Source organism: Argentina silus (genome assembly GCF_951799395.1).
Source record: "Argentina silus genome assembly, chromosome: 17".
Classification (NCBI taxonomy): Eukaryota; Metazoa; Chordata; class Actinopteri; order Argentiniformes; family Argentinidae; genus Argentina; species Argentina silus.
In genome coordinates this window covers 8,918,602-9,038,855 of record NC_139671.1, presented here as the reverse complement: position 1 = coordinate 9,038,855, position 120,254 = coordinate 8,918,602, and the positions used below count along the sequence as shown (strand labels likewise).

Sequence of the window (120,254 nt, the reverse complement as noted above, 5' to 3'; positions counted from 1 at the left end):
TTTTGGCACGGCCCAAGAAACGTCTAAATGCAAATGGAGGTCCAATGGAGTATAATTGCGGCCGTGTAATGATTACAACAGGAAACTAATGATTTACCTCTGCCAAGGTCAGGGGAGTTTTAATTAGGAGAAACGCAATCAGTGTCACTCCTCTACCATAGACTGTTGGCTGGGTCCCTGCCAGCTCCAACCTAAGGCAGGTCTCAGTGAATTTGTTCATTAAAAGCCAGCCGTCACCTAAAGCTGTCACACGGATGTTTTAAGTGGGGTAATAAAAGAGGGCTGCCAAAGGGGTTGAGAGTCAATGTGAATGAGGGGCAACAAGTGATGATGCTTGAAGTAGACCAATGATGATGGCATGAATGTCAATGATATATTGTCACAGTATGATTATTCACTACATAGTAACAATACGAATACATATTGTATACATAAGAATACATATTAGTAGGCTATGTACTGTATGGTTATGGTATACACATTTACAGTGTTCACATTTCAGTTGTAGGCCTAATTATCTTCTGTAATAATAAATGTAACTTGCTCATGATAACAGTAGATTTTACTCTTGTTTTTTGATGTGTAGAGCAAACATTTAATGAGCTGTTCCCTGACTTGCAATGCTTCATTGTCTTACGACAGGTGGCGTCATTCCTACGCAACACTGAGCCTCGATCAGTGCAGACGGAGTCACGCTGTCTGACTTGTGACAATGCTTAGAACACAAAGGATTTTGACAGACAAATGTATTGTAAACAGTCACAGTATATGTTTCTCATTGGTGGTAATATACTGAGTACAGATTATTGTAAAACACAGTGAAATATCCTTGACATTGTTTAGTGATCCTCAGTATCTCACAGTGACAGGCCAACACACTGGCCTGTACAGTAGATGTATTATGCATCACACAGTCATAACACACATTCCAATGTATCTTTACTTTTCTTTAATGTGATTCTTTCTTATATGCTTCTTCTATTCACAAGGTCTTTGGCCGCAGACAGGAGGCTAGAGGAGTCATGGTGTGTATTCTTCTTTGCTTACCTTCAAAAATGAAAATAATGATGGCATGAACTTCAATCAAAAAATAGACATTTTCTATATGTTCAAATCCATGCTCAAACCCTTGTATTATTAGGATATCATATGGTTTAATTGGTCATTTGTCTCACACCATCAAACCATCCTATAGTTTAGCCCTCAAGGCTAATTTAGAAATGTAGTCACTCCCTTGTATTCATCTCAGCATGGGGTATCTCAGCCTTTCCTTACCACCAAATCGATTTCAATGTTGTTATTTACTCAACCCTGAAATTGAAAGCCTGTTGGACAGTGTTTGTAGCCAGGTGTTCTTAAATGTTGCTGTTATTTCCATGTGTCAAAGTAGCATTTTACCCTTCACTGTAAAAAAATAAAATAAATAAGCCCCTGTTGTGTCAGTGCATTGCTGTGGAGCTCGGCTGTGCTGCTTTCTGTGGGTTTTCTGTCTGACCCACTTTCCCTGCTTGACTTGACTGGGCTGCTGCTACCGCTGCTGGGGGAGGTCCCAGCCGATTCCCCTTGAACAGGCCACTGAGTCCCTCCAGTGAGTCAATCCCTCATCCGCACACAGACTAACATATTCACTCATGTATATTCGCTCTCATTTACACACATACACAGATTCTCAAATTCTTTCATTTGTTGGTTTATCTTATTCTTGCCATTCCTCACTTTAATGACAACAGAATACAAAGTCAAAAACATTTTTTATAAACTAGATGGTGCTACAGTATGTGACAACAAGTGAAATATGCTAGAGAAACTGAAAAGAAAGCAGGAAAACGCACAAAGCTGTCATTTAGTATTAAACGTATGAACAACAGACAAAAGGTGATACAATAGAGATACAATACAAGCAATACACATCACATAACACAAACGCTAATGACGGGGGGGCAAAAGAAAAAACACACCTACTCCTTATTAACTCAGATTTCTGTATTTTCTCCATGTTATATGCTTTGTGAGTAATAATATGACCAGGGGAGGCTGATGGAGGTAAAAATCGGAGGACAGTCTCATTGTAATGTATGGAATGAGGAATGCTATCAAAGCCCTTTGCTGTTGACACTTGGCTGTTGTGTATGTCTAAAGGTGCATATACATTGAGGTGGCGCAAGGTGCACCCAGAGTTCAGATACATTGAACGTACCTTGCGTTGAGTCCAGTGCATGTCGCTTAACATATGTCGCTTATGCACGGGGCTCAACGCAAGGTACGGCGCAGTTTGCGTCAAGAGTTCAATATATTGATATTGAAGAGTTCAATTTCAATTGATATATTGAACTCTGGGCACAGCTTGCGGCACCTCAAACCTTCAAGGCCTGCGACGCTACTTAGGAAACAGCTGATTAGGAAACGCAGCCGTGTCCTTCATTGAAAAACAATGGCTCGCCCAGCGCAATGCCATTCTTGCACTTATGTGAATGCTGCTTAAGAAATTTAGTGATGATGGGGGCATCTGTTTGTGAAAAAAATGTATGCTCTGCCTATATCCCTCTCTGACATTAGTCTTGATTCCAGCATTAGGTTAGTTTTATTTGACAGTTAAAGACCCCCTCCAGCTAAAATGTTAAGGTGAAAATCCATGTTATATACAACTATTTTGGTTTGAAATAATTAATTTGGTAAAAACCAAACCAAAGTCAAAATCCTTTCTTATCTGAGATATGTCCTTTTAATGACATGCTTACTTCCTGACATCATTGAGGTGAGTTATCTGCCCGCCCCGTCAAACCTTTTTTTGGAAACGGGTAACATCTCCCTCATAGAAGTTTGTAATGTGTTGCTAGCCTGTGCCCACAAGGCTTTGTTATTTATATTATAGCCTGCTTCATTTATTCCATGTTAACAATCAACTAAGATACAGCACAGTAGGGCTAAAGAAATGCACTCTCAAATTCAAAGACGGACCTATGGACGGAGCTTTGGGTGCAAGGACTCGCCATCTATGAGATCAAAATGATAGTTTTAATGTTTTTAATAGTTTTAAACAATGGCGTAAAACAAGCTTGTATGTTGGGTTCGAATAAGACAGTTCAACTAACCTCATGAGGCATTTATAGTTTTTTTCAAGACTTAATGACTATATATCATTCATTTAAAAATCAAACAATTGATGTAAGCTACTAATCACAGATTGCGCCTTTAAAATAGCTGAAGACAGACATTGAATATACAGTAAACACATTTACGAATAGGCCCGTAGCATTTCCGTCAGGTTAATTATTAACATTATATACATTAAATATTGCAAAATTTGACAATATGTCTGTTGTTGCTTTATGACTATTTTTGGTTCGCATTGGGATATTTTGTTTGGTCAAAACTTGGCCCCCTCATCGAAAAGGTACCCTGCTCTGCGTAATCTTGCCCCGCCTCGACCAGGAAATCATCAGCCACCAAGCCCTCTCGGTACTCAGTCAATCTGTTTCGCTCATGGTGGACAATACGTGGAAGGGAAAAAGTTAAATATCTGATATATTTAAAACTTTCACTAGCTCGCTATCGTATCTTACGACGTTCTATGGATGTAGCGTCCTTCAAAACCACTGAGCACTTGTTTTCCTTAAACACTAACGTAACGTTAGCTGGTTGGCTTTTTTCATGTTCTGCTTTTCTTCATTCGCAGTTTTTTCATTAGCTTGTTAGCTAGCTTGCTAGCTAGACTGGATTCCTACTGGAGATGTGGACTTGATCATGGCCGGACAAGTGGCAACAGCCCCAACGTCAAATGGTAAGAAACAAAGGTCGAATTTAGCAAGCAGCGCGAGTCAAGATCTGAAGTCTGGGAAGTCTGGAGGAGTTGATGTTGGAGCCGTGCTTGGGGTGGGAGATGGGACTAGCGTTCTTCATTCTATGAATAATGTAGATCGCCATCACCATGAACTGACCAGCATAGCTCGAGCTTCTCCTGTGAACAACATTTCGAATCCACGTGAGAGGGAGGGTGGGGATCAATCGGCATCTTTTTCGACTTCGATTTCTAGCATGACTTCAAGCATGGAGACGGGAATGCTTGGGAGTCATAAAGTGAAAAATGTTGGTGGCGGAGATCCTCCATCTCACCACCACACACCTCCTCAGCAACAGTCGCAGCCATTCAATCAATTCATTCAGCATCATCAACGCCAAATTCATAACAACATTAACAACCTGCAGTCGACACAGGGAGAGAGTGGGAATCGTCAACATGGAGGAAAAGAGAATAATTTAGGTAATCAAGTCGAACGCCATCAGCAATTGCTGAACAAAAGTGAGAAAGAGGACCAGTCGTGCAAAACGGAGGAGCGGATGGACAGCAGGTATGGCAATGCCAGTTTGGGACCAACTAATAACAACATCAACCCGTCCCAAAGTGGGAACAGTTCCGTTACCGAGTTTAATAGTTATTATGGCAATGGAAGAGGAGGGCCTTGCTTTGATCAACATGGCGGACAACAAAGCCCCGGGACTGGGATAATGCATTCGGCACAGAACAGCATGGATCAAGCTCCGAACTCTCACGAAGGCTATCAAAATACCCCGTACAACCACTACCCGAACTACCGACAAGGCTACGGTAATAGTGGATACGGCATGATGAGTCCCTCGCGGCAGGGGAATAACATGATGAGTCCAGGCAGCAACACGGCTGCTGCTAATCATAGCAAAGCTGCCATGGCTGCTGCTGCTTCTGGTGGAAATGTAGGAGGATTTCAGAGATTTCCAGGACAAAATCAGCAGCATCCATCGGGGGCTACCCCAACTCTAAATCAGCTGCTGACATCTCCGAGTCCTATGATGCGAGGGTATGGCAGTGGCTATCAAGATTACAGTAATCCCTCTGCACAACAACAACAACAACAACAATCAAGCATGGGGCCGGCCAAAGACTTGAGCTCTCAATATGGTTCAGCTACTCATGGTTGGGGAGGACAACAAAGAAATCACCCTGCAATGAGCCCCGGAAACAACGGACAGGGAACTGGCAGATCCCAGGTAAAGAGTAATATTTAATATTAGTCACTGTCCGTGACTCTGCTAACTGTACTTGCCAGACAGCAAACTTTAGGCAATTTAATTGTCAGACTCAGCCAGCTAAGCTAACAGTTGTTAGCACGTTAGGTCGGTTGTGGACGGTGCTGTATGTATGATCTTCTCTGAATATATCTTGGTTCAAGATTGAACATTCTCTTTCTCTTGTAGCAACTACCTTGCTATCAGTTAAACATGTGCATAGACAACTGCTAATAGTATTTTTTTCTTAATGATCAGCTACGTTGGCTACAACAACTAGCTGGTTTGAAGCTTGCATTACAATTTATGTCCAAGGTGACTTCTGCCTGCCTAGTTTGGTGGACCGCACAATGTGGCAGAACCAGTTCCTGTTCTGTATTAGCTCGCTGGTCTCTATCGTGATCTATAGAATAGTCTCTCTCTGATCCCGCATAGCTAGCTAGTTAGCTAAACAGTCTAGTAATCTTCTTTAGTTTATGATGTATTTGAAATATTTTACAATAGAACTTGGGTTGGCTTACTAAACTCGCTAACCAGCTCACAAGTGTGTGTCTGTGTAGGGAGGAGTAGCTAGCTAGTAGCTAGCTAGCTTACCTGGCATGGAACTTTAGCATTCAGACTTCCGCTAACCAAGTTAGTGCAGCAGTAATACGTGCTGTTGTGATGTTTGTTTACATTTTTTGTTGAAATTGTTGCTATCACCAGCCCCATTAGTTAATGTAACGTGAGTTAGCCAGCTAGCTTGCATAGCATAGTTTACCCCTGTTCCAGCGTTAGCCAGCTTGTTAGCTTGAACGTGCTGCTGAAAATGTGTTCAGACTGTTGTCAAAGCAAGAGCTAGGTGTGTAGTTAGGCTAATTGTTGTCTATTCATGCGAAATAGGGTATGTGGTCAGCTCATAACATGTTTGTTGATTGCAATGAATTCACCATACTCGGGCTTTTAGGGTGTCCTGGAACTAATTTGACAGCCACTCAGACCAACAGTGAGAAAGAGAGGCCTTGCAAGAGGCTGACAGCTTGTGGGCCATGGGCACTTCTGAGTTTGGTTGTGGTTAAACTTGACAGCCAACTACTTGATATAGCAAATCCTCCACCTGACCACCGACCTATCAACTTGTCCCTCTGACAGACTAGGTGTCATTGTGTTCTTTTGCTCTTTCTTTACATTGTGTAAAGATATTTCACAATCCAATGTCTTCTTTTATTTAGCTTGTGTTGTGACGAGATACCATTTTATTTGGCAGGAAGACCATTAAGTCTCCCTGTGTTGTAGCCCTGACCTTTACACATGCAGATTAGCCATGTGCCTGTTTCCACTATCAGCCAAATACCTCAACAGGAAATTAGACCCCCCCCCCACACACACACATTTAGCCTGGGTAGTGGTAGTAGACCATCTTCTGCCATGCTGTCCCCTGAATATACCTCACATGTGTCTACATGAACTGAACAGATGTCTGAGTATGGTGGATCTGAACCTTCCCAATCCATGACCTGTGCAGCATTTTTCTCAAAAAGGGAGACTGGTGTGACACCTTGAAACACCACATACATCTGTTAAAAAAACGAACAAAAAAAAAACATTTTTTTTGGTGTAGAAACCAAAAGCCGGAAAGTTGCATACATAGCCACCCACTGCAGGCCTCATATAGAATTCTTGTCCTATAGCCTTATATAAGGTCTGAATAAAACTATGTTCACTTTCTCATTCCTGGTGTCTCCATGAGTCAATTCTGAGATTCTCATCACTAACAGGCCTATAGTAAAAATGTCTAATTTGGAAGTCAATGATCTTCACTGAGGTATTGTAATTGAATCTTAAATTAGGCTTATTAAAGAGGACGTGTCCTGTTTTTCTATCAGCTTGCTCTCATTCTGGCTTTGAGAACAGGGACCTTTGAGCATTAGAAGAACTAGGGAGAGACGCACTGAAATAGCTTTGTGATTCTGGCTTTTGTTTCAGAAATTGCCATTAAATAATCTAGTGATTAGGCTCCATAATGTAATACAGTAAAAGTTATGTTAGTAGCACAGGTGTTTATTTGCTTTATTCACAGAGCGCTTCCCAGAGTCTATTAGAGACATGCTATTGTTGGAGGCTGGCAATTATTCTGTTTGATCACCCAGTTTCCAAACTGCTTCTCAAGCCCAGGATATGACAGATCTGAAAATACCATACTGAACAACTGTCCACCAACATTATTAGCCTCCAGTAACTCAGTCTAAACCAGATTCATCTTTGATAGATATGGTAATTTATTATTGTTTCCACACACAGCTGCCGCTGTCAGACTGTAGAATACCGGTAATGTTACAACCGTCGTTCAGAATCAAATGCTTCGCTTCAATAATCTGGTAATATCAACAGAGAATACACACCGGTAAACAATGTATTTTGACTTGGGGTTTAATAGGCACTTATTTGCTTCAATATTATCAGTGGCTGGCTATTATTGGACACAGGTGAGTTTGTTGCAGACCCTGCGCTTGTTGGAAGTTTTATGGATACGTGGCAATGTTGACAATTTATTAATGGTAAATAATTTTGGTGCGCAGGCTGGTCTAGTTCATGATGACCTGGATGCCGATGAGGTGGCCTCGAACATGCATCACATGCAATTTCTTCCACTGGTTTATGGGTAGGATAGTTCTCAGCACTGATTGGCCTCATGCATAGACACTCTTCCACATCAATCTTAGTCTGGTAGATTTCAGGACATAGTTTGACAGTGTTTGACTGGCTTAGATTGAGTTCAATGTGAACTTGTTGGCTGGTGTCCTGTAGGGAGGAAATCAAGCTTGAACCATTTACACTCCAACATTCCTACAGAAAATTCCCGTCATTCTTTGCTCTAAAGCTATTTACTCCAATCTTATTTTGTGGGGAGGCTGAACGGACCCACAAGCCCTCGTGTTTATGAAAGGATTGAAACCATTTAGTAGTCATAAAATGTACCCACAAAAGAGATTTTTTTTACTGCTGTTACCTGGAAAATATTCTTGTGTTTTTGACCTCATTAGAAGCTTTGTGTGTGTGATGAGCCCTAAATGCATAGGGTTGATATTTAAACTGCTCTCCAAAAGTGATGCTGCCTGGTAAGCCCCAGGTATTCTTTTGACTGTTAGCCATTTGTTTTTACCAGGCAGTGTTCCTGGAAGTATTTGGGGGTTTCCTTTTGTTTTTAATGTTCTTCAGAGTACGCGTGATAAAAATTAGGAAATGGTTTGTATTATAGTGCAACATCTTCTACAAGATGTAGTGATAAGAATCCTTTCTGAGCTGCGGTTGAAAGATCTGTGCTTCCTTCACATCGAAAGGCCTAGTCGTCCCTACCTTCTCTTAAAAGTCATTTTGTGTGTGTGCGTGCATGCGCGTGCCCGCCCTTGCCAGTGTGTATGTGTTAAAATCGCAGGGTGCTCAGGCATGACTGCTGACACTTAGACTGCTCGTTTAAAGTGGCCTCCCAGGCTTTCTCGATTGCTCACATTTTCTGTAAGTGCTGCTTCAATTGGCCTGAACTTGGCAGTGACATGAGAATATTAGCTTGAATTGCTCTCTCTCTCTTTTTTTTTGGCACAGCTGGGCCACTTAAGAATAACCTGACTACCAAAGCAGTTGATGTCACATTAGCCTGGATATTTTTACTGACCGCTGACCATCCTGAGGCCAGTGGATAAGCCTTGTTTGAGGTGATGGGGAGACCAGAAAAAGACCGGGAAAATAACAACTGGACTTGGGTGTTGAATTTGACAGCCAAGATTCAACCACATTTATTTAGTTTCCCTACCAGTACATGCTACTAATATTATTAGGCTATACTGTAGCCTAGGTCTCTGCACGTTGCTGTAGGAGCTGTGTGTATATAGCAGAGGCCTTGTCATGTCCTTGTCAACTTACTTATTATCCCATCTCTGTCTCCTAGGTGCCACCAATGGATGCCATGACGATGAAACGCTCTCAGCTCTATAGCATGGGCAACAACCCTTATTCGCAGCAACAGGGCCAGGTATACCCTGGCCAGCCATACGTATCACCTTCCACTCACCGCTACACCGTGGGAATGCCTGGGAGAGGTCAGATGGCCATGAGTGGTATGCAGTATCCTCAACAACAGGTATGTCCTTCATCTAAAGAGCATTTATACCACTGCCAAGCGCATGACAGAACACTACCGCGATTACTTTTGTTAATTGAATAGGCCACTAAATTTAGCTTGCGAATCTGCTGTAAAATACCAGAGGAAAACTTCTGACGCTGGGTGCACTCAGAGTCTGGGTGCACTTGTTTGCCACTGCCCCTTTTAGAAATGTTTAAAAAATAAATAAATAAATAATAATAATTAAAGGTATTACCAGTGTAGTAGGTATTTTGGCAGGAAGGTATACCGTTTTGAGAATTCTGATACTGGCACAAGCCGACTTACTAGTAACATCATTGGAATGCCCTTTCACTAGTGACATCAGTGGTTGAAAGGGCTCTTCAGAGCTAAAGGTTTTGAAAAATTATCACCTTCCAAGTGAAAAATAAATGCCTGTCACCTCATCATGTCCATGGCAGGGGAATGTGTGCTTGGTTCTGTGTGTAACAGAGCTGTAAACATGCTGCATGGCTGTCAGAGCTGAGTGGGCCGGGCCGGGCCGGGCCGGGCTGGGCTGGGTCAGGTTATTCTGGGTTCAGACAGCACTACAGCTATATTTAGCCCCAGACTGCTGGTTTGGGTTTAATGCTCCTACAGAGACAGACTGGCACTCACATGGGACCAGGCTGCTTACTGTATGCTGTGTGATTGTAAATAAGGCTTCGGTCCCACCAGCAGCATTGTCCACACACACACACACACACACACACACACACACACAGTATCTTCTTTTATGTGTTGTCATTGTGCTCCTGATTGAAGTTAAATCCCAGGGCTTTGCTGCTTTGGCTGCTGTTTCACAAAGGTCTTCTTTCATTCCCTCTTTTATCCTTCCACTATGCTCATGAAAATTATATTAATGAAAATCCATTTAGATGTTAATGGATACTTGCTTTCTATGCCCTCCACTTCAGCCCAAAAAGCAATGTGGCGCACACACACACACACACACACACACACACACACACACACACACACACACCGTCTGTCAGACCTTTTCCTGGCAGTCTGATGGAGTTGATTGTGGTGATACAGCATGACATCACAACAGTCTCACTGTGTCCATGACTCGCGTCACCATGTTAGCAGCAGCACCGGTCCCTGCTCACTTTTTTTTCCCGTTGAGGTGGTAGAGAATTCTGGAGAGAGTTTATATTCTCACCCGGAAACATCATATGCCAATGGGTTCTCAATATACTCATACAGAACCAACCCTGAATATAACCGGAAAATTGCATTCTCAAAGGAAAACGTCGACGTACTATTGCATCATTACATCATTAGAAGTCGGCAGCCTTTTTCTGTTTGACCCGAGGGCTCTTTGTGTCAGTGTTGTCAGCTCTGCTTGCTTTTCCATCTCAGAGAGGGGGAGCATGTAATGACTTTTATCTGCGAGAGGCCCCAGATGGCCCCGAGACACCTGCTTTATTACCTCACGGATTCTACCTGAAATTGGATGTTTCAACTGGTCAGATACCAGAGGGGGCCCGCTGTGCTGTTGATATTGATTGTGTTTCCTGCTCCAAGTGGCCAAACGGCTCACCCTGAACGGGAGGAAGGAGAGAGCGCGGCCAAGTGGAGAGGAGAGCTAGCGGAGCAGACAGCCTATATAAGAGATGCCATTCAGAGATCAACCTTAATATTTCAAGATAATTAGGAATGGATTTTCCTCCGTCGATTATGCAGCCTTGCCTCCGCGCTGCGCGTCTGTCCCCCAGATCCTGCTATTTCTGCCTGGCATCATCAGTCCTTGCTCTTTGCGGAGGTTGGGAAGCGTCTTACTGAGGTGAAATCCTATTACAGCCCATGCAAACCTGCACATTGTGCTGTAAGCCTATATTAACTTCCACGACTCGGATTGTTGGTGAAGCTAACGATAACACATGAGTAACATGCAGACTGTGATGCATGTGTTCCAAGTGTACCCTACGGCTGGACCGTACCCTGTCTCCATCCAGGTGGTTTTGAAAGAAGGATGTGTCTTAAGTTTGATCTAGTCACAACATAATTTTGAGGATTAAGCTATCACACCCCTTAGGTGTGGGGTTTCACTAGGGAGAGTGCAAGGGGAGGCCACCGCTTAACCCAGCACAGAGCTAGCTCTCTGTTGCCAGGGTTAGTCTTTTGAAACGGGGTAAGGCCAGGTATTGTATCTTTTCAAGCTAACAGTTGGTTGTTGCTGGTCATTGAAAAGCTCAATGTTCAGACCTGCAGAAGGCTGAGGTAGTAGCCTACCTGATTACGGCAGCTGCAGTGATAGCGGGCATGAACCTAGGGGTTTAGCTGTATACATATTGATCACAAGTTGTTATCTGATGTGTGGCTTGGACCGGTTTTAATGCAAGACGGACTCTTGCAGAGAGAGGTGGACGTGACTTCTCCCTCCGTCTCTCAGCGACGGTGCTGATATGTCATTGAGGTGCTCTTGGTCTGGCCGAGGCCTGTAAACACAGGCGGTGAGAGGAGCGAGAGGGGAGGTTAGACTCGCAGACATCCGTGTCTTCAGTTCCACAGTGATGAGCTCATGTGTGGAAAAACAGACTCTCCGCCTTCAGGGCTTAAGGAGCTGTCGACTGGTTGGGTGATGCACACAGTTATTGGATTGTAAGACGGCTGTATTCCCAGAAATGTGTTTCATATGTAGCTTCAGCGTCTTCCTTCTCTCTCTCTCTCTCTGCAATTCCTTGAATCACGCCTGCGCTCTTATCGACCCAGAGAGGAGGGCTGTGGAGTTCATTCATAAACATGTGCATAGCAATTTTTTTTTTACAGAGGGAACCAATACATCCATAGGTTGACTTGGGAATAGTCTCACCAAGTCAGAATTTTACCAGCACCACTGATCCCTTCGATGAGTAGAGATGGGTTGAGTAATGGTTGGAATGCACACTGCTCACCTGCGAGTGATGACATTGAAAACATATTCAGCTAACTGCATGTTTTTCATTTTGTGCAAGTCGTTGTTGTTAACATCAAACTTACAGCAGGGCAGAACGGGAGCGGCATTGTGAGCCAAAGACTTTAGAGGGGGGTTTGAGACTTGCCAGCCCCAACTTTTTACTTCCTGCGCCCTCCGAATCTCAATAGCGAAAAAGAGATTCCGAGATTAACATGGGAATAACTCAGAGCGGTATTGCGTAGATTGTTCTAAAAGTGTTTGGCTAGTCTGTAATGTGTGACTTATATATATTTTTTTTAAAATAATAATAAAAAAAAGGTAGGAGTTCCTTGATTTGGCTCGTAGATGGGAAAGCCTTGACCAAAACTCATAGGGTAATACAAAATAAAGCTTGATCTACCTCTTATTGCAGGATCCCTATTCTGTTATATTCCCAGATCTTGACGCACTGATGATTTTGTAAATCGATTAAAAGCAGCATTCTTATCCTCACTGCTGGTGGTGTATTGTTTTAAAACTTGGACACGCTGCCTAATGTAAGTGACTCCAGATGAGGCAGACGGATTTGCCAATAGCAGCTGTTCCCCAAAACATGTTGCGTAAGATTGTTACAAACGACAGCTTGCACTGAGTGGAGGGAGAATCAGTGTGTATTAATGATGTCGACACAACCATTAGGGCCCTGTGAGGCTGGAGCTTACCCCCCCAGAGTCAAACTCATCTCTTCACACCACACGATTAGTCAATGGAGGAATGGTAAAGCACTTAAGAGTCTAAATGCGTTATGCACCATAGTCATTGTGGGTTTAATTCATCAAATAATACATTTTCATCAATTCGTAAACTGTAGAATTGAACTTTTGAGAAGATGGTAACAGTTGAGATTGAAGGCCATAGTAGGTGTGCTGAGTACGTAATATCTGACGATGTCACTATCATCTCTCAGCAGATGGCAGCTCAGTATGGGCAGCAGCAGCAGCAGCAACAGCAGCAGCAGCAACAACAACAGCCACAGCAGGGCATGGGCGCATACTGCCAGCAGGGCCAGCCCCCGTACTTCAGCCCACCCCAGCAGCAGTCTGCAGCACCCACACAGCACCCCTACATGCAGCCACGTCCACCACCGCAGCAGGTAAGACTACAACCCCCACGAAGCGCTGCTCTCGAAGAACACGGCCCCCAGCATGGTCAGCAGTTTGGGAGGAAGTCTCAGAACCAATTATCTGTCGTTTCATGTCCAGAGAAGCCGCAGGTGTGGCTTAGTGGAGCCAAAGCACTATTCACCCCCTAAACATACACGCACAGGAAGTTCAGTCATCACTTTGACATTTTTATTTGGAGAGATGAGGTTTATTTTTAAAGCTTTATTTGTAGTGTGACTCCCACTCTCACAGGGATTATACCTCTTCACTTATTAGCCAATGTACCTGGGCGGCCTTTATTTATTCTAGAGAGAGAAAAGAAAAGAAAAGATCAATTTAGAAAAATCGAATACTTGAAGGTAGAGTTCCCATGAGATTAAAGTTGCAGCTATCTGTGCCATCTGCCTCCCCGTCCCATAAAGGCCAGTGGCTTTAATGAAGTCCAGCCTCAGTGGCTGTTTATTGAGTCAGCGATTTGGCAGCTCATATTTACGGGGGTGAGGCAGGTCAGCCACAGTCATTTGTATTCAGCAGTGGTGGAGTTACCTGCAGGGGAGTCCTTGGATTAAGGGAAAACCCTGACCCATTGTGTAATACCTGGGGCTCATTTGGTGAAAGACACACTCGGAGAAATACACAGCGAGAGAAGTGCATAGTGGCGCTTGCTGGAGTAATGAGAAATTGACCTTGTGTAAAATTCTCAGGGGTTTTGGTGTAATATCTGAAGAGAGCGCACAGCAGCCGCGCTCCTCATATTGCTAAGCTTCTGTTTATTCCCACACCCCTAACTGTGTTATTTTCATTTTCTCTTAGATGACAACAAGATAGAATGGAAAATAACATTTCCAATTTTTACCTTGTGCGTCTTCTCCCACAGTTTTTGACAGGCAGGATAGGGGAATAAAGAGGTAAAATGAAAGACTGTTGCAGTCTCAGAGCAGTCAACCAAAGATGGCTGCCGCTGTGCTTGTTAGACCAGTGTTCCTGTGTCAGTGGGAGTTGTAATGATGAAACTCAGCTACTAACGATACTGAACTTGTGGGCGGTGGGGCCACCAAACAAGACGAGGTAGCTTCTCGCCCTATTGGGACAGTGTTTCAGCAGACACTAACCTCAATCAAAGTGTCCAACCCTGTGTGTAAGTGACGAAGCACAGCGCTAGCTCGCGCCGAGCTCCATTTCCCCTGTGTCTCAGTCTATCTCCTCTCTCTTGAAGGGCTTAATTAGCTTTGTGTGTGTGTGTTGTTTCAGAGATACAATGAGCCAGCTTACACTCAGGGAAAAAAGGGGTGTGTTTGCCTGTAGAAAAGGAAGAAAGACCCTCTCCTCTCAGACATGGCTTTTCATTGAGTGTGTTGTGTTACTTTAGCCTCCCTGTTATGACTTGTCTTTGTGGGGAACAGTCTCTGCTGAGGGAGTAGGAAAAATCCTCCCTGACTGCCAACCAAGGTCCAAGCCCAGCATTTCACTGAGAATATTAATGCAGCTTTCAGAAGAGCCAAGGAGCCTTTTATCAGCAGTGATGGAGCTAGACTGGAGGTCGCATTTCACTCTGCAGGAAGGATGATTTTGGCCTTAGCGTCGTCTCTCAGACTAGCTTTTCTCTCCCCTGTTCGCCTGGGTGAAGCCTGTTGTTAACTGTCTGAGACATGAACTGAGGCTGGCAGCCCAACTCATTGTCTGCGTCTCTATGGTAACAGCACTCCCTCACAGACCACAACTTGAAGCGTTTTCCCTCAACTTGAAGAGTATTGTGTTAACTTTGTGAAGTTGCCCCATACCTGTCTCATAACTTTTTGATCTTTTTGGATAGCAGTTGAGTTCTAAGGTAAATGGAGTTAACCAGTTTGGGTTATTTCACAGAAGAATAAGGAACCGCAATTACAAAGTAATCCCGATGGACTATGTAACAGCATGTTGTTACTCGTTTAATTACAGTATTGCCACACAGGTAATGAGGCAACTTAATGTACAGCGTAAGCATTTTCTCAAACAATCCATTAGAATGCCTTGGTGTCTCGTTTATATAAAAAGCCTTATACAGCCTTGTACGTCGATTACAGTGTGACGTAAAATGCCGAGCATTCACCAGCCAAACAAACACGTCAGAGGCTAATCCTTATAGGGAGGGACGCAAAGTATGGCATGTGAAACAGGCATGATTTAAACAATGAAAAGGTTGTTTGCTGACACGCATGCTCTCGAACCCCCAGAGGGTGGCTGCTTTGGGGAATTACGAAATGTGTGTATTATACTTTGTACCATGTGACTGCTCATACATGTCTAATGTATTCCCCTTACCTCAAACACATAAAGGCCCATCAGCCCCAGTTATTGCCATGTTCGGGCATGGCTCTGCATTGGCGGGCTGATATGTGGTGCTGTGTGCCACCGGATGAATTCTGTTTAATTCTGTTACATCATGCATCCCTCGCGTACTTCAAACAATTTCCCTCTGAACATATTTCATTACTGTGCAGCGAGGCATTTCAAAAGCAAAGAAGCAGTCTTTAATGTGGAAGCTGTGTAATAACAATGTCTGACTTGCAAAGCTTAGGCTAGGTCTCGTACAGTGTGATATACTTTACGACGTATGGACATCCCAAATGTTCTGGAACATTATTAAATAATGGAAAACTGACGCGGCTGAATTGCATTTCTTCCTTGAGGGATTTGTTTCAGATTTTTCTATTATTCATGCAACCGTCCCCGTCTCCCCCCCCACCACCCCCACCCTCCATTCAAAGAAGAGCTTATGATATATTTACAGATGAAACTCATATTCATTCCCATGCAGAACTCAAGGAGACACATCTGTTCCTCCGTGGGGGTGGAGTTGGCCTCTCACTGGCTGCATACTTTCACTATGATGTGTTTCAGCCAGCCCTCCCAGCCTGCCTGGTCCCTCCAGCCCCTGTTGAGGGAAGTTGCCTTTATCATGCCGGAGCAGCTGTTCCATACGCCGTGTGAGCACGCCAGAGCAGTGATGTCATAATCAGAGTGTAAACACTGGCCTGTGTCTGACCTGGCCGTGACCCAGCTATCACGGCACTCTACTTGAGTAAACTCACAACCCTCAGTAAATATGTCACCCGCTGAACTAGTCCTGCACTTTCCTCCTTCCCTCATTTCCGCTGACTTTCTATGGCACTGACTGTAGGGTTATTGGTAGATGCAGTTTGTGTACACACGGTCAAATTAAAAGGATATACACGTAGACAGAGAAACTTTTCAGGATTTCTTTTTACCCCTCCCAAACAGACCCTCTGGATTTGCTTGCTTAAGGAAGTGGTGGGCTCTCGTTTTGAGGAAATCCTACAAAGTAAATTACCTCACAAGATTGAATATCCGGTGACTCACCGGGCATCAGACCAGTTCATACTAATCTGTCGATTTACATAAACAAAAAGTACAAATCAGCTGTTCTCTGCTAATGTTCGAGATCCTCAGGATTAACGTCTTGTTTGTTTTGGTTGGGCTCTTACCATCTGCCTAGACTGGTACTTAGGCTGCTATCAAACAGTGTGATTCTTGCACGTTTCAAGAGTGTTCTTGTGGGGTTTAACCCATTGATTGTCTATAGCCATGCCCAGACCCACTCACAGGCATTAGGCTTGTGTTGGACACAGTTGGAGAGCGTCAGCAGCACCACGCTCTGCCTGTCCTCTGAGGGGGGCACAGATCACTTTGTGAACATGTGAGTCACGGCCTGTTTACAGAACAACAGTCAGCAGCGTGATAGGCTTTCACATGCGCCTTTTTAAATGTCAGCAGGAATGGATTAAGCTGAAAAGGGAAATAACATGAGTTTCTCTCTCACTCTTCCTTTTCCCCATTAACCCCTCAACCCCACCTCTCTCCTCCTCTACCCTCTCTCACTCCACCTTCTCTCTCTCTCTCCACCCTTTCTCTTACCCCTTTCTTTTTTTCTTTCTCTCTCTCTCTCTCCTCTCTCTCCACCCTCTCTCTGTGTAGGAGGTGTCACAGGAGGGCTATGGCAACAGGGGCCAGTCTGCTATGACCCCTGGGAAGCCCAACCACGAGGATATGGGCCTCAACCAGCAAGACAGACCATCCAGTTTACCAGTGAGTCTTCTCCACTGAAACACCCGCCCCCCCCCCCTCCCCAACAAACACATTACAACGGACATTACTGCACCACAAAGTGATTGGCCAGATTGATTCATACCGAATGAACTAGTCTGGGCTGACATGACCTTTTGGGTCCTTGCCACAGGTTTAACATCACCACAAGGCCCACTGTCAGACCCAGTCTGTGAAATGCCAGTGCCCTCAGCTGTCACTCATTATTACTGAGGATGTATGGTGAGATTCCCCTACAGGACCTGGACTGGAGGCCTTGTCATTCAGCACCAGTCTCCTTTGAGGGCTGCTTTTCCTTCGTTGTTGAGGAGACCATGCCCACATAGGCCTTATTTAGTATGCTGTCTCACAGAGGAGTGGTGAAGAGAGGAAGACAGGGGTGTGGAAGGGCCTGCTAGCTCAGCACAGCCTCCCTCTACTCCTCCTCTTTCCTGCTGCAGTCTCTTTGCTGTGCCTCAGTGCTCTGCTGAGCTGTCAGCACGCCATTGGACCACAGGCATGTCAGTCAGGGTGGGCCCATGCTTCTCTCAGCCAATCTGAGGGCTTCTTTGCCTTCATGTGTTCAGTTGTCTTCTCTGTCACAGAGCTGAACTTGTAGATGTTCCTGTTATGTTCATGGCTGACAACCATTGATTGGATAAGGCTTTGTTTTGACTGTACAGCGGTGCAGAAGTAGACAGGCTCTGTTTGGGTGGTTCTTGCACCACTGAGCATTAGTGGAATGGATTTTTCCCCTCTTCCTCTCACTCATTCCTAAGAGGGTGATATCATTAAGGAAGTCGAAAAGAGTAATTGCAGGATTTTTTAGGCCAGTGGAGGAGCCAAGGTGTACACAGGGAAATTCAGTGCAGGATTAGATGTTAAAGGCTTATTTGAATTGATAAGGATAGGTTAAAGAGCTTTGGTCATGTCTTGGGTCCTTCTCTGTCCTTGAGTAGAAAGGTATGGTTATGGTATTGGAGACTCACTGTTTTTTTCACCTTCCATAAAACTTTCTCTGGTGAAAGAGGAAGTCAAGCACCCAGTGCCTGAAATGTCCCCCTGTGTTGTCATTGGGTTAGCTGAGGTGAAAAGCAGAGCGTAGACGTGCTGCCCTCCGGCCCGGACTGGGTCTTACGTCAGTCAGTCAGTCAGTCTATTTTGAAAGCACTGGGGAGGGAAACCCGCCATGGAATACAAATTCTTCTGGATAATTATTTTGCTTCTCAATAGCATTATTAAATCTGTCCACTAACGTGTGTGTGTGTGCGTGCGTGCGCGTGTGTGTGCGTGTGCGTGTGCGTGTGTGTGTGTGGTAGTCCTCTATTTGGCTGTGTGAAAACTGCCTGTGATCCCACCCCTGTGGTACGTCCTGTATAGCTGCTCTGTGGCTCAGCCTGTCACTGTCACGGCCAGTGCTGTAGTTAATCACCAGGTACTAGTCCAGGAGTCCAGCACTCCCCCCTTTCTCTCCCGCTCTCTCTCTCTCTCTCTCTCTCTCTCTCTCTCTCGCTCTCTCTCTCTCTCGCTCTTTCAATGTGTGTCTTTACCAAAAATCTACCTCTCTTCTGCCTACAGTCTATCCAATCTCTCTCTCTCTCTTTCTCTCGCTCTCTCTCTCTCCTCAGGCTGCCTTTGAAGTTAGGGCGCCGGTGGTGTTGCCATGGCGACAGGCTGAGATACAGCCCCCTCAGAAAATATGCATAAAGCCCTGATTGATGTTCTAATCAGATTATTCTACTTATGGAATTTGTTATTATTGCCACTTTTCACACGCATGCGTTTCTTTTTTTTAATATTGAGGCGTGCTTAAATGTAGGCTGAGGAACATTCTGTACTGCCAGTGAATCATGCAGGTGACTCGCTTATTTTAGCAGATTCTTTTTCACCACTTTCTCTGACTGTTTTTTTTTTATTAAGCTTTTGTGTTGTCAATATTCCAAGTAGAAACCCATGATTTGCCGCTGACATTGTGGACACACAATGTTTATAAAATGACCCCAAAAATGTAATAGAAAATGTTACAGCGACTTGGAAAGGGGGACGGATCATGGAGCATGTGATCTACTTTAGATGATCAGTCTGGCTGTAACCAGACTTTAGAAGGATTCCCCCTCGTTTTCAAATGTCACACATTTTAATTGAAGAATTCCTGTGAAATGTGACATGACGTTTAAGTCTCTCAGCACAGCGTTTCATCCTCGTTTTCTTTTCAAGCGTGATCAGATCCACCTCGTCTGAGCAGCACTGGTGTAAACAGGCCATGGTGGAGGCTGCACTGGAACCAAGAGGAAGTAGGGCTTTGAACAGCACCCGTAAATCTTTTTGAAGGAGCACATGCTTGCTCCCCCCCCCCCCCCCCCAGAAGGCACAGCGTAGGCTGATCTGGCCCTCTCTCAGCCAGAATACCAACCCTGGAGACATGGCTCCCCTTAAAACATCGCTAATGGAGATAAAGCGACTACATGGGCTGGAAAATGGCTTTTAGAATATACCATAAAAGACAGCTCTGAGGATTTAGCGTTGTGCCTCAGAGCCTAGGGAGAAAAAAACAAATAGATTTCGTTACTTGTTTCCTTGGCTCTGCTTCATCTCTGGAATGCATCTCAAGTCAAGAGTTTGAAGATTAACTTGGGGTAAGGTATTCAAAAGTATGTTTGGGACATATTCCTGGTGTAAGAAAGTACTGTTTATACCAAACGATTTCCATGTTTCACTTTCAGAGGAGAGTCTGTTGGATAAGGCATGTACTGGCATTGTCAAACCCTCCTTCCCCAAACCCTCCATTTCTTTAGCTGGAGGCCAAATCGGAGATGGTGCGCCCATGCACCACTCAGCAGATTTTCTCAAGTACAATCCAAGTCCTAAGTAGTATGTGTGTGTGTGTGTGTGTGTGTGTGTGTGTGTGTGTGTGTGTGTCTCCTGAGATGCAGGGGCCCACAAGCCCACTTCAGAGAGCCTCCACACACAGCCTTCCTCCATTTCATTTAGGGCAGATTAAGGGCCTGGCTTTAGCCGAATGCTGTTGCAGGCAGCTCTGTAAGCTGGGAGTTTGGTGTCTTGCCTGTTGCGGTAGAAAGCCCCTGATTGCGTTGTAATCTTGTGTCCTGATGGCTGTGTTATTAGAACAGCTCTTACGCAGCGTTGGGCTTTCAGACCCAGCCATGTGATTGGCACCAAGCTGGAGCACACCACCGGGCCTGTCTGTGTTCTGTGTGTGTGTGTTCTGTGTGTGTTGTGTGTGTGTGTGGGTGTGTGTGTGTTCTGTGTGTGTGGGTGTGTGTGTGTGTGTGTGTGTGTGTGTGTGTGTGTGTGTGTGTGTGTGTGTGTGTTCTGTGTGTGTGTGTGTGTGTGTGTGTGTGTGTGTGTGTGGGTGTGTGTGTGTTTGTGTGTCTGTGTGTGTGTGTGTGTGTGTGTTCTGTGTGTGTTTGTGTGTCTGTGTGTGTTACTATGTGAGACTGTGTAGCAGCCTCAGTGGTTTTCCTACCTTTCAGCGCTCTCTCCACCCTGAGATAAGGGACAGGTCGTGAAATATTCACAGTCATAAATCGAGTCGTAACAATTGATGTGGATGCTCACCTTACGGTACAACTCAGCGTTAGATAGAATATGTATTCCCACACACACCTTTTTGAATTAGAAGAGGATTGGAGCCAAGAGAGCTAGCATAGATGGCTTATAACCGGAGTTATGGCCGATGGTATAAGGCTGAAATACGATGTGATAGAAGTGTCACATGGGTGAGCTGCGATTTCAAGCCAGTTTAAAGGTCCATAAATCTGAAATTCAGACCACAAAGTGTAACATATTTATAGGCAGAAAATAAGTGTAATTCCGGGTAGGTTGCTTATCAGATGACAGATGACATTTTGCTCTCTCAGTTAATAGCCTGCCTTTTTAAAAAAGAAAAACCGCGGTATTCCTATTGTGCCAAGGAACTCGTGATTAAACATTACGGTTCCTTGATTTACCTACAGGTTTATTGCGGACTAAGGGTTTACGAATGGTTTGAAAAAACACCACCTGGCTCTAAGGGATGGAGCCGAGGGGCCAGATGAATCTCTGTGAATTACTCCTCTCTGTGTTTCTGTAGTGCTGTTTTATGGGCCTGTAGGCAGTAGTTCTAATCCGGTGGAGAGAGTGGAGGCTGTCTCATTGAGTGACTACGTGCCTCTGGTCCTCTGAGCGATCGTCTCGGCACTAAGTGCATTTGCATTCTGTCAGCCCCTCCAGCCTGCATGTCGTCAGGCCTGCTTTATGCCCACTTTCTGGGTCTTAATAAAGCTGGGGCTCTTCAGTAAGCATGGGATACTGCCCTAGTGTTTACCAACAGAGTGTTTTTAGACAGTCAATGTGGTCTTGTACCATGTACCAAGTGATTTGATTAGATGTTGAGCTCACAAACAGTTTTTTTTTGATTTTGTGTGAGTGATACAACAAGGTCAACATTCTCTCATTAGATTTACTATGGACGTGGTCAGCAGACGGTTCTCACTCATGAATCATTCAGCTAATTCCTTCTGAACTTCAGCCTCTGACCACCGTGTCTTGTTCATTGTTCACGGGGCTGGAGGAGAGCGCTCTGTGTACTTAAACAGACCTCGTATAAACCTTCAAAGGCCTCTTCCATCCCCTTTCATATCTTTGTCTGAAGTTCGCTAAAGATTTTAGATTGTTGAGTCATCTTCACTGTAAGGCTCGGGGTTTTCATCCTTAAGAGGTGTTCTGTGTTCTCTCTTCACGTCTCCTCATCTGCCCAAGATGGAGATGAATGAGGATGAGGGGATATTCAGTGACGACAAGTTTGGTTACGGAACAGTGGTGGGATGCTGGGAATGGAAATGGTGACGCATTTTGCCTCAAATCTCATCAGCATGGCATGAATCTCTCTCTCTCTCTTTGCTCTTTCTCTCCCTTTCTCTCCCTTTCTCATAAATATTGTTTTTGTTTGTGTGTTGCCCGTGTATACCCCCTCTCCTTCATTTTTCCATCAGTTTGTCCCCGGTGCGTTCTTGGGTTGCTCAGTAAACACTCTTAGCCGTGCCCTTCGCCAACCCTCAGCAGACAGGACGCTAACCCTCTCTCTGGCTCCCGTTCCTCTCATATTGCTTCATTTCTCCAGAATCAGCAGTGCTGCGTAAACAAACAACAAATCCTCGCTCCTCCACAGACTTCCACTGCCCTGAGTGAGCCGTTTTATCACTGATGCTCACAGCCATCTCGGTTCCATTACGAATCGGATGGCTATCAAAAAAGCCATGGGAGCCGATCATAACACTGTGATGCTCCCTGTGGAGCTGAGAGACTGGGCTCCTCTGCCTACATTTGACACTTGTCTGTTCAGCAGGGGGAAATATGGCAGCTTTGCCTGAATTTGATGCGTGTTAACCCCCAGTGTAGGCCATTGCTATGTGGTTTGATCTGCCGGTGGAGACTTTCAGGGCGGAGTGACCTGCACCAGACACACACATACACACACCTGTTCCTCTGACAGAGTGACAGGATGACAGGAGCTCTACGGGGCAGAGCCATGTTGATGGAGAGGCACCTAGAGGTGTGTGTGTGTGTGTGTGTGTGTGGTGTGTGGTGTGTGTGTGTGTGTGTGTGTGTGTGTGTGTGTGTGTGTGTGTGCCACGCATGTCAGGCCAAGTCCACGGTGCCCTTATCTGTCAGAAAGCAGCATGTGAAAGGCGGAGGGAGCACATGGACATGAAAGCATGGCTCACACTGCACGGCTATGCCCTCACATCGCATCGCATGCTCCTCTCTCACTCCTCTGAGGCGGCGGTGGCAGGCATTCATACGTGTGACAGGAGAGAGAGGGGGAGAGGAAAGAGAAGGCTACCCTTGAGCCAAGCGGCCCACGCACTATTCAGTACAGTACAGCACCCCAGATCCATGCCATATTGAAATAGCTTTGGGAGTAATTGAAGTGGGGAGGGGAGGGGAGGGGAGGGGGGGGGTGCTTTTTTCCCTCTGCCATCAGACATGCTCCCCTTGTGTCCAGTTGAACAGCGGAGACAAGGAGGGTTTTGACCTGTAAAAATGTGATTTGTTACCGTGTGCACTCGTGTGTCTGCATATTTCAGAGGTAGTCTCGCTTTGCCCCTGAGGCTGTCTTGTCCATTAGGCCCCTCCCAAACTTCCCTGATCTGGGGGGGGGGGGGGGGGGGGGGGAGTATTATCTGCGTGCCTTAGTGAGGATGTTTGATTGGAATGGGTGTACACTCGCAAGTTCATAGTTGGCCGTGTTTGAAGGGCTATGCGCCTCAGAGCGCTTGGGTTTTCATCATCCCGTATTAAAGAGAATTTGAAATGCACTCTTATTTATTTAATCACGTAGTCCTTTTAAAGGGGAATAAAATAAACATGTGGTCAGCCTGCTGGAGGTAATTGGCAGTTTTTTTTTGTGCTCCTTTTTTTTTGTAACAAGGTTCAAGCTGAAGGAGAGCGGGTAGGGCTGGTGAGGCAGCAGGAGCCCTGGTGAGGCCGCAGGAACCCTGCCGTAGTGAAGGCTCTGTTTGGTTCTGATGTCTGTGTGGCTACAGACGCATGCTAATGCACCGCAGGCACAAAGCCATGCTGAGGCTCTGTCCCGCTGAGCGACACAGGCCTGGACTACGCTAACGCCCTGTACAAACAGACAACTTACCTGCCAGCTTCTTTTCACTCATTAGACAGAATTTACACAGACTTGTGCGTGCGTGCGTGCGTGCGTGCGTGCGTGTGTGCGTGCGTTAGACGGAAGAAATGGTTTTAACATGCCCTTATTTTCTCCGTCCCCGCATCCTCAGCTGTACATGCAGTAGGAGGAAGAGTGTGTCTGCTGTGTCTTTCAGGCCACAGTGCAAACTCACACACAGGCCGGGTCCCTCTCACAGGCCGGGTCCCTCTCACAGGCCGGGTCCCTCTCACAGGCGGCGCCTCTTGATGTGTGTTCTTATTCGCCCAGGCTCTCCCTACTGCTCTGCCTCTTTATCCAGAGCCCATTTTGTGAAAATGATAGGTTAAGGAAAGAGAAATATTTGCATTACAAAACAGTGGATCTGACTCATGTTTACTTGAGGGAGAAGACTCGAGTTAGAGATGGAGAGATGGAGGGAGGGAGGGAGGGAGGGGGGGAGCCAGGCAGATGGAGAGAGAGAGTGAGAATGGAGAATATGGAGGCATAAGATGATTAAAAGGTCTGGTGGGGTACGGGAGCCCAGAACTGGTTTTCAGAAGCAGCAAACGCACCCGCAATAAATAAACCAGCAACACAAGGGGGCTGCTGCTGAGTTTTAAAGATTACAGTGGAGGACAGAGACTGCAAAAAGCCTGCACTCTGTGATGCCTTTGCCTCCACTTTCTTCTGTTTCTCTCTCCGTTTGCCGATCTCTGGTGGTTTTCATTACATCCTCTAAAACAACCAGCCTCCCTGCTCCCTCTCCTCCCCCCTCCCCCCCCCCCCCCGTTCTTTTTGTTCTTTCTGCTGTTCCCTTTCCCATACAAACACACACACATTTTTTCCTCCCTCCTCCCTTCCCGTTTCTTCTCTTTTCCCTCTTCTGTTTCTCTTTTCTCTCTCTCTCTCTCTCTCACTCACTCTTTCTCTCACCCTCTCTCTCTCTCTGTGCTCCCATCCTCTCCCCTGTGCCCAGGCTTTGACAGTGGGGCCGTGGTATTTGAGTGAGTGAAGGGGCTGAGGGGAGGTGGGGGCCTTGCCTGCCTGCCTGCCTGCCTTCCTCAGAGAGCACAGCTGCAGTGAAGCAGACACGTCCGGCCTGCCATGCTGACGTTAAAGCCCGCTGCTGCCTCCCTCTTCTCTTCTCTACCCTACACACACACACACACACACACACAGCATTCTAATTTACTTGCAGGCTGAAAGGAGTGTTGTTTATCCTTAGCCCTAGAGGCTGATCTGCATCCTGTGAATGTGCCCCCCCCCCTCCCCCCCTTCCCTCCTCCCTCCTCTACCCTTCCTCTCTCTCTCTCTCTCTCTCTCTCTCTCTCATTTCTCCTCTCCTTCTTCTCCCTCGCTCCTTTGATTCAGCTCTCTGTGCGCTGCGGCTCACTCTCCATAATTAGAATGCGCACAAGGGGGATGGAAAATGAGCGAGGAGAGGGGAGAGGGGAGAGGGGAGAGTAACGCAGGGAGAGAGGGCTGGGGGTGTGTGCTGTCGATGCAGGCAGAGCAGGAGCCGGTTGGCTGAGCGGTTGGCAAGGGGCGGAGGGGGGATGGGCTGCCGCGCTGCCATTGGCTGGCCTGGGGCACAGGGGCAGATGGGGGGGGGGGGGGGTGGGGGGAGAGGGGAGGGGAGGGGATGGAAGCTCCAGCGCAGTGCCTCTCTTCTCTTCTCCTTTCCTTTATATTTCTCTGCTTTCCTCCCCTCTCTGAGCTTCTACTGGGAGCCGAGCTCAGCTCATCAACAGCTCATCAAACCCACCACAGCACTGAGGGGGGGAAAGCAAGCACAGGGCTGTCTGTTATTTGTGTGTGTGTGTGTGTGTGTGTGTGCGCGTGCGCGCCTCTATGCATGTACTGTGTCTGTGTTTATTTTGCACCAACCCCACACACACACACACACACACCACAAGTCCTTAGAATATCCCCCCCTCCCAGACTCCTATGAACAGGTGAGTCTGCGAGGGAGATGCTGACGTGGGATGAGAGCCCCCCCCCCCCAGAATCCCCATGCTACTCTACAGGAAATGGAAGCTTAATTTGTGTCTTCTCTGCCTACAGTTTGTCCGATCTCTCTCTCTCTCTCAAACCGTCAGCTGAGGTAGTAGTTTCTCTTTCAAAAATAGAATTCAAAGCATGTGAAGAGCAGAGGCTCTTTCCTTCAAAGCAGAACTGATGCACTTGAGGTGAAGTGTGCCCTCTACAGCCCCCCCCTCTCCCCCCCCTCCTCCCCCACCTCCTCACTTTCACACCTCTCTCCATATCCTCACTATACCGAGTCACCTGAGAAAGAACAAAAAGCACCACTCAGGAGTTTTCTGTGGTTTTGTTCAATAGGGAGGCCCCAGTCTGGGTCAACAACCTGTCATCGTTGAGTGCATGGCTTACATGCAGGGTAGTTTACAGTAAGTAAACATTCACATTTGTCCATCGATGTTATTGACTGACTCATTTTCGGGAATGACTTGATGCCCAAACCAACAGGTCCGAGTTGATCTGATAGAGAGGGATCAGAGGACAGGCAGGCCTTTTCATCCTCCGCTGTGTGTGTGCGCGGTGGCAGATAAGGCTCTCTGTGGGGGGACATATGCCGTCTAGACCTTTTGATAATGGGAAGAATGGGACGTGATGGGGACTCAAACACGGCCCATCACTACGCCTGCCCGTCACCAGACTGGCGCTAACCGCTACCAGGGAGGCAGACAAAGGCGCCAGCTGGCACGGTGCCAACTCCAGCGGCTGAGGGTAGCGGGATCAGGCAGCCAGTGGGGACGGCTGCTCCCTCCATCGCTCCGGCTCTCTGTCCCCTTGCTCATTGATTAGCTGGAGGAAGAGCGGGAAGGGAGAAGGCAATTATACTGACTTAATTACGCTTTTTTTTTTTTTTTCATCATCTACATCAAAGATAATGAAAGTCTTGGACAGGTCCCAAATTTTGCGGTTTGTTTCATTTATTTCTCCTTGTTCCTCTCTCCCTTTGTTCCAGATCACACCCCCTGAATGTACACCCCCTCCCCACCAACCCAAACATATCCCACAGCGCTCTAGCCAAATGATGAATACTCTATTGTTTTAATGATACGGCTCTGTTATATATATATTTTTTTTTTTCACATGCTCACACTCACCCTCAATCACTCTCTCTCACACACACACACACACATACACACCCTTAGAGAAATCAGTTAAATTATTGTCCTCATTCCCCACATTTTTTATATATACAGGCTTTCATTAAGGCTCAATTATTTTCCAGCACTGCATGTGTCTTGACTGCTACTCATGATTGCAGTACTGCTTTCTCTCCATAGTGATCATTACTGTGTATTTGGGCCTGATTAATTCCACTGTATTGGAATCAACTACACTTTCCCAATCCTACTTTCTCTCCCTCCATATTTCAGCTTCTCCTCTTGTTATCCTTGTACCCCATTCAAGGTGGTTGTTTGTTTTTTTGGGGGGGGGTTGTGTGTCAAGTCTCAGGGTTGGAATCTAGCCTGCAAGACATGCTGTCACGGTATGAATAGTTCAGACAGGCCACCTGCTGAGTTAACCAATACCTCCACGCAGGCCCAGGCATCCACAGCCACCGTGATGGGAGCCGTCTGAAACTGTGACATCAATCACAACAAAAAACCTCTGTTTACTGTCAATTTCTAACTGAGCGAGCGTGGAAGCCGTACCCAGAGGGACAGGCATGTGCGGTTGGTGGCTAGCCGGGGAGCGTGACTCATTCCATCACGGCAAAACCTTTGGTTAAATAGCGTGGCATGGTAAGAGGAGCAGAGAGCACGTGTGGTGGACAACCAGGGTTGCATCTCTACTCTTGTGTTTGTCTGTCTTTGTCACTACCCCAATACTCTCTTTTATTTGTGTGTTTTTTTTTTGTTGTCATTGCTTGAAGCAATAGAGTATGTTGTGAGATGCGGAACCTGTGAACTGGTTTTTCAGAGTGCAGAAGACTTAAGGTAGAACCTACCCAACTCTCTCTCTCTGTCATCTGTGCACATCACAGAAACAATAACACACACAAAGGAACTGGCTCTCTCATTACCATTCTGCACCAGTGCCTGAGTCTGCTGTTTTTCCCTCCCTCGGTCTCTCTTGGCTTTCTCTCTGCTCTGTAGTGGTGTCTGTGTTTAAATCAGTGGGGCTAATGCATCTTCCTATCCAAGTTCACTGACACACACACGTGCACAAACACACACACTCCCAAACAAACTAACAAAACACTCCCACCCACAGTGGGGCCAGATGGAGAAAAAGTAAGCTGTCATTCCATCTACGCGCGCACACACACACACACACACACACACACGTGTGTACGTGTCACCCGCAGTTACGTTATCAGGAATCCAGAAACTGGATTTCTGCCATCAACCTCGTATAAACAAACAAAAAAAAGACAAAGCCAGTCCTCTTTCAGCATGGCATGGCTACACCTCTTCCCTCTCCTCACGGAGGCAGTGTACCCTCCCCTCCTGAGTCTTGTCTAATCCCCCCACCGCTCTGCCATGAAGCACGTTCCCACCGTCTCGGGAGAGCACTCATCAAACCTAATACGCCAGCGCGCTTTCAGATTGTCAGATTTCACAGTAGGGGAGAGCGGGTTCCTCCCGCAGTTTGGTGTATGTCGCTGTGTGTGTGTGTGTGTGTGTGTGTGTGTGTGTACGCACAACAGTGTCTGCTCAGGGCGACCACTGCTGCTGCCCCCCCCTACTGCTATTAAGGAGACCCATAGAGTCCTCACTTTTGATGCGGCGGGGGGGGGGGAGGAATCCAGGCAAGGCCCAGGCCCCCTAGTCTTATCCCCCCGTCGTCGATATTTTCACGAAACTGAGAACCACATGAAAAAGCGAACCACATCTCTACCGGGATGAGAAAGAAAATGGCGCTGGTGAAGTGGAATGACGCGACGTTTTCCAAAGACCTCCAGACGATGTTGAAGAGGTTGATCCACAGAGTCTCGGGTGGGTACCGGTTCTTCTGTCTGTGCTGAGTCCGTGTATCCGGGGTATGAGCACAACAGGGTAACGGTGCAGCCAGGCACAGAGCTCTGTATGCTCTCGCCCACACGGCCCACAGGCTCCCAGCACACTGGTGAATCACACAGCCTCAGACGGAGACGTTCTGACTGCTGGGAAGGAAGAAGAAGAAGAAAAAGAGAGATTTTCAAAAACGAAATTGCAACTAACCCCCCCCCTCCCCACACACACACAAACACACTCTGCAATGTTGTGTCTGTGCATGCACAGGTTCTTGTGTCACACTTCATGGATCTCTTTTGCCTTTTCTTTTTTAATTCTTTTTTTTTTTTTTTATGCATTTGTTGTTGTTTTTATTACACGGCTGCAGCAGACCTAAGTCAAGGGCACAGCACAGCAGAGAGAGAGAGCAGCGGCGTGGGTGCTGCGCTGTGACGGTCTCCCTCTCCACGGCCCCGCTGATTCGCTGCGGTGGGAGACAGACGTGCAGGGCTGCAGAGCGACGCCTCTCCCCCCAATTACACCCTGATTATTCCTGTGTGTTTTAATTGGCTCGGTGGGGGGAGGGAGGGGGGGGGGGATGCGGGCGTCTGTCAGGAGGAATGATGAAGGATGAGTGCGTGACACTGTGCATTATTCAACCGGCAAGGCGTCTGCTGAAGGAAGCAGAGTGCTGCGTACTTCCAGAGCCACAGATGACGAGAGGAAGGAGGGAAGAGCCTCTGCTGGAGGAGCAGCCCTAAAGAGAGCCCGCACTCATTTATTTATCTTTCCCCTTTCCACTGCACTGTCGAGTGGAGGGGGGGGGGGGGGGAGAGAGAGGAGGTAAAAAGCCTGAATGACCAATGAGGCTGAATAATTATATTCATCAATTTAGTAAGCCGGGGCCCGAACACATGTGAATAATTATAATCGTAAATCATGCAAGCAGCACAAGTCTTAAGGAATATGCAAAAGGTTTAAGTGGCCCTCCAATGCCCTTTCAAAGGATGAAATAAAGGCTTTGTTGTTTTAAATATGTAACACGCGGAAAAGGCTGTGCTTAATACAAGCACCCAGCCCCCAGCCCTCTAATGATGAGACCCTCTCTGTGATGTTAAAGCAGAAAGTCCTTTGGAGCTCATGTAGGGTTTGTAAAGAAGTTCAAATTAGCGATGGCAATCTCAATGCACAGTAGGTTACGTTACATTCTGGTACAGTTGGGCACGCTTGTTTTAGAGTTGGTAATAATGGTGCCACTGATTTCTGAAACGTGTGTAGAGGGACACACTGTTCTGCAGTGCTTGGCTATAGTGTGTGTGTGTGTGTGTGTGTGTGTGAGAGAGAGAGAGAGAGACAGAGAGAGAGAAGGTCATTCAGTCTGAAAATGGCTATTATCACCTCAGTGAGTGTCATAATGACAGGCCACAGATGGGTGTTGTATGCCAACTCAAACTCATGAGGGCACGGTTTTCCACAGCAATCCACTGAGAGGGAGGCAAACAATTTGGTCCCATGCCACCTTTTGATGGAAGTTCATTGGCACTATTACCTTTTGGCTAGACCTGTTGGTTTGGCTAACAGGGTATTTTGGAGTTGCGCTCTTTTGGGTGTACTTGACGAATTTTGCCTAAATGCTCGAGGTGTTTCTCAGCCCATTTCATTCCCGATATGTAAGCAAATGGTGAATGCCTGCTATGACGCTGTGCCTGTCCTGCTGCTAAAGCAGCAGCAGTACAGACGGAGCAGTGTAGCCTGACTGGGAGCAGATTTTCCATCCTCGCTGCTGGTTTTGGGTCGGCTTTAATGGTCTGAACTCCTCCTGGTCTAGAACAGCGATTTCCACCCTTCTCACGTCTATCCACGTTAGACATGATGTCACGTCATACCAGTAACTGCGAAACGTTTTTTGACTACCTGTCAGTGAAGAATAGTCAATGTTGTTTTGTTGTTTTTGTAGTGTTGTTACCTTCAGCAGTTCTCTTGGCTGCCCCCTTGGTTCCCCTCCCTAACCCCTCCCTCTCTTCTTCTGCTGTGTTGCAGGATCTGTCGGGCTCCATCGATGACCTGCCCACGGGTACGGAGGTGGCCATCAGCTCTGCAGTCAGCGCTTCAGGCTCCACCAGTAGCCAGGGCGAGCAGAGTAACCCAGCCCAGTCGCCCTTCTCGCCGCACGTGTCCCCGCGCCTTCCCGGCCTGCGCAGCGGCCCCTCGCCCTCCCCAGTGGGCTCCCCCGTGGGCTCCAGCCAATCACGCTCCGGTCCCATCTCCCCCGCCAGCGTCCCAGGTACAGGGCCCCACATCCTCCCACCACATCACACATCTACACACTGGCCCCGCATCACATTAACACACACACACACACTCACACACACACACACTCACACTTACCCCAGACAGGACAAGAGCGTGAGCTCCCACTGCCTCAGTGGGCCGGCGCTGGCTATCATGACAGGCTCAGCTGTGGAAAAATAAGCCTTTGTCTCATAATAGGCAGTTCTGTCTGAACTTCTTTTGAGTTAGCAACTGTATAGTAGTTAGTCACAGTAGGGGAGAGAAGGCTGTTCCTTACAGCTAGGCAGCTGGGTCAGGGGAGGAGCTCTAGTCCAGCTCCTAAACAAAGGCCTCAGTCATTAAAATAGTTTCTAAACTAGCAGTTTGGAGTCACTTTAACACAATTACTCTCCCACAGTGCAGAGCATTGTTGGCCTTCCCCGTTTGACATCAGGGCTAGTTGGGGAGTTTTTGCACTTTTTTTTCCTTTTATTTCCCCATCTCTCCCGCTCCTGGTGCTGATAACGAGGTCAGCGGGAGACCATTTACCCGCCTGCGCACAGCACAGGCTCACCCCTACTGGGAGGACCGTCAGACGTTAGCCCCACATACCGGAGCGAGCGCCTCTGACGTGTGATCTCCTCTGCATCGCCCTGAAAACCCCTGCTCGCATCCCCCCCCCCCTTCCTTCCCTCATTAAAGGGCACCAGACACATGGGTCCCAGGGGGGAGGAGGTTTAGCTGGACACACACCGCTCTTCAGGCCAAAGAACTGACATGCTGAAGCTGGAATTTTGTGTGGTGTGTGTGTGTGGTGTTTTTCTCCTCTCTCAAAGCATCTCTCTGTCTCTGTGTGCCCCACTAACACCACACCCCACACCTCTACACCCCCCCCCCCCCTTCCAGGCACCCAGATGGCCCCACAGACCCCTGGGAATGTGTCGGATGTGGGCTCCCATTCCACCCTGAGTCAGTCGCCCATGTCTCAGGAGAGAGGTGAGATTCTCATGACCATTACATGCCCTATGATGACTACAAGTACGGTTACTATTCATTCTGTTGAGGCTTTATAACACACATTAATCTGACCCTGGGATGACTAATAGGTCATAGCTCTCCCTAATAATGTATAGCGATGAGCTTCCCCCCCCCCCCCCATGTATGTCTGAGTCAGACAAATCCCCATTACTGCTGGGCCTCAGGTGTTTTCCATGGCCTCATTGGTATTAGAACACATTACCCATAGATCAGGCTCTCCCCCCTCTGCCACTGGGCAGCTGTCAACACTGGGCCAGAGCTCTGCCCTCGTGGAGGAGCTGTGGCCGTGCTGCTCACTGTCTGCCAAGACTGTGTGGCTCCCTCAGCAGGCAGTGACCTCATACCATGTTACTCAAGCTATTCACTGTGGCCTGCAGTCAGGCCAACCACTCAGTCCCGTCCAGCACTGGCCGGACGAAGGTGTTACAAGGAATATTAAGAGAGTATATGTTTTTATTTTTTTATTTATTTTTTACAATGATGGTATTCATATAAATGATCAATATATTAATATAAATTTTCATTTGATGCGAAAGCTTGGTGGACTACTTCAATTAAAATGAAAGAGTTCCACACAAGCCTATTGAAGTTTTAGGTCATGACTTTTCCCTTTGGGCCTCGGATGTGTTGTATGAGTAAGTGAGAGGTATTCAAGTGGTTTTATCAAGAGAGATGAAAAGTTCACATTTCAAACAGATTGGAGACCTTTTCTGGCAGGATAGAGCAGCTCTTGTGGTATTTGGCACGTGTTCAGATCAGTTTAAATGCCGATTTGGATGTCAACTGGAGCATTTGGTCGTACTTTTCAACAGGGACGAAATTAGTCCCCATTCAAATATCTTGCGATGCAAGTCAGCGTCTCAGAAAAACAGCCGAGGTGCAGCGTTCACTGTTTAGACGGGATCCGTCGGGCATCGCAGCGATAAAATACAAAACAAGAACCAACCGGAATGGAGGAGCCACTTTTCTCCCTGCTTTTAGCTGCTTATTTAACTTCAGATCCATTTACTCATGTCTGACAGGCAAGTTGAACTGGCAACAGCTGCACGGTTGAGCCTATAGAATTAATTAAAACATAATTGGAAGAGCTTATCGGCAACATTTAGAATTCTGGCGATGTCCTTCCAGATGGTATCGTTTAGACAATTTCGATGAAAGGATTCACCTGGAAACTGGTGTTGTTCTCTCTGTTTCTCTCTGTTTCCAACCTCCTCGTTGTCTCGTCTGGTTGGAGTTGTTTTGGCTCGACAGGAAAGATGTTGTTGAGTGACAGACAGCATGAAACCAGGAACCATTTGGACCAATGAGGTGATAATAAATACGGGAGCGATTTGCCGGCGTGTGCAGCGTCAGAAATAGAAACTTAGCGGACAATGTCGCAACGGATGCGGCTGGTTATGGACCCGTTATCTGATTGTAAAGGGAGCGGTTTTATTTGCAGTGACGCTCGTTAGCATTTTGCGGACAGTGTGAATTAGGACTCAGTGTTGCCATTAAATAGAACTGACTTTGTTTTCTGAGCTGAATGGCGGTGGTCAGGTTGTGTCTCTCATTAGTGCACCCACCCTTACCTTCCTTTAGCTGTGCTTTTATTACTGTTGGGTTTGAAGGGGTTCTGTGTGTGTTTCTACCTCCAGGGTTCCCACCTGCCATGCAGAGGAATGCCCCGGGCCCCCAGTTTGGCCCCCAGCAGTCGGGGCCCCCCATGTCTCCACACCCATCTCCGGGGGGCTCTATGCAGCACAGTTCCTACCAGCAGGGGGGCTCCTCCTACGGACCACAGACTGGGCAGTACGGACCTTCAGGTAAACCCCTACAGCCACGCCTGGAGATGTTTTTCTGTGCGCATTGATTTTACGGCTCAGCGCCGGAGCCTTGTTGCTTTTCTAAAATTGTCAGTTGTGAAGGGGGCCTTTTTTTAGAGACTTTCTTAAGTTTTTGGAGTTACTGGAGCCGTGCTGCGTGCCAGCCCTTTGGTTGACGGGATGAAAGCCCTGGCCCGCAGAATTCATCAATCTCAAGTGTTGTTTCAGCTGAAGATGAAAACGAACCCATGAGTGTGTGTGTGTGTGTGTGTGTGTGTTTGCGTGTCCTCATCTGGAGCGGGGCTCACACACATTGGATCATTATGGTAATCCATCTTGTGTGTTCTAGCGTGCCGTTATGATGAATGCTGGGCCTGCGTGTGTGTGTGTGTGTTTTCGTGGCGTCCTCAGCCCCTCCCTATCCCAGCTCTCTGATTAATAGTTCCCGGTGCCCTGCCATTCCACTGCTGGGACTGAGGCCTGGCGCTGGGCAACATAGCACAGCCAGAGATGGAACGACTGGATCCCCAACAGGATAGTACAGTATGTGGAGTGTGGAAAAGTGATGGGGGTTGGGGGTTGATTGGAGATTTACTTCAGCTGTGGAAAAAGCCCTACTCTCCAACCCTGAAGAGACGTGTGTGTTGGAATGGAGCCATATGACCTCCTCGCTACGAGTCTGATTCAGAGGAAGAATACGGTATCCTCTATGGACATGCTGCGGTGAATAGGCCGGATGATCCTGTTTTAATTGGGTCTGATCTGTCTCTTGTCTGGCACCACCCACTGACGTTGAGCCATTGACACTTCAGGGCAATATGTTGCCCTGCTCACAGTGCTACAGGTCTCTCTGTGTGATGAGGACGTCAGATGCTGGGGGGGTCCGTGGTATTGGTGACCGTGTTTCAAATCCATGTCACAGACCAGTCCCCCAGAGGGAATTTTGGGATTATCATGGCTCAGGGTCGGGCTCTTCAGATGGCCCGACAGTGCCAAAGAATTTCCATATAATTGGCAGTGCTCCAGAGCTCAGCCTAGCCTAGCTCTGGAAGGGGCCTACCGCACACTCTTCCTCCTCTCCTCCGCCTGTAAAGAGAGCTTGTTAAAGGGGACCAAGAATAACTCCAGGAAGGGAGAAAATAGCAGCTCTCCCCCAATGCCACGACCGGTTCATGTATTTTAGGAACTCTTGTTTGACATCAAAAGTATTTTTTTTCTATTTTTTTTTCTGTTCTTCTTTCTTTTTGTGAAATATGTTATGAAGAAGGAAAGGGAAAAAAAAAAAAAAAAGGCGGTTAGGCTGAAGAAACCCCCTGAGGGAGTAGTGGAACATGAGGCAATGCTCTGTGTTCAGATCTCACAGCAGCTGATGCAAGGCAGGCTGGGAATCACAGTCCTAATTGTGCATAAAGTGGTGGCTGGCAGAGCTCCTGCTGTCGTTTTAGCATAGAAACGTCCTTTGCAGGGGGAAAAAACGAGGGGATGAGAGAGGGGAAAAGCGCTTCTTAGGTCCCACTCATGACTGTAGATCTCATCTGTGTCTCTGGTTAAGCTACATTGATATAGGAACAGTTCATTAAGGCTGTTATGCTGATGGTCTGGTACAGATCTCTCCTCTCTCAGTGACGCTAGTCATGTGGAATATCCATTCAACCCTTGGCTAAGACATTACTATTGGCTTCATTCGCTCTCTGAACAGGCCTAATGGAATAGGCCTTATTCTTCTCTCAGCCACAGGCAAATACTGCCTTGCCTAAAAGGGTTCCCTTGGAGAATTAAAATGGAATAGTGAATGAAGTGTCCGGACATCAAACCGATTCCAATTTTCTTAGTTTGAAATATGTGGCTGGAAAAATGTGGAAGCTTACATCTGGTCAGGTTTCCTATATATGTCAAAAAAGATTAATCTTTGTTTAAATATTGAGTCATTTAGTCATTAAAAGCCAATGATCTCATTCTGAACTCTGAACATTTCAAAGCAATGCTCATGCCATTGTTGCCTCTCCAATTGTGACATTTCACCCATGTTTGTCTCCAGGTAACTACCCCAGGCCTGCTAACTATGGTGGGGCACCCAGTGCCAACTACAGCGGGCCTGGCCCTGGCATGGGCAACAGCCAGGGCATGAACGCCAGCAGCCCCATGCATGGACAGGGTCCTGGGCAGCCTTGTGGCTCCATGCCTGCTGGGCGAGGTCTGGGTCCAGGGGCAGGAGGTCGTCCATACCCCGGTGGCACCAACACCATGGCTCCCACCTCGCCCAGCATGCCACAGCCCGCCGGCCAGGGCATGAGACCGCCCCAGCCCAACGTCAACCGCAAGCCCCACGAGACGGCTCCCAACGCCATGCAAGGTGCCAACGTCTCTGCCCAGGGCAGGTGAGTTAGCGTTGGGGCTGTGGGTTGCATTGAGGACCATACAGACATTAAAAACTCCTCACATTTACATTCACTTAGTCCTCCACACTCCACATGTCATCATCCTGCCACTAGCCTCACTGTCATCCACACATGAAGCTCCTGGTGTGTATTTATACATTCTGTAGGGTCCTCTCCTCTCTGTTGAGTGAGGACAAGACCAAAGAGGCTGTTCTCTCCACTCCCTACTCTAGGCCTCCATACGCGCGCTCCCCTGCCTTCCCCAGCCAGTCTTGGCCAGTGGCGCGTCCTCCCCTCTCTCCAAGCCCCCATCCCCACCCCCAATCCCACCTCCACCCCCATCCCCAACCCCACCCCCATCCCCATCCCCAACCTCACCCCCATCCACAACCCCATCCCCAACCCCACCCCCATCCCCACCCCCATCCCCACCCCCAATCCCAACCCCACACCCAGTCCCGTGCCCATCCACATCCCCAATCCCACCCCCACCACCCCCAGGTCAGCAGTGCTCAGAGCCATCCCATGATGCAGCAGGCTGAGCAGTACGGGTAGGTCTGAGTGCTGCAGTCTATGCTTTTCGCTGGCCTGCCTGACGCACTAACCCTGCACAGCGGTCCTCCCCTGCACTGGACATACATGCGCAATGCTCCACTCACACAGACCCCGTGGGCTGTGATACTAACCTGGCAGTGAATATGGGCATGCCTTGTTGTCACCGCCACTGCATGGCTTCATCAGGGACCAGCGTTGGTTGAAGGGGATGAGGTGTGTTTCAAGGTGTGGCGTGTGGGTTCCTGACCGACTGTTTTGTCTGGATCTCTTATCTTTTCAAGAGCTTCGTTGAAAGATCAGAGAGAAAAGGGGAGGTGATGTTATAAATGTAAAATAAAACTTAAAATCATCAATGTTGTGTAACAGTAGAATCTTCCTTCGTTGTATCCATGTTTTCGGCATTTTCATTCTTATAACAATAGAATGGCTGAAGCAAAAAGGATTGTCCTGTGGTTCAATATGTTGGCTGAGACTCTCGGAGAGTGAAAGTAAATCCCTTGCGATCCCCGGTAGCATTGATTGGATTATTAGCTCCATTAGTTTAGTATGGATTTAATTGAGAATCTAGATGGGGTCATTACTAGCCTCAGTGAGTAAGAGTAGGTTAGGGGGGGGGGAACAAACGTTTGTAGTGATTGCCTGGGGGTGGGGGGCCAATAGTAAACTGGTTGGTTGTCTTCATTGCTCCTGTAGAGGTGGGACACCTCTTAAAGGAAGAGGAGGTGTGTGTGTGTTTGTGTATGTGTGTACATGTGTACTTGTGTGTGTGTGTCTACTTGTATGCGTGTGTGTACGTGTATGTGTGTGTATACGTATGTGTGTGTGTGTGTGTGTACGTGTATGTGTGTGTATACGTATGTGTGTGTGTGTGTGTGTGTGTACGTGTGTGTGTACACCCCCCTCCCTCAGTGGGTTCATTACCATGGTAAATAGAGCAGCCTAAATCTCAGGGATCCGTTTCCGCCCCCAGCATTGTTGCTCACAGCCTTGGCAGGAGGAGGGAATACAGAATTAATAAATGGGGAGAATACGTGGTGTTTTTCTCACTTCGCTTCTCAGCCTTTTGATGTGGTGTTTTTTTCTTTTTTTTTCTTTCTCAATTGTAATGTGTTGTAAATGTTCTCCTCTCTCCTCCTGGTTTAACACAGTCACAGTGTGTTTCTGTTGTGGCGTTGAAGCTGCCGTTGCACTGCTTTTAATGAAGAACATGCATAATTCATATATTCTCACACCAAACTAAAAATCTCTCTCCAACTCTTTTGTCCGTCACGACAATTGCAATATATGCCCGGTGTTTTTAATAGATTGATTACACCGACTGTATATAAGTCTCTTACTCTGTGGTTTTCAGGCAGGGAAGCTATCCAGGCATGAGCCCAATGGGTGGAATAGGCCCCGGCGCCCACTACAGCCAGCAGCCAGGGAATAACTCCGGAAGGATGACCCCACAAGGGCCCCCTTACAACGCCCCACCCTCAGGTACGCCCAGCTAGCCCGCCCGCCCGCCCGCCCATGATCATACACAAGCTATGGGGCCCAGTATCTTCCAGCTCAGACGTCTGAAATGTCCTTTTCTCCTCCACAGGGCCTATGCTGATGGGAGGTGAGGGCATGGCGGGTCCTGAGCCCAAGCAGAGGCCAGAGCACAAGGAGGGGAATGTCCCCGCCACAGATCCACCACCCAAACCCAAGGTACCATCTTGCAGCTCTAACAGAGACATTGGCTTCCCCCCCCCCCCCCCCCCATTCCAGACACTCTCACTTTCTTTCTCGTCAGTTTCTCTCAGAGCATGTTCTAATAACGCATGTGTTTGGAGAAGCTGCTGAATGTGAAAAACGCTGCATCTGACAACGCGGACAAAAAGCATATAGGGAATCGGAAAACATCCCGTCTGGCATTGTGATGGTTTTCTAAAGGAATATTCTGCAGATCACTCTCTCTATTACCATAGCCTACTTTTGTACGTACCGGGAGAGGGCTCAAAAGGAGGGGAATGATCCTTAGCCGTACTCTTTCCCTGGAAGAACCCATTCATCTATTCATACTCTCTTCAGCAAGTTTGTTCATTACACCACTCATGAATGTGTCGTGTGTCTGAGTGCGGCTGCCTTTTGACTGATTTGGAAGTGACACAGGCGTACCAAAATAACCCATTTCCCACCATAAAGAACGTGTTACGGTTCACAATGCACAATCATGAGCTCCAATTTCTTTTTTTTTTCTTTTTGTTTTTGTTTCCCCTCCCCAATACCTTGTTTCAAGTTCCTGCCGCTGGTTTCATACTCCTCCGATTCCAGACAGACAGACACAGAGAGAGAGAGAGAGAGAGTTGTGAAAGTTGACAACTTTTCCTTCCACATTCCATTCGGGTCTCTCTCTTCCACCTCATTATTGAATTGTGAAAAAGCTGCCCCTTGATCTCAACAACTGAAGATCTCTGTCAGCTGAACTGATCTGAGCAGACGTCTCTCTTTGTTCCCTCTTTACTGTAGTCTGTTAATGATCACTGGTGTATTTGCCTGCTTTGTGCTTTCTGCTGTCATGGCGAAGGCGGCAGCGTTAGCATGGCATCATAACTCCACTCATAAGAACAGTAGTGTTTCTCTCTGGCCTTTTCTACTAAAGCTCCCTCTGCTCCTGTTTGGCTGCCTGCCCCAGGGAATGCCGTTCCCCTCAGCTTGTCTCTACAGCTCCATGTGCTATGTAGTTTCCCCACTTGTGTTTTTTTGAATGTCAGTGTGTTGAACATTTTGAACCCAGTCAAACCTGCCTGAAAGACTCCAGCGGAGCTCTGACCAGAACCATTCTAAGTGTGTGTGACTGAGAGCGGGCCAACAGAGAGAAAGGGGGGGCGGGGAGGGAAGGGGGGGGGGGGGGACCAAAGGTAAAAAGTAGAGGGGGTAGAGAGCCAGAGCGTGGTCTCTGCTTGCTTTTGGTAGTTTTTTTTAGTTTTTTTTTTTAACATGACAGTGCTGCACGCAGGCTTGGAATAGCTCTGTAGTACACTCTCACCACACACACACACACACACATATGCTGTGGCTTTATGCAGCTGTATGCTCCTTCACTGGGTGTCTTTGAGGACAGGTTTGCTCAGCAATGCTGTTTGTATGTGTTCTGCATGTGTGGGTGTGTGAGCCTGTGTGTGAGAGAGAGAGAGAGAGAGAGAGAGAAAAAAAAAAAAAAGGATAAAGAATGATTGATTAGCTGAAGAAATTCAAACTCCTGCTGCCGTCTCTCATCACGTGGCACTGTTGTGTGTGTGCGTGTGTGTGTGTGCGTGTGTGTGTGTGCGTGTGGTGTGTGTTTGCGCGTGTTTGTGTGTGCGTGCGTGTGTGTTTTGTTTTGTCCTCCTATTTTCTGTCACAGGACAGCTACAGCTCTCAGTGTATGTCCCAGCCCCCCACCCCCTCCCCCCTGTCCCCCAGCCCTGCTAGTCTGTCCTCTTACCACGGTGAGGACAGCGATAGCATTAGCAGCCCCGCCTGGCCAAAGACCCCGACCAGCCCTGTAAGTGCCGCAAGCACTCTTCTCTTCGTTGTGGTACCTACATGGTCATTTTTGTTTTTCCTTCCAACAGCTTGTTAGTTGTTGTTGTTTTTTTTTACAGTCTCTTTTTTTTGTCTTCTATGTTGTGTTGTCTAAATGTCATTGTCAGTGATGTGGTTGTGAAAAGAGACTTTCTCATTAAGACATGTGTATGCACAGTCATTTGAGGAGTTGGCGTCAGAGGGCTCCCCGTTTCTAATCAATTCTTTCCCACTTCTTACTCCCACCATCTCTCACCCCATACACTGCAGTGCTGGTCGCTGGGCCGCCGTGCACCCACAGTGCACCAGAATGGCTCTTGGATCATGCTTGTGTATTGTATTGTTATTGCTCATATGACTGATGTGTTTTAATGAGAAAGTCTGCAGTGGTCGTCCTGTAAGATGTGACAATGTAACCCATGGGACAGAGTGACTTTTCCCATGCTCCTTTGTATGTAGACATAGACGTAGCTGTGGGGTTCTGACTATATAGTATAACCCTACCATTCAAAGTGGCTTGAATGGAATATACAACAATCAAATCAGATTTTTTTTGTAGATCTGTGTTGATGTTGACTGTTTTTGTGGTACTGTCTGTGTTAACCGTTATGAACCCCCCCCCCCCCAACCCCATGTAAGCCATATCTGAACCCCCTCCTTCTGCTCTATGTCCTGCCCCTGTAGAAGCCCAGCCCGGCCACCATGACCAATGAGAAGATCACACGGCTCTACGAGATGGGCGGGGAGCCCGAGAGGAGGATGTGGGTGGACCGCTACTTGTCCTTCATGGAGGAGAGGGGCACGCCTGTGCCAAACCTGCCCGCCGTGAGCAAGAAGCCCCTGGACCTGTGCAGGCTCTACCTGTCTGTGCGTGAGATAGGAGGTCTAGCCATGGTGAGTAGGACCGGGACCTGCTGCCAGGTGGAGCTGCCCTGACCATTGCCGGTTGACCATTGCTGGGGTTGACCACAAGACGAAAGATAAGCCCGTCACTTACTCCTTATGGCTTGAATTGTGTGTAGGTATACGAGTTAGAGGGTGGTGTCCCTTCCCGCCCTGGGAAGTGTTGTCACAGCGACATCCGATAAGCTGTAATTCTATACATGTCAAACGTTGGTTTAGTAGGTTGTCAGCACCTTCCCTCCCAGTTGGATTTTCATCCCGGTGTGTTGAGTGCTTCTCTCTATGGCCCGACCCAGTGAGCGGTGACAGATCTTCTGGTTTCATACCAAGCTCTGGGTTGCTCAGGAGTCTCCTGTCGGCCATGTTCCCCACTGCAGGTGAACAAGAATAAGAAGTGGCGGGAGGTGTCCACCAACCTGAACGTGGGCACGTCCAGCAGCTCAGCCAGCTCTCTGAAGAAGCAGTACCTCCAGTACCTGTTTGCCTACGAGTGTAAGGTGGAGCGTGGAGAGGAGCCCCCGCCAGAGATCCTCGCCACCGGAGACACCAAGAAAAAGCAGTCACACCAGGCCAAGATCCAGCCGCCGTCACCAGGTGAGTAGTCGTGATCTGCTTTGGGTTCTTCATCTTCTGGGTGATTGCTAACCCTCGTCCCCAGGCTATTGCACACAGTGCATATAAGCTTGGAATAACAATGACTAAAATCTGGCCTTCGAGGGAGTAAAATGGCTGAGTCAAGTATTTGATTCTTCGCAAATCCAGCGACTGCGAAGGCGTGACTCTGAATCAGGAATGTGTGGTGTGCAGGCACTGAGGGTGCTGTGGGAGATGATTTGATATTTTCCCGATCTTTGTATTGGATAAACAAAGGCCTACTTTGACACGTTGGTCCATCAGACCTTCTGACCACATTGGCGAAGTGTCGGGAAGGAAATTAGGTGCTATCACTGGTTATAACTGCAGCTTTTGAGAGGATCATCTGTACATGCTGTACATGAGGTGTGCTGTGTGTGAGGAAGGATGTGTCTGCTGGTGTCAAATGCACACTTATCCTTAGTCATTGTACGCAGGCATGGAGTGGACATCTACACCCGCAGTGTGTCTAAAGCATTTCCTCGATCATCCACCCCTCAATCTATCCATCTCAATCCTCCCTCGGGGCACTCAGCACGTGGGTCTATTTATGTCTGGCAGGTGATTGTGTCACACAGAGAGAGAGGGAGAAAACAGCGGGAGAAATGGAGAAGGGGGGAGGGGAGGCTCCCACCCCCCCCCCCCCCCCCCGCAGGCGGATGGCTGATGATGTCAGAGAGAGCGAGAGCGAGAGCTGTCAAGCAGCGGGGGGGAAGGGGGGGGGGGATTCCCCCAGAGAAGATTAATAGGGGAGGAGTGTGGGATATAAACAAAAGTGACCTCGGTCTGACCTACTTTCCCACAGCAGACAGACCAGTGAGGCAGCAGTTTTTTTTTTTTCCTCTTCACTCTGCCCGAGTATGGGAGGGGTGGGGGGGGTCATGTGAGTTCACACGCTGAGAGAGAGGGAGAGGGTGGCTGAACCTCCGCATTGTTTACTTTTGGAGTTCAAACACATGGTGGCTGGCAGAGGATCAGGCGGCAGAGAATAGACTCCCTCTCTTTTACCAGATTCAGATTACTGTGTTCAGCCATTTCTCTCATTCAATGTCATCTTTTTTTTCTGGACTGGGTTTTTAGTATTTCTTTTAATTGTTCCTTCTTTTTTTTTCTTCTTCAGTGTTTTTTTTATTTTTTATAACATTTTCTTTGTTCTCATTACTTGCTGAATGAATTTAATTAAACGGTTTTGCATTTGATGTGATGAGGCCAGATTATACACTGCTGACTTCATTAAAGCTCACTGATGGATACATCTCCTTAATAGGTCTTACTTATATTAAAACCTTATTGAGATGTATTTGCTGGCTACATAAGCTCCTTTTCTGATCAGTCATTGTGATTGAAATAGTGGCATCTCCGTCTTTTCCTCTATTTCTCCAGCCAACTCCGGCTCCTTGCAGGGCCCCCATACCCCCCAGTCCACAGGCAGCAGCTCCATGACAGAGATGCCAGAGGGCCTGAAGCCCCCCACCCCCGCCTCCACACCTCATGGCCAAATGACCCCCCAGCCAGCCAGCAGGTAGGGTACTCACAGCTTGTGTTGGTGTGTGTCTTTGTGTATACGTGAGACTGTATACACATATATGGATGCTGTTCCTCATCCCTCCTGTTCCTCTGTGTGTCTTGTCAGGAACAGCAGCGGGGTCAGCGTGCAGGATCCTTTCTCCGAGGTGAATGATCCTGCCTTCCACAAGCGTGGGCCCATGCCTCCTGGCGCCCCCTACCAGCAGGGAGGGGGTACAGCAGACCCCTCCATGAGGATGCAGTACGATGCCAACAAAGACCCTTACGGAGGCCCCAGGAAAGGTGAGGAGGCATTCACTCTCAACACTGGATACCATGATAACACCAGCCTGAGTGCTCAGTTTAAGTTATCTCCATTATCTGTCGGCAGTGCAGTGTTTGATGTAGATGTAAAGTAGTGTAAGTGATATTATTATCTCCACTGGATGCACACTTGTGTCTGGTGTGTCCTGTACTGCTCATGTAATCTAGGTTGAGAAGTTGTTTTGTCCTTGCTGCACAGTGAGGCTGCCAGATCAGTCCTGCATCTCTCTGGAAGTCTGCGATGATGGTTATCCTTAGACTATGCTGCCCCCAAGTGTTTGAGCCATGTATTACCTCAATGCCTCTCCCCAACCACGAAGGCTGAAAGAATGACATATGTCCTTGTCCTCTCTGTCCCCAGGGCCAGGCAGCAGTGAGCCCTATGGGCCGGGTCAGATGCCCAGTGCTGCCATGCAGGAAATGTACCCCCGCGGCCATCCCTCAGGAGCCATGCCAGGGATGGGCATGGGCCCGCGACCACAGTACCCCTATGGTCCTGGCTATGACAGGAGGTGGGTACTTCTCTAATCATCAAGTCTCTAATAGATGAATGCAAATGTGTTGTATCTGTGCCAAGAGTGAGTTTAATTAGAAGAAAAAAAACATATGCTAATGTATATGTGTCCAACCCAGCAGACCAGACCATGTGATGGGTCCAGAGGGAGTTATTGCTCCCCCTGGGGGTCAGAACAACATGGGACCTTCCAGCAATGACCCCAGCATGTACTCTGCCAACAGATACCCCCATCAGAGGTATGAGATTGTGTGTGTGTGTGTGTGTGTGAGAGAGAATGGGAGAAAAAGAGTGTTTGTGAACATGTATTGTTGAGGATGAGCTACAGAAGTAAACATTATTTGGGACGGTCAGACATTTTCCTGAAGCTACACACCTTTGTTTCTACTTATGCTGCGTGTGTGTGGTCCTCCTTTAGGCCTGGACATGATGGTTATGGACAGCAGTATCCTCACGGCATGCCCTATGGCTCTCATCAGCCTGGCATGTACCCTCAGCAGCAGGTCAGTCTCCATCCCTTAGAGTGTGCTTACCAAATCCACTCTCAGCCAGCAGTGAACAGCTGTCCTTACTCTGCAAATAACTGGTTTTAGATCACCTCACTACTATCTTCTACTTCTGTAATGAACATTATGGCTGAACTTTTTTAACAGTATATGTAGAAATATGGCTATATGATTAGAATGGCTCATGTGTGCAGTTCACTAGCTACTCAAGTCAATGTTCAATGTGCTCTGTCTCCTTTCAGGGCTACAAGAGGCCTGTGGAGGGGATGTATGGCCCGCCTGCTAAGCGGCATGAGGGGGAGGCCTACGGGATGCAGTATGCAGGGCAGCAGGCAGACATGTATGGCCAGTATGGCGGAGCCTACATGGGGCCAGAGCGCAGGCCCATGCAGGGGCAGTACCCCTACCCTTACAGCCGAGATCGCATGCAGCCTGGCAGCCAGGGGCCCCCACAGCACAGCATGATGAGCGGGGGACCCCCCTCTTCCTCTGCTGGCTCAGGAGATGGACCCCAAGCCAACATGTGGCACCCCAGGACAGATATGGGCTACCCCTACCCTAACAGACAGGGCCAGGGCCCCCCTTTCCCTGGCATGGGACCCCGGGGGGATGACCCCGAGGGCAGGCCCCCCCAAGACGGCCAGTGGCCTAGCCACCCAGGCCAGCGCCAGCCCCCATACCCACCCCACTCCTCCTCCACCGCCTCATCCATGCCCCCCATGCCATCCCGACAGCCCCCCTCATCATACCAGTCCAATCCCACCATGCCCAACCACATCTCTCCAGCCCCCAGTCCTTCCCCCTTCCCACGGCCAATGGGGGGCTCCCTGTCTCCTAACAACGGCCACTATATGGCCTCTATGAAGAAGCCAGGGATGCCTGGCTCTCACGGCGGGGGGATGCCCAGCCAGGCCATGCCATCCATCCACAGAGAGGTCAGCTTCCCCCTGGGCTCAGTGGAGGCCACTCAGCCCAAGCTCAAGCCCAGGCGCAAGCTCACCTCCAAGGAGACAGGTAGGAGGATCACTCTATCCTACGGTGCAGAGAACACTTGCTAAATTACACATGTCTCTTCCCTCTGACCTGTGACCTACGACCTCTCCCCAGGAACCCCAGAGGCCTGGCGCGTGATGATGTCATTGAAGTCGGGCCTGCTGGCGGAGAGCACGTGGGCTCTGGACACCATAAACATCCTGCTGTATGACGACAGCACTGTGGCCTCCTTCACCCTGAGTCAGGTAAGACTATCTGGACCATGCTGACCGTGTCTTCTCAGAGAAGAGCACGAAATGTCTGTGAAACTAACCAGCTCTAATGTTCATTCGTGACTGAATGATCTACTATGCCCTTACATACAATTACTCATCAATTACTCATTAATTAATGACAATTACTCATCATTTAGCAGATTCAAATAACTGACTGAAATGGGTAGAAGAGTCATTGCTTTTGGTCTGTCTTTCTCCAGATGCCTGGTTTCCTGGAGTTGATAGTAGAGTATTTCCGTCGTTGTCTGATAGAGATCTTTGGGATCTTGGAGGAGTATGAGGTTGGCACTGAGGGCCAGAGAACACTGCTGGGACCAATCACAGACCCCACAGAGGAGGAGGAGGAGGAGGAGGAGCATGCCATTCCAGAGCTGGACAACCAATCAGAGGAGGAGCAGAGGGATAGCATACCAGAGGCAGGACCAGAGAGGCCCACAACCACCAACCCAGAGGAGGTGGTCCCAGAGGAGAAGAAGGAGGAGGAGGAGCCAGTGAAGGAGGTCACGGTTAAAGAGGAGAAAGAAGATGGGGAGGAGGGTGCAGCCATGGAGCAGCCTGAGCCAGTCCAGCCCCAAGAGCCCCCAGAGCCCAGGCCCAAACAGGCCAGTAAGTTCGACAAGCTGCCCGTGAAGGTGGAGGAGAAGGACAAGGAGGAGGACCTGGTGGAGGAGCGCTCTGGGCTGAGTCTGCCCAGGGGCTTCACCAGTGGCCTGCTGCACTGGCAGGCAGGAGGTGGGGACTCCACGGCACACATTCAAACCCACATCGACAGACGCAGCCTGGAGACCGACTGCAGGCCCACCGAGAGACAGGGGAGTATTGAGGAACTGCAGAAAGAGATGGAAGGGGAGCAGCAGAAAGAGATGGAAGGGGAGCAGCAGAAAGAGATGGAAGGGGAGCCAGAGAGAGAGAAGAACAAGGAGACAGAGGAAGAGAGGGTGGATGGGGTGGCCGTAGAGAAGAGCTTGGATGATATGCTATGCGCCAGGCCGGGGTTGCTTTCTGAGGAGAAGAGCAGGGCATTTCCGTTCGGAGGGCAGATCCAGAGTCACATCACCCTGCTGGAGGACGAGCCGCGCTGCTGGGACGAGGCTCCCCTCTCTGTGGCCGAGCCCTGGCAGGACGCACTGGCCAAACGCTGCGTCTGCATCTCCAACATCATCCGTGGCCTCTCCTTCATCCCTGGGAACGACACAGACATGTCTCGCCACCCGGGTCTGGTGCTGATCTTGGGGAGGCTGGTCCTGCTGCACCACCAGCACCCCCACAGGAGGAGGACGTCCCCTAGCTACCAGAAGGAGGAGGAGCAGGGCCTGGCCTGCAGTAAGGACGAGTGGTGGTGGGACTGCCTCTCAGCACTCAGAGAGAACACGCTGGTCACCCTGGCTAACATCTCTGGCCAGCTGGACCTGTCCGTCTACCCAGAGAGTATCTGCCTGCCCATCCTGGACGGCCTGCTGCACTGGATGGTGTGCCCCTCGGCCGAGGCCCAGGACCCCTTCCCCTCTGCAGCCCCCCACTCGACTCTCACCCCCCAGAGACTGGCGCTGGAGTGCCTGTGTAAGCTGAGCATCCAGGACAACAACGTGGACCTGCTGCTGGCCACGCCACCCTTCAGCCGCCAGGAGAAACTCTACGCCACACTGGTGCGCCACGTGGGCGAGCGCAAGAGCCAGGTGTGCCGAGAGATGGCAGTGGCCATCCTGTCTAACCTGGCGCAGGGAGACTCGACAGTGGCACGGGCCATTACCATGCAGAAGGGCAGCGTGGGAATCTTCATAGGCTTCCTAGAGGACTGTGTGGCCATGGCCCAGTACCAGCAGAGCTCCCACAGCCTCCTGCACCCGGCGCCCCACTCTGAGCCCCCCAGCGTCAACATGATGTGCCGTGCTGCCAAGGCTCTGCTGGCCATGGCCAAGGTGGAAGAGAACAGGCCTGAGTTTGTGCTGTACGAGAGCCGCCTGCTCGATATCTCCCTGTCCTCGGTGCTGAACTCTGCCGTGACGGCCATCATGTGTGAAGTACTGTTTAAGATTGGCCGCTCGTGACAGGCACAGAGGGAGCTTTGGGGGTATGGGGGGGGCTGGTTTCAAGGAAAATGACCAGGCTACAGTGAAAAAGGAATTGGGCGGTATTATATTTTTATTTAAATAAAAGAACACAAAAAAATGTTTCTACATAAAAATAAATATATATAGAATATATATAGCTCCTCTGCCCCATTCACAACTTTCATTTGGGATTTTTAAGTAATTTTAATACAAATATTTAATACTTGGTATTTTAAATTTTTTCTATTGTTTTCATTTTTTGGGTTCATTTGTTTTAACCAAAGTTGGCATCTGATGATTGACAAAGTACTTTAGTTTTGGGGTCTCTTGCTCTTAAAATGTTTTGTAATTGTATGTGGCTGTTTTTCTGTGGGATCTTCTTGTTTGTTGTTTATTTTTGAGGGAGGGGGACATGGGGCAGATTTATTTAAATTGTGAGACATGTTGTGTAGATAGACCACTTGCCATGTGTTAAGATAAAAAAAGAAAAAAACACTGACTTTACTCAGAATATACAGTATATGTATCCTGTTCTGGAAAAAAATTGTGCTGGATTTAGTCAGCTTTTTGGGGGGAGATTACCAAATGTGAATTAGTTTTGGCCACAGGCAATTTGACCATCAGTATTGCATAACCATATCAGTGTAAGGAGGAAAAAGTCATCTTTTTCAACTGACTTAACTTCTTAACCATAGCAACAGCCAGGTAAACTCTCTCAAGCAAACAGAACTTCTGTCAAGTCTTATTTTATCCTTTATATCCATGGGCCCATTTGTATATAGAAGTTGTACATTCAACAGCCCTTCATGGTTACTTCTCCAAGAGATGTGGTATAAATAAAAGTGATGGTAGTTGATAATTATAACGATTATGATTATTATTACTGCTCATTTGAATATGAATATTTAGTTACTCTCTTCAAATGTTTAAGTAATTTTATGTATTTAAAGAAAAAGTGTTCTGTGGCACAGATCTGATAAGGACAAATTCTGATTAAATGTTTTGGTTATAAAAGCCTGAACGTATTTAGAATGTACAGCTAGCAGAACAAGATGGGCAGAACTGTATTCCAGAATAATGTTGTTTAAAATGACTTCAGATCAGTTATAACAAATGTAATACAAACTCTACGTACAGGTCTTCTTCCCCTTTAATTTCATGGACATTGTTTATTCAGTATAAGATCTCTATACTATATGTTCCACAAGTTAAGAATAAATGTACATGAAATTTGGTTGAGCACTGTGAAGGACTCTTTTTGTGTTTGGCTCTTTTTGTACAGAAGTTGCAATCAGGGATACACACACACAACAAAGGAACCAACCAACAAGACTAGAGAAAGGATGCTAGTTTATTGAGTACACCAGACAAGGTTTTAGACCATATGCAAGAGACAAAACTAAGAAGTATTTATCACTGACATTCTCCTTAAAAGCTCAGGGTGTATTAGAGTTCATCTCAAACTAGCACTACGCTCCTAGTTACAGCCGTGGCGTCAATGTTTGCATTACATCGCCCTTTAACTTGATAATGCGTGCTAAATGTGTACAAAAACATCAGTTGCAGTCACAAGCACATTTGGACTGACGCACACACAGGAGGATTTTTATACTCTCCCTGTTACAAGGCTGGCCAGGGCGCTTTTAGATAGTTCAGGTCTGTTCGGTCTTTGATATTTGTCTTTTATGTGAATAGCTGACGGCAAACATTTAAAAATAAGTGTTACATTGGATGACTGTTCAATCAGGTTTTAAAGAGCACCAGATGCTTCTAATTCACCTGCATAGAACAATTAAATTGAGCTACATACCATTTCATCTTTCACAAGATGAAAAGAAAAACACTACCCATCTGTAATTTGTATGGGTACCCATCCAGCACCCATACTAATGACATGAGAAAGCACTTCCTCATGGAACAGTCCAGGCCGGGGCTCACTGAGTTTATGAAGCCACAGGTCCGGGGTATCTTAACCATGACGCCTCAAAAGTCAAACAGTTTAGTTCATGATCTCTCACTAGGCAGTTGCCCTTCATGGGCTTCAGGTGAGCATCAGTGGAAAGGCATGAATGAGACCAGTGACAACAACATCTCTTCCCCCTGCCCTGCAGGTATCACTGAGTTCTCTCTCAGCATAGTGCTCATTGTTCTAAAGCCCCACAGTGGCTTTTTAAGGCTGTCCACAGACAGTGGCTGAGAATGTGGCCTCATTCATTTAGACTTGAAGATGGAGTCCCAGTCCACAGACTCCATGTTGGCTTGTGTCTCCTCAGCTTTTGGGATAGCTGGGAAGATTGACTGCATCTTCTGCCTGAACTCTGTTAGCTGTGGAGATTAATACACTGAGATTAATTTAATCTGTTTCACACTTTGTGTTATGTTCTCTGATGAAATGATAAGGGTCAGACAATGAAGTTGAAATATAGATGAGTTATTACTTACACTATGGACCCCCATGGCCTTCCAGATGGTGAAGCTGAGCAGGCCTACTCCACACCAGGCATACAGTGAGCCCCAGCCCAGGGCTCGTAGTGCCAGGGATGCCCCAGTCTCTGGCACAGCAGCAGTGGCCATCACTCCCTGGAGAAGACACATTGTCACATTTATGTACACGAAAGTTGCTCAAAACAACGTTCTTCAGTTAAATCCTTAGTATAAAATGAGTGGGCAGAAAACTTGGACAGCATTTAGGAAAGACTAACCACGCTGTCAAATGTAATTGATCTGACAGACACTCGGTAAACCTGGAGGTATGCTTCAGGATTGAACTAAAAAACAGACGTTACCCCTAACTTCATTACCCATCTTAATGTAATTATTCCATGTTTTAAGTGGCTTGCACATTAGATTAGCTATTATTAGAGATTGGCAAGACAGCTCTTCCTGTAGGGATAGAAACTGAGTCGAGCTTAGATTTAGCCTAGTGGGTAAAAAATACTGCCTGCAAACATATGTCCATTATTTCTTATCAAGCAACTATTCTTTCAGGAATGGTTTTTCATGAACTGAGCTCAAGAACAGCCAGTCCCTCTTTTGCCACAACTTCATAGACTTCATGATAAGCTCTTTAAAGTATTCATTAATTGAAGTATGAAGTGAAAAATATCAAGTGACAAGCCTTATGGTAGTATCTTTGCTGGAGGAATGTATTGGTGTTGTACAGTATGTAATAATATATGGCATTTATATAGTACATTTTAGAAATGTGAAATACATTCAATTAAGATGATCACATTTATAAATTGATTAAAAATTCAAACTTAGTGGTATCCCATTCTGAAATAGTGTGCACTATTATTATTGCACTCAGATGGACTCAACTTCTTGTGTAACTTGTTGAGGAACTTTTTCCTGTCCTTTGCAACCCTATAGACAACAAATCTCCACAGTGCCTCTATGTGAGCTCCTCATCCACTGTGACCTCACAACTGCATACCTCTCTGACCGTGGTAAATATAATTAGACCACTTTACAAGGCATATTTGGCTGAGATGCAGGTTTACAAAGATGGGCCTTTGACTTAAAAATAGACTTCAAAAACAAACAAAGGCTCCACTATGCTGTCCTGCCAAGTATATCTTAAAAACAAATATAGAGTTAAAATCTGTCTACGGTTTTACACAAGCTTATTTCTAATTGGCTCCTGTGAGGATCAAATAAGCATGACCTTCCAAGCAAATTAATTGAGTGAGAGAGGCAGTCCATGTTTGGTTAGAAACAAGGTTGATTTCTTATTTCTTTTAGCCCATACAAATTAAATGGAATTTAACATAACATTCCCCTTGATAGTGTTCTAAAAATACTCTGTAAAAATGGGTGCACTCTTCCACATTCAACTTAATGACTATGCAAAAAAATTACTTGAACATTCATACATGCTATTGCAGCCACTGAAGGGGAAGAGATGGAAGGAGGGCACAAGCTCCTATTGGGCACACTTCCACCCAAGGCCTAAGACACTGCAGTGTTATCATATCACTGCCTACTGCAGCAATGACTCGAACTAGCAACAGAGTAGTGCACTACCTCCGGTGGCATTAAGGTCTAGAAGAGCTCCTGGTATAGCAGACTACAATGAGGATAAAATACCATACATTCAGACTATAATTGATGATAGATCACCATTAAAATGTATAGCCCACAGGAATCAAATTTCAATTCAATAGTGTAGTCTACATTCATAGCCTATATAAATTATCTCTCATCTGTGCTAAATAATTGCCTTTAAAATGTGCATAAATGGTAGCGCCCTCTCTGTTTATCTTATGTCAATCGGAGGCCAATGTGGGATAAATAAGGTTGATACATGTTAGTAACACTTTCGTTAAAAGCAATACATGTAATGTTGTGAATGCAGTGGACCTTATCATACCTTACTAAACCAACCTGGGCTCTTTTTCTTGGCCAAGGCTAGTGTGGAGCCGAATCCTGCTATCATTCCAGCAGACGCCACAGTAGTCAGAAAGGCTGCACCTTAGAAACAGTTACGATAGAGGGACACGTAAGCTACTGGTCAGGGTAATAAGTATCTTTCTGAATGTATATTTTCAAGAAACTCACATGGTCATGCCATATCCCAATTGAATATCATAGGGTAGAATTCTGCTGTCAGGATCAAATTAGCGCTCACAAATAAATCGCCTGTATATGCTGTTTATCTGACATCATATTGTAGATAATTTCGTACAGGCATATACGGCAGCTGTCATGTATAACAAGCATGAAGAGGCGACTTTGGCTAGGTCAAATTCGAATAGCCTTTAGTTCCGTTGTCATAATGTAGCCACATAAAATACGACAAGCATTGTCATTTGACACTAACATTCGTCTATAAGGAGTCACTTGCCTTTCATTAACTGCAGTTTGGTCTCATCGTCATCTTCAGTAACAATTGTGGCATTGACATTCATGCTTGTGTTTTCTTTCTCAGCTGTCATTTTTCCCGTGTCCGTCAATTATAAGACTCCGGCACAAACATGGTCAGTTGGAACACTTTCGTTCCAGAAGGACCCTTCTACTCGTCAACAAAAACAATAACCATACACATGTTCAAGGCATTTTCAGGTGTATGTGAATGAAGACATTGTGGTGTGTGGTCATCGTTCTTCCAAGCTTTTTAAGAAGATTGATATGTTGCATTTTTACTACAATTCCCATAGTATGAGTGCGCGCGCATGTATCCAGTCTTCAGTTCAGTAACGTGTGCTCGAATGCTGCTGTAGACGGTAGGCTGTACATGGTGGGCTGTAGTAGTAACGTGAGGATGGCAACATTCGTTGTTGCTGATCAAATCTATGAATCTATAAATGCATGTATGATCTTCATAACAAAGCATTGGAATTGATACAATGGAGTGGGAGACAGAGGACTTGGAATGTATCACGGTATAGTTTCACCAACGAAGAGCGCGGGCACGACGTTTCTACACTTGATTTAGCAAAGAGCTGTGCACCTCCTCCAGGAAATCTAATCGCCGCTATTCTGCAGTAAGATGCTCAATTTTATTTTGCGGATATATCCTCACTGGAGAAACATTTCTTCTACTCATTGAGCGGATATGAATGAGCGAGACATTGACCCTCTCTACAATAAGATGTATTCTTTCTGAGGACACTCGAAGGACGTGCTTTTTAAAAATGTCTATGAGGTTTCTTGAGCTCGCTTGCTCTCCTGATTTTTGATTGTGTTTTCATAAGTATGGCCACTTGACAGAAGCGCAGAATCGACTCGTTATCTATAAACACAATGGAAGTATTATTCAAACAATCAAGGCAAAGGTAGTTATTGTTTTAGAGAGATTTCTTGACGAAGTGACAGCTGATTAGAGCATGTAAGATTTAAAAAAAAAGACAACTTCTTTGACAAAGTAATTGTCTACCAGTCATGCTTGAGCAGATGAGATGAATACAAAAGGCATCATGTTTATTTTTCCTATGCCATTTTACCTGAATACAACAGACCTATTCTTACTCTGACAGCATTGCATCATCATCATCTTTCACAATCGAAAACAAGCACGAGACTCTTGCTTTCAAATTGGTCAGCTACCAGTGGATCAGATCCTATCTCTGGTTGGATTCTCTGTGTCGTGAAGGTGCGCTATTTTACAGATGCATCTCGGACTTGACGAGCCCGTGCGGGAATGCCAGTATAATCAGATCTGCACGCGCAACTCGTCGCCTATGGAGATCTCACACAAAAAGAAGAGGACTCCACGGAGGAAGTGGAAGATCTTTCCTGGACGTAATAAATTCTACTGTAATGGGAGAATTATGATGGCAAGACAGACAGGTGTCTTTTACCTTACATTGGTCCTCATCATGGTCACGAGCGGGCTATTCTTCGCTTTCGAGTAAGTGCAATATGAACAGTGTAACCTCCGTGCTGCCCTGTCCATCACAGGTGATGCTGCACGAGCGCAAATAGCGCGAGATGCGAGTTTCATGACTTTGATGTAGCCTAAATTACCAATGGTTGACTTGTCCTGGTTGTTACATTTTTATTTTGTGCTCAGCAGTTCTGATTACTTTGCCAAACTTCGGAGCAACACACATACACACATACACACTTACACACTGGGTCAGTGCCACCTGCCTGACTTGGAGGTTTTCTTCAATAGACATGCCCTATGGCCTGGACAATATCATGATTCTGCCACCCTTCTGGAAATGTGAGATTAACAGTTAGTCAATTCAATTTCAATAACGTTTCAATAAAACTACAAACTCCAATACACTTAGAATTTATACAATAACCAAACTTAGATATGGAAAATGCATTAATTGTATTATAAGTGAGTTGTAAACTTCCAATGCAACTTTTCACCAAATAAGTGCTCAGCAAACATGGATTTTTGTTGATTGCAAATGTATTGAAGTTGAAAGCATTATTTTAACACATCAACCAATGCAAATGGAACACATTACATTAATAATATGTACATACATTTCCAGTGTGGCACAATCCCTTCACTTTCACCTTTGCTTGCCCTCTACCTCCACCACACCCTTAATACGGCTGATGATCTTCGTTAGACAGAGTTTGTGCATTTTGACCAGAGTTAGTGTTGTCTAGACTGTTTTTTTTCCCTCACCCAGTGTGAGAGCCAAGCAGATGGAATGGAATTTACTCCACTCAACTGTCAATCTTTGGGAAAGCAGAGATGCAACGCAGACTCTAATGAGTCTTACTCTAGAGTCTTTATTGGCCAACAACATTATGTAATGGAATTAGTGTGCTCCATAATCGTGATAGTAATGATTAACTTGTGTTTGAGGTCAAGTGAGAGTCTCCCATGTATTCCACAGTTTGCTCGTATTTCCACGTATTTCATTTCGATTCCCAGAGTTCCGACACAACTGTTGAGGAACATCAACACAAGGTAGTCTTGTGATGGCCCTCTGCAGAGACAGGACAAACCATCCCTTTCAAATCAACAGACGTCATAGTCATCATTTGTGATGCTAACTCACAGGTTGTAAGATATGGAATGCAACAACACATGTCGGAATGTTTTCATAGGGACTTCTATGGTTCTGCAGGTTTGGGTATATTATGGCTATATTATGAATTCTGAAATGAACTTCAAGTGCACGGCCTGAAAACAATTAAATAGCAGACATACTGAACGCTGAAATACCACAGATGTACACCTCTTCCAAGTCACACAGCGGGTTGCTCATAGATGATTTTTAGAATTTGGAGGCATAAACTATGAATTTACTATCACATAACAAATCTATTTATTTTGACACACATTCTTATCTGAAAAGAGGAGAAAGGGATGACTGAGGTTTTCCAGTCTAGTCCACCCATCCCCCATCTTCTACTGCGGTCTTTCATTCCTCCCACATTCCATACCACAACTTCCAAAACATGGCACCCCAGTGTTCCCGTTTCCAAGGTAACAGTTTCCTCTTAAGCTCTTTGTGTCCTGTAGAACTGCTTGCATCTCCAAGGCAACAGGAGGAAAGTCGTCGATTGTCCTAGTTCGGTTTTGCTTCTTATTATGATTATTGTTAGTTGTATTTGACTCATGGATATGACCAAAAGCAAACTATCTGAAACCCCACCAAAGTTAATCCATTTTGTAGTACAGAATGCTTTGGGATGTATCTGGGAAACATTGTGCACAAATGGGCAAATGATATGTATCAGGAGGGACTGTACTGTGATTCACTCTGGGATCAACTTTTGGAGCATGTTTACTGAACTGTAATGAGACTTGCATGTCTCATTTTCTCTTTTGCTTTCCCTGTTCCTGCTGAAAACCATGCTGAAAACCATACATTGGAATGAGAAGGCCCATTACTGAATAATTTGTCTGTTTGAATAATTGGATATAGTACAACAGCCCAGTCTGACTAACTTGTTAAATAACTTAAGTCAACCTCATGATGACAAGGGTGACTATTGTATTTGTAGACTTTCATTCAGACATTCCTCATAACAGTTCCACTGTCAGACTCCTCCACACTCAGTATTTTGTGTCCCTACCCAACCTTTTACTCCAGTGTGAGTCTGAGTGCCAGCTCCTGTTGAGTAATGCCAACAATAACATTGGGCGATAACCACCTCAGACACAATGGAAGACATTTTTAAACAGAATTACTTGGAAATTTGCTGCTATTTCCAATCTCAGCATGACGATCTGATAAGATCTCCCAGGCTTGGACTAATTAGATTCCAGCATAGCAGACTTGCACAGCCAGAGTGGCAGCAATTACAGATCTCAGTCAAAACAGAGCATGTTAAGTGTGTAAAAGCTTGGTATTTCACTTCAAAATCAGGTTTTACACTTGCTAAAATGTTCTTGTAAATTCTAAATCTAATTTAGATAGGCTGCTTCAGAAACGTCTCTTATGATCAGAGCATGATTTAAGCCCATTGGAGAGGAACAGTACAGAATGAATATTTTAGGAATCCCCCCACCAGCCAAGAATAACAGGATCTTGCAAACCGTGGAACAGACCACAACATGTCTTCTCACTCAGTTGAAAATGATTGCAGACAGTTTCTGAGACCCTGACCAGAGTTAATGTTTAGTTTCACTGTATTTTAGTCAGCACCCAACAGCTATTCAGCATGCTGACGAATGCTAAGGAAAGCCAAGGTGTAGTAGAGTCACTGCAGACAGACCTAAGTCCAATCTCCAGGAGATTGCCATTGACAGTGGTTGGGTGTGGAAAGTGTATTGCTGGATGCACTGAATCCAGGGTCCCATATGAGAAGAATGAAGCCTCTGTTCATTTGAAGACATACAATATTGTGTAGATAACCGTGAGTTCATATCTTTCATTTCTCTGCTTTGTTACGGATGCCAGTCGTGTAAGATTCTGGGAAAATGTTCTATTTTCAGGACAGTAGATTTGAGTGTGTAGAATTCATAGAAAGGGGAGCTTAGTGGCGGAGCCCACTAATGTGCATACCTTGCATAATCGCAAGGTTCCTGGTTCGATTCCGACCCTCGACATGTCTTGCATGTCATCCCTCCTCTCTCTCCCATCCTTCCTGTCAATCTCTACTGTGTCTATCCCAATAAAGCAGGAAATGCCCTAAAAAAAAAAAGAATTGTCATAGAAAGAACAAATGCATTTTCACTCTTCGGGGTGAGGCAATATGGAAAGACCCAACTAAGAACTGTTAATGTCATCCATATCCTAAAGCTTTTTTTCTTCTCTTGCAGCTGCCCGTTCCTGGCGTCTAATCTGACCCCAGCCATTCCAGTCATAGGGGGGGTGCTATTCTTCTTTGTGTTGGGGATGCTTTTCAGGGCGAGCTTCAGTGACCCAGGTGTCCTGCCCCGTGCCACACCTGACGAGGCTGCAGACCTGGAGAGACAGATAGGTAACTATGAAAATCTAACAGTTCATTTGACACTCTGCTCTCTGCAGCAGCTTATCCTTATTTGTGTTTAGCTGATGTCAGAGATGCGTATCTTGATTGTTATCAATATGTATTTCACCTGACCACAATCAAACAGTCAATCGAGCTAAGCCTCTTTCTAAATGCTCTTTGTGTTTGTGAGATGATAAGGTATTTAGTGTTAATGATTGGAAATGACGTCAGCCAGGGCTGGTTTACACTGACCACAAGGGCATGTTGTTCAGACAGACTGATGAAGGGGCGCTTTGAGAGTTTAATTTAGTCAAGGTCTTTAGGCTGAATCATTAGAGCTTTCATTGAATGTGCACCAAGATGAATCAGTGATGTTCAATGAGAGGGGTTTGCTATAGAACAATCTGGATGTATTTTGGGAACCATATTTTTCCCTGTGAATACAGCAATCCAGACCTTTGGTGGTAACTGTTCTGTCAATCACAAGAGAGCTTGAAAACTTGAGGGAATGACCAAATTTGGTAATGGCTCTGTGTATCGTTCTCCAGCTTTCTTTGCAGGAGAGAAGACCTATCTTGTTTCACCACCTCAACTGTGTATACTGCTTGTGAGGAAGGATGGAAAGAATGTACTGTTATTTTTACCTACTTTTGTTGTTTACTGTCTGCGCTCATTCAATATTCACTGATGCAGATCTTGAAATAACATCCGCACATCCTGTCTTAGAGTTAGGATGGACAGTGCTGTATAACTCTACAGACTGGGAAATAGGTGCTTATTGTCCTCAAAATCATATCTACTGTACCAACATGATTTTGATGATTTTTACATCTAGACTGTAAACTACTTTATTTGCCCTCCCTTGTCTTTCTCTCTCCGTCTATTCTTCAGTCTGCCTGACAGTCTAGCTTTCCATCTCCACAGTATGTTCTACATTTTTATGCTGTTTTTTTTTGCTTTTTTTTTGCTTCACACAAATAACTTGAAGTCAAAGGAAACCTTCTGTCTGGTTTCGGCAGTGTCTTTCTCCTTCTATGGTCCTCTGTGGCTCAGTTGGTAGAGCATAGCGCTAACAACGCTTAGATTGTTGGACCGCTTCCCGCTGGGGCCATATATAAAAATGTATGCACTCACTGCATTGTAAGTCACTTTGGATAAAAGCGTCAGCTAAATGGCATATATTATATTCTATATATTTATCTCCTCCTGCACAGTATACATTGTGAATCCTCTGTGTATATGATTGGCATATACAGTTAAAGGAAGTGATCTCCGTCCCTTGCCACGTATACATAATGAATGTTGGTTGGTTCTATACTGTCAATGTTTTTTTTCCATATGCACAAACTCTGGTTAATTATTTAAATCCAGTTCCACAGATGTTTACCAAATTGATGTTCCTTGACACTTGGTTTAGCTCCCATTTTGATTCAAAATCATTTTACAGTGTAATTTGGCTTTTATTAACTCAGATTGTTAACTTTTTATACTGAGTTTGAATTAAACGATAAACTTGTGATTGCACTATGAAATGTTCACAAGCAATGACACACTGTATAAAGACAGCAATGCTGATTCCAGGCGAAGCATAGGGTGAGAGATCAGAAGACAGGGGCACCACATTGGCCCCTCTCAGGCCCCACTAAGATAAATAAATCACTTTGTCTCAGTCAATGAGGTGTGGCCCACCCCACCGTCTCCAATCTGGGGGAGAAGGGAGTTTATGTGTGTGTGTGTGTGTGTGGGTGTGTGGGTGTGTGGGTGTGTGTGTGTGTGTGTGTGTCGGTCTCTGTCTCTGTCTCTGTCTCTGTCTCTGTCTCTGTCTCTGTCTCTGGGTAAAGTGCTGGGTCCTGCTGAGGCAGATGAATAATGTAATGCCAAGTAAACACAGTGCCACTGTGCCCCTGGGGCCTCGCCGCTGTAAATTGCTTCAGTGAGGAAGCCAGGAAAATGTGCTGACTGGGATATATCATGCTCAGAAGCCTGTGTACTGTGGTAGTGTTATGGCATGACTTCTTTTGTTTTGTTTTCATCATATGAAATAGGGAAATACAGAGCCAGTCAAACTCCTTTTGACTTGAGATGCATTCTGTCCCATAAGCACTGTTCCAACAATAGGACCATTTAGGGAAACAAATTATGTGTGTACCTGCGTCGTGAACTAAAAAGCTCACTTTTTGTTGTCTGGTCCCTAGATGCAGCTAACGGCCCCAGTGGTCCAGGGTACAGGCCTCCCCCGAGGACCAGGGAGGTGGTCATTAACGGGCAGACGGTGAAGCTCAAATACTGCTTCACCTGCAAGATCTTCAGACCTCCACGAGCCTCTCACTGCAGCCTGTGTGACAACTGTGTTGGTGAGTGGACCTTTATGCACGCAGGGAATAGGAGGAGCTGACTGTTCCATATGTATGACTGAACCTAACCTCTCTCTCTCTCTCCTGATTTATCACCCTCACCCCCCTCTCTCTCTTCACTCTCCTCTCCCTCCCTTTTTCCATGTCTCTCTCTCTGCAGAGCGTTTTGACCACCATTGTCCCTGGGTGGGGAACTGTGTGGGCAAGAGGAACTACCGCTTCTTCTACCTGTTCATCCTCTCCCTGTCCTTCCTCACAGTCTTCATCTTCGCCTTCGTCATCACACACGTCATCCTGAGTAAGTAACACGGTCAGAGCCTCACACATTTCCAAGAAGTGTTGCCCTGAGACACACAGTGTTTTTCCTCAATGAATGCCCCCATACACATCAGATGACTGGAAAATACAGCACTTAAATACAGACCAATTTTTGAGGAATACATAGATGATCAAATGCACAATGGTGTTTTCAATAATTGTACCTATCCCTCTCTACTGTACCTTTGACTCCCTATTTTCTTAGCCACAAGACAGTACGCACTAGTTGTTGATCCAATGGGCTTCCCACATTGTTAAAACCTGGTTTGAACCAGTTTACAGGGGTATTTAACACACTCTGCACAGTCAGTATTTACAGATAAACAAAGGCCATGCTTTAGCCTGAGCACTGAACAGCACCTCCTTTGGGCACTTCATCTCTGTAATGGATGAGATGGAGCTCTCCGATCGATCAGCCTTCCCTTAGCCCCCCCCCCACCCCCCGCCCTTTCTCAGAGTGCTGCCCTGAACCCGAGTGGTGGCAGCGGAGCCTGTCAGTGAAGCTGCTGACGCGGTTCTTTCTGGAGGAGATATGGAGCTGTGTTTGTGGCCTCTCTACTGTAGCTCCATCACAGATCAGTCAGGCCCAGCAGGCCCAGCAGGCAGGGGGGCGCAGAGCCCAGCCCAGCCCCAGCCCAGGCACCAGCCCAGGCACCAGCCCAGCCCAGCCCCAGCCCAGGCACCAGCCCAGGCACCAGCCCAGGCACCAGCTCACACATGGCCAGGCCTCAGTTACCTGGTTGTTACTAAACCAGTACTCAAGATGGCTTTTCTGGACGATTACAACAGCCGATAATGAGCGGATTAACGCGTTTGCATGCGTGATCAGCAGCAGGGCCGATTGAATACAGTGACAGTGGCGGTCTCAGTGGGGAGCTTTTGATTGTGGTTACTTTGTTTTCAGTGTGTCCAGTGTGCAGAGGTGGAGGAGATAAGGCTTTAGAAGCACAAACTGTCAATCATTCACTGCTGCTACGCTGTATAGGGCCTTTTGATCAAGTGAGTAAATAGTTCCTGTTGGATTACTCATCTGATCCCACTTATTGATCCCCTACCATTTAGGCCCATAAACCTAATGTTCCCATCATTTACCATTCTTTGGGGAGGCTTTCAGTGGGTTGCTGCTGTATGGGCAGAGCAGTGAGCTGTTTGCTGGAGGTCCCCTTTGGTGTTTTCTTCTCTCTTAGATCTCGATTAAAAGTTCTTAGGAGGACTAGCTGTTGGCCGATGGTGTTTTTCAGACATCAGACATGCAGGAGTTCATTGCCTCGGTCACAGCTATCCCATATCACCCTGAGAACAGACAACATCTTGTCTGATGTTGTTGCTGTGAGCTATAAAAAGAAGCAGCCGCTATATTCCGTGACTCTAATTCAGTGTGCGGTAAATGATGCTGTTTACCGAGTGGCTCATCACTGTGTTTTTGTGGTCCTTTGGTGTTTTTTTGTTGTTGTTTTTTTATAAAACAAATGCCTGTTTTTGCAGGATCCAATCGGACAGGCTTCCTCAGCGCACTCAAAGACAGCCCTGCCAGATATCCTTTCTAAGAATCCAACTATCTCTGTCTTTCTGCCTGTCTGTCTGTCTTTATGTCTGTGTTGAGTTCTTTTTATCTATTTTTATATATATATATATATATATATTTCCTCATCAGCTCAATATTGATATGGCCCAAAATATAATTACTTTGTGTATACAAACCTCATAGATATCCTAGTGGTGAGCTCAGATTTACTTTGTGGAATAGTCTCAAAGTGATGAGTTTTGTGTCAAAATAATTATATTTTGGGAACATGGGTCAATGACAGGTTTGTAATATTTGTAATATTCCGCGTTAAAGCAGAACACAGTATGCCCTCTGTTGATATACAGATAAGATTGCCCTTATCTCTTTATGTGTATCTAGCTTTGGGTCACCTCTCCTGGGGTATAAGCCAAAAGGTGATCACACACACACCCCAGAAGCTCAGAAAATATGATTATATCGTGTGGAAATTCTCTACTGTGAGAACAATCTTTTGGTTTAGTATGAAAAGCAAGCTAGAGGGAATATCGCTTCAATCTGAAATAATTTCATTTCCATTAGGGAGCAGATGCATTGCCTCCAGCCGCCCTGCTGCTTTCTGAGAATCATGCACTTGCTACACGTCATTTGGGCCTTGATCACGTGCACAGGCAATCCCCCCCCCCAGAGGCATGGACGTGCCTTTTTCCTCTGTGTATGTGTTTATTCAATGTGTGTTACTTATATTCTGTGCCTTTTACTCGCAAACATGTGCGTGTGTTTCCACACACTGGGAGTGGTGTTTGTATCCATTGCCTGTGACATTATAGAGGACACAGTTATTTCACATACCGCATGTAGAGTGCGTTGTCGAGTAAATCAATAACCGTGACGCAAACTTCTGTTGGTCGATACGTCCTACTGGGCACTACCAAGGTCAAATGAGTGCACAGCCACATGAGATGATGTGTGCGTGCGTGCGTGTGCGTGCACGTGTGGTGGGTGCTGCGTAGCCATGTGAGTCCATGCTCCTCTTTCCCTTGACTGTGTGACTCACTGTTCTGGAGGTGGTGGTGTGTTTCTTCTCCGTGTGGTCCATCGTCGGCCTGTCCGGCTTCCACACCTACCTGATCAGCTCCAATCAGACCACCAACGAGGACGTGAGTACCCGCGTCCCCCCGTCCCCCCCCCCAACACACCGCTCTCATCCCCACTTTCTTTCACTCTGTCCCTGGCTATGAATGAGTGATGATATAATGAGTTTCTGTTGTGCATTTAAGGATCATTTCAAGGTTGGGGCTTCCTGTAATAACTTGATTTCGATTTTTTTTTTCACTCACACTGATGAATTGGAACACTCATCCTCTCACACATCCTCTCTCATCCATCATGTCTGTCTCTGTTGCTGATTGCTGGTTGGTTGGGTTGCAGATTAAGGGGTCGTGGTCGACCAAACGGGGGAAGGACAATTACAACCCCTACAGCTATGGAAACATCCTCACCAACTGCTGCGCTGCTCTGTGTGGCCCTCTACCACCCAGGTGAGTGCAGGCCAAGCTAACAAGCAAGGGCCCCACTTAGGGGACTCACTACTGTCGCGGCGAAGGGGTTTAAGAGCTTCAGCTCCACCTCTCTCTCTGTCATTCCCCCCCCCCCTCCACCCGCTCTTTCTCCCCCTCCCCTCCCCTCGAGATCTCCCTTTCTGCATTAGTCAGCAGCACCCACAGAATGAGCTCCCTTATGTGAATCAAACTGCTACTGTGTTTAATGAGAAGCGTTTTCAATCAAGATATTAATCAGGGCGAGCAGGAATAATTACACACGCACTTGGGTTTTTGTCCTCTTTCTAGGGGGCTGAAATTGCCTTGTCTTCCACATTGAGATGAGCTCAGCAGATTGTTAGCGTTCCCTCCGTATGGTTGGTGATTATGCCTAATGCAAATGGCCTGACTGGAGGAGATATGCCATTCAGTTGTTTGCTCCTACTAGGGACACCCATACCACAATGCCCTCAGAGGGAATATGGGACTAGTTTGTGGTGATTCTAGTGGAGCAACAATTAGGCTATCATTGACTCATTAGCTAGCCTGTTTCATGAATCCTTTCCAGATGGCTTGAGAACAGTTGAATTATGAGTAAGGTTTCTTCAGTACAGTAGGTACATGGGCTAGATCCTCCTGGAATGTCACACCTCATTAACAGATTTCTGGGAATGTGTTCTGGAATGTTCCGTAGACAGGTGGCTGCCATCTGCTCTGTGTGTGGGCATGCAAAGAGGGATGGATGGGACCTGGAGACTTACAGCACACACACACACACACACACACACACACACACACACACACACTGTAAAGTCTGGCAGTATCACCACCTCTTTCCTCCCTGTCATCCTCTTCCCAGTCTTATTGACAGCAGAGGCTTCATCGAGCCGGACACACCCCAGCCTGCCTCACACTCCAATGGGACCAGCATGCACGCCTCTACCCAGCTTCACACTCATATGGTAGGTGTGTGTCTGTGTGTCTGTGTGTGTGTCTGTGTGTCTGTGTGTGTGTGTGTGTGTCTGTGTGTGTGTGTGTACCAATAGAGAGCTGCAGTCTTTCTTTATCCATGTCATTATGGGGCTCTTAAACTCTCTCTCTGCCAATGGTTGCAGTAGACTCAACACTGATCCTGACAGCAGTATTTAATAGTGTATGAACACGGCTCATGTGTTTGTATTCATTGATTCATCGGGGGTGTTGTCACTCCTCGGTTAACTAAAACAGATGCGATGGATGATGAGGCAATCCCATCACACAGCCATGTTTAAATCATTGGGGAGCTGCTAAATACTGATGCATATTCCCCCTGCCGTTTGTGGCTTTTTCACTGCAGTGATTTCACATCTCAAGCAGAATAATCATTGCCTATTGTCTGCACTAGCGGTGAGAGCAAGTCACGTCGGCTATGTGCCCGATGCCCACGCAAAGATTATGAAAATGAAATGTATATTCGTATGGAATGAATATTCCTTTGATCTCTTTTAGTCTTGAAGTATTGAATAGTCACATACAGTAGCTGTTCCTATTGTCGTAAATGTGAAGAGGGACTCATGCATGTTCATGATTCCGTATTCATGGCAGGTTTTATATGAACACTCTCTTTATTGTGGTCACTAACTTAATCTTTTTCTTTTTTCCTTTTTCTTCTCTATCACTTTTTTTCTGTTAACCTTTTTGTATGTATTTTTTTTTGTTTCTCCATCATGTCTCTTTATTGCACCCTTACTCCCTTTGTCTCTTTCTCCTTTTCCCCTCCTCCCCTCATCTATCTCTCCCTTTACTTTCCCTGTCTCCTCAGTGTGCCCAAGATCAGTGCATTCAGAGCACTAAATTCGTTTTGCAGGCTGCTGCCACGCCCCTGCTCCACAGTGAGACAGTCATGCTGAGTGGAGGAGCCCCTCTACCTGGAAAGAGCTCCCTGGGGGGTCCCTGTGTCTCCCTGGCCCACAGCCAACCCTCCCTTCCCTCCTCCATCCCCAACCTGAGCTGTGCAGGGGACATGCTGACCCTGAGGGACTCAGACACACACTGCCACCACCACCACTTTGTCAGCCCAGGGGAGACACCCTCGCCCCCAGGCCCGCTGCCCTGCGCCGCCCACATGAGCCACGGCCACCCTTCCCAGCTCTACAACCCTGCCAGCCAGGACTCCCTGCACGAGGACTCAGTCAGGGGCCTGGTCAAACTCAGCTCTGTCTGAGCCCCTCCTGCCACCACTCTGGGCCAGCCACTCAGACCTTCCTCCCTCCCCTCACACTGCCGGCTCAGGACCAAAGCCATACTTCCTGTTACCCCAAACACCTCCACTACCCGGATTCTTGCCACCTGTTAAGATAAGCTATTCTAGTGCCAAACTGACTCTCAGAGTCTTTACTACAGCACTTGACCAGGACCAAAGTCACGCTTCCAACTACCACCACAATAGCATAGCCAACTAGGCCTCTTTCAGGCCTGGATGTGTCAGCCTTTTGCCAAAAGCCCATGGACTCTGATCTCCAACATTATTAAGGACCTTTAACTATGTACCTGGACCTGCGCTGCGTAATTGTCTGCCAAACTCCCATACTGAGGTTTTTATTGTGCCGTTTGATTTGCTGACATTAAAAGACAAATCGGGACATTTTTCTGGTTTCCCAGGGCACTTAATTAGCTGGAAAGACATGAATCAGAGCTGCAGAACTTGTTTATAGTTTGCGTGTCATGTGTCCTAAGTCTGGTGATACTCCTTTGTAGTCATGGACACAGCCAACTGGTGTTGGCTCTGAAGACAAACGATGTCACTTCCTCTCTGGGGTTCTGTTGATGCTGTCATGGTGACCAGTCGTGTTCATCAGTCAGTTCCAGTGTGATGCTGCATTACATTTAGTTCAAATGTGATGCCAAAACATACAGTAATGTGATTGTGCCAAGAAATTCTCATTGACTTCCAGCTGTTACATGAATGCCTGTGGATATTAATAAATTCACAACTTTTTATGTGTTGTGCATTTCATTAATTCATTAGAAGACGAGGCATCAATGTATTCGTTAATCATCATTATTATGTCCTATTGAAAGTTTGATACTCTGAATTCCTGAAAGCAAGCTGACAGGCAATAAATGGCCTTGTTTACTGCGTATATATATAGGTTTGCTTTGCTTAGCTGTCTGTGAAGGATAGGTTTCTGACTGGTGAGGTGATTCTAATGTCTACATAAGTTTTTCAGTGCTCTCTAGTGGATACAAAGAAGGCTGAGATTAATTTGCCTCTTGTGGTTCAGCTTTTCAAAGAGAAGAATACAAAATGCCCAGAAAGTGATCCATAACTGTAATTTATTATTGAATATTATCATATAAAGAATATTTTTCAAGATACATACATACATTATATTGTAATGCTTGGGACCTATTGCTTAATGTTGTTCTTGGTTTATGATATTAATATATTTGAGAATCAAACACCACTTTGGAGGCATAAGGAAGGTCAACACAGATGGCAGATGCACAAAATCTGGTAAATGTAGAAACTTGCATAGGAAAGTGGATGAATATCCAACGGTTTGTTCGAGGGATAGCTCAGTCTAAGTACCTGATCCATGCTATAGTAATGAATGTGTAATGCATATGACCCAATCCTTGATCTAATACATATGTTATTTTGTTTGAGTTTTGTTCAACCACAGTTTTATCCTATACGCGATACGTATTTTTGGTCAGTTAGCAAGGGTAAACGAGAGTGCCACTCATAGATCAAAATCTACACATAAATACATACAAACTAATGAATGTACTAAATTGTACATTAGATATGTGCATAGCATTAGCCCCAGACTGCTGTTAGATTGAAGGTAGTAGTGCAATAGCTTTGAGCTGTATTATAATAATTACACAAAGCCTTCAGTCACATTTGATGCCTTGATGGTGGTGAACTACACTGATTGAGTCAGTATAGAGTAAGTTTGTTAATAGGTAAACTTAAAAATTACAGCAGTAAAAATGAACAGGTACAGCACACACTTAAAAAAACAATGATGAATGTACTGCTATTCTGAACCCTTCATATGAACAGATATGGCCAACTCACACAAAAATAGTTTTTACAAAACTAAACACAATCTGCATCTGATAATGTTAGCCTGAGTTGCCTCATAAATGAGTCATTTCGATCAATGTACCTGTCCTGCTTAGAACTTTAGCTCTACTCGACCAAACATATTGGCAACAGTATGCCAATTACATTCAACCCGCCTCAAAATGTTCCAATATGTTTACAAAATACTTCATCAGTGCAATTTTCATGAGTGGTTATCAGGCTGACAAGGAAGTGAGAGCAGAGGACAGAGAGAGAGGAGAATAAAGCCAAACAAAGCACTCAGACATGCACAGAGAAATATCATGGAATGGACAGAGGACATGGAGTGGAATGGTGCTGCTGCGTCCCTGGGAAGCTGTTCTGAGGCTCTGTCTATCTCTGAGTTGGAGGTCTCTCTGAGGGGTGGTGGTGGGGTCAGAGAGGCTGTGCCGAGGGTGTCCTAGGGCTGGGTCACCACAGCTTGATGTCCAGCAGCTGCAGGTCTCCTAGGATCTCCATCTCGTTCACACGGCTCAGATCCTGAACTCGGTGCTTATAGTCCAGCTGGTGGACCCCATTCACCGCAACCTTGAACTGCTGTGCCTCGCACAGAATAATCATCTGGAACAAGCAAGACAGGGAGAGGATACAGCACTGGATGTGAGATGGCTATAATCATGTCAAATGTTTCAGAATTATTTGTGACCAAATAAGATTTCAGTATGAATACTATTCATAATTATCAATACAAAAAAAAAAACGATTAAAAAACAATTTACATTCAAATGAAGTCCAAAGCCCTATTGAAATGAAAGATGACTTCAAGCAGCCCAGACGTGCTGCTGACAATTTGCATATATTCCTGGTGGACCTACTGGTTGACAGGGATGTGTTTACCTCAAAGTACTCCCCTGGAGAGAAGGGAAAGTTGGGTACGGTGCTCTCCTCAGGGCCCCAGCAGTCTGAAAGGTAGGAGTTGCGAATGAAGAGGCCAGCCCTGATGCGGGGGTTCAAGTGCAGCGCTATGTCCTCAGTGTTACCGACTCTCAGGTTCACACTGAAGCTACGCGTTGAATAGAAGAAAACAATGGTACATGGTTTGACAAGTGAAAGACATAACACCATTCTTCATCAGGGTTATTGAACTGTTGCTATATCTAAAAAAACCTACGGTACCTGTGTGGGTATAGGCTGGTCTGCCCTTTGATTGTAATGGTGTGTCCTACACTCAGCCCCTTCAGTTTGCCCCTGAAGGGAAGGCTCTGCAAAAACATCAAACAACTATTTTGTTAGTAGGCCACACCAGTAAGAAGCACACGACAACACATTTTCCAGGCTCTAGGCGTCATAATGTGTTATATGCGGTTATCCTTTTTTTCTCTCATGAATATGGATTGATGAAAAAGGGAGTGGATTTCAGAGAACAGATGATTCAATAACATTTCCAAAGCTCAGGGTCAGCTGTTCCAGCACCAGGAGGTTGAATTTGATTTTTAAAATATTCAAAAAATCAAGTTTCGATCTTAATCATGTTTGAAGCATTACAGCCATGTGAAAATCAATGTTTTGCATTAAAACCTCTGATAGAATTGTCATTGAATATCATGGAATACCAACTTACCAGGTCACCTGACGTTGAAAGCACTGCCTGTAAGACAGAAGCCTATCATTAGAAATGTATAAATGATGGCCGATTCTCTCAAAAAAACACCACCAAGTGAATATTTGTGAAAACAGATATCTCATTATTTCATGCCCAATGTTGTCATGCATAACATACAATAGATTAGTAAAATGTTTCATTGCCATCATCTTCCTCGTGAAAAAGTCGACATCCTTACATTGACTTGATTGACCTTGTTCGCCACACCAGGCGGAGGTGGTACTGAGGTCTAAAATTTGAAGCGACAAAACACACTTTTTATCCAATTACAGGTATAAACCGGTGTTCCCAAATAAAGTGTTTCTTAAAGGCATGCAAATTATTTGGATCATTAATGTAGTTCTATGAAACAGCTATACGATCTACAACATTTCATACATCTGAAGGTTAGATCTGCAGTCATGATGAATTACTTACGGAGTTTGCAAGGAAGCCAATAGCCTGCACGCTGACCTTTCCCGAAATAGCCAGTGTGTCCACCTTCTCCAAGTCCAGTCTATGTTTATATTCTAGCACATGAGCACCATTCACTGCCACCTAGAGAGGAGATGAGGGGGACAGTAAGACACAGTGACACCACCAGTACAAACATACTGTACAGCTGGAACTATGCAGCAGAAAGCCGCAAATAAACCCTCGGTGAGTTAATATGACATAACTTCAGAGCTAAAGGAAAGTTTCAAAGCCAACTTCAACCACTAAGGGAAGTGAAAAAGACATTACTCTATATTATTTATAGTCCACATAGACTAACTGACTAGACAACTTAGATCACATTTTTGCTTTTCCCTGGCTTCTAAAACACTACGTCCATGACATAAAGGGGAAGTGAGAGCGGGCGTCACAGTTTGTGCTGAATAGAGGTGGTCATGTGGAAAATCTTTATTTGAGGAGCATCTCCTTCTCTAGAGAAAGGGTGTGGACACATTACATGCTTAAAAACAGCTGACCCCAATGTGATGAAGCTGGGCCTCACATCCAGGAAATCATTCCAGTACAGGTCTATCAAGCAGAAGGCCCATCCTCACCTTGAACACATCTTTCTGCACCAAGACGATGATCTCAAAGGTTGACCCCAGTGCAAAGGGCATGTTATGCAGGATCTCCTCCTTGCCCCAACGCTCTTTCTGCAATGTGTTACAGATGATGCAGGGAGACCTCTTAAAGCGAGGGTTAAAGTGGAAGGCTACGTCAGCTCTAGGCTTTGTGCTGCTCCCACATGTGAAGTCCACCTGGAACCTGGACACAACAGACATGACATACTGTATGTGTGTAACCTATCCCTTTAAAAGCACAAGAAGCTCCTGTGTAGCTGTTACTCATTTACAGGATTTTTTTTTATGATCAGAGGATTGGAAATTATTAGTCAAATCATTTACATTGTTACAACCCCACACTCCTATTGTACCTCTCAGAATCACTGGGAACAGAGCCTTGAATGAGCACCATCTCCCCGGGCAGCAAGCCTCCCAGGATTGTCCCAGCAAAGGGAATGGTCTGTCCAGAGAAATTAGACCCATTTCAAAGTGATGAAAGTGAAACAGACAGGGGAGGGCTTGAGATTAGTGTGGTTTTGTGTTATCCTAGTGGGAAGGCTCGACAAGGTATATAAGTACAGTATGGCCCATTGGCAATCAATCAGTCTTAAAAACTGTCAACAGACTGAGTAATGAGGAGAAAATCAAACAAATACTCTCTACAATAATTCTTAACTTGAAGTTACGCAGATCCAAATAATTAATGTGTTCTGTACCAATAGCAAACGTCTGATGGAAGTAATATTAAATTGCTGTTTGACCATATCAGGCCTCACAAATAGAAGTTTCTGGATTGAACTTGTCATCTGTACGTCTCAAGCTAGCTGCTATTAGCTAGCCAACAGTCAAATTATCAACTTTCACTGATGTGTAAAACACTCAAAACTGATTAAGCACAGACAACATAGAGCCATCTTACCGGATTCAAAACGGTCTGTTTCGGGCTTGTGATGGACATATTTGAACGTGTTAGGACAAGGCAGTATCTCAAATCGGCCCAAACAAATACAGTCCCGAGCTTCTCATTAAGTTTCGTTTACTTCCTCATACGCAATGGCATTTATAGAAAACACCCCCGTAGCCAATGAAAGTCGCCTAGTTTGCCCCGCCCTGCTTACTAAAATCGCGGTTTCATATCCACCACACCTCCGAACCACCTTCATCCAGCCCACCACGACGTTCATTTGCCAGCCGGACAGTGACAATGTTCACCATGCAAAGACTTGACATTATAAGGATAAAAAAATGATCAAACGTCACAGACCAAGAGACAGTTTGGAGAATATTACTCTTTATGCATACATCTGTACAAAAAGTTAAGAGTATCACCATTTAAAAAAAGACAGCTCATGTGAAATGGCACGTCGGATCTTTACATTTTATTACAAAATCCAGATAAAACAATCTATTAAAATAGCAACTATACACAAACAATAAAATAAAAACCAGGGTTGTACTGCAGTTAAAGTGAGTTGTGAATTGTTCTTAGGGGGTGTCCATAGATCAGACAACAGCAGAATCTTGGGAATGGAATATGGAAGTGGTCCAGTAGGTCTTCAGAACACCTGTGTTCTTAAGTGTTTAATGTTCTTAAGTGTCATATTGCCCTCTTGGGGGTTAGAAGTCAGCATCCAGCCTGAAGGTGTTGTCAGTGGTGCCAGACATTATACCCATCCTTTGGTATTCTCCTACCCTCTTCTCAAAGAAGTTGGTCTTGCCCTCCAGGGAGATGTTCTCCATGAAGTCGAAGGGATTCTCCACTTTGTAAATCTGCAAAAGAGAAAAAAGTGTTAATTTAAAGACTGTTGAGGGCAACGTCAATTTCCCTTATGTTTACAGGCAAGGCTCAGTCAGGCGTCAATATCGTGTTGGCACCCCCCAGTCAGCAGACCACATGCCTACTGAGCTGAGAACCAGCACCAACACTCAGCTCCCATTATCAGCTGAGGTACGTACCCCTGCGCTTCTCATCATCGCCAGAAACACATTTCTCCCAATATCATAATTCATTTATGCATTTACATGGACCCATCCCAAATACTGTTCACAGCACAATAACCTTCTTCAGAATTATAATTAATTACTTTGTTTGCTTTAAGCAATTCTTCATGTTATAAAAGATGTATATAATTGTCACACAGATGAGACTGCCATCATACCTTGTCAAAGCCCAGCTCCAGCATCAGCCTGTCAGCCACAAACTCAATGTATACAGTCATCAGTTCACAGTTCATGCCAATCAGCTTAACTGGCAGGGCTTTTGTCAGGAACTCCTAAAGAAATAAAATAAAGAAATGTATAACTGTAAATAATTGTCTTTCAAAACCAATACCAGAGGAGAACCCCAATTGGTTAGTCAACAAACCTGTTCAATCGCCACTGCATTCCTGATGATATTTGAGACCGTGTCCTTTGATGGCTTGCTCACCAGGTGCTTGAACATAAGGCATGCAAAGTCACAGTGCAGGCCCTGGATTGAGAAACACATAAGACTTGTTAGTTTAAACACAATAATTGAGATTGCTGAACTAGGTCAGGACAAATTTGCCAAGAGCAACAAAGCCAGTTCTCAGAGAAACCAGCTGGTCAATGCAAGTCATTCAAGTTAAACCAGAAGCACATGTCAAACATACAACTGAAGGCATTCCAAGATTGCCTTGAGGACAATCACATCTAAAGACATTCATCAGTGTGGCATATGGATTCCTATCAAGAGCAGTGACCAGACAGGGAGTGTGCATAACACACCAATGTCAGAACACCCACCTCATCTCTGCTGATGAGCTCATTGGAGAAAGTCAAGCCCGGCATAAGACCCCTCTTCTTCAGCCAGAAAATGGCAGCAAAGGATCCAGAGAAGAAGATGCCCTCAACAGCTGCGAACGCAACCACACGCTCCCCTGGAATATAAACATCACCAGTTACTTATGGAGAGATCAGACTGACAACAGATGCTTACAATGGCAATCAATGATGAGGGGAAAAAACTGGGGTGGAGAATTGTTTTGAAATTATCACATACCAAATGTAGCATCTTTGTTGCCAATCCAGTTCAGTGCCCAGTCAGCCTTCTTCTTGACACAAGGCATTGTCTCAATAGCATTGAAGAGGTATTCCCTGTACACACACAAAAAAGTTGCAAGTAAAACAAACTGAATAAGTAATCTCACCCCCCCCCATTTTTTTTTTTTAAATAAATAAATCTATTTTGCAGACATCTAAAGCAAAGGGGAATAGATTGGTCGACAATATGAATATGATATGGCTCAGTCAGGCGTCAATATCGTGTTGGCACCCCCCAGTCAGCAGACCACATGCCTACTGAGCTGAGAACCAGCACCAACACTCAGCTCCCATTATCAGCTGAGGTACGTACCCCTGCGCTTCTCATCATCGCCAGAACGCATTTCTGAGTGGGCAAAAGAATGGTGCGTGGTCTGAATTAGGGACGCTGACAGACACTGACCTCTCTTGTGAGTCTTTAATGTAGGTGTTGATGAGTAGGCTGTACATCTCTGAGTGGATGTTCTCCATGGCGATCTGGAAACCATAGAAGCATCTTGCTTCGGTCACTTGGACTTCCTGTGTAAATCGCTCCACCTAGTGGTAGAAAATAAATGAGGTCACAGTGAATTAGACAGCCATGTTAGAATACAGGATGACATCTAACCATTACTGAACACTAGTTGATAAATGTAATATACAGTTACAAGTTAAGACGTACCAGATTCTCATTGACAATGCCATCACTAGCAGCAAAGAAAGCCAACACATGAGAGATGAAGTATCTCTCCTCATCTTTCAGGGACTCCCAGTGCTGGGTGTCTTTGGAGAGATCAACCTGGAAACGAAAATCATTGATCAATACAAATCCATCCATTGGAATCGGGAAACATAATCACAAACTACTCCAAAATGTTGATGCGCCAAGTTTAATTTACCTCTTCAGCTGTCCAGAATGAAGCTTCTGCCTTCTTGTACATCTGCCAGATGTCATGGTACTGAATGGGGAAAATTACGAACCGGCGTGGATTTTCCTTAAGGAGTGGCTCCTCCGCAATACTCCTAACATCTTTGGGCTTAACCTTAATAAATAAATTAGTGAATTAGCGGTTATGCAGTCACAGAGCATTACTAAATGAAGAGGGGCACGAGTTTAGAGCCATCAGAAAATGATGACTCATTTAGTATTATAAAACACGAAATAAAAAAAACGAATTCCCACTGATATATACATATATATATATATATATATATATACACACACACAAATACAAGTATTAATATCATCCATTTACCAAAGCGAAGTAGCTACATTGGTTAAATAGCTTGCATAGGTGGTGCCTTAAGGGACAAAGACCGCTTCCATAACAATCGGCTGGAATGCCAACTTGCTCGATGGTCAACAACCATTATGAAACTAATGCTGAACGGTTTGCTTGTGTCAGTATGTTAGCTAATGATGACGCCTTCAACAAAGAAAAACAAATGTTACCTATCTTATGAAAAAGAATGTCATTGACTTGCCAGCAAAGATACTGTTGGCGCCAAATTACCACACCAACATTTCACATACCTGGCTCTTGCCATACTATTAACTAACTAAACTAACCACGACTATGGTAAATATGTGATTGATTATCTATTATTTGTTATCTCTCAGCTTGCGCTTCTTGTTTGTCTTAAACTCACCTCAGAATCTTGGAAGATTTTGCGCGCGGTTTTGGTAGCCAAAATTCTGGTGGAGTTCAGGCTTGGAGGCTGAATGAAGAGACAACATGGAGACAACTTCAATATTTCGCTACTTTACAGCCAGTCCAGTTAAAATACATCAATGAACAGCTCTGAATTAAATAAAGATTGTGCTGGTCAGTTTCTTGACTTTACAACACATGGCTAGCCAGTAGCAACTCGTTAGCTAGCCAGTTGAGAGAGATGTAGCTTATTTTTCAAGTCAAGTTTTTAATTTTTAAAGTCATTGGCAGGCATTGTAGTTACAGTTAATAAGGCATCAAATACACAGAATGAACAGTCAAGAATTAACTCAACGAACTTACCGTGTTTTCTTTGTCGACGATGGAAATGCTGTCCATCTGAGTGGTGATGGCATTTTCATTCTTCTTAGCGAGAGGAGAGCGAGTGGCAAGCATTTTGTATGAGAATAAGTATTAGCAATAAATTAAAAGTAGATACGTTATAAATTGCGGTAAAACAAAAGTATATATATATTTTTAAAAAGTACAATAAATCTAACACTATGGAACACAACTGCGTTTGCTTAGAAAGAAGCGCTGCAACTACACAAATGAGTTGCGTTTCCCGTATTTATTGAAATCTTGGCGGTCGATTACAGACAGCCAATAGAAACAAGGTTTTTGTTGGGTGGTGAAATGACCGAGACGTCGCAGCCAATCATATCGCAATTCACTCACGTGTGTCACGCCAAGATTGCGGGAATTTCATCAGCTTTGTTTAGGTTACAAAACCGAGGGAGAAAGTTACAAAACGTCCTGAAATGCCGCGTTAAAACAGTCAATGCTATATAATATAGCTTTTCAGCAAACTAATTTAAGTTCAAAGAAAATATATGGTATAATGTCCTTAAAGAGACGTTAGCTAAATAAAGAAAGTTAGACAATCTGCACCTTCACTTCCTTGCTTTTGACTTCACTCGCCATCCCGCCACTACGGATACAAGTTTGCTGATAAAGCTTTACTGATTTATTGTCATATGCGTTTAAAAACGTAACAGCAGCTGTTGCTTCGTTACATAGTTGCTTTCAACCAATATAATTGTACGGGCAGCAAGGTGTTTTCAAATGACGTGTCATGCTAACAACAACAGCATGTTTGCAATAGCTAATGACCTTCCACAATAGGTGAACTAACCTTTGACTACATAGTTTTTGTCAGAAATCGAGGATATTATGAATGACAACATATCTGGATGAAAGTGTTCTGTATTTTCATTCTTTTTTTAATCAGGAAAGAGTGGGATGTTTGATTGTCGAATCTTGGTCATGCCGCGCCAAAAAAGGTATTTAATGACGCCGCTCCTTGATTTTTACCAGCTGCTCGGCGCACAAACCATCGACTCAAACAAAAACTTCGTCTCCATCTATTGGTTTGGAGGTTGAACTGAAAACTGGGACCTTTGCTTTTTCTCTGCCTTTCAGGGACACTCTTTATTCTATTGCAATGCAGTCGTTTTAGTTTTAGAATATAAACACGCACCCCGAAACGGAATGATGTTCAGAGTATTTGAATTAATAATGTGCTTCATAATTAGCTGAGACACATTCTGATTCTGTCATCGATGTATGATACTCTTGTTTGTTATCTTTTTAATACTTTTTAATACGATGTGGGTCCTCTCGCTGTCCTTCAATTTCTACTGTGTTATAATAGATTGCTTGTGTAAGTATTATTTTCTAATGGTCAGTACAAGGTGCAACATACAGAATTCATTGTAATTTTATGTATAAAACAATTCCATAATACAATATAATGTAATTCTTCATTAATTTCTTCTCATATATTCCACGGCAATTGTAATTTCCAACCACTGAGTTGCGCTGTTGTATTACATTTGAGATGGAGTAGGCCTAGCTTGTGGATCTTTTTATTTTTTTTGCATTTGTGAATGTCGGTCAGTAAGGCAAATGGGCGGGTATCGTGCAAGCCAGTTAGAATCCTCCCATCATGTTTCCAGCTAAACCTAGTCTCCAATTGGTCGCACCCCCTTAAAGCTCTTAAACAGTGCAATGTGATTCGGCGGATGTTGTTACTGGGTGGTGTGGAGAAACTGTATTCGAAATCAAAGGGGATCGTCCTGTGTTGTTTAACTGAATACGTAATATTGTCGTCAAACAGTACTGAGATAGAAAATGTAACTCCCGAACTGAGGTTAGAAAAATAGAGAAGACTGGTGGACTAAGTTTAGTTGGAGCATTTTATTAAAAAAAAACAACTCATCATTGCTTACAGTACTGGTAGTTTGGATACAAACAATAACCTTGTCAAACTGTACACAGGTTAAAAACAGTACACGGTGTCAGTGACCATATTCTCCTGCAATTCTCCAATTGATTACTCATAATATGGTGTTGACCCTTTACATACGATTAGTTTAGATAATTGTATAACATGAGGTATTTTTTTTATATTGGCTACACTACAATATAGGCCAAAAACAATCAAACTATCAAAACAGCACTTTTTTTTTTTTTTTAAACAAAAGTTTATTAAATAATATGCAAAGCCACAAAGTAGGTAGTCATATCACAGTGAGGAATACTGTACTGTACTGTCCACTGACATACTTTAAAATATCAATAACATTTTGTATGTATTGTCAATAAATGCAGACTGGAATACACATAACATTCATATATAGTATTCATATATACATATTTACAATCACAGACAAATAACAGAGAAGTAACAGAGAAGCACAATGCAAAAGCTTTGGCAAAAAGAGTGCATACATTTTGCAAAACATTACATACGTAAATACACAAAAGTAAACATAATTACATATAGAGGAAGTATAAAACAAGCATAATAAAAAATCCAGTGCAAGATCAGTTTGCTTCTGTCCATGAATGTGTAGCAGCCTTTTCCTTTTGTTCCATTTCCCCGTCATGTGTGGTTGGTGAGACATTGTCCTGAGAAGCCTGAATGGCCTGAGAGACTGGGCTAATTAGGTGCAGACACAAGTACACCTACTGTAAGGTTGGTGCCAGTCGACTGTGCCTTAGAGGGAGCCATTTTGTTTAGGTCCCGAACTTCTGTGGGCCACGCGGAGGCCCTCTTGGTGGTCATGTGTCGGCGAGCATGCTTGGTCAAGTGGTCACTGCGCATAAAGCGCCGATCACACACATTACACACAAACTTCTTCTCACCAGTGTGTGTCCGTCGATGACGTGAGAGCTCGTCAGAGCGCGCAAACTTTTTATCACAGCCCTCCCAGTGGCAGCTGAAGGGTTTCTCACCTGGACAGAGGGAGGTGAATGCAAATCATCATGACACACTACTTATTCAACATCACAATTAGATAATCCCAAGTAAACATATGGACATTTATTCTGTGTCATGTCATGTGGAGGTGACACATACATACCTGTATGAGTCCTGAGATGAGCCTTAAGGTGGGAACTTTTGAAGTACGTCTTCTTACAACCAGGGAAGTTACAGACATAGTTCCGTCTGCGACAGAAGTCTGCCTGTGTGGAGTTACTGCTCTGGCCTGAGGGCATGTAAACTGGTGCTGGGGCTAAGGGTAGGAGCTTGGTGTTGCCTAGGGTCATGACAGTTTGTGAGCATTGAGGTGCCTGGGACATTGAGTGCTGGGGAACCACAAACATCACAGTCCCCTGAGTCACTGGAGAGCCCACCAGAAGCGGCTGTGAGAAAGAGGAGGTTGACTGGGGTAGTATTGGCTTTGGCCCCTGGGTTTGCATCTGGACTGGGGCCTGGACAAACGCGGAGATCATCCCTGTCTGCCCATTCACTGGAAATACCTGACAGAGGACAGGAGAGCCGGAAATAGGGGATGAGGATACAGGAGTGAGCAGGGATGGTGACACTGAGAGGGGAGTGGACGGGCCAGTACTGTCAGGAGAGGATGGACTGCAACCCTTTTCTACCCCAGCAGATGGGCCACTGTGGCTCTGTGGTTCAGTCTGCATGGGAAAGGTCTCAGACAGAGAGACTGTGGAGTATATACTTGTGTGCGGCTGAGGGGAGATTTCAGTCTGCTGGCCTATGGAAAGAGGAGGAATGTTGTGGCTGAGGGACCTGTCAGCAGTGTGCCTGATGACACTGGTTGCCATGGCTCTACCATGCAGAGCAGTGAGCAGCTGTGTTGATGGCTGAGGAGCTGAGCTCTCTAAGATGGTAACAGTGCCAGGTCGCTGGCCCAACTGAAGGGCATTCCTGCGGGACAGACCTGCACAGAGTCTGGGCCGGGTTAAGACTGGTCTCGGGCCTGAGCTGGCCACAGAGGTGGTGGTGGTGAGAACAGCTGTGGTGGTGGAGGTCTCAGCAAAGCTAGGGCTATGAGGGGGGGTCATGCACTGAAAGAGAAATATAAACATGAATTAACATGGGTCACTGTTTAATGTTGAGCAGGCACACTTACTTCTCCAATCAATACAGCTTATTTTAGTTATGTTTCACTAAAATACCAGTTTAGGCTTCTCTAATAACAAAAAAATTTCTTGACTCATATATAAGTGATGGGCTTACAGTAGACATTTCACGTCATGCGGGATAGGATGTCACTTACCAGTGATGAGAGTGAGATCAGGTCCTTGGGTGAGTCACTGATTTCGGGGTGAAGAAGGAGGGAGTCACATGAGTCCGAGGTAGGGGTAAGCGGGCGTGGTTTGTGTGACCTTTGACCCCAGGAGCTCATGCTGACGAGCGCCTCGGCTGCCTCCAAGTCATGGTATTCAAAGGTACTACAGCAGGACTGCTCACTGTCATGCCTGTTCCTCTCCATCATCACGACTCTAATGTCCATTAGGTCAGCCTGAGGGAGGCATCAAGGATGCATGTGAATAATCATTCAGCACAATAGCATAGGACAGCCACAGCCTTCTAATCTACAACACTGACATCCCACTTTCTTACTATGTTATTATGTATGACCAAGATTCATTGAACAGCAGCCTAGCTGGCAGAGGGATCAAGTTATTAACAATCAAGAGATTCAAAATGGTGGGGAAAAATATACTATATCACACTCAATATAGTTTACATAAACAGGGTGATTCTATGCACACTACAGCCATGCAATGCTGTTGGCTGGCATCCACTGAATGCTCAACTGCACGTAGTCCGGCTGCCTTAGAGGGGTGGAGATAGAGAGAGAGAGAGGGAGAGAGAGAGAGGGAGAGAGAGAGAGAGAGAGAGAGAGAGAGAGAGAGAGGGGCCCCACTGCAGCACAGCCATTAGTGCGGGTACACCCAGTGTCTCACATAGCAATGGATTTGGGAGGGGAACCTCCCCATCACCAAAAATAGATTCAAGAGTGACATTCTATATCCACCAACCAACACCCCCAGTGTGAGTTTATCACACAACCAGCAACCCCGGTGTTAATTGCACAGGCAAAGACTCTGGACCATGGGGAGGGGAGGGGGGGACTTCATCACCATCAGGAAGTACTGGGTTGAGTTGTAACACCCCCACTTACTACGTCTAGTTAGGAATAATCCCTAGCAATAACATCCAATGTGTTTTGTTGACACCAATGGAACTTCATAACCAATATTCATGCAACAAATAAGTGTAATGCATTCACATGTGTCTACTAATTCCATAGATTAATTGTTGTTTCAAGTAAAATTCCAATAACCAGTCCAGTATATTAAACAAAAACAGGATTTGACTGAAATAAATGTATCATAACAATACATCAAATTCAAATGCATTAGGAGGTGCAATGTATACAATGTAACAATCCAGGGAAGTAAATTGGAAACAATGTAGCACTGTGTGATCGCAGTTGATACAGGGACCATTAGGAATGTGGATGCATGAGTTTCAATTTCACCTTAAATAAACCTGACTGTCACCTTAAATAAACCGGGTCTACTTCTGCTGCTTGCATTAACGCATACACACTACATCTACAGTGTGTCACTCATCTTGCATGTTACTGATAAGCTTTGTTAAGCATATTTACATACAATATACAACACACTCACACATAACGCAATTTAATAACTTAATGCAATTAATCAACCAGTAAATTCAACCGACTTACCCGACAAGACTGTTCTGGATTCGTTCGCGATACAAAAGTTAGCATGTGAAAGTATGTGACCCAAAAAAATAAGACACAGTACAGTTATGCGAAAACTCAATGAGCCCTCGGCACACAAGTATCGCCGCTGCCAACAGCGGAGACTGGCCTCAGCTGAGTGAATCAAAAGAGGAGACGAAAAAAAAAAAAAATAGAAACAAAATTCAGAGCAGACTGGCGGGTGGTAACATGTTACCAATGAAAAACAAAGGTGTAGCGGACGCGGACCAATGAGAGCGAAGGCAGCGCGTGATCAGTACGTGACTGCGGGGCGATTGGAGGAAACAGGGTGCGTGGCTGTTGGAGGGCGTGACGGAGGAGTCAGCGGTGTCAGAGTAAACCCGATGAACTCGCTGCTCGAAAACTAGGGGAAAGGTTGGAACGGCGCACAGGCAGAATCGTGAGATACTTGCACGCGTCTGGCTGGCTTTGCCGGAGCGCGCGGGCATGCGCAAAATGGGGACGCACAAAGGACTAGGGAAGCTGTATTGGCTATACACAGCATTGTATTTGGAATCAATTTGGTATATTTTAATCTTGTGCCCAACGTTTTTTTTTTTTTTTTTTTTTTTTTTTAAGGTGTAATGACATTGGGTAATATTTCCGTATGTATTTCAAACGAAATGAATGTATGATACCTGTTATGGTGCTTAAACATTCTTTGTTGTGTATACATTGTGTATACGTTATGTGTCATTTTGTTTTATTAGGTGTCATTTTTCTCTGACATGCAGAAATGGGGTTCAAATGCTCATATGTAAAGAATTTAGAGAAAGCATAAAAGGGACCTGTTGTAAACATAAACAATCTCACAATGGGTAATAGATTGATAAAAAATAAATAAAAAAAAGCTGTTAAAATAAATCTTATGAATCAGGGTTATTAGAGAATGTCCAGGGGCTTGAAGGTTCCCACTTAAAATATGTGCAAAAAAAAAGGTATACTGAAATTATGAGGTGTATAATTCTGTTTATCAATGTGCTCTTATTGTCTGGTTTCTGTACCATTGCCTCTGTAAGGTCTCTTGTGACAGAGTCCACACCCCACTCTCCCACCCCCTTTTCCCTCCCCCAGCTGGCGATGAACCCAAGGACTCCTATGCATTGAGGTTGTAAACAGCTTTCCTATAAAGAATTTCAGGGCGGGTCCTGCAAGAGAGCTTCACCCCTTTGTTGTGGCTGTACATTAACCCTTAAAATGACCTTTGTATTTCCCTCATTTGGAGCTGCCCAGCACACACATCGAGGTCCAAAGTGTTTTGTTCCATCTGACAGTGGACCACAGTAATGAGCACCACTTGTGTCAATAAGAAGTATAAATGCAGTAGTCTTCGGAAAAACACTGTCATAGGATCTTGAAGGATGAGAATACTCAGGATGTCTGAGATAGAGGCAGACAAAGAGCTTTTTCAAACCCCTGGAGGGAGATCACATTTCAATCTGCATAGCAATTGACAGTCTAAGAGAAATAGATTGTTGTTTATTTGAGATTCACTCAGATTTCAGGCATCTTTAATTTTTCTTAAATTAGCAGATTAGCCTATCATAGCAGAACATATTCTGTGAAATATGTGTGTTACTGATGTGTGACAGTGAAAGTCTTCACTTTGTTATTGAAAATGAGGGTATTTCATGGTTTCACATACATTTTGCCATTGTCAAGGTGGACTTCACCCACACAGCAAAATATCCATGGTACAAAATCCAAGCAAACATAGAGACAAATATTGCCATGGCAATAATGAGAGCATAACATCTGAAAAGATACAGACGAGTTTGGGGTGAGGTGAGTTCATACAGATTTTCTGAAAAACAAGTTCAGAAAAAAGAATGAAACAGACACAGCCCCTCCAGAGATTGTCTCCCGGCACTAAACACTCCCAGACCTCTGCTAGAGCTAAAGAAGAGTGATATTATACACGCTGTCCTAAGTTCACCTCTTTGCTCACTGTGTGGCAGATGAGGACACATAGATCCAGTCTCACATTGTTATAGTTCTCCTATCATTCAGAAAATATGGTGTTGTTATGGGGCAACACAACCATGGCACCTGTTGAGGCTGTGTGTGGAAGAGGGTATAGTAACATTGTGATGTATGACAGAGAAGGGAGGCTATTTGTTGGCTGGGAGTTGCACGGTGACGCCATGCCGGGAGTGAAGGGTAGCCCTGAGCCGCTATGCAGCAGAGAGCCAAAACACAGAGAGGGGGGAGGACCCCAGTGAGGCTAACTGAGGCAAACTGAATGAACTTCGATTCTGGAAGAAAGGTTACCACACACACACACACACACACACACACACAGCTAACCACTCCTCCAGAGAGGGGTGGTTGTGCACATTTATAACCTCTCTTCAGCTGACAGCCGCTCCCTGCTAATATATACTGAGGGAAAACAGATCTGGCTCTAAAACAGCCCTGCTGACCCTGCATATGTACAGTATTGGTACTTTGCTTTTCTGCAGATAGCATTGCACTGCTTTTAGAACCGCGTTCAGATCTTTTTGTTTTTGAAAACAGATACAGCCCGGTTGTACATAACACACTAGTTGAATGATATGGTAAAATGTCACAATGACTAAGTTTAAACTGACCTCAATAAATTATGGTCACACAAGAAACCAAGCATTTTCCAAGACATCCTCTGGGAGCGAAAATCATATAATTTCTTATGAACAAGGAAGTGACTGTCCAAAACAGCCAAACGTCAACCCCAATTTCCCAGTTCGAATGACCTACATTTAAAATGCTTTACCTTGTATAGATAGACATGCTTTTAGTATATATGGGTGTGTCATGCTAAGTGGAAGGGTTCTTTGTCTGTGAAACAAAAGAGAATAGCAATATTGGAAAAAATACAAACCAAAATCCTACCATTACATTGACACATGGCTACATGAGATGCTAATTGGGTGGCTGTTGTCTTGGAAACCGTGGAACATTGAGCAAACCAAGGCTTGCCAGTTCTCCGGCTCTGCCTGGACTCAATGGAGAGACTCGATTGGTATTTGGGGTGTAATAGAATGGTTATTATAGGGAGGTAAAACAGGACACATTGAGCTGCTGCCCAAAAGAGACGCAACCGTTTTGGTATAATGTGCCACATTTGGAAGGTTTTTAACTTGCTTATTCACCAAATGTTGGAGCAATGGAGTATGCATCAAATTTGTGTTGCTCATTTGCATTAGTGTTGAGGTGGTGGGTTGCATGTGAATAAGGGCTTTAATGCGTGGGCCACTTGAGGAGTGCATAAGGTCATGTCCTGTTGTCGTAGCAGCGGTGCACATTACCCAGGGGTCAGAGGTCATTCTTCATTGAGGTTTTCCAAGAAAACCCCCCCCTTCTAATCTACACTTGTGCCCTTCCAGGTTCTGAAGACTAGGAACATTGACATTTAATACCCTTTCACTTTGGTAATATATCATACACACATACACTTGTTCACATGTGCAGATTCTACTGATAACTTAATTGCTAAGAGATCCCAGAAAGGAAACTTCAAGGTATTGAGGAGTGTAGCCCACTAGGGCCAGGGTGGGTATGAGAGTGGACAGGCTGCTGGGAGCTCTGGGCAACAGATGTGACGTCCCCCTCGGACGCAGAACAAACAGCAGTGGCCTCACTGAGGAGGAACTCAGGCGAACTGGGAAATGAGCGCCACTTCAGCGCGGCAAACAGAGGGGCGTGTGTTGAGGTGGGTGGGGTTCTGGTATTTAGGTCACCCCCCAAAAAAGGGAGGGTTAGACTCAAGCACTGAGATGTAACATGCTTTCTGTATTGCATTACTGTCCATGCTCTCACTGTTTCATGTCAATTAGAGAACTTCATACTGTAAGTTGAAATGTAGAGAGTAAGAGAGAGGAAAAAAACCCTCTTCAGAATCATCCATGTTTAAGTCTGTTGCAAGAAATCGGCTTGGTTCAGTTTAAACTCCATCCATCAATCCACTCTGAGTCTCTAGGACCCTCACATACCCTTTTAGCCCCGTCTGACTTTTGCAGCCCTCTGCCAGTTAGACCATGCTGTTAACAATCCCCACAGTCAGGAGAGATGGGACTGAGCAGGAACCTCACAAGCCTTTGCTAATTCACACAGGACTGAATGTGGCCCAAAGCCCTGGGTTAGAGCAAGTGTAGACATTGGGCCAAACTGTTGAGACGGCACAAGGCCTGACCTGTAGCTTACCACTAGTGGTTCTGGTTGTTAGCCTCATCACAACTACAAGTTTTGGAATGAAGGAGCATCAGACAACATAATCGACTTTCAAAAATAACTGAAGGCAGGGTCGAGGGCTAGCAGAGAGATGGTTCTCAGAACCCACTGTTGGTTTTTCTCCATCCCAAACCTTGGCAGCAGAAAAGCTAAAAAAGGACCCTCTGGTGTGCTTGTCCTCAAAACACTGCACCGCCTCTGTAACCACAAAATCTGCACCTTCTCTACTTCATGGCTCACTTATGCTGAGGTGCCCCAGAGATACGTACATGATGTAAAAAAAAACCTTAGTCTGAAGAATTACTGTAAAGAATTTAATAACAGCTATACCGGTAGTTAAACATCTGCTGACAGACCTGATTCCAAATCAGTTCTTGCATGACAGACACGGTATTGAAACATTAACAAACACCTTTAACAAAGAAATATTCACATTCTGTCATCACAAAACATGATGTTTCCTTCTCCATATCTACTTTCATACTCATACATGGCACAAAATGTTCAGAAAGTCATTTTATAATTAGATAAAAACATACATAAATATATACATCAATATATTATATTTTCCATATGTTAACTTGTAAAAACCCATACCGCATCAAGTATTCTAAAATATAAAAGTAAGTACTCAGACCAAAAAAAGCCCTAACCAGTCACCAAATTGTAATGTCCATTTCTGTAAACTGACCACTGTCTTTCTACATATTTTTTCATCTGACATGGATATCAACACCGTCAGATACTCCATAATACATCTGTATACATATTTGTTTTTCCTCCTAAAGACCTCTTAAAATCCTTTCTTCTAGCATTGTGACTGCCAATAGCCCCTGGTCCTAGCATAGATTACTTTTTCTTATGATGACTGATGGATAGATGATTAACTCACTTAGACAAATGTATTTGTTGTAAGTCGCTTTGGATAAAGGCGTCTGCTAAATGCCATAAATGTAAATGTCTGTCTCTATGCAGAACAACTATTTGTAGTTTTCAATTAAGGAATACTTTCATGAGAACACTTCTCTACAATAAATTAGTTCACAGATACATAGTATACCAAAACATTGAATAATCCACCAGAAACACAGTTTCTCAAAAAAATAAATAGAACAAGGCACTCTATTGTGCTATATTCATTCTGTCATTGATAGCATTTTAGAATATCATTTATAGACCCAAAACCGAGAAAAAGACCAAGAAAAAAAAAAATATATATACAAATCTAAGGCTATTACGCAATCATGTTGGGAAATTATGAACACGTCTAATATTATAGCTACAGAACTGCTAAAATGCAACACTTGTGGGGTATGACTCAATTACTTGATTCATGGCCTCATATTTCTGTGAAATACTGAAATGTCTTTTTTTGGTCAGAGAGGTAGCCATGTTATTCAACAATATAAGCAAATTCCTTGTATGCACTGGGAGAACTCGGGATTGGTTTCCTTGTAGAAGTCCAGTACAGTTGTGTAAACAGGTGACTAATCCTACTGTTTATGGCCCCTCCTTGGAGTCAACATGTGTTCCACCTCCATGGCCCCCACCTGCTGGTCCAGTTACTTCCCTTGACCAGTCAGATCTCAGTCAGAGTCAGCAGGACCTGCCCCCCCACATCATCTATGTGGATCTGGAAGGCATCCTCATTGGAGTAGTGCTTGATTATGTTGTCATCCATATGAACTAGGATCCTACAGATGGTACAGGAGAATAATTTAGCCTCCGAGTCTTTTCTACAATAAAATAAATAAATAAATGTTCCACACACAGATACAATACAAAATATAGATCATGATGAACAACAGAGACAACAGTCTTACCCTTTTTTGCACCTCTTGTAGACTTTCCCGATTTTCCCAAATGGCAGCTCATATTTTTCACTTACCTAGAGAGATTATGTAAAACATCAAACAACCCCATGAAAACTAGGTGTACACAATACAGTACATTCCATTGAATGTCACTGCTGATGCCTGTACAGTTTCTGACAAATTACCACTTCCTGTCAGACACAGGAAGACAAACAGGAAGCAAACTCCTATTCCTGAGACAGAGGGTGGCACAATTTACTGAACAGCCATCATGTGATTAACAACCAATGGCAATAAGTTTCAAAAAACAAAAAGACAAAGGCACTCATACAGTATGAAACACACTCAAAACATACACACACAATAGGATACTGGGTGAAAGGCAGGAGTCATAAGACACCAGGCAAAGAGACTCACCGCCTCCAGTAGTCCACTTAGAGTGGGCGTCCTCAGCATGAGGGCATCGAACACCTCCTCCGTCTCCTTCCTGACGTAAAGCAGGACTAGAGGGACAGCGAGAGAGGAAATGAGCTGTGAGATACCAGATCAACACCCACGGTGTTGGGAGAGGTGCCATAAGCCTGAGATTGTGGTGTAGAAATACATTCAAAAGGAACAAATAAAGTGAGGAATCTACACAAAGGTGATTTTAGACATTGGTGTGAGACAGTTTCACACATTGATGCAGTAAGTGGGATGGCATTGTCCTTGACTAAAACAAAGAAGCCTGTTGTTCTCTGAGGTGAGGTAAGCCATCAGGCTGACACACACCTCCCCCACAGAGAGATTGACACTCAGCTAACCCGTACACTGGAGGAAGCAGGCCAGAGTATTTACTCTACTCCTTTAGAATCTTGAGAGTTGGCTGAGAGCCTAGTAAAAAATATACTAGCCTGCGAAAGACTACGGCAAACAGCAAACAACCCTTCTAAGAACGGCCCCTGCACTTGAATTTGAAAACCAATCCTGTACATGGACAAATGATCACGTTCCTTTGGAAAACTGACTGACAGTGTGTATGTATTGGTGTGGGTGGGTGAGTGAGTTTGTGTGTGTGTGTTTTGTGCATCAAAGGGGGCGGGGCTTTGCTACCAGGAAGCACGTGGCCTCTGTTTACATGTTTTCAGTCAGCTGAGCTGCGTGCGAGTGAGCCAGAGTAACGCCACAACCACAGGACACTCTGCCAGAGACGGCGGTTCCCCGTCTGTCTCTCTCCCAAATGTGCTTTCATTTCTCTGTAGATTTGGCCCTTCAATATATAGACAAAACTGAAGGTACCGTTAAAGCTTTCTCTCTCTGCATGTCTCTAAATTACCTTTCTCTGGGATGTCTCTCCTGGCCCTCTTGTTCAAAGCAGAGTCAAACTCCTCCTCGTTGTGGGAGAGCGCTCTCTTCTGTCCCAAGCTGCAGAAAGACAAGCGCAACAGAACAGAACGCATGACTATCATCAGCCACAAGTGAATGGAGAACCCACAGTGAATGACTTATTCTGGGTCTGGGTCAGGCGGCAGATGGAATTCAATAGAGTGGCCATTGATAGAATTGAAATGTTACTATATTACAATAAGTTCTATGTTGTATCAAAAGACAAACTATACTCACCCATCCTCACCATCGTCTAATAGGCATGCCTGTTTAAGAATAAAATGGAGGATGTTCTGTTAGTTGAGGGATACACCAATGAAAATAAGGACAACATGCTAATGACTAAAGTGACACTAAAGACTAAAAAGTGTATTGCGTCTTTGTTATTTGCTGATATTTGAGCTCTTTAACATCCCTGGGGAACACTTGAGAGCCACCAGGACAATAACAACATGTGATGTCATGTCTAAGGAATGTTCACCTGTGGTATTTATTCAGCTGGCTTAGGCCACAGGTAGAGCTGAAACTCTCCAATGTACCAACACAGCTGATTAGAGGATGGTCTCTTTTGTGTGAAAGTTTGTGTTCTTTGTTTTGCAGTCCTATTGACAACTGTATATGAATAAGCAGCTATTTGGAGCCTAAACTTAGCTGAAAACATGCAGTTATCAAAGGCTACTCCTAACAAAGCCAACCATTAACTATTCCAGACTATGGCCAGTCTGAGGAGGTTCTGCAGTTTAAAGTGGGAAACACTTACATGGCGCTGGTTACTGGAGAAGTGGACCTCGGGAATAAAGAGGACAGGTTTTGAATCCATGTCACTCATGGGTTTGAACGCTGTCATGTCCACATGCCTTACTTGCAGAGGTTCTTTCGCACCTGTGACAGTGAGGGAAGATTTTTACATTTAAAAACATGTAAAGTGACACCTGGGCAGAGGTTGTTGTTTAAAGGTGTGTTTTTTTTCTGCAGGTTTATATTTCACTGAGACCGGAGACTTATATTCTGAACTAGGAGTGAGTTGTTGTGTTTATGTGTGTGCTCCCCCTCTAGAGTCTACTGCCTTGCCAGGTCTGTTTCTACTTCAGGTTATTGAGTGACAAAGTTGATCTGGTTTGCTTTTGGGAGTTTAGGCCAGGGTTTTGTACAAAGAAAAAAAATTGTGGCAAATGCATTTGTAAAAAGCACTTAAATAAAATGTGATTGAATGATTGATTGATTGAATCAGGAGCACTCACAGGCTGCTGTTAAATCCTGGGACCTCCCCTTCCTACGAGACTGTTTCCTGTCCTCGTCACGGATCTTGCGCTCTGCACCTTTGTCACAGAACACCTTGATCTGGCAGAAGGCTCGGTGCGCTAGCTTGTCACCATGGTCATCAAGGTTATAGGTGTCAATCTGGAGGTTGAGAAGAAGACCCCTCACTCCTTTCTGAGGGGAGAAGTCTGTACTCAGACAATTCACCGACACAAAGATCTGAGGGAGCAGAAACAAAGAAAAGACAAATCGATAGAAGGTTCAAATGTATGAATGAAAACAATGAATAATTGAACAGACCATTCTGAAACACATGAATATATATTTGTTTCCATTGAAGATAATCATGACATTTCTTGCATACAGGTGTAAAGTCAGTTACCCTCACAAACTGTCTGTTTCTGAATAATGATTCCATTTCATAGTGTATGTCTCCCCCACCTGGACATCTTTGTTACTACACTTGTGTCTAATTACATTGGAATAGAAGTCGTGCTCTTGTTCCATATTGTTCACTAAAAGATTATATGAAATGATTCTCTCTTACCCGTGCCTCATCCTTAGTGTCCCATGTGAAGGAGATGGCATTGTAAGCAATCTCTTCAATGTTAGCAATTGTATTGAAACTCTCTTTGTAGTCAGCTGGGGAAAACAAACAGGATAGTTTACACACTCATCCTGAGAACAAAAGCAAACATGACCGTTGTTATAGTGTGTGTGTGTGTGTGTGTGTGTGTGTGTGTGTGTGTGTGTGTGTGTGTGTGTGTGTGTGTGTGAGAGAGAGAGAGAGAGAGAGATGGAGAAAGAGAGCACCTGTGCGTGTATGTTGGTGCATGTGTCTAACTTCTTACCAATATCGATGCAGCGCTGCTTGGCTGTGTGCTGTCTGCTGTGCCAGTACCTCCAGTGTTTAAGCTGTTCCTCTGTGAACTTTTCCTCCGCAAAGACCAGCATTACCACACTCTGAAAGCCCGATTATAAACACATTCAAACACCACTACTGATGCAAAACAACAACGAAATACCTAATGCATTATTCCCATGTTTAGGTCTATAGCAGTAAAGTGGCAAATGTTATAGAATAGCTTTCTAGAGAAATGGTAATAGTATAGACATTGGCTCATACCCGGGCTCGGCCACTGTGGTTGGGCAGGTCCTTGGCCCTGAGGGTGATGGGATAGAACTGGCCCTTGTTCAGGTAACTCATTTGGCCACTGCAATTGCCACTCTTGACCCTGAGAGACTGAGGGGCCTCGAGCATGTACTCAAAGTTTTGACTGATAAAGAGAGAGAGAGAGAGAGAGAGAAAATAGGGAAGGAGAGGGAGAATACTTAACAGACTACAAGGTTATCCCGATGTCAGTCTTGTCTTTGATGAGAGCATTGGTTGAAAAATAAGTAATTTTCTTATGTTTGGCTGGTGGTACCTTGCTGCTGAACTGAAGTGAGGGTAAGCTTCTGGTTTAATGGAGGCTATGCGTAGCTGGAGCTCTTCAGAGAGAGGGAATATCTGGGGGTTACAAAGCAGTCCAGGTTAACCTCAGCACCATCATACAAATAATAACACTGTTTCATACTGGATCATTTCAAAACAACACAACAACACAAGAATCTTAGTGAGGAAACAAAGAGTTGAGGACAGAAAGAAAGAGCCTACCTCATTTGAGCTGTCTTTATAGGACTCTGGGTAGGTTGAGTCTGGGGTCAAGGACTCGGCTCTGGGGCTGTACGGGCTGTGGTTGAGCTGCCCACTGAAGCTCATGCCACCAGAATGGGAGCTGTTGGTGCCACAAATGCCCACAGGGTAAGAGTGCAGGGCGCGCTCTGGAAGGACCGAGTAAGTGGGTGTGTTGGTGGTAGAGATGGGCCCCATGGAGTCTGTGGTGGGGAATAGAGGCGTCTTGTCCCGGCTGGATGAGCCTCCCTGCACCACCAAGTTGAGAGGGACTGTCGTCAGAGTGGTCATGGCCAGGGCAGAGTCTTGAAGAGGAACCATATAGTTTCTGAAAAGAGGAGTAAAGATTATCTCTAAACTACTGTCATAGGGATTCACAGGGGACGCTTTAAAATCCCAGAAATCTGAAGCCACGCCCCTCTACTGGGGTACAGTAGTCAAGTTTTCCCACTGACCCGACTGCAAATAGCTTACTGCTAAGCCACTTTCCACATTCGCTGTAGTTGTTATTTTGATGTTTCAACGAACTTGTTCATGGGATTGGGGTGTCATTATCAAAATAGTTCACCATCAACCACCTGCATTATAGGTAAAAGACAATTATACTACACTTGAAAACGCATTAGAAAACCCCATTGGAAACCACACTTCTGTACCCCAGTAGAGGGGTGTGGCCATTGTAGTCTATTACATCGACACATCTTCTCTCCAAAGGATAATGATGATATCCCTTTGCTCCAATAAATGTGTATCTCTTAATCTGTATAAATATGTGTCCAATAAATCGGTATCACTGTATCTCCACTCCACTCCACTCCTTTGAATGATATGTTAGTAGACATGAATTGTCTATATAAGGCACGAAGCAGGGTCATTACATTCTGTTTGGATCAGCATCACCCAGATGAACCTCTGTTTTGGGCTGTCCTGTAGATCTCTTGTCCTTTGGCACCTAGAAAAAGAAAACACATTATTATAATGCAGAAATGATGCGCCACCACTCCTGAGATAGAGAGCCAGTGAGAGGGTGAAATACTCTGTGAGATGGTGGAGGTACCTTATAGTAGTCATAGAGGAGGCCCAGAGCATTGGCACTGTCCTCGTCCCCGTTGATGCTCATCATGGCTTTGGAGGCGGCTGTCAGTGGGTTCTCCAGGAACATCCTCCAGGCTTCATCATCCTCTGTGTAGCCGTGCTGCTGACCACCGTATGCTGGGTCATTCGGCAGCACCAGCACCCCCCTCTTTCTGCACATGGAGAGAAACCAACGATACAGTCAGGAAAACTGAGATGCACTGCGCACTATGTAAGAATGTGAACTGGCACGACAATTATGACAAATGAAAACCGCCAGCTATCGCCTTGACATTGACTTCCACTCTATTCAAACGAAACAAGACAAGGGACATAACATTTAAGTGTAAGCAGTGTGGCCTTCAGTAGTTGATTGTAGATTTCAATTTCTGACAGATCTTGAAAAATACAGTTAAGACCTTTTGCAGTGCTTAAGGTGGGCAAAACTGAGCAGAGTACCCCTAAACTACCCATAGAGGGAATGTGAAACAGTCTGATGAAATAAGGAGGGAAATGTTAACTTCAACTAGTGAGCTCTGAGAGATGTAATCCTGCTCTACCAGCAAGACAGGTCTTCTCCTGGCTGAGCCAATAAGCTGTCTCTTGGTTTCCTGACTGTTGACTTTGAGTATGTGACTCAGCTCTATGCTTAAGACTTCCATTGTTTTGCTTAAGATCATGAAGGCTCATTATCATTAATGATCCTGCTTTTAATATGGATAAAAAAAACAAATCTGATGTTTAAACAGGAGAACTGTGTGTTGCCCAAGAGGTGAATTGATGATAGTTGCATTGAATAGATAATTTCTCCTGTCTTTATTTTGCTATCTAAATCAATGAGATTCCTTTTAGATGAAAATGACCTCTTTTCATTTTGTGTGACTATGTGTGACTTCATTTTGCCAACTATGCAAGTTACTAAACATAGCAACACAGAAACCATAACTGACGGAATGCTCGTACGACAAGGATACAACAGGTGGAATCACCATAATCTGGAGTACAAATAATTCAGTACGAAATGACCCATACAGCAGTGGTAGTCTAACAAAAGTAATAGTTCTGTATCACTAGGAGCGTCATGATAAATGCACCTCCGCACCTGTCCTCATACTAGGACACAAATGGACCATGCAGTCGCAGTCTACTTACTTGCCAGATTCCTGTGTCATTTCTCTCCGTCGGACTGGACTTTCTAGTTGGAACGGTAAATCCAATCCGTCCAGTGAAAAAACTCACGATGCACTGCAAGTGTAGACAGCTGCCAACCGCGTCCTCCAGAACGAGTTTTGTCACCTTTTCTCGTTCGATGAGCGGTACCTGGTGACTTTTACCTGGGATAGGGCAAGCTGTTGGACTGCTATGACGCAATGGGCGGGGTTTCTAGGTAGATTTACATAGGTTACTACATCACTCCTGATGAGCGAGCGTCGATACACCCCAGTTTCATTGTGAGAAGCGCATGAGGCTGAGAAGAATCCAGTCCGAAACGTATAATACCAAAGTAAGTCTGTTCTCTCTGGCTAACATATTCAAAAGGTTTCCCCTACTCACTGAATGACAGGATCTTTTCTGAACTAAGCCCTAAACATCCATTGACGGACGTACATTCCATGCAACCACAGATTCATAGAGGGAACAAAATTCATGACAACATCAGTTGAAAGTATAAATATATAGTTTACTGTACAATGGACATATTGCAACTGTAATTACAGTGTATACATAGTAATTCATATTTGGGAGAAAATCTGATGCAGTTTGTACAAAAGGTATAAAGAGGTGCATAGAGAGAAGATAGATAGGTACTTTATTGATCCCTGAGGGGAAATTAAGGCGTTGCAAAGTGATACAACTTCATATCAATAAACAGTATTTGGAAATTCAAATGATGATTGGCCAAAATTAAATGACTCCCTTTAGTCACCTAGAACGTGTTTTTCTGGTTTATTTTCTGGGTTGTTTGCCTGTCGGTTTTCTGGGCGTTTCTCCAGCCCTGGGCGGGGGCCTGCTCTTGAGGAGGCGTCTCTCCACCTTCAGCACTTGTTCATATACACAGTCTGGTTTCACCCCCATGAGGAAGGAGAAGAGCTCCAGCAGCCACAGGTAAATCCTGGGGAGGGTTGGTTCCATCTCTTCATAGTGGCTGTTGCAAGTCCTGATGAGGAAAAATAAATAAATTAATAACGCCTACGGATGAACGGTCTGGGTGTTGAGTGCTAATCTTTGAGCACATCTCCCATATCCTATAGGGAATTCTCAACAACAATCAATACATTTTTACACTTACATCTACATTTATGGCATTTAGTAGACGTCTTTATCCAAAGCGACTTACAACAAATACATTTGTTTTAGTAAGTGAATCATCTATCCATCAGTCATCATAAGAAAAAGTAATCAATGCTCAGACCAGGGGCTATTGGCAATCACAATGCTAGAAGAAGGAAGAATTACTCTTTTTTTTAATAGGAGAGAAACTTGTACAGGGGGGTAGTGGGGATGAAGAGGTCTTTAGGAGGGACCATTAAGATGTAGCCTGAAGAGATGGGTCTTCAATCTATGGCGGAAGATTGGTTGTTACTCTGCAGTCATGACAGCAGTGGGCAATACCCACACAAGCTATAGCCTCAGCTAACTGATGAAAATGAGTAAAGAGAGGCTCAAGAGAGAAACGGAGAGAGAGAGAGAGGCTGGGTAGATTTAATCGGTGCTGACAGTGCAAACAGCCCTCATCTCAGGAGCGAACACACAGACCTACATAGTGATTTCATTTAGACTGTCCTTGAATAACCTTGGTAGGTACTACCACAGAGGGTGGTCTTACCTGGTCTGGCAGGCCCTCAGGGCTACATGCCAGTACTCTGGGTTGGAGGGCTGTAGTGTACCCCTCCGTAGCCTTACAACACTGTCCAGCCTTTGCTGGTGCAGGCTGGGCCCATCCACGCCCTCCTCCTCCCCCCACCGGAAACAGAAGCTGGAGGGACGGGACAGTGGAGTTGCAGTGGGGGAACCAGAAAGCTTCTGGAAGCTCATCTGAAGTTGCTCCGCAATACCTGGAGACGGAGAGGTGAAAGTGGTGAAAAGAAGAGTGTAAACAAATACGAGGAGAAAGCCGAGGAGACAGAGGCCTTGGAAGGACAGTGGTGGTAAACCTCCATGTAGTTTGTACAAGCTCTTTTTTTTTACGGCCCATTTACCACGTAAATAGTGGACACAGGGTAGTTCATTGAGGGTGTTTTTAGGGAGATGAAAGAGAGTTTAATATTTGAGGGACACCTACGTCTTCTCTTGAGGACCATAGACCTGTCTTTCTTTGAGGGATAAAGAGGTTTCTTTGACTTCCAATGCTTTCTGTGGGAAAAACAGGACATTAATAAATAAATTATACCATTTTGAGAGAGCAGTTTTGAATAGATGGCTAATAGTGACAGAGCCAGTTATGCTGGCAGTGGTGTCGATGTGGGTACCCTGCCTCACCTGGCTGTGTTCTCCTTCTGTCTCTGTCTGGCTCGGCTCAGAGCAGACTGCACCGTCTTATACCACGACATCAAGTTGAAGCTGTTCTCATCTGTCAGACATGTGGAGAGAAAAGTTATTAGTGGTATTTGTTGTCTAAATAGCCAGGAAATATAAAACAGTTAGAGCAAATAAGTGACAAAATAGCTTTCTAACGGACAAGGAAGTAATAGTCGGAATGATGAACTACAACGTCCAAAGTGCTTTGTGCTCCCAAACCAGCAACGGAGGCACGTCTAAGATAAGACACACGTTAGTAAACACAAGTGATAGATGCACTGCAGACGCAGGTGATAGATGCACTGCAGACGCAGGTGCAGTGCTTGTGGATGTAAACACACCTGGCAGTAGCTAATTCTGAAATGGTAATGATACCCATCTTATGATCTACAGAACACACTTGGAAGCTGTTTTCACATGCCCACATATTCGTAAGGTGATCTGGACAACTTTTACATTAGCTGGCAGATGACAGGAAAGAGGACTCTTAACACTTACAATGATAATGCTGTAGCAGGGACTCCTCAAAAACAAATAGCAGTTTCCTAACCATGAGCATAATGTATAGTTCATGAGCTATGACTTTATTTAATACAGGGGGGTAAGTAGTCAGAATTGGGAATCATGACAGGTTCTAAAGTTCCCTTTAAATGCACTGTCTTGGTAGCCTTTCAACTGGAACATTTGTGCCCCACCATTGTGTTCTCAGGGAAGAATGTCACAGTCATAGAGCTGAGCAATGCAGAAAAACAGTACATGCAACATTCTTCAGTTGCAGATTACAGAAGGTACATCGGTCTAATCATTGGGATATCCGTTACAATTTGAAGGAAAGCGAAAACTCTAATTCTCTTTTCAACATTTCTTTTTCCAATCCCAAGAGTACAACATGATCAAACTTCTTGATGAATAAACAATGTTAACTCAACCAGGTTTTGCTCTGTGGGCAGTGCTGCACATAGACAATGAAGCGTGTTCCCTAAAAGGCATTCCTGTATCGAAAGATCTTCAAGACATTTATGCAAATAATCCCATTGCATAATCCTCAAGAGCATTTATCTTGTATTGTTGTAGGATAACTTCAGAGAGCGACGGCAGTGGAACGAATAACACATTAAATCAGATTCATCTTACATTTAGATTGAATGGATTGGTTCTCAAGCATAACAGGTGTCAACATATATCCAGTCAACATATTCCATGGCTAGGTAGATAAAATAAAAAAAAGACAAACAGCTACCTGGACTCTCCTTCTCCTTGTCACCTGCATCATTAGATAAATCCCTGGAAACAGAGGAAGGTTTTAAGGTTAAGCAGCATCAAAGTACAGTACAGTAGTCAGCACACAGTGACATACATTTAACAGTCAAAAATAGACAAACTTTCCAAACATCCCATGATATCTCAAAGAGCATAGGTCGCTTAGCTGACACAGGCTAACACTGTGAACGACAGGCAGTATACCATTCAGTGTGGTCATCCAGTTTGAAGAGTAGCTTCATTGCGACAATGATCAAAGCTGCAGCCTGAATGTCGTAATGTTGGAGAGGGGAGTTCATAGGTTCAAACGTGTGATAGGACTCATCTGCCATACCAGACTGATGCATTATCCGACACACCCAGTCATGCAGTTCATCTGAGAGGATAAAACCGAGAAACAGAGACAGAAATAGACTGAGTGAGCATGGGTGTGTTTGTAAGACAGGTGTTTGAAAGAATTAAGCATTAAGACGTGGAAGAGCAGAATAACTCATGGTAGAGACGTGTGTCTAAAGCAACATACAAAATAAAAATAAAATGGAATACATGCATTTAAAAGGGGCAATGTGAACACAATAAAGTACAATGGTTTCCTTTGAAGTGACTGACAAGTTTCCAACGGAATTATGCTGGAGGCAGACCCACCGGGCAGGTTGGTTTCAGTGAGGTAGCGGAGGGTGAGCAGGGAGGGGTGCAGCAGGCAGTCCTGGTTGATGGAGGGGAAGGGGGGCAGCCCAAGGAACACAGCCAGGGTCTGGGCCTCCTTGTGCAAGGCCCTGTGAGAGGGAATGGACTAGGGTACAAACAAACAAACACAGGGTCAGCCATCAGACAACCAAGTATACTATTAGTAGAGTTACTACAGTACGTGTTACTCTTCCTTGCAGGGGGAAATAGAAATTCCGGAGCGCGATGACAGTTTAAGATGTAAATGAGCAGCAGGTGTAGCAGGTCTCCAGGCATGTGGGAACAGGCAGCAGTTTCTGTTGCACCAGGGCCAACATTCTGATCTCCTCATATACATTTTAATGCATGCATGTTCATCACCAGTCGCTTAGACTACTGCAATAGCCTTCTCTCTGGTCTCCCCCAGAAAAGTATTAAACACCTACAGTTAGTTCAGAATGCAGCTGCAAGAGTATTGACTCACACAAAAAAGAGAGACCACATTACCCCACATTATGCCACTACACTGGCTGCCTGTGAGCTTTAGAATAGATTTTAAGGTTCTTCTTCTGGTTTTCAAAACGGTAAAAGGTTCAGCACCAAGATACTTGGGTGATTGCATTCAGGAATATGTGCCTAATAGAACCCTTAGATCCTCCACTGCTTCTCTCTTAGTGACTCCAAGGCCAAACCGTAAGAGAATCTGTGAGGCGACTTTTAGCTGCTATGCCCCTAAGCTTTGGAACGCCCTACCAGGCCATATCAGAGGCAGAAGCTCTTAACACCTTTAAGAAACTTCTCAAAACACACTTATTTAAACTTGCCTTCACACACATCACATCGCCCACCCTCGACAATCTACACGCTCCAGCAACAGCACCATCAGTATCAGTACCAGCACCACTACCAGCACCAGTTTCAGCACAAGCCGTGGCCAACAGCTCCAACACCAGCACCAGGACCAGGAGAGGAGCGACACCCCGCCCCAACAGGGAAGTTCACCGCACCTTCCCTCACACACATGTAACAGCCTCACTAACCCCTTGCCTACGCCTCCACAACCCAACCCATCGACTCCAGAACAAGCCCCGGTGCCAGCCGGCATCACCAGCACCAGCCAAGGACCCTGAGATGATCAACACTTGCTTTGTACAGGGAAGTACCCTGCACCCTGCACCCTGGGGTGTGCACCTTCCATGTTTCCAGGTTGCAGCTGATAGTGTTGGTATATGTGTGGTCTCCCCGCCCCTAGGGCGGCACTGAGTTGCTGTCTGCTGTGACGTCATGTCAGATCGGGATGTCCCACACTCATCATGACAATTTGTATTTTGTACTTTTTGCCTGCCCAAACTCGACATCTATTGCACGCCTGACCGTCCTGGTAGGGGGATCCCTCTCTGAGTGGCCCCTCCCAAGATTTCTTCCATTTTTTTTGTTTTCCTGTAAGGAACTAGGAGAAGGGTTTGTGATATGTTTGCTCACCTCCACTCTGAAGATGAGTGCATCTCTTCCGTACAGCTTCATCTCCTCTGGGAAGTCTTCATAGGCGTTCACATAGGGGATGTGTCCCTCACTCACAAACCTGCACAGCACAGAGACTCAATTGAATGAGGCCACACCATTCAGCAAACTGCGACAATCACTTTATGTTCAATATTTTGAGTATTGTCCACCCCCGTGCCAATGACCTGAGCAGATCAGCTAGTGTGATGGCCTCTCTGGCCCACAGCAGAGACAGGTAACACAGGGCCAGGGTCTTGGGCATGCTCATCAGCCTGTGGCCCCTCCTCTGGCATGGAGTGAGGTAAGAGACAACATCCACAGAGCCAGAATACATAGGGGATAATCCGCCACTGGAGTGACCTGTAAAATACAGGTACACACATAAGACGCATGCACGCATGCACGCACGCACAGACACAATTAGCTTAGCTAGATCAGTGTCCTGGGAGGCGTTGTTCAGCCTGAATCTAGTTTAATTTCCTGTACCTGCTGTACTGGCCATATCTACATCCCCATCTGTCTCACTGGCAGACATCATGGAATAGTCACTCATAACAGACTCTGGAGCGCTGTCTGACTCAGAGTCACGAGAACGCTGGGGAGAGCAAGAACACAATGATAGCGTGAGGCTAGAGGGAGAGAGTAATGTTAAGTAAATAACACAAACATCATCAAATACATTTGGAGAGAGTGGTGAAGCCTGTTCTCTAGACTGATTAAGTCAATTTAATCTTGTTAAAATCAGTGTGTTGTTGGTGGTATTTTTTTTGGCTATCTAGCCTGAAGCCCTGGGACCTAGTTTCTGTTGAAAGCTGAATGGATGGCTCGGTTTGAAGCCAATTGCTGGCAATCTCCAGTGGGAGGGCTTGAAACTATTCTGCAAGGTATTTAAGTCCCTACTCACCTTTGACTACAACTAAATACATTTGAAGTGAGTGGTGAAACCTGTCTGGCCGTTAGGTGGGAGGGGCTGCTTCCCTGCTAAGTCACCAGCAATTACAGAATCTGCATTTCTATCTTGACGGTCAAAGAGCGACAGCCTCCTGACACGAAGACGAATGAGTCAATCGAGGAAGGCCAAACTACTAAGTATTTTTATTCTATTAGTTTATTTTTTTGATCGCTCTTACCAGGTGACATGGAGAGGATTGCTGTCCTCTCCACGAGCCCTCACCACTGGGGTCCCCCAGGGCGCTGTCCTAGCGCCCTTACTGTTCTCCCTCTATACCAAATCTCTTGGTTCAGTAATTTCCTCACATGGTTTCTCCTTCCACTGCTACGCAGATGACACTCAACTCTTTCTCTTTCCCCCCCTCTGACTCACAGGTGGCAACACGTGTCTCTGTGCGTCTTGCATTACATTTCTGCCTCCTTCTTCCTTCTTCTAGCATTGTGACTGCCAATGGCCCCTGGTCCTAGCATAGATTTATTTTTCTTATGATGACTGATGGATAGATGATTCACTTACTTAGACAAATGTATTTGTTGTAAGTCGCTAAATGTTGTAAGGTGTCTGCTAAATGCCAAAAATGTAAATGTACATCTCTCACACACACACACACACACACACACACACACACACACACACACACACACACACACACACACACACACACTTATGGGTTTCCCATACAAGTGTATAACTAAATTAGAACAACACAGAAGTATACAGTAGACTTACCACTTTAAATTTCACAGCACGCATTGGTGTATTAGTGTAGGCCTGTCTGCTTTTCTGGAGGTACTTCCTCCAAAACTGACACAGCACGTCATCCTACAAAAAACCAAGAATGCATTAGTTTACACGAGTGTGTTTAATTTGATAGAAGAGCATTGTTATGTTTCACTCGTCCGGGCAGTGTGCCATTTCGGGCAGTGTGCCATTTCAAGCCATGACATGAATTGAAATCCTCTTTTGTCCGTTGATTTCACATGGAATGACCCAAGTGTTATGTCTATCCCCAAACCCTGTGTGTCCTTTCTGACAGACCTTGAACTGGGCATTGACTCCCATGGCCAGCAGGGCCTCAGCCTGGTGCTTGAGGATGAACTGGAAGCCCTCACACACCATCCACTGCCGTCCATGCTCTGAAACACACACAGACACAGACACAGACACACACACACACAGACACACACACACACACACACACACACACACACACACACACACACACACACACACACACACACACGTCAGGCATAAACTTGGAGCCAAAAATACGCATCCAAAATCATTTGTGGGTTATTATGCACACAGAGGCAAACCTTGGTTTTTTCCTCTCTTGCCCTTAGAGATGGAAGAGACTCTGTTAGAGCCGATCATAAGAGATGTCTCCGCAACTTCTTTGGTTCTCTGTGTGTTTGAGGAAAAAGAATACCATGACAAATCATCCATTTAATAATATTAAGCAACACTAAATGTGTGTTATTCATACTCTCTCTGCTGGTCCAAACATTGCTTACCTCGATCACATTGTGACAAGATCTGCAGTAAAACTTGCCCTCGTCTGATATCCCCCAGTCCACCAGTCCACACTGCCCACATGGCTCTCTGTAGCCACCCTACATAGTTACAGAAACAGACAAAGTCAGTCAGTCAGTCAGTCAGTCAGTCAGACAGACAGACAGACAGACAGACAGACAGACAGACAGACAGACAGACAGACAGACATAAACAGAGAGGTGGCAGACACAAACAGACAGAGAATCATTCACGCACGCGCACACGCACGCGCGCGCACACACACACACACACACACACACACACACACACACACACACACACACACACACACACACACACACACACACACACACACACACACACACACCAGCCAGTTAGATGTTGCACGTTGAGGAAAAAGTTGCGCATGGGGCACAAACATTAATACTAATTGATCGAACGTACCGTGTGTTCTTCATCCATTTTGGAATGGATAGAAATGGAAAGATTGCTAACTAGCAAGTTACAGGAATGAACCGCTCACAACCACATGTTAGTTTGTTGTTTTGGAACTGGAACTTCCTGTGTGTTACAGGTAAATACATCCGACATGAAACAAAGTAACAGCAGTCATTAAATCTGACTGCAACATATGCTAAGACATTTATATTTTGCTATTATACAACACTTATTAATCAAAATTATATTAGTGTGCCAAATTTGTTACAGATATAATATGGCGAAACCACAGAAATTGGTGGTTTCTCGGTTTATTATTACTAAAATGTGACATGTCTGACGAGTTCCCACAGAGGGCGACATTGACTGCGGAATAGATCAGTCTGCTGTTGAAGTATTGTACTGTAAATGAGTTAGCCTTTTATTACTAAGGTCATTGTTTCCATTTACCATATTGTAGGCCATACACAGGGGACACAAAAGAGAATCCACTTTGCTTTCATGATTGTGTATGTGCTAATAATAGTGGGTGGGCGTGGGTGTGTGTTGCGACCATAGTTCCACTGTTCCGTTTCTGTGGGTGTGACAGCATGAGAGAACACCATGGAAACCAAGGAAAGAGGGGATAGTGGGTGGATTCATCGGTTGGCAAACCCAGTTGTTGGTGTAAGTCTATACAGTATTTTCAGAAAGGTTCCCTGGATGAAGCCTCCCTGGATGGTTGACATTCTTATTACACAGGTTATACCCCAGCTATGTAGTCTTGATCCATCAAAAGGGACAACTGCCCCTGAAGACTGGTTTAATATCTATGAAATATTTAAATGTTCATAATACACTGCGCCATCTGGAAAGCCTCTTCAACAGACTTAATTCTTATCAGCTTTTGATGACTGCTGACAATCGGCCACTGAATTCAATCAATCAATCACAAAAAGCAACATAAAAAAATGACTTCACTGTTCTTCTATTACATTGAATGTGTATGTTTCCAGGTAGACATATTGTCAGATAGCATGCTTAAGATTGCCTTCTACTCTGAGAGATGTATTAGGAAGGCCAGGAAGATCATCAAAGACAACAGCCATCCCAGTCATACCCTGTTCTCCTTGCTTCCATTGTGTAGACGGTACTGAAGCATCCAGTCCTGGACAAACAGGTTCCGGAATAGCCCCCCCCGCACCCACCCACCCACCTGCTCAGTGACATTGTACTCCATTGACATTGCACTCTGCACTCTACACTGTACTACCTACTGCTGCTACAATAATTCTGTATATTTTATTTTGACTGTATTTACTGTTTATTACTTGTATTGTTTATATTTTATCCTTATTACATTCTATTGTTGATGTTGAGTGATGTTGTAGAGCTGCTCTGTCTCAAGCATTTTGTTGCATTGTATACTTAGTATTCAATGTAATGACAAATAAACAAGACTTGACTTGATTTGTCATTGCCAAAGTGAGACTTGTTGTGTAGTGTGTATGTTCTTGTTGAGGGAGTGGTGGTGGTGGGTTTTGTGTTTTATGTGAAATCCACTCTCGTATAGTTTTTCCCAGCCCCAGAGATGCCTGAACATGAGACGCCTCAACCTCCAAAGGGCCAATTGTATGGTTTACTGCCCCCCAGGCAGACTCCAGCTTTCTTTATGCAAAGCAAAACCCTGTTGTCTATGGAAATCCGTAACTGCCTGCCTGCTTCCCTCCCTGCCTGCCTGCCTGCCTGCCTGTCTACACACCACAAACACAGCACAGTTTGAAACCCACTGTCGCCGCTCTTGCTGTGGTCCAGCAGAATTTGTATTCTTTTTGTGTTTCACAGATGGTGGAGGAGGAGGAGGAGGAGGAGGAGGAGGAGGGGAAGGAGGAGGAGGAGATGGGCGTTGGTTGTCAGGTGATGTAGTCTTGGTGACACAGTCTGTTTAAAAAAACCCAGAAAAGGGCCACAGAGTCTGCTAACATTATTGCATGGCACAATCATGAATATTTTAGTCTTTTTTCATTCCTTCTCTCTATCACCACTCTTCCCCCTGTACAGTGACAATGGCTCCACAGCTGCAACATGCAGGGCTAAAGCTGTGGTCTTATGTCTTCTTTCTTCACCTCAGGCGGTGTGAGAATGTGCATGTCCTCAGAGAATGTGCGTGTCCTCGAAAATGTCTTTATATAAAAAAACTAAAACATTCCCTGTATCTTTTACATATGTTAACGACACATTATTTCCTGCCGCCCCTAACCCTACCCCCCCCCGCCCCACACACACACACACACACACACACACTTTTGTGGTGGCGTGATTGGAGTCACATTCCAGGGCCCGAGGTTGAGGCCTGTGTGGCATGTTTCCGGGGTGAGGTAATGTGGGAACGGGAATGTCTCTCTCTGCGAGTACAGGAAGGAGACCATCCCCAGAGAGTCTGTTCTGTCTGAAAGAATAGCTTGACTGAGGACAAAAATGGACTTTCAGACTCAACAACCCTGAAGTGGTATTATTGTTACATCTCCCTTTTACAGTAAATCACCTTGGACTGACAACATGTTCTATTAAAATCATGCACAATTCATCTTACTTGTCTTCTCTTTTTACCGGGTGGGTGATGTAATGTATTCATTGACAAGCATCCTCTGATCTGATGATAAAACACAGAAGATCTGATGATAAAAGGTGGTGAGGTGTTTTTCATGTGTCGATTTTCCCATTCACTGCAAATCCACACAGATGCTCCGCGATGGGTAGCTGCATCCCCAACACTCCGCTGCGCTGGGCTGGTCTCCATGGCAACGCGGAGCTCAGTGGCACCCTCGGTGAAGGGTCTCTCATGCATAATCAACACTGAGAACTGTTTTCTGTCTGCTCTTTTCAAGTGATCAAAGTACGACCAAGAAGAGACAACTACGTACCATATTGACCCAGCAAAATAAGTAGCCAATTAGAGCCATACAAATCATATGAATGCATTCATTGCATTCAATCTAGAACACGAGATATATGTCAAAAGACCATTTCAGAACATGAGTGTTTGATCCCGTCTGCTTTATGATTGAACTAGTACAGAATAAAAACATGGATCTATGTAGAACATGAGTGCATCTGGACCCTAGTGGCAGCCAGAAAACAGTTCTCCCCCTGAACACTGCACTGTGCAGTTGTAAAAACATAAACCAAAAAAGGAGCCTATTGCTGCATAATGTAGTATGTACTATGTAGTATGTAGTATGCATGAGAGATTCTATAGTAATAGTGTCTTGTTTGGCTGCTGATGGCACTTTATGTTGTTGTTGTCCAATATGGCGGCACTCCTCGACTGCACTGGAGGCTAATGAGAGTCCACAGTATTTACAACAGTAGATATTTCAGAGCAGGTAAAGCCAGTTACTGTCTAGGGAGAGAGTTGTCTCTCGTGGATACTTCACACTCCCTACCCCCTCTCTCTTTCTCTTCTCTCTCTCTCTCCCTCTCTCTCTCTCTCTCTCTCTCTCCCTCCCTCTCTCTCTCTCCCTACCCCCTCTCTCTTTCTCTTCTCTCTTCTCCACCCTCCACGTGTCCCAGTCTTTCTCTCTCACCTCCTCTGCCAGACCTGCTCTCTTCAAAGACAGCGAGTTCCGGAACATTCCCGAGGTCAGGTCTGGACAGGATTTAGCACTCCCTTAGCGGAAGCATTGGCAATGGTAGTGTCATCAGCAGCACCTCCTGTGACTCCTCAGATGGCCCACTGAAACAAGGATATGCTGTTCTTAGGATACTGTACACACAAACACAAACAGCTACAGTTTATGTAACTGGAAACAGAAAGCAAAGCAGTCACGTTGTGTGGACTCTCTCTCAGGACATCAATAAATAAGTCATACCATTTTGAGAGAGCAGTTTTGAATAGATGGCTAATAGTGACAGAGCCAGTTATGCTGACAGTGGTGTCGATGTGGGTACCCTGCCTCACCTGGCTGTGTTCTCCTCCTGTCTCTGTCTGGCTCGGCTCAGAGCAGACTGCACCGTCTTATACCACATCATCAAGTTGAAGCTGTTCTCATCTGTCAGACGTGTGGAGAGAATAGAGGACAATTCACCGATTGTCACCAAGACTCAACAACAAGTTATTAGTGGTATTTGTTGTCTAAATAGCCAGAAAATATAAAATAATTAGAGCAAAGCGCTTTGCGCTTCCCAGCCAGCCATGGAGGTGTGTCTACGATAAGATGCACATTATTAAACACAAGTGATAGATGCACTGCAGACGCAGGTGATAGATGCACTGCAGACGCAGGTGATAGATGCACTGCAGACGCAGGTGATAGATGCACTGCAGACGCAGGTGCAGTGCTTGTGGATGTAAACACACCTGGCAGTAGCTAATTCTGAAATGGTAATGATACCCATCTTATGATCTACAGAACACATTTGAAAGCTGTTTTCACATGCCCACATATTCATAAGGTGATCCGGACAATGATTTTGAGCTAAAAAATCTGTGAAGTGTCCCTTTTACATTAGCTGGCAGATGACAGAAAATAGGACCCTTAACGCCGACAATGATAATGCTGTAGCAGGAACTCCTAAAAACAAAAACAAATAGCAGTTTCCTAAACGTTAGCATAACGGATAGTTAATGAGCTATGATTCTATTTAATACTATCTATGATTCTATTTAATACTAATCTATTTAGTAAGTAGTCAGAATTGGGAATTATGAGAATAATGTCTATGTGCCTCACACAGACATTAAAGCATGTTCCCTAAAAGGCATTCCTGTATCGAAAGATCTTCAAGACATTTATGCAAATAATCCCATTGCATAATCCTCAAGAGTTTATCTTGTCAGGGCTGTATTGTTGTAGGATAACTTCAGAGAGTGACAGCAATGGAACGAATAACACAGTAGTCAGCACACAGTGACATACATTTAACAGTCAAAAATAGACAAACTTTCCAAACATCCCATGATATCTCAAAGAGCATAGGATGCTTAGCTGATATAGGCTGACATTGTGAATGACAGGCAGTATAGTTACCATTGATGGGATGACATTTTAAGATATGTAAATGAGCAGCAGGTGTAGCAGGTCTACAGGCAGGTGGGAACAGGCAGCAGTTTCTGTTGCACCTGGGCCAACATTCTGATCTCCTCATATACATTTTAACGATAATGCAGGTCTTAGCTAAATGCAGAACAAGGCCATAATTACTGATATGGTTGGACCCATAAAGAAATAGGAGAAGGGTTTGTGATGTGTTTGCTCACCTCCACTCTGAAGATGAGTGCATCTCTTCCGTACAGCTTCATCTCCTCTGGGAAGTCTTCATAGGCGTTCACATAGGGGATGTGTCCCTCACTCACAAACCTGCACAGCACAGAGACTCAATTAAATGAGGCCACACCATTCAGCAAACTGAGATAATGACATACTGTATATTAAGTTTTCAGTCATACTACTTCTGGCCAACATTCTGATCTCCTCATATACATTGTAATGATAACGCAGGTCTTAGCCAAAATGCAAAACAAGGCAATGATTACTGATATGGTTGGACCCATAAGGAAATAGGAGAAGGGTTTCTGATATGATTGCTCACTGAAACAAGGATATGCTGTTATTATGGCACTGTACATGCAAACACAAACAGCTACAGTTAATGTAACTAGATACAGAAAGCAAAGCAGTCATGTTGTGTGGTCTCTCTCTCTCTCTCTCTCTCTCTCTCTCTCTCTCTCTCTCTCTCTCTCTTCTCTTTCTCTCTCTCTTTATCTATCTGTCTATCTCTCACGCCCCCCCCCCCCCCACACCCCTTTCCTGCTCTCTCTTTTTATGTCTATGTATCTCTTACTTGTGTTCTTCCACTCACGCTGTCTCCCCCCTCCCTCTCCATTGTCAGAAAATGATTTGTGTTGTGACGTTCTGGATGTGAAGTGCTGAAATGCTTCATCCATGACTTGCCATGGTTTGCCAGTGTTAACTGGAGGCGTTTGGGAGTTTCCCCGGCTGAAGGCTACTGGATCCAGCTACATTCCCACACTCGAGCACTTCCACATCAGCAGGCACAGCTGGACAAACTGGCATAGCTAGAGCCAGGGGTAGGGGGCTATGTTTAGCTATGTAGCACCAGATGGAGCTGAAGTAGGTCTACTTGTTTTATTTCTGTGAGAGTAGAGGCCCCCACACCCCTGCTCACCTCAACCTTTTGTTTGCCACCTGACCCCTCCTATGAGATAACCTAGGAACAATAGTCTCGACACTGATATGTAGTAAACACACACACACACACACACACACACACACACACACACACACACACACACACACACACACACACACACACACACACACACACACACACACACACACACACACTGATGGCTCCTCCCCTGTCACTCTGGAACAAATGACCTCACCATGGCCATTAGTCAGGCAGCCTGTCAGCAGACCCTGCTGTTTGCCTAGACCTCTATCGCCACGGTGCTGAAAGCCACACATATTTCCCTGTGAGCTATGCAGATCTTAATCTGAACAGGATTAGGTTCAGGAGGAGCCTGAACTCCAACTGCAGGTGTTCCTCTCTTCCTGTGTGTGTGTGTGTGTGTGTGTGTGTGTGTGTGTGTGTGTGTGTGCCTCTTATCTCCCTCTCATTCACATATACACATGGTCATTGTCAACATGAGTCACCAGAGGGCTTTCTTGAGAACAGCGCATTGATCAAAAACGCAACAAAGACCTCAGTCTTTATTGTGTCTGATGAGAAACATAAATCCGGATGAGAAGTGCAGACAGCCCTTGACACTAAAAGTGTTTTGCTTAATGTCTCTGTTAATAAAAGGCTGAATCAGGAAGGATACCAAATTTCTCTCAACAGCAATATTTTTTACTGAGTGGCTGCTGAGTGATATAGGTAATTGACTGACGATGGCCCTTGCCAACACAATTACCATAAATTGTGGTCTGCACAACGGAGTGCACAGATACCTTCCTCCTGTGTCCCGGGCTGACCTCTGACCTCTGAGACAGGCTGGCAATTTAAAGAGGTAGAAAAAACGTTGTCCTTACGGTTCCTCTTTAGTCTTTTATATATCATGTTTAGCCTTTGCAGCATTTAGCATCCTGATCCATTACACGTGAGAAATGTTTGAAGAGTTGAAGAGGGCCTTGTGTTTTCTTTGAAAAGTCCTTCAGCTAAGTCTCCAAGTGAAAGAAACCCTAGAGCACAACCACTAAAGACAATGGAGGGGTCTGACCCATCATAAATCATGTCTGCGCGTGTAACCTGTACATATACTGTCCCATCCATGTATAACTGACATCCTGCCTCTTCATCCATCATTTCTCAGCATACAGTAAACATGCTAATCAATAGTAATTATTCTCACTTCTAGTGATTATTGACCCAGGGTCCAAACGGGTTCTTTACTTGATTTACTTGATTTACTTGATTTACTTGATTTGCGCATGAAGAGATGAAGAGAGTCTTGTTTGATCCAGGCAGAGAATACCCAGGGTGTGTGGTCTGGTCTCAGTTGAGGGGCGTTGCCCTGCCAGACTCTCCGGGGCCAATGCCAACACATCACACCCTTAGGATTATTGACCTGGTGACTGGCTGCTTTATGGTTATACTAACTAGTGTAACAGTCAACTCCTTGTACTGTGTGTCAACATGACCACGTCTGCGGAGCAAGGAGCACATGGTGTAAAGTTCTCTTTTCCCCGTTTTGTAACTGAGTCAAACATCATTCTCTCACACAATACTGACCTTGTAGGAACTGGGGAATTTTTTTCTTCGTCATGCAGCCACAACAATACATAATCTAAATTATTTATAACCTGCCATGTAATCTGTAAAAGGCTTACACTGAAAAAGAGATCATCTTAATAGTGATCCTACATTAACCACCCCTATTTTCCTCTAATCTGCAGACACCCCTGCACCTGCCTACAGCGGTGGTGCTGGTGCAACAAAGGGAGGCGTGGGCAAACAGATTGGATCTCCATGGTAACCAAACACCACTGCAGCGGAGTGGTGTGGCCAACTGCATGTCTGCAGACAGATCGGAAACAGGCTGCGGGGGGCCGTGGGGGGTGGGGGGTGAGGGGGGGGCGGTCTGCATGGCCACAATGGCCTCTCTGAAAGTGGTGGGATGTTGCACAACCTACACAATGGAGTGGGTTGTAGGGGGCGGGGGGCAGTTTCATGTTCAGAGGGGGGTTGCTTTTGATTTAAACATACGGTATCTACACAGTTCCATTCTGATTCAATACAATTCAATCTCACTGTACGTAATCTATCAAGAATGTTGTGCAATGTCAGACAAATGAGACCACATTCTCATTCTCAATATCGGCATGATAAATTCATGAGGCACACCGTGGGACACAGGGTCCTTGTAGAAGAGGAGATAATGACTACGTCCACCACCAAGTAAAAAAACTGGCTTCATTTCTGGAGTGCCTAATGAACGCTGTCCCCTCTGCGGTCACGCTCCTGGAGAGCTGTCACGACTGACTGGGGTGGCTGGCGACTGGCGTGGGGTCCCCGGGGACTCTCCACGCCACACGCATCGTGACTGTGAGTGTGCCTCTCCACCGCCTCTCCATGGGGACATCACTGGCTGAGGAACGAGTGATGTCAGTCTCGATATCAGAGCCCACTATATCTACTGTACTTGTACTATCCAATTCTATCCAGGAAGGGGTTATTTTCCGGTGTAATTGCTCCATAAAGTCAGAACAGTCCCTGAGCAGATTTGACAACTCTAATCGTGGTCATTCGAAAGTAATCCACACGGGTTGTCTATGTTCAAAATGGCTTCCTTATAAAGCCGTACGGATGTAGACACTCCTGTAGAAGGGCAGTTGATTCAGAGGGCACACTGATCCGAGGCTACATCTGCCAACGATGTGTGTGCTCTGTGAGGCAGGAGAACCTAGATCCTCGGGCGCCTCCAACAGCGCTCCCTACCCTGACCATCTGTCCATCTCTCTAACATGCAGTCATTGCAGGTTTGTGTCATGTCGCAAGATTGATACATTCACTACCTCACGCTATTTACAAGTACCACCATTTAAAAAATAATTTTTTAAAGGGCGACTCCTGATATTCCTTAATATGGATCACTGATGATAGATCATAGGAGGCAATATTAAACTATTCCGACTGTGAAGGAAAGTGAATACGTCTCCGATAGCAGAACGGTCCCCTTTCCTATCACTGTAATGAGTAAGAAAGGGAAGATACGACCGAAAAAGAAAGAAAAAGAAAGAGAAATGGCGGTAGAGATGGTTCTGGTACTTTCCATATTACAGTAATTCTGTATAATCTCCCAGCTTGTGTGGGAAGTCGCCAACCTGTTGTGTAATAGTAGTGTTTCCTCCTCCTCCTCCGCACAGGGCCTTTGTGTACCGTGGGTGGACCACTTACAATACAGGGTGGTTTATCCTCTCACACAACACATCGCTGCTGTCAATGTTGCCGTATTCCCCTTGTTTAATCCCCTTGTTTAATCCCCTTGTTTATTCCCCTTGTTTATTCCCCTTGTTTATTCCCCATGTACTGTATAATAATGATGTTGCCTTATATTTTCTCATCATTGCAATTTTTACGCATTGGTTCCTTCAGCCTCTAGGGTTCCAAATGTATATTTTGGGTATTTCTGCACCAAGGTACTTTATCATACCATAATGAGAAATGAAATGTGTAGATAAAGCGACAGAGGACCTTTATTTCTGGGGGACATTATCTGTGTGGTAGGTGAGGTAGAGCTAACCGTCCTTAACTGACACAGTCTGAGCTGACTGCAAATGAGAGATTCTGATTGCCTGCACAGAAGGATCCTAGTTAACTTGATTACATCCATTCCCTTGTGCCACAGTCCTGATTCCCCTGTATGGTCTGCCCCCACTGTGCTCTGTTAAACAATTGAAAAGTTAATCATAAGTGTGTGTGTGTGTGTGTGTGTGTGTGTGTGTGTGTGTGTGTGTGTGTGTGTGTGTGTGTGTGTGTATATGTGTACAGCAGATAATTGACAACAGTGACTTTTGCCGGTGAGTATCCAATCAGACACATTTTCACCCCACGTACTGTTCCAGGATACCCACCTCACTTTCATTTCTCCCCCTCCCTCCCTCTCCGTCTCTCCTTGCTCCCTTACTCCCTCATACTCCCCCTGTATCTGCTTCTCCCTCACTTTCTCTCTCTCTCTCTCTCTCCCTCCCTCCCTTTCTCTCTATCTCTTTCCAGCTCACAGAAAGCATATTGACAGTGGAGGGGAACAATTCTGGTAGAGAATTGTAGGGTTCTCTCATCAACTGCTCTGTGGCTATTTAAAGTGGCAATTGGCATTTGGCAATGGTGTGGAATAAAGCATGGCAGCAAAACGACAAGGAATATAGAATTGTGTGTGTGTGTGTGTGTGTTTGTTCCCTAGCCGTGTGTGTAAAAAGAACATGCCTGCAGGCACATGCCATGTTAGTGTGAGTCAGAGGTCATGGGAGCACATGTTCGCTCAAGGGGTGGGAGAAGACGCCAGGCATGTGTGTGTGTGTGTTCATGTCTACATCAACGGGATGTGACAGGGTAAAGAAATAAACTACAACCCCCACAACACCCTGACACTACAACCAGAGAGACTGGGCATTCAAATACCATACCCCCTGGCAGTTCAGCCATTCACAGTCACACGATTCATCCAATGCCCCATTCACATCCACCTAGCCCTTCCACAATCATCTTTATGAATCAATCTCATGGGCTCCCCGCATTCCTGTAAGACTGCCCGCCCCTTTCCCCTCAGGTTGGCTTTATCCTCCCTGCTTGTTTAACATCCCCATGGCAACCTAGTCGTTGGCAAGTGTTGAATTGTGGTCACAGAGTCACAATCATCTCCCTTTTAGCTAGGAACATACTGTACCATTGATTGACAGCTGAGGACTAAACCTGTGGTGGTATCAACATGTGCAATAAAAACAGCAGAAGAGTGTTCTCTTATTAAAAGTGGAGGTAAACAGAGGACACAGGGCCAGAGAGAGGGATCTCAATTCACTACAGAAATGCCTTTTCCAATCCTCTTTCAGTTTAGGACAGAGGATGTGTTCTTTTCAGTGGACCGGATACATGTTCCTCATTAATTCCGGTCTTGATTCTCATGTTGATATTAGAAAAGCAGTCGTCCAGCCCAGTCTAGAAAATCTGGGCAGGTCGCCATGGTGCAGAGGGCAGAATCACTGTATAAGCAGCAGCAGTAGCAATGTGGAGCATCTATGTAAAGAAAAGAACAGCGAGAGAGAGAGAGAGAGAGAGAGAGGGAGAGAGAGAGAGAGAGAGAGAGAGAGAGAGGGAGAGAGAGAGAGAGGGAGGGAGAGGGAGAGAAAGGAGAGAGAGAAGAGAGGTAGCTACAGAAAGGGCGGGAGTAGAGTTTGAGGAGAGAAGTGGAGCAGAGAAGGGGAGGAGAGGAACAGATGAAGGAGAGATGGGGGAGAGGGGACCTTGGTGAAGGTCATCAGTATCACCCACTCCCTCTCCCTGTCTGTGGGCGGGGCTGCTGTGAGTGACGCGTGGGACCTGCATCTTGCTCTGAGGAGAATCCTTAACATGCTCTGCACTTAGTGAGTACATAGGCTACATTATTCATATAGCCTCGCTCCTACAAGCACACAGCACTACCCACCCCACTCCATGTGTGCTCTCTGAGCTGGGAGGGAAGCTCAGCACACACTTACCTTCTGTATGCACACCAGGGGAGGCTGGTGGAGGTAGAATTCGGAGGACAGGCTCCCCTGATGCACACACACACACACACACACACACACACACACACACACACACACACACACACACACACACACACACACACATACATACACACATGCACACAGTCACACATACAAAATATTCATGATATAGTATGAATGCAAACTCATGCACTCATGCATACACACAGGAATATCTATCTCTCTCTTACACACATGCACACACACACAGACAGTGAAAGGCTTCCCACTCTCCCTGAACTCACATTTTCTTTAAGTGGGTTTATTTTTAGTGTAACTGATGGAATCCCATGGACAGAGACTGAAGCTCAGGCCAACTGTCTCATTTTCCTCTTCTTTTGCTCTTTTCTGGTGCAGTGCAGGCAGAAGGCCTATTCTCAACACACACACACACACACAGAGAGAGAGAGAGAGAGAGAGAGAGAGAGAGAGAGAGAGAGAGAGAGAGAGAGAGAGAGAGAGAGAGAGAAAGAAAATAAAGTGTCAAAAAGAAAAATGAGAGTGCTAGATTTGCTATTATAATTATTTCTTGCTCTCCACAAGGGCAGAGAAGCACAGATGAAATAGGAGCGTAGCATTAGCACTCAGTAGGTGTTACAATCATGTGGCTAATTGGCTGTAATTAGAGCAGATGATGGGTTGAGACTGAGAGGCCTAATTGCAGCTTACCTTTTTGATTAAAGACACACACACACACACACACACACACACACACACACACACACACACACACATATCATGAGGAGACACGCATGAAGATGTGTTCCAAGCACCTTCCTCTTCCTCTCTCTCCCTCATAACCCTCCTCCTCTATTCCCCTGGCACTGCTACAGCATCTCATCTGATACACCCCCGCTCTCCCTCTCTCCCTCTCTCTCTCTCTCTCTCTCTCTCTCTCTCCCTCTCTCTCTCTCTCTCTCTCTCTCTCTCTCTCCCCCTCTCTCCCTCTCTCTCTCTCTCTCTCTCTCTCTCTCTCTCCCTCTCTCTCTCTCCCTCTCCCTCTCCCTCTCCCTCTCCCTCTCTCTCTCTCTCCCTCTCTCTCTCTCTCTCTCTCCCCCCCCCCTCTCTCTCTCTCTCTCTCAGTAGGGGAGGGAGACTCCACTCAGCTAATGGAGTAAAAAAGCTACAGTGCAGAAGACGTGGGAGTCATAGTTCTGCATCTGAACAGTAGAAAATAATAGGTTGGACACAGAAGATGGAGTACTATTGCTGTGCTGCCTGCATGAGAGGATCACTATAAGGGAAGCACATCATCCAGATGTAAAGATTATGTATGGTCATTAAGTAATGGTGTTACTTGGGGGTTACACTACTGTAATTATTACTATACTTCAATTTTTATTGAGTAAATGTATTACTCATAAATGTATGAGACGAATACTACATTGCCTCATGTCTTCAGAGATTTGGAAAATGTTCTAAAGGACAGTGAGTGTTTACTCACGCTGAGTTCATAGGTCAGCGTGTCAGGGAGAGGACTGAGCTGGTCACACATGATAAAAGAGGGAGAGTGAGACTTCTTGGGTTATGAAGTAATGTGGGAGGAGAGAGAGAGTCAGGATGTATGACATTTTGATACATTTTCCCCTTGCTAAAGTAGGCCTCCTTGAAGTAAAATGGCATACATTATTGATGTTCTCCTTTACAGCTCTGCCTGTATAGGAGCCAATCTCCACAATCAATGTCACCTATTTTACTGCTGAGAGAGAGAGAGAGAGAGAGAGAGAGAGGGGGGGGGGGGGGGGTTCCCGGGGGCGGTAACAGGGCCAGGGCATGTGACACACACGAGATGGGGGAACATCCTTCCTCTTAAGTGGCCTATTTAAAAAAAAACACAATCCACACACACACACACACACACACACACACACACACACACACGCACACACATATAGGCACCCTCATTCATGGTCCCACACACTGGTCCCTTGATGTCTCGATGGTGGCAGGCTTATTTGGAGCACCATGTGCTCTAATGAGATGGAGGGTGGTTGGTTGAAGTGTCGGTCAGTACTGCTGGCTACAGTGCCACAAACACACTCACACAAACACACACACACTCACACACACACACTCACACCCACAAACTGACGATGCACATTACTTTCTTTCCTAACCTTTCACCATGAAGGACATCATTAGGCTCCTCTAGGTTCAGTAAAGGGGGGGGTTGTCTACAATCCCGTTATGGTTAAATCTTAATGCGCTAGAAACCAGAAATCAAATTAGTCCACATTTAATTAGAGCGATCTCTGAGAGAAAAGCATGCGCTTCCAGAATGGGCTTTTAATCAGTGCAGAGCAAATGTGCAAGCAGCAGCAAAACTAATTACCAGTTTACCAACTAATTCCAGTTAGAACATTTCTATCTAACAGGACAGTAACCTGGTCCTCATGTACAGTACAGTGTCTGTATGGCAGAGATACACTGTTGAACATTTGCACTGGATCAAATACTCACTACTTGATGCTGTTTCACACTGTTTTTCTGCAGTAGTAAACAGTAAGTGTTGCAAGGGCATTGCATTGTTTTGGCATCATGACAACAAAGCCATACCTGCTGCTCAGATGTGCCATATAGATATCATTGTTTCTTTTACAGCCAGTTCAGTTAGTCTGGAAGGAGGAAGTTTGACAGGGATGATGACAATAGGGGGATTTTCCATATCTTTCTTTTCCGTCCAGAATAGATTATTAACCACTAGTGTAAAGCTCTGTGCTTCTGTTACTTCCTCTGCAACTTCTGACAGTTATATATTTTTTCAACTCCTTGTATTCTATTTTGAGATGCTGTTACATTTTACAGTCTACTGTCTCTGCTTCCTCCTTTCCTCTTCTCTCTTCGCCTAGATAAGTCAGCAGAGACACAGGTCCTTATAACACTGATGAACTCAAACAAACACTTCAGGAGTTGTTTTGCTCTGCAAACCTCTGTTACCCTGAGAGATGGAGAAACACTGGAGGCAAACAGAGAGCTGACACTTATCAGGAGCCATTTTTACTACTGGCCCAGAGGCGTGTGAAGTTCTAACAGAGACTGGCTGGCGGACCCATTCCATCACCTTATACAAGTCATACAGGCAGTAAAAATAGATGGAAAACAATCGGCCTGTTCTTCTTTTATGAGTAGGGCTACACCTGGTTTGTCCCTCTGTTTAATGTGTTTTTGTGAAGCTGTATGGTATGTATGAGTCGAACTCTTGCTCTAGGTTAAGTTGACTTTAGCAATAAATAACCATACCTTATCTATTAGGGAAGACATTTTCAGACTCAAGGTGAGAAACATGAGTAGTATGTCAATGGTTTACCAGGAACGATCACCTGAAGGATTTTGTCAAATGGTCTATTGCCAAACATTCAGTACAATATTCTGCTGCATGTCCAAAGAGGCTTGGGGCTTCTGAAATCATTGACTGATGCTATATATTACCAACCAAACTATATCCAACAGAATATCCTCACTCCATGAAAAAGGGATGCTGTTCGCAATCATTCCAAGAGTCAAATAAGCACCATGTTGCTGCTATGCTGTAGGTGCCGGGTTAAAAGCACACATGCCTGTCTCTAAGAGGGGCTCTTACGTTGTCACACATCACTCTCCCATTTTCAGTAACGTGTGACTAACACTCCATGTGGCCCAACACCGTCCATATGGCCGTAAACAGCACTGGAGAGGAGTGGGATTGACATGAGTGGAATTATAGGAACTGTTTAGAAAATGCTTCAGTTTTCCATGACCTTTTGGGGGAAAAAATAACATTCAATATCCAATGTATGCTTTCTCACAACCTACGATAGAGCCCATTTATCTGAACGGTACAAACCTGTTTATACTGCACTGTATGCTCAAATCCTAGATGGCTATGGCCAGTGTGGATATAGGCCAGTTGCAACTGAGGTTAGATAACCAACTCAAAGGGAGGAGTTGAGAAACCCTAGATGGTCTAATTGTGTAGAGAGTGCCTCTGTTAGCCACCCCATGCACTCCAGCAGCCTGAGACAAGGTCTAGTGATGACAAGACAGACCCCACGCACGAGTCATGCATATCTCAAGTGGGGAGAGGGGCTGTGTGAGTAGCTGTTGTCACTGCTCAACTGGTCAGCCAAATATTGGATTTTCTGAGTGCACAGTGAAAGCCATTCCACACACACACACACACACGCACACACACACACACACACACACACACACACACACACACACACACACACACACACACACATACACACACATACACACACACACACACACACACACACACACACACACACACACACACACACACACACACACACACACACACACACACACACACACGAGTCTAAAACAAGTGAAAGGCTCTCTGTGTTTAAAAGCTGCTGACCACTGGTGATGAATAAATGAGTTTGGTTGAGGCCAGCCAGACCTGTCTCAGCCAAGGATCTACGGTGTCAGTCCGTCTGCACTGCACCCATTTGGTGTTTAATGCCATGTAAGCACTTGGAGATGCAATCACTTTGATGTCTGGCCTGTCAGAAGGCTCTCAGTGTGTGGAGGGACAACTCCTCAAATCAGACAGTTTGTGGATGTTTCTTTGTGCACACCTGTTTTCTTGAGTAGGTGCTTGTCTGGCCAGAAAGCTTTTCTAATGAGCTATTTCCTCTGCTCAAGCTGTTAGTGTTGTTGAGAAGCATCCTCCACAAAAAACTACATCTGCTAGCCACATGGAAGAAAAGAAGATAACTGTTAGTGAGGTTTCAATTTCAGCTGCTAACACATAATATATACAGTATACTTCAAAAATCCATCAGACAAGTTGGCCTATATTATTTATGCACTGGGGGTCTGGGGCTGGGATAGCCAATGATAATTCCTGAATTATCTGAATCCACTGACCGATACTAACTGTTCCTCAGTTGGGGCAGAACAGGTTGATGAGCCAACATGGCTTTTAGAGATTCTGTTACATTTACATTGCCAAAGGCAAGTGGAGTGACAGCCCTATCAGACTCTCTCTGACTAACAAAAGGGTAGCACACACCCGCTAATGAAACCCCAATTAGGTTTCATCCAAGAGAACAAATGGATGGCATATCAGCCCCCTTCTGCATCACAGGAAAAAACCCTCTTGAGTGATAGAGAATCCAAAACCCAGAGCTTTTTACTGTAAGCTCAGAGCATTTCTCTCAGAGTCTGAATAGATGAATATTTCATTGTGGTGAGCGCTTAGCTGTGTCTCTTAAGCCTGTGGATGTGGGGACTTCCATCAGGGCACTGTAGGTGGTGACAGGGCTGTGCCCCTTCTCTCAGGGCTGAAAGGGCTGCTGGGCCACAGCCAAATGGCACAGAATTGGGCCTGGAGACACTCTCACTGGACCAAATGAGATTAGCGCCACATTCACGCTCATCTGCTCATGAACAGCAGCGGGGATTGTGTGTGTGTGTGTGTGTGTCTGTGTGTGTGTGTGTGTGTGTGTGTGTGTGTGTGTGTGTGATGGGTCAATGTGCATGTACGTTTGTAAAGCAAGATTTGGATTGGAAGAGAACACACTAAATATTGCCCTGGGCAGCAGCCAGCGGGCACCAACACAATTGAGCGGATACAGTAGTATGTGATAAAGCATCAGCCTGCTGGTGTTATTCACAATGCTTGGGAATTCAGTTATTTCAGAAAAGAGCTCTTTGTGTTGGACTTTTGGCTGGAAACAGCACGAGAAGAATCCTTTCCATTGTGAAAATATTGCCACTGACAGCAATCCAATGCTCAAATTGTTCTATAACACTCCTTGAGGACCAATAACTTTCCTTTTAGGTTATATGCGGTGTGGGTGTGCTGTTTCCATGGTAACCTAAGGCATTGCAGGTGGGTCAGAGGCAGAGCAAATCCACAATGAGCCAGTAAAGAGGCAATTAACCTAGCCTACTACAC

General features: G+C 45.2%; 8 protein-coding genes across 15 annotated transcripts; 2 read left to right on the top strand and 6 right to left on the bottom strand.

Annotated features, from left to right (window-relative positions):
• Positions 1-3,456: 3,456 nt before the first annotated feature.
• arid1b (AT-rich interactive domain 1B) lies at positions 3,457-49,453 on the top strand. Of its 6 annotated transcripts, none has more exons than XM_083689035.1 (21): positions 3,457-5,025; positions 8,969-9,160; positions 13,033-13,215; positions 17,201-17,311; positions 30,983-31,226; positions 32,120-32,209; positions 33,889-34,056; positions 36,095-36,434; positions 36,668-36,985; positions 38,341-38,468; positions 38,575-38,681; positions 41,205-41,414; positions 41,801-42,017; positions 43,440-43,578; positions 43,690-43,865; positions 44,248-44,398; positions 44,523-44,639; positions 44,819-44,903; positions 45,149-45,920; positions 46,014-46,144; positions 46,375-49,453. In XM_083689035.1, the coding sequence occupies exons 1-21, from the start codon at positions 3,745-3,747 to the stop codon at positions 48,220-48,222; spliced, it is 7,008 nt and encodes a 2,335-aa protein (XP_083545161.1). In that variant the 5' UTR covers positions 3,457-3,744; the 3' UTR covers positions 48,223-49,453. The 6 variants fall into 6 exon arrangements, with proteins under 6 accessions (XP_083545161.1, XP_083545158.1, XP_083545157.1 ...); XM_083689032.1 differs by having other exon boundaries at positions 44,520-44,639; XM_083689031.1 differs by having other exon boundaries at positions 13,030-13,215.
• Positions 49,454-49,580: 127 nt separating this feature from the next.
• On the bottom strand, positions 49,581-53,162 carry tmem242 (transmembrane protein 242; the record flags this gene model as incomplete). Its single annotated transcript, XM_083689514.1, has 4 exons — positions 49,581-50,550; positions 50,668-50,805; positions 52,598-52,698; positions 53,072-53,162. The coding sequence occupies 4 exons, from the start codon at positions 53,160-53,162 to the stop codon at positions 50,437-50,439; spliced, it is 444 nt and encodes a 147-aa protein (XP_083545640.1). The 3' UTR covers positions 49,581-50,436.
• A 319-nt stretch (positions 53,163-53,481) lies between these two features.
• zdhhc14 (zDHHC palmitoyltransferase 14) lies at positions 53,482-67,859 on the top strand. 2 transcript variants are annotated; one of them, XM_083688924.1, is made up of 9 exons: positions 53,482-54,577; positions 57,911-58,071; positions 60,258-60,416; positions 60,577-60,714; positions 62,220-62,268; positions 63,296-63,398; positions 63,670-63,779; positions 64,639-64,741; positions 65,626-67,859. In XM_083688924.1, the coding sequence occupies exons 1-9, from the start codon at positions 54,336-54,338 to the stop codon at positions 65,980-65,982; spliced, it is 1,422 nt and encodes a 473-aa protein (XP_083545050.1). In that variant the 5' UTR covers positions 53,482-54,335; the 3' UTR covers positions 65,983-67,859. The 2 variants fall into 2 exon arrangements, with proteins under 2 accessions (XP_083545050.1, XP_083545049.1); XM_083688923.1 differs by having other exon boundaries at positions 65,581-67,859.
• A 140-nt stretch (positions 67,860-67,999) lies between these two features.
• lgals8a (galectin 8a) lies at positions 68,000-71,562 on the bottom strand. 2 transcript variants are annotated; one of them, XM_083688925.1, is made up of 9 exons: positions 71,453-71,562; positions 70,905-70,993; positions 70,525-70,735; positions 69,914-70,033; positions 69,675-69,725; positions 69,455-69,481; positions 69,010-69,095; positions 68,731-68,896; positions 68,000-68,454 (listed from the first exon to the last, which is right to left on the bottom strand). In XM_083688925.1, the coding sequence occupies exons 1-9, from the start codon at positions 71,489-71,491 to the stop codon at positions 68,305-68,307; spliced, it is 939 nt and encodes a 312-aa protein (XP_083545051.1). In that variant the 5' UTR covers positions 71,492-71,562; the 3' UTR covers positions 68,000-68,304. The 2 variants fall into 2 exon arrangements, with proteins under 2 accessions (XP_083545051.1, XP_083545052.1); XM_083688926.1 differs by lacking the exon at positions 69,675-69,725.
• Positions 71,563-71,802: 240 nt separating this feature from the next.
• rrm2 (ribonucleotide reductase M2 polypeptide) lies at positions 71,803-75,806 on the bottom strand. Its single transcript, XM_083688287.1, has 10 exons — positions 75,591-75,806; positions 75,226-75,294; positions 74,475-74,618; positions 74,258-74,374; positions 74,000-74,133; positions 73,556-73,650; positions 73,300-73,433; positions 72,899-73,003; positions 72,693-72,806; positions 71,803-72,303 (listed from the first exon to the last, which is right to left on the bottom strand). Exons 1-10 carry the CDS (start codon positions 75,681-75,683, stop codon positions 72,151-72,153), a joined length of 1,158 nt encoding a protein of 385 aa, XP_083544413.1. The 5' UTR covers positions 75,684-75,806; the 3' UTR covers positions 71,803-72,150.
• Positions 75,807-77,482: 1,676 nt separating this feature from the next.
• klf11a (Kruppel like factor 11a) lies at positions 77,483-81,434 on the bottom strand. Its single transcript, XM_083689330.1, has 4 exons — positions 81,308-81,434; positions 79,823-80,068; positions 78,656-79,610; positions 77,483-78,527 (listed from the first exon to the last, which is right to left on the bottom strand). The coding sequence occupies exons 1-4, from the start codon at positions 81,350-81,352 to the stop codon at positions 78,232-78,234; spliced, it is 1,542 nt and encodes a 513-aa protein (XP_083545456.1). The 5' UTR covers positions 81,353-81,434; the 3' UTR covers positions 77,483-78,231.
• A 4,427-nt stretch (positions 81,435-85,861) lies between these two features.
• LOC310818185 (grainyhead-like protein 1 homolog) lies at positions 85,862-94,032 on the bottom strand. The gene is made up of 15 exons (XM_083688998.1): positions 93,896-94,032; positions 92,727-92,916; positions 92,548-92,621; positions 91,652-91,997; positions 91,422-91,504; positions 91,121-91,271; positions 90,846-90,957; positions 90,542-90,636; positions 89,976-90,213; positions 89,495-89,616; positions 88,972-89,000; positions 88,685-88,773; positions 87,787-87,872; positions 87,379-87,443; positions 85,862-87,249 (listed from the first exon to the last, which is right to left on the bottom strand). The coding sequence occupies exons 1-15, from the start codon at positions 93,913-93,915 to the stop codon at positions 87,135-87,137; spliced, it is 1,815 nt and encodes a 604-aa protein (XP_083545124.1). The 5' UTR covers positions 93,916-94,032; the 3' UTR covers positions 85,862-87,134.
• Positions 94,033-94,434: 402 nt separating this feature from the next.
• taf1b (TATA box binding protein (Tbp)-associated factor, RNA polymerase I, B) lies at positions 94,435-102,707 on the bottom strand. The gene is made up of 15 exons (XM_083688579.1): positions 102,603-102,707; positions 102,158-102,256; positions 101,960-102,047; positions 101,682-101,779; positions 101,373-101,465; positions 100,178-100,286; positions 99,877-100,051; positions 99,671-99,770; positions 98,168-98,315; positions 97,727-97,898; positions 97,503-97,546; positions 96,224-96,314; positions 96,027-96,097; positions 95,571-95,799; positions 94,435-94,901 (listed from the first exon to the last, which is right to left on the bottom strand). Exons 1-15 carry the CDS (start codon positions 102,618-102,620, stop codon positions 94,691-94,693), a joined length of 1,746 nt encoding a protein of 581 aa, XP_083544705.1. The 5' UTR covers positions 102,621-102,707; the 3' UTR covers positions 94,435-94,690.
• Between the last annotated feature and the right edge of the window lie 17,547 nt (positions 102,708-120,254).

Bases quoted from the DNA above. Each gene is read 5' to 3' on its own strand.
- lgals8a (XM_083688925.1), bottom strand. From the start codon at position 71,491: ATGTCCATCACAAGCCCGAAACAGACCGTTTTGAATCCG. The intron at 70,994-71,452 runs GTAAGATGGCTC...TTCTCTGGACAG, and splicing joins AACAGACCGTTTTGAATCCG to ACCATTCCCTTTGCTGGGAC. The intron at 70,034-70,524 runs GTGAGGATGGGC...TCTCCTCTCTAG, and splicing joins TGCAGAAAGATGTGTTCAAG to GTGGCAGTGAATGGTGCTCA.
- rrm2 (XM_083688287.1), bottom strand. From the start codon at position 75,683: ATGCTTGCCACTCGCTCTCCTCTCGCTAAGAAGAATGAAAATGCCATC. The intron at 74,134-74,257 runs GTACGTCTTAAC...TTCTACCACTAG, and splicing joins GCATTGTCAATGAGAATCTG to GTGGAGCGATTTACACAGGA. The intron at 72,304-72,692 runs GTATGATGGCAG...TCTCTTTTGCAG, and splicing joins TGGAGCTGGGCTTTGACAAG to ATTTACAAAGTGGAGAATCC.
- LOC310818185 (XM_083688998.1), bottom strand. From the start codon at position 93,915: ATGACACAGGAATCTGGCAA. The intron at 90,958-91,120 runs GTATGAGCCAAT...TCGGGCTTTCAG, and splicing joins ACCACAGTGGCCGAGCCCGG to AGTGTGGTAATGCTGGTCTT. The intron at 87,873-88,684 runs GTAATTTAGAGA...CTGTCCCTCTAG, and splicing joins GAGAGACATCCCAGAGAAAG to TCCTGCTTTACGTCAGGAAG.
- klf11a (XM_083689330.1), bottom strand. From the start codon at position 81,352: ATGCTAACTTTTGTATCGCGAACGAATCCAGAACAGTCTTGTCGG. The intron at 80,069-81,307 runs GTAAGTCGGTTG...TGCCTCCCTCAG, and splicing joins ATCCAGAACAGTCTTGTCGG to GCTGACCTAATGGACATTAG. The intron at 78,528-78,655 runs GTATGTATGTGT...CCCTCTGTCCAG, and splicing joins TCATCTCAGGACTCATACAG to GTGAGAAACCCTTCAGCTGC.
- taf1b (XM_083688579.1), bottom strand. The intron at 100,052-100,177 runs GTACAGGAAATT...TGTATTTTACAG, and splicing joins AGATATGGCCAGTACAGCAG to GTCACTCCAGTGGCGGATTA. The intron at 97,547-97,726 runs GTATACTGCCTG...CTCTGTTTCCAG, and splicing joins CTGGATGACCACACTGAATG to GGATTTATCTAATGATGCAG.
- arid1b (XM_083689030.1), top strand. From the start codon at position 3,745: ATGGCCGGACAAGTGGCAACAGCCCCAACGTCAAATGGTAAGAAACAA. The intron at 17,312-30,982 runs GTGAGTCTTCTC...GCTGTGTTGCAG, and splicing joins ACAGACCATCCAGTTTACCA to GATCTGTCGGGCTCCATCGA. The intron at 42,018-43,439 runs GTGAGTAGTCGT...CTATTTCTCCAG, and splicing joins GATCCAGCCGCCGTCACCAG to CCAACTCCGGCTCCTTGCAG.
- zdhhc14 (XM_083688923.1), top strand. From the start codon at position 54,336: ATGCATCTCGGACTTGACGAGCCCGTGCGGGAATGCCAGTATAATCAG. The intron at 54,578-57,910 runs GTAAGTGCAATA...CTTCTCTTGCAG, and splicing joins GGGCTATTCTTCGCTTTCGA to CTGCCCGTTCCTGGCGTCTA. The intron at 58,072-60,257 runs GTAACTATGAAA...TCTGGTCCCTAG, and splicing joins AGACCTGGAGAGACAGATAG to ATGCAGCTAACGGCCCCAGT.